The sequence below is a fragment of the Aricia agestis genome, chromosome 13 (genome assembly GCF_905147365.1).
Source record: "Aricia agestis chromosome 13, ilAriAges1.1, whole genome shotgun sequence".
NCBI lineage: Eukaryota > Metazoa > Arthropoda > Insecta > Lepidoptera > Lycaenidae > Aricia > Aricia agestis.
In genome coordinates, this window is record NC_056418.1 from 15,865,375 (window position 1) to 15,967,142 (window position 101,768).

Genomic DNA, 101,768 nt, shown 5'->3' on the forward strand with positions numbered 1-101,768 from the left:
TGAATCTGTATATTTTAATATTGAAGTTGCTCGCTATGTATTTCCAGTCGCTCACTTAGTAATACAGTCGCTCCGATAGAATTTTAATATCTGAAATAGATTAAGTAATCGCAATCCACATTTTGTAAGCTCGTTCTGGATTTTATTATAAATCAATATTAGTCGTTAGTTTAGTTTATTTTTCGCTTAGTCAAACTAATACCGCTCATGTTATTAAAACAGTATCATCAGTCGCAAAGTAATTTTTTATTCGCTCGTTTTATTATTTCCCGATATTTTATACCCAAAGTAACGTAGGAACAAACTAAACAGTCTGGAAGAGAGAAATTTTGGAAGATCCTCCCTTAAGGGTTGCTAGACATCACATGGGTAAGCTAATCAATCAACATTTTTTTCAAGAACCTAACTATTATAATATTATTATTTTCTTATTATAAGTATTAACAATTTAACACATAAGTAAATTATAATATTATACGTATTGATTAGTTATATTATATCATGTTCTATGTTATATGTATAATTAATTATAGTTCGTGATACACATAATATACTATGTAGCGTGACTGTACTAGTGTAATAGATAAGGTTAAATATACAAAAAGAATTTTATCAGCATCATAAAAACCGGTTCGATTTTATTAATGCAAAACTGATTCGTCCTTGAGGTAGTTTTAATCAATATTTATTTTGTACATATTTGATTATTATTTATTTAACTTCTGTGATCTGTCATTTGTTCTTTTTTAAATTCGTTTCTGGATTTTATATTTTCAATTATTTTGATTGTTATTTTAATGTTTATACTTATATGATGTTGTGTTATATATTTTTGAATTCATTAGAGAAATAAAATAATGCATTTCTCATATTGCAAAATACATAGTTTAATGACTACTTAAACTGTGTGACGAACTCAAATTCCTAAATACGTCAGAACCACAGAGTACTTTATTATATACTGGAATAGAGACCTCACTCTCTTTATTTTGTGGAAACCGCAATAAAGCGCCATCTGTAACTTTACAACGGCCTAGTACCGTCGTAAAGTTACAGATGGCGCTTTATTGCGGTACTATGGATTCTAGTATTACTATAGGTACCTAAATATTTATAGAATATTAGATGTACATTTAAAATTAGAATAAAACAACAGAATTTTATAAATTTTATTTATTACAAGAACATTATTTTATTTCAAAACATTTTAAAGGAACACAACACTTTTACAAAGTACAAAGAGTCCTATCTCAGTTCTTGCACAGGAGCAATCTCACAGCACTTACAATTTACAAACACACAAACCGGAGGAACGGAGGCTCTACTCGACGGACATAATATGCACAGAAACAAACAAATTTCTCCGTACTTCGTAAGCCGCAAAAAAAAGCGTAGACGCATATCTATGACACATAGCACCACACTCTTCTTCTTCTTTTTAATAATGGCTCCTTGGTGAGTTGCTAATATCAGAGTGAGTGGCAAAGACTCTGTGTTGAAGAAGGTCTAATGCTCAAACAAGTGTACGGTGTACTACTTTTATGAAATGAGTCTGTTGAGAGAACCTAAAACAACACAAACATTTAGGGTTAGTAACTACTAACTAATTACAATTTTATTTTATTAGTATCAATAAATGTACATAACACTTTAATAAATGACGTATTTACAAAACATAACACAGATTTAAAATTGATAGGACGGGGAATGGTTGCGGGGAGAAGATCATATGGGGAACAATGGTTATTAGGACAAGAGAAAAATATATGATCCAAGGTACCTTCGTCTAGCCCACACTCACAAAGGGAACTATCCCTTACCCTAATTTTTGCAAGAATGACAGGCGAGCAACAATGTCCGAGCCTAACTCGACAAATTGTAGAGCACACTGTTTTACATGCTTCTTTAGCACCACACTCGAAAGCAAAAAGTTTGATTGACTTTGACATCTTTGTTGGGATATTTTTTATCGATGTTACCAGAAGGAAAAATAATATTATAGCTGTTATGTTACAAAAATACAACACAGTACCTTTTATTGAAAATATTTTATTTTAAAATACTATTTTCATAAAAGATTCTCAAATTTTTTTTATTTACATATCGATGGCCCCAACGAATAAACGTGCAAGAGCTCTTACCCAAAAAAATTTTTTTTTGATTTTTCGTTTGCAAGGCCTATGTAAATTTTTTGGAATTTTTTTGACTTAAAAAACGATTTTATAGCAATGTAAACTTTTGTTGTACGGAAAAAATAATAACATATATCACATTAATAACAAAACATGCGCTTATTGCAGATTTTTTGTTTATTTGAGTTCCCCAGAATAAACGTTTTAAAACAATCTGGCGCACGTGTCTATCATTTTCTTTGGGTTATAACTCTTGCACGATTATTCGTGTCAAAATGCAAGCGACTTCTATGAGTAATGCCTCATTGCAGATGGCGAAACTTTGAATATAATAATCACAGCTATTCTATTACCTTTTACTAATTTCTCTTGTCTTTTCTGTTTTCTTTAAGGTTATTCGAAGAGCTATTGTAAAGTTTATCAGAAGAGCTGCTGGTGAGTTGCCGGTCTTTTTAAGAGGGAATACGCTCTCTGCTTGAAGGTTTGCAGGTCGTATAGGTCCGGAAATACTGCTGGTGACAGTGCATTCCAAATTTTACAGCGCGCGGCAGAAAGTTACGCGAAAAAACGTACGGTGGAAGACTGCCACTCATCAAAGTTACGAGGATGGTATATTTTTCACGTGGAACGATGGCGAAAAGTTGCAGGAGGTATGATTCCGAACAATTCCTCAGACATACAACCGATTGAGGATGCAGAGTGAAGCTATTTATATCTCGGCGTAATTCTAAGGGGTTCAGCCTATTTGAAACATTATTATTATTTTTATTTATATTTGATTATTATATTGAAAAACATTATGGCAGTCAACAATTCGAGTGGCCCTTCGTTGGATACGATCCAAAGGGATTAGTTGGTATTTTGGGGTCCCTGCCCAGAGATGAGAACAGTATTTCATATGAGGCCGAACTTGCATCTTGTAGAGTTGCAGGCATTGGTCCAGACTGAAACACTGTCTCGCCTGTTAAGAACACCAACTTTTTTTCGAGGCTAACTTGGCATCACCCTCTAGATGACATCGGAACTGGACTTCGCTCGATATGTTTACGCCAAGTATTTCAATGCTGGGAGGGGATTGTTAAAGAGGTGCCCTGAAAACGAGTATTGGTGACTTTTTAGTTGTGAACGGACAGAATTGGCGGGATTGAATTGGACTATGTGTCGTCTACCCCATTCAGAGACTTTTTCCTGTGAATTCTCTATTTAAGACACAAGTTCGTTTTGACTGTCAATGACATTTAACCGAGAAATGTGGAAGCCGGTAGATAGGGCATCACCTGTACTATCATCTGCATTACAATAAATGCTGTTGGTCTGTAGCATGTCATTCATCTGCCAAAAAACTTGTGACCTATTCGCACTTTTCGGGAAGCCCATATTATGATGGAAGCTTTGATAGTAGTGCTTTAAGCCAAACCCAATCAAAGGCCTTCGCAATATCCAAATTAACAGCCAATGCCTCTCCTCTCCACACAATCACCTGGGCCCAAGGATAAATTTAGTACGCCAAGAGATAACCAGCCAAGTGACCCTTTCGGAACCCGTACTGTTTGTCGCTTAGTAATGTCTGGCCGCTGAAGTATCGAAAGAGCTGATACTGGATTCCATTATCTTCGAGAAGATGGAGGTTTTAGCAATTAGTCTGCAGTTTGAAGGATTTGAGCGGTCACCTTTTTTGGGGATAGGGTAGGTACACTAAAGTTGTCATCTAAGAAGCCGGGACAATGCCAGAAGAGTAGGAGAACCGAAAACGACGCGTTAAGACCGGAGCCAACTCTAACGCACACTTTTTCAACACAATAGGAGGGATTCCGTCAGGCCCACTCGACTTTTGGATATCAAGGGCACGCAGGGCTATTCACTTTGAGCGCTGATGTAACCATAATATCTGACATGATGCCCCTGCATTGTGGTATGGTCAGCGGTTTTTATCCCAAGTTCATCAAGGGTCGAGTTTGACGCAAAAAGCTTACCCAGAAGATCGTCTTTGTATTTTGTGTCGTGGGCCAACGATCCATTTGCTACTTGTAGGGATGGTAGGATGGCTTTCAGAAATATCCTTTAATAGCTTAGGCCAGACCAGAATTCACGGATTCCCATAGGAAGACACTCGAGTCACCAATACTATTGACGTGCTGTTTCTTTGAGCGAGTGATCTCTCTATTTAAGTATCAATAGGCAAGGATGTACTCCATTTTATATGTATGTATCCACGCATAGGCGTGAGGGAGGTCAATATTTATCAACAACAACAATAGGTCAGCAATATCTTTTTACTGAACCGTCAACAAGAATATATTAGCTAACTAGACGTTTCACGCGGCCTCACCCGCATAAATGAGAAATTTTACGGCAACCGTACATTTTCTCGCAAAAAATAGCCTATGTTCCTTCACGTCATGGTCTACTCTACATCTGTGCCAAATAACTTAAAAAATCATCCAGTAGTTCGCGAGATAAGCGCCTTCAAATAATTTTCCCGGTTTTTTCCACATTTTCCTATGTCTATTTATTATGTAGTCAAAGTTATGTGGTTCCAAACGTTTTTTTGTCTTCCTGAAAAGTTGTCTTTTTTCGATTGCACGTTTATTCGTTGGGGCCATCGATATATATTTTAGTTACAAATAACTCATTAGTGACATCTAGTACAATTTATGATAAAATCTGATGCGAAAGCTTTACCAGCGCCATCGCCATTACAATTATTATCCTACCAAATTAAAAAGTAAGCATTTCATACAATAATTGGGTACTTGGCTGGCCTTCTTTATTTTGGAGGTTTAAAATTCTTATGTTACCGTGTCCATCATTCTAAGATTGTACAACCTGGTCAGAACATTCGACCAGTCATTAAGTGCAGACATATTATTAAAAATATATTTTTTTTTAACTATGCAAAAGAGAACGAACTAGTAATCGAAAATTGTAGTCGATGGTTTATTTACTTGGCATGTACTGTTATCTATATTTTCCTAGTTCTATTGTGATCGTGCAGGAACATGAAAGCGGCAATCGTTACTTTTTCAAAAGTTACTGCAAAAAAAAAAAACACTTGAGAGCTGGGGTCAAGGGACAGAACGGGATAGAACGAAGTTAATAAAAAACGACATGTATTGACGCCCAGGAAAACTAACAACGACACTTTTCTGGAATTGTAATAAAATTTATTTAAACGTTCGGTAGATGTCACTGTTTACTCTCAAAAACGCCATCTAGTTGACGCACAAGAATACTAAGTACCACTCAAAATACTTATCAACGCCATCTGCCCCTACTTTGCAGGTACCTACTAAAAAAAGTGTGGAGGTCAAATGTCGTTCCGTCTAGCCTCTTTTCGCAAGATAAGGAACTTCGTTCCAAAATGACCACTCCATGTATCTCCTGCTCCAAATCGTTTGATCCGCGGCCCACGGGTTATCGCGAATCTCGCGAACAGCAACAAACCCTCCTCCTCCCCCCTCACCGCAGCTCCGGTATCTCCGTCACAGCAGATATAGGCAAGGTCAGGTGCAGTGGAAAAACAGTAGATTTAACCCCCAGTGGATACTTATCTGGGACTTATCTTGTAAGATAGGAAAATGCGTTATCCTAAAGAGACAAGTCACTCGCATGTCGTTTGTATAAATGTTAGTTTGGAACTTGGTTGTGGTGGGTTTGCGGCAGTTTTTTAAGTGACAGCACTTTATCAATTCACTAGTGCTTATCTAACGCCAGAACACATAACAATCGATAGTGAAAACCACCTTGAAGAGATAAACTACAGTCCTAATCCTCAGTAACCGAGATTAAAACAGGCGCCTTAATTTTTTCATTTGCAATTATGACTCACTACAAACCTAGCGCGAACAATTATGTTACTCTTATGGTTTATGGTGGCAATTCTCATGGCTATTGGTATTGGCTACATTTGGCAAAATTAGGCAACAAGCAAATAAAGACAAACACGACCTTCCACACATGGACGTCAAATACCAAACTTTTACTTGATTTTGTTTACTTCCCTATTTGACTCTTTTGATGTGCGTCAAAAACCGACAAAGGTTACGTATATTTGGTATTGGTCATATTTGTCAAATAGGCAAATAAGGCTAATACTTTGTCAAACATACCATCTACACAATATTATGGTGATTGTTTGGCGAATACATCAAATACGCAAATACATATAGGGACCGTGCAGAGCGATGACACTGCCATTAGTGACGAGTAGCCGAAACTTTTACGAAAATTTTATTGACAAGCTCAAGTCAAGCTACGGAAAATTAAAGGATTTCATTAGAAATTTGAGTAATTTCAAGCATTGTTGTATTCCCGGATGTTCTAATCATAGACTTAATATATACTGTAAATAAAGGCAAATCGAACGATCTAAAATTTTACTATTTTCCTGCCAAAAGTATTCACATGCCATGGCTTATTGAAAACATTGAAAAATAAAAGCCGGTAAAACATACGTAAGTATTTATAAAGTTCCATGAATGTTATGTGTAGACTCGTAAAAACACTGAATTTTGTAGATTATAAACATAAATTCATTTTTGATGAACACAATATGAACTTAACCTATGACCGTTGCTTCTTTCAGTAAACATCCAAACTGGCTTCCATCTAAATTGATATACATACATAAGCACCGCTCATTTAATTGGCCAAGATTGGAAAATCCTGTACACCCGGCATATAATATACCTACCTACAATTTTTCCTGGAGAAGAAAATAAAAAAAACTTTTAAAAAAGAATTTCAAAGACATCAACTAGAATGCAACAAGTTGCATCAAAAGTAAGGATAATTTGGAGAAGTCCTGCCAGTAATTCAACACTGAGGCACAGAATATAATATAATAGTACTCCGTAATAGTGTTTATCTTGAACCATCTTGTCAAAGTGTTGGTTCTCAAAAGGATGATTCTTCAAGTGGGATAACTATTAATAGTGCAGTCTTAGTGTGTTATTTAAGAATACTTATATAGTGTTTGCACTGATGAGGTACACTAGTTAAAAATAGTGACAGACAAAAGTTGTAAAGATGGTATCGAGCGAATCGCAGAAGGTCGATGAAATAAAAGCATTTATTTTAGTGAACTTGTTTTATTTTATTAATCCACAAGCATTTTTAGTAATCATTATAAGTATTTTTGCATATTCATTATTTTATTGCAATATTTATCAAGTTTTTACTTTCTATGCTGATGGATGCTACTAATTACTTTTTCAGATATTTTCTTAGATAACTAGATAAGCTTTAAACATTTTTATTCACGCTTTCGTTCTTTGTTTACGGTTAGAAACTCATCCATACTCAATATTATAAATGCGAAAGTGTAGACGTCTGTTAGCACTTCACGCCCAAACCGCTGAACCAATTTTGCTGAGATTTGGTATGGATTTATTTTGAGCCCCGGGAAAGGACATAGGATACTTTTTATTCCGGGAAAATGTATGGTTCTCGCGTGATAAATGATTTTTGGCGCAACGGAGTTGCGGGCGTCATTTAGTCTTTTACTTTAATCCTTCGATCGCGGATTCTTGGAAATCTGTTGTTGTTCTCGCGGCCGCATGTGGCAACTTGGGAGTGTTAGTATTAAATCATTTTATAGTCTAAAACATATAAAAATCACTTATAAACTAGCCGGGGTCAAAGAGAATGCGAAGCCAAAGTCACTCACAAGTTACTTCTTTTACTCGCATCGTGTCGCTGCTGTCGAATTACGACGCCCTCTATAGTTTCTGCACGGTCCCTATAGCCGTTGGAAACCATTAGAAACTGCTTTCTTCTAATAACTATATAAGAAATGACATTAAGCCATTTAAAACAAAAAAAGTTATTTTTTGGAAAAAGGCAAAGACTTTTATTTAAACTGATGTAGACGGGCCATACGCACCAAATTGTCCGCCGTTCCAATAGAGCTAATTCACACCGTTGCAGTCAGTCTTCACTGGCGCGCTGTACGCGACGGTCGTATGCAAGTGTGTACGGTTAGCAAATATTTTTTTAAAACAAACTTAGTTTTATTTTTTTATGATGCTAATTAATGTAATCAAAGGGCAAAATGCTATCTTGTGTAAAAATAAAATGATTTTGTAAAAAATATATAAATAAATCTTCAGGGATTACCTTTCACAGGTAACTGTCATAGTTGTTCACAATAGATGAATAATCTTTACCTGGCTACAGCAAAGCAAAAAGTAAGAGTTATGTGTCTCACAGACTATGTATGTATGTATGTTTGTATATGTTACCGTTAATTTACGTAAGCCAGTTAGAGTGAAAATTCACGCGGTATTCTGCAGATTTTCTGGGTGAGTAAGTTAAAGTGCAAAAAATTGATCCTATTCTTACATTACAATCTGCAGAATATCTAGGTAATCGGCAGTCTACAGACCATGCATGTATGTTGCATAAAAGAGGTTCGTGTTTGAATAAATCATATTATTTAGTTGTAGGTGTAGGGATTATTGAATATAATTTTTAGGACATTAACAAAGGAATAAAATTTTAAAATTTAAGTAACTAAAATATTACTGCACTGATAAAATATAACAGATCAAATCAACTAGAAAAAAAACAATAATAAACAAATAAAAACAGTCTAATGTTAACCATACACGCAACGGTCTACCGCAGAGGTCTACCTGTGCAGGTATGCCTGCGCAAGTAAATCGGAATGTGTGTGGGAAATAAGAATAGGCCTGTGCAGTTGCTTGGACCTGCGCATTCGACCGGTGCAAAATCAAGAATCAATTCTTTCGAGTGACACCTGCGCAGGCATACCTGCAGGTGACCCCTCCGGTAGACCGTAGCGTGTGTGGTAGCCATAACCTTCGTCTAAAGGTTCGAGCGCTTGGAGTCCCGCCTCAAAGTGAATTTTAGCTCCTTTGTGGTGAGAGTTCCGACGCACCATCTACCGACCTTCGAGAAGGAGGAGTTCTGGTCGATTGGAGTCGTCTACAGGAGGTTCCGAGGACGACTTCTGAATACGTCGCGCTCCACGTCGCAGACAATACGTGTTTAGTGTTTTAGTGTTAGTATTAGTTTTTAGTATAATTGTATGTATGTTAGTCTATAAGGTATTTATATTATGGGCCAAGACGCCTGAGTTAAATAAATAAATAAAATAAGGTGCTAACATGCTTAAGCCAAATTTTTTAGGACATAAACGAAGGAAGAGTTTAGCCTAGAATGTGAAAGAGTGACGTTAATGTGTTTTTATTAGTTTCCTAAGATTGTTCTGGGTTTTTAATGTGTTTTATTGGTAGGATATTAACCATTGGATATTTATTGTCATGCACAAGTGTAGGCCAGTGATACAACTTCCAGAAACGTGCCTTTTGTGTTCCCTCCTAAACACCATCGAAAATTTTAGTAAAGCTTCTGCCATTTTACTGAATCGACCGACTTGAGTCCTTGACTGCATTGACTTTTACTTTGATTTTGACTAGACTTTGGACTTTACTAAATAGAAAATCGATGCTAAAAATTGTTACAAGAACATAGTTTTCCCGCTACTTATTTGACACTTGCCATGGTTATATAGCCGAAGCGCCATAATAAGAAAAAAATAAACAAAGGATAAAATATTCAATAATAACTTCAATGTTGTTGTTGTTAATGTTACTCCACTGATAAAATATAACAGACCAAATCGTCAAACATAGGAACAGAGGGATGCAGTCCCAGCGAAGGAGCGTAACAAAAGTGTTTAGTCTGTCTGTCTTCCGCAATTCAACGATGTACTATCATGCATTCAACCACCCTCCCGCTTCACACTGACCTCACCCGCGCACGCCTTTTGCAGGTATTATTAAATACCAGTTAATTGTAAGTTGTACCTTAAGTTTAATTAATATTATTATTAAAAACATTATATTTAATAATGATTTTTTTTTCTTAATTTGTAATAGACTTTTTTGCAGTCAGCACTTGCGGGCGTTTGTTTACGATCTTTCGGGGAGTTAGGGAGCATACCCATACTACGTGACCTACTTTTTAAGATTTTTTGACTCCCCCGCTCCCCCTGGTGACCACACGTAGTATATGCCAAGACCCCTTCAATTGTTCACGTGGTATTGACAAGAATCATTTTAATCATTTTGTAAGTAGAAAGAGTAATCTAGCAAATGAAAATAACTTGACTCATATTTGTGTTTATTAAGTTATTTATAACAAAAGACTCTTTGCATGTTAATAATAACTAGATATCGCCCAATGGTCGAAATTCGACCTTAGTTTCAACGACATTAGGACTACTACCTATATTTTGTAAAAAAAATATTGACTTTATCATTTTTTTTCAACTCTTGTCTCTGGGACTCAGCTGATCTCAGACTAGCCGGTAAGCATTGTCTAATAGTATCTAAGATTCAATAAAAAAAAAAACTATAATTTACATTTTCAATTTGTCACCTTGTTGTCAACAGACTTCAACCATAAATAAAAGAGTATAATTTGTATTTATAGGCTTGTCACTCAAAAATCTGTCATCTTTCCTAGTGTGTGTGTTGTAGTGTGTGTAATGTTTTATTTGTTAAAAAATGTATGATAAAAGCATAATTTTAAAACAATATTAGCTCGATGCACTCCTTCACTATATAAAAACTATAACTGTGCAAAATTTAATATACCTACGTTTTCCAATTTTTCGTCAAAAGGGATACAAAGTTTTTCGCTTGCGTATTAAATATTAATATATAGATAATTATTACTACTTACTTAATTAAATATGGGAATAAAAAACGATCACCAAACCATACTTTGATACCCAATAGTTTGCCAAAAAGAAAATATACTTGACACCAATATTTAAAATAATATTATATTTTATGCTATACAAGGTGTGATACTATGTGATACTTTAGGATGTGTACGTGTTCCTTATTGTGATTTTACTGTGAAAGTGCAGCGCTGAATGAGCAAAATTTTTTTTTACTTTTGTATGGGCATTGGGCAAGCGCCCCAGTGTAACAATTCTCTTAGATTAAAAAAAATATATATAATAATAGTCTAAAATTACAATAGAACAATCAAAGCAATTAATTTCTAGGCAGATGGCGGACCTAAGTTATTTGGTCGCGTTTAAAGTTAAACCCAACCGACAGATCACAATTAACATTAAATTGACATGATCCGACAACATGACGTTGTTCTGTCAACTACCTAGGATTTAGGATTCAATTTCCTCGATGGCACATACCTACTAGCTATTCTAGTCACGACTGTAGTTCAAATTGTAATCGAACACCAAATATATTAAATGATCACCAAGCTTTACAGCTTCACCAAACTTTAAAATGCCTGACAAGTGACAGAAGTGCCTGTTTTTTAGTGGCTGTTGGCTATAGCATATAAATAACCATAATAAATGCCAGTGTCAAGTATTAAATTGCGAGAAAAAAAAATCGTATGACGTTTCTCTCGTCGAAATTGACTACATGACAAAACTCTAGACCCACTCCCCCCTCTTGTTACCGAGCGTAGTATTTTGAAGACCCGTCCCTAAATGGGTCACGTAGTATGGGTATGTTCCCTTACGCTTGCGTTCGGTATTATAACCGAACACCATAGACCCCTCCTTGTCACTCTTGTTACAAAATAATATTGACATCTCGCCCTTGACTACGAAGATACATTTTTGTTTGTGTGTGTAATGTTTTGAGTGTATTGTTTTAAGATTGTTTTTCAAATGTCATTTCGTAGAGTATGGCATGTCTACCTCAGTTTAAATAGAAGTCTTTGGAAAAAGGATGTACACTTAAACTAGACCCTCCGCGCGGCTTCGCCCGCGTAAATTAGAAATTTAAAGAAAACCGTACATTTTCCCGCAAAAAATAAACTATGTTTCTTCACGTGGTCCTAATATAATAATTATGTGCCAAATAACATAAAAATTGCTCCAGTAGTTCGGGAGATAATATAAGCCCTTTCAAATAATTTTCCCCGTTTTTTTTCACATTTTCCTCTCTTTCTTCGCTCTTAGCGTGACAATATATAGCCTATAGCCTTCCTTGACAAATGATCTAACACTGAAAGAATTTTTCAAATCGGACCAGTAGTTCCTGAGATTAGCGCGTTCAAACAAACAGACAAACTCTTCCGCTTTATAATATTAGTACTTAAAGATTGTAATAATTATTATTTCTAAGAGCACTTGATTATACATGAGACTGATTGTTATTATTCATTCTTTATATTACAACTTTGTGTAACAACACTAGCTATTTGACCGAACTTTGCTCGGTATTCGATAAAACACGAATAAAATGACATTTTCTAAAAATGATTCCTAGCTAGATCAATTTATCGCCCCCGAAATCCCCTATATACTAAACGACCTTTTGCCCGCGGCTTCGCCCGCGTTAGGAAGTATTATATACAAACTTTAATCCCCTATTTTAACCCCTTGGGGGTAGAATTGATCAAAATCCTTTCTTAGCGGATGCCTACGTCATAATATCTACCTTCATGCCAAATTTCAGCCCGATCGGTCCAGTGGTTTGGGCTGTGCGTTGATAGATCACCATGTCAGTCAGTCAGTCAGTCTTTTTGTTTTTGTGGTTCCTTATACAAAGGGTAAAAACATGGTAAAAACGGACCATATTTAAGCAAACGTCAAACGCAAACGTCAATAAACTTTCATGTTTCTAACTCAAGAAATGATGGACTTTCATTGAAACTTTCTACCCACTTTCACCCCCTTGGGGGTAGAATTACCACAAACACTTAAATACGTATCCATTCATTTTTAATCAGTAGCACAAAAATAAAGTTCCATGCTTCTAACTCAAGAAATGACGGACTTTCATTCAAACTTTCAACTCCAATTTCACCCCCTTGGGGGTAGAATTTCTAAAAACGCTTAAATACCTATTCATTCATTTTTAATCAGCAGTCCAAAAATAAACTTTCATGTTTCTAACTTAAGAAATGACGGACTTTCATTTAAACTTTCAACCCCTATTTCACCCTCTTGGGAGTAGAATTTTCAGAAACGCTTAAATACGTATCCAATCATTTTTAATCAGTAACCCAAACATAAAATTTCATGTTTCTAACTCAAGAAATAACGGAGTTTCATTCAAACTTTCAACCCCAATTTCACCCCCTTGGGGGTAGAATTTCCAAAAACGCTTAAATACGTATCCATTCATTTTTAATCAGTAACCCAAAAATAAAGTTTCATATTTCTAACTCAAGAAATGACGGACTTTCATTAAAACTTTCAACCCTTATTTCACCCCCTTTGGGGTATAATTTTCAAAATTCCTTCCTTAGTGGGTGTCTACTTAATAAAACAACCCTACTCACCAAATTTCGTGGCTATAACTTTTACAGTTTTTGCTCAGCGATGATGAATCAGTCAGTCAGTCAGTCAGGAGATGTCATTTTATAAGTATAGATATGTGCTACAAATACCGCCAACAACCTGATATGATATGAAATTTGGGTGGTTTTAGAGAAAGGAAATAATTTTGTACAATAATTGAATAAGTAAGTAAATACTTGAAAAAAAAACATAACTTCCTTAAGCTAAGGCCGTCATCAGCAAAACTTCTTACTTTATTTAAGGATTTTCCAACTTTTTTAATCTACGGGAACTATGCTTAATAAGATTTTAAAATTGTATGAGTCGGATAAAAGGCGAGTCTTAAAATTCATCACATTTTTCTAAAAAATCCCTAAGAACTGAAATGAGAAGTCCGTAATGGAAAAGTTGGTAGCGACTTTTGCCTTTCTTCTATAATCTATTCCTCTAGAATTCCGCATTGCTTTTGTTTTCACATTCATGAAATACTAACGTACTTCAACATAAAATTTGAATATACCGTGTCCGGGGAAATATCAAGATTACCTTATGGGCTCAACTTTCTCTCATGGGTTTATATACTTTATGTGTCTAAACACAAAATTAGGTTAAAAAGATAATGTCAAAATATTCTAAATGTCAAAGTTATTTAATTAAGACTACGAATTGTCAATATAACCTTAAAACTAACCAACTAACAATCTATATATATAAAAATCAATTGCTGTTCGTTAGTCTCGCTAAAACTCGAGAACGGCTGAACGGATTTATCTTATCTTGGTCTTGAATTATTCGTGGAGGTCTAGGGAAGGTTTAAAAGGTGAGAAAAATTCGAATAATTGCCGGGAAAATCCTCAAAACAGCATTTTTCTATTTCCCATACAAACGTTTTCTAAATAAAATGGAGAGTCAATTTGTAATTTATTACCGCTGCATAAAGTTCAAATTCGCGTGCGCGTTGGAGGACCTAATATCGCGTTCTGAAACTCAACAAAAGTGAAAGTGAATCGCGAACGCGACAAAATTGCATAGTCTCAAAATACATAGTACATAAATAAACACAATTTTAGCTAACTTCAGTTGTTACTCTGTCCGATTATTTTTTTATTTTAGCTAACTTAAGTTGTTATTCTGTCCGATTATTTTTTTAATAAGACTATATAGAAATCGAAAGATAAATCAATAATAATAAAGACAAATTAAATTATAAATCTTAAGTTAAATTCTGAACGCAATCTCAATATGTATTTGACATTAGATTTGACAACCAACTGATATGTCATTCCATCCTGTCGCATTTCAGAGCACTGAAAAAATTATATTGTCGTTATATCTATCTTTGTGGCTACGTGCGCGAGAACTTTCTTTACTTTGGTGATCCTTTGTGATAGTGACATTCCAAGTAATGTGTACAGGTTAAAGTTATAGTTTTATGGTTATGGCTTATCTCTTAATCAGTAAATAAAGTTATGATTTTCTGAGGTTCTATATGATTAAACTTTGAGTTATAACTAGGTTTCTAACTATGACGACTACGTAGGTATACTACTGCACAGCTCAGTGAAAAATGTAGAGTTTTTGGCCTGCTTTAATCTACGTCCTGCGATTTGTATTTCTTGGTCTTTGGATTCGAAATTTTTCTAAGGAAGTAGATTTTGTTTGTTGATATGTTTGACATCGCGTCGTTTTGTGATTAAAACTCTACTTTTTATATGAATGTTTTTAGTGTAATCTCTAGCTTTTTAAAAACGGCTGAGGCGGTGGAATAATCTATACTAATATTATAATTCTGCAGTTTGTTTGTTTGTTTGAACGCGCTAATCTCAGGAACTACTGGTCCGATTTGAAAAATTCTTTTATTGTTGGATAGCCCATTGATTGAGGAAGGCTATAGGCTACATTTTATCACGCTAAGACTAATAGGAGCGAAAAAATAGAGGAAAATGTCGAAAAAACGGGGGAAATTGTATGAAAGGATTTATTTGAACGCGCTAATCTCAGAAACAACTGGCCCGATTTGAAAAATTATTTCAGTGTTAGATAGCCCATTGATTGAGAAAGGCTATAAGCTATATTTTATTACGCTAAGACTAATAGTAGCGAATAAATAGAGAGAAATGTGGAAAAAACGGGGGAAATCATATGAAAGGGCTTATTTGAACGCGCTAATCTCAGGAACTACTGGTCCGATTTGAAAAATTCTTTCAGTGTTAGATAGCCCATTTATCGAGAAAGGCTATAGGCTATATTTTATCTCGCTAAGACTAATAGGAGCTAAGAAATAGAGGACAAAGTGGAAAAAACGTGAGAAATTATATGAAAGGGTTTATTTGAACGCGCTAATCTCAGGAACTACTGTTGGATAGCCCATTGATTGAGGAAGGCTATAGGCTACATTTTATCATGCTAAGACTAATAGGAGCGAAGAAATAGAGGAAAATGTCGAATAAACGGGATAAATTATTTGAAATGGCTTATTTGAACGCGCTAATCTCAGGAACTACTGGTCGATTTGAAAAATTCTTTCAGTGTTAGATGGCCCATTGATTGAGGAAGGCTATGAGCTATATTTTGTTACACTAAGACTAATAGTAGCGAATAAATAGAGGGAAATGTGGAAAAAACGGGGGAAATTATATGAAAGGGCTTACGCTACGCTACGCTAAGACTAATAGTAGCGAAGAAATAGAGAAAAATGTGGAAAAAAACGGAGGAAAATTATTACTGGAGCAATTTTTATGCTATTTGGCAAACAAGAAGAATAGACCACGTTAAGGAACAAAGGCTATTTTTTGCGGAAAAATGTACGGTTGCGTGAAATTCCTAAATTACGCAAGTAAAGCCGCGCGAAAAATCTGTATATAATAAAATCGTAGGAAAGTCAATTCTGTATATTGAATATTTTTGTACAATAAATAATACTTGGGATGTGATCTACTATGCTAACGCGGACGAAGTCGCGGGCAACAGCTAGTTATTTATACAAAAAACATACTACTATACAATAATCTAGATAATTTTATATGTCAGTTTCATTAGTCATCACAAGGTAATTTTAATTCCAATGGTCAATTCAATATTATGTCAAAATACAATAAGCAAACTATAATGTCAAAGAAATTCAATTGAGTAAACATGGCTTTAAATGTCATAAAATAAAATTTTATTAGTCACAGTATACTTTATTATTTAATTATTATTAAGAAATTCTTTGATGTCATAATATGCTTTTTGTATTAGTATTTTTTTTAATTCCCTTATTGAACGAGTTGTTGTCATTGATTTTATATGTGCGGGAATCTTATTATAAATCTTTACACACATTGCATAAGCATTATTTAAGAAAATATTTGTCTTTGGTTTTTTATCTATAATTAACCTATTCGAGTTTCTAAAAAATTTTTTGGGTACTTGATCTATTAATTGTGTAAAGACATGTTTATTGTTACTTACAAATTTAAATATTTGTAATATATACATGCTCGGTAAGGTCAATATATTATATTTTTTGAACAAAGGCCTACACGATTCATATGGTGGAACATTACATGTTAATTGTAATGTCGGCTGGGTTTGACAATAATTGACGTAACGCGACCAAACTACGTAGGACCCCATTTGCCTAGGAATCAACATCTCTGATATTACATTCGTTAGCCCTGAGAATAGGTTTATATCTACTTTTTATATTGATACTAGAAATAATTTATATTAATATGGCAAAACAACGTTTGCCAGGTCAGCTACTATTAAGTATTCACCTATATCACTGCGAATACTCTCAAAAGATTCAATGTGTTGTAACGTACAGACTTGCGAGAAAAATTTCGCGCGGTTAATAAAAAAAAAGTGCGGACAGGCCCTAATTGCTTATTGAAGAAGGCCTACATTCTGCAGTGGCCGGCGATAGAATTACTGTAATTTAGGAAAGATAATAACGATGATGAGTCTTCTCATATTTTCATTGCTTTCTTACGACTTACGAGGGTAATAAAACAATCGTTATAATACATAATTATTTATTTTACACTTTACAAGGGTACTAAATAAATAATTGTCCTATCTATACAATATACATAATATTTACAATCAGGTACTTATAATAACTTGGCTAAGAATTCCTCTCATCACGCTTGCAGCTCGCGTTTTTTCTCTGCTATTTCTGAAATGTATACTCTGGCTACTAAAATTATATTCTCCAGCACAGTTTATTTGAATCTAAGTGTCTAAACACACTAGGCCGAAGTTACGCGGCGTAAATTCCGCATGATTACGTTCGCAATGTATTTTAAATTACCGATGACACACTATTCCGCCGCGTTCCGTCCGCGTACGTATATTGTATGAGTTTGACATTGCTGACGTAATCATGCGGAATTTCCGCCGCGTAACTTCGGCCTAGTGTGTTTAGACACTAAATGTAAACAAAAATTTAAATTCTATAAAATTAATGCGTGTAGGACGCAATATAGCAGCTTAAATACTGATCTTTGTTTACACTAAGATCAAAGTATATTTAAACGGAGCAAGCTATGAGCTAATGTTAGTTGGATTAGTAGGCCTACCACGAAACCGTTTTGAGACTCAAACAATCGGACGAGAATGCCGCGTCCTGCTCTAACAACGTCAATTCACGTTTGTTACAGTAGGACGCAACATTCTCGTCCGATTGTTTGAGTCTCAAAACAGGGCCCATACCACGAAACGGCTTTGAGACTCAAACAATCGTACGAGAATGCCGCGTCCTACTCTAACAACGTCAATTCACGTTTGTTACAGTAGGACGCAACATTCTCGTCCGATTGTTTGAGTCTCAAAACAGGGCCCACTACGAAACCGTTTTGAAACTGTTTCGTGGTAGGCCTACTGTTTCACGGTGCAAGCCCTGTATCTTAGATTGCAAGAAAAGAAACAGACTTTGTTAACAAGGAATAAGTACACAATTTTAGACAAACACATAATTTAGGAAACACGAAGTCTGGTCTATACTATAAAATATATATTTCCATACTAGCTGTCCCGGTGAACTTCGTGTCACTAAAACCTTCCCTGGACTTCTATGAATATTTTAAGACTAAAATTAGCCCAATCCGTTTAGCCGTTTTCCAGTTTTAGCGTTACTAACACAATTGAAAATCCATTTTTATATATATAGATTTCTATATTATCATAGTATAGAGTATATACCAAGTTCAGGATCACAAACTTGCTACATTTCTTTTTTAATTTTAGTTAACATTAAAAAGAATTATACCAAAACCAAAAATCTTTTATAAATTTTGAAAAAGTATTTTGTTAGAGATTCTTCGCGCCCAGAGGTGTCTTTGCCAGAAACCCTCATCTATGGACTGAAAACTTTTCGGTCAAAACTTCCATAAGACCGATGGGACCCTCCAGCTGTTCCTAGCCTATCCGAAGCGGCAGCTAGAAATTACAATTCCAAGATTTTCATCAATTCGACAGCATCCCATGCAAAATTCGCCATGAAAAATTGAATCGTTCCCTTGAAATTTGATGAAACATGCTCGTTGAAAATTAACACCCTTTTTCATCTGTTTGATGTATGCTACATTTTATTGCTCGAGATGAAAAAACTCGTGACATTATGGCACGGAAAATATAAATGTTACGAGCAGTGATAACTGATATAAATATTGTGGCGATATTGTGAGGGCGCTTTGATAAATCCTTCGCAAAGGTGGGAGAGTTTCATTATTAATTGTTAACAATAATGTAGGCTTAATATAACCGGTTTTTTGACAGGAATTAATCTATAAATGTTGTTGATTGAATAACTTTGATGTTAGCCAATCAAAGGCGCTAGAGTAGAGTACTTCGGGCACTAATAAATAACAATTTAAGGGGTAGGAATATGTTTCTGGAACCACAACGATGATTGCATTAACTATCCAGGCATAGTATGAAATGAAGAAAGAGAAAGAAGCAAGAAAAAGCAAACATATTATCTCTAAAGCCAAAACAAATCAAGAAGTGAGACATTAAGTTACAACAGACATGCAGTTAAGGTCAGTTCACATTGCAACGTTATCAGACCTAGCCACTAAAAACTGTACTTTCTTTACAACACAAGAAGATATGAATCGAAATTCCAAATTTCAATTATTCATTAAAATTTTAAATGCTACGCCTCATGAAAGTGCAACATGAATTGACTACCATCCTCTGAATTCTCCACGATTTCGGTATCTCGGACTACAGTCTTCCAGCCTTACCAGTTTCGTTAGTCTCGCCATCATCATTCCACTTCTGCCGCTCGCTCGTGCCAAAGATCAGGAAGAAGGTGTTGCTGGCGATGTAGACCGCCGACGACACGAAGAACACCTTGCGCCACTCGCTGGCATCAGTCTGAAATATTTTGATTACTTAAGACAAGCTGCGCAAGTCTAGGAACTAGATCTAAGTCAAAGTAAGTAGAAACCTAGTCTAAGATATTTTTTTTGGACTGAATATTAAGTAATTTCTCTCATTCATCACGCTGTTAGACTTGGCTACTGGCGTCAAACGTTTTAACTATAACTCAAATTGTTCAAAAGTTTTTGTCAAAAAAACAGTGATTCTAGTAATGAATAAAAGCCTTTCCCCTTTTTGAGACAAAAACATGGTAATCGTGTTTTTATTTTGCAGCTCAGATCTAGAATCTTTAAACGCACCTCATCATTGAGGATAGCGCCGGCCGCCAGCGGCGCGATGATGCTGATGATGTTGGCGAAGCAGTTGGTGATGCCCATCAGCGTGCCCGCGAAATTAGGCGACATGTCGATGTGGACCAGCTAGAATAACATAGAATGCTCCGAGTTAATGCTGGTGATAGTAGACCACCGTAAAGGAAGTTTACAGTTTTTTGCTCACAGTTAATGCTGATGATAGCAGATCACTGATGTAAAGGTAGTTTTCAGTTTTTTCGGAGTTTCGTCTCATGCACGTATGCAATTGGAGTTTTTAAGTTGCTCATGCATACTGGAGCTCAATTTTGGTACCTTAAATGTTGGTTCCATTTAAATTATATTGCTCTCATGGTAGCCGTAAAATTTTCCATAAAAACAAACAAGATAATACTAGTTCGGTTAAGAAGGGTTCTTATTGCAAGTGCTGTTGTGTTATCAAATCCTTACCAGGTATCCAGTGTAGTGTCCGGCGTTGAGCGCTACGACAACGGTGAGTAGCGTCACCGCCAACGTCACGTCGCCCGCCGGCGCGTACGACAGACCGATCAGTGCCAGCGCCGGACCGTAGTAACCTGGGGACGGACGAATTGCCACCATAACATCGTCGTCATCACTGTTGTGACTCAAGAATTGAATAATCAAAAGGTTAAAATGTAAAACCGAAAGTCATGCCTCTATAGACCGCAAAGCGATGCGTAGATGAATTTCTAAATTTGTATGGATTTGACAGATTCGCAAGACGTCTCGGCTCTCGCGCAATTGAAATCTGTCAATTCAGTACAGAAATGCATCTACGCGTGACGTTGTGGTCTGAATTAACCCAAACGCCTCTAGTACACCGACGCTGCGAACTGCGAAACAGCGGCGAACTGAACGCAAAACTGGAATAAAGCGAGATGCAATATAAGGTATTGTCCGGTGTGGCGGATGAGACGGTAAATTAGTTCGCCGCTGTTTCGCAGCGTCGGCGGACTAGAGACGTAAGAAGGACTTCTTAAAGATGTCAGTAACGGAATAATTATATTGAGCAATCAGAAGAGACAAGCAACATACCGAGAGAGTTGGCGACCTTCCTGCTGACGGTGACGCTGAGCCACTTCTTCTTGAGCACGTAGTCGGAGAGGAAGCTCAACGGGATGCTGAACACGTAGATAGACAGATACGGTAGCGCGGACATCGCACCGTTCTAAAATAATTTCAATGTGAAGATGAATTTAAACTTGATGTTACGTAAATGAAAAAATTGTCTAAGCTATGAACATAACTTTCATATTAATCTACCCCTCCATGCATCATACTATTTAGCAGGATTTGCAGGTAAAAAATTACTGGCTACCAAAAACTATTTATAGCATTTTCTGTAATAAGATGAGCATTAGATCATAACCACCTATCTAAAACTTTTAATTATGTATCAGTCTTCAAAGCATAATTGTAGACTCACCGCTTTAATATCCACTCCCAGCACCTTGCTCATGTAGGACGGCATCTCCGTCATGAGGGTCCAGAAGCCCCAGTTCTGTCCGCAGTGCGCCACGATCAGCGAGATGAATGGCAGGGACGTCCAGATCGACTTCCACGGGGTCTTCAATTTCTGAGGGAAATCGGGTCGAAATATTCAAATTTTCTGGAACTACACGAACTACACGTAGAACTAAGAATAAGAACTACTTATTCTTAAAGTGCCAACGATTTATTATAACACAATACTACTGCAACCAAGTAACAGGATGCGTAGTAGATTGAACTAGAAAGAAAGTATTTGCACACACTTTTTTAGACTAACATTGGCCTGTTAGGCTGTTACATATCCTAGCACGTTTCTGACATACGATGTCTACTTTGATGCGATCACTCACCTTATGTCCACCGACATGTCCCAACGAGGTCTGTATATACAGCCTCTCCTCTGCGCTGATCATCTTCGACGTCTGCGGGCTGGCGGCGCCGAGGTACACGTAGGCCACCGTCCATAGCACACCCAGAGTGCCGTTCACGTAGAAGATGGCCGGCCAGCCCCAGTAATCCGCTATGAAGCCTGACGACAACAGCTGGAAGGCTGTGCCTAGCTGACCACCTGGTAACGTCATTAAATCAATACTCCACATTTACTAATGACGACCTCTGTGGCTTAGTGGTGAGCGCGTTGGTAGCTCAAGCCGGGGGTCGCGGGTTCGAATCCCGCCGATGGAACAAAAAGTTTTTCAAAGTTCCTGGGTCATGGATGTGTATTAAATATGTGTATCATATAATAAAAAATCTTAAATATATGTATAGTATAAAAAGTATTAAATATATATCCGTTGTCTGGTACCTGTAACACAAGTCCTTCAGGTACTTACCACGGGGCCAGACTGACGTGGTGTGAAGCGTCGATAGATATTATATTATTATTACTAATATTATAATCCAGAAAAGGTGTCTGTCTATTTATTATGTCTTCATTAGAGACCACTGAACTTTTTTTAAAATTTAATAAGGATCAAAACTGAGTCCAATCAAGAAAATACTAGATGCCAACGGAGCACTCATTTCATATCTCTAGTATTTTTGTCAAGGAATAATATCCCACCAGCATAAATCAATGTCCCCAATCTGCTCTTCTCCTCCAGCGGGATCCACTTCCCCACCAGGTTATGCATGGAGGGGTACAGGAAGCCCTGCGAGAGACCCTGCACAACGCGGCACGCGCACAACAGCTTCCACCCACCCTGAAATTGGGAATGGAACAGTCGATTTTCGTAATAAGGTCTTAACCTAATTTGTGATTAATCCTGCTAAAGGATTATATCATCTAGACTTAAAGTGACCCTGATTAATTTAATGTTATCTTTCTATAAGTATGAAGAACTAGGCCCACTTATAAGAATCTGCATTAAAGATATCCTCGGGTTAAGTATCATGTTTTTATCATAAAATTATGAAATAGGCAACATGATTTTTACCCCGGGCTAATTTTAACCCTGATTCGTGCGTTTGAGTCTGAGGGAGAGAATCATTTTATATGTAAGCCAAGTCCCCGGATCAGCTCTAACCCAGACCAGAAAAACTATTGTATACACACTCACATAATAAGCAGCAACCGGTATAATCAGCGTCACCGCGGAATTGACCGCTATGGAGATGGTGATAAGTATCATGCCCCCGTATCGCGCCGCCAGCTCTCCTCCCGGGATCTGCAGTATCACGTAGCCCCAGAAGAACGAGGAGAGCACCACGCTCTGGGTTTGGATGGACCACTCGAATGACTGGAAGAAAGATAATCATTGCTATGTCATTGGATGTTACTAAGTAGGTACTCTGTATTAGCCGCCCGCTACGCCCGTCGTTCAGCAGCTATGTTGGGGTGACGGGCGGAGGATAAGATTCTTAGGACTCCAGCGCACTTAGGACAATCAGCTTAAAAATCCCTTTTTGGGTTTCAGTAGGTATTGTAAGCTGTTTCCTTTTTTGGGTCTTGTAAGTTTGGGTTTTTTGGGTCATAGGAAATGTAAGAGTCTAAATGTACGTACGCGCAAATTATGACGAGCCGCATTTGTCATATTTTGTATGACCATGATTACACGACGCGATGATTAAAACAGGACGCATGGTCATAGAATTTTGTGAAAACGTCTATTTAACCGATTCGTTGCCACCTTCATTTTCACGAATTATTACCACAGGTCAAGCAGTTTGTTCGATGACGCGCCATAAGCGTCATCGGCCCTGCTAAACGATTACGCCCCACGTGCAGCATTGGCCACTGGTTGTGTTTTATGCACATTTAGACTAAGGAATTGTAATTACAGTATAATAAATTAGTTTTAACGTGTCTTTTAACAATCCTTGTATGCCGCGCCTGGCGCGTCATCGGCCTCACTGAATCTTTTTAAATGACGCGCTGGGCGCGGCAGTGGCCACGAATCGGTTAAACGACAATCTCGTTTTTGCGTTGCATCCAAAACCAGAGAATCCGTCTTCACTTCGCAGCTTCGATATTAAAAATAGCGATGCTGCGATGAGGCAAACTGTATCCAGATACCTCAGACTCAGAGATACATTCAGAATGCAATGGAAATGTTCGTACACATATTTTCTACGCTGCATTTTTAAAGTTTAAACAATGGAAATACGAGATTGGATTCTATTAATCTACATTATATTTTTATTGACGTCTTAGCTGCATGATGACGCCCACAAGTCCGTTGCACCGAAATTCGTTTATCGCGCGAGAACCGTACATTTTTCCGGGATAAAAAGTATCCTTTGTCCTTACCCGGGACTCAAAGTAGCTTCATACTAAGTTTCAGCAAAACCGGTTCAGCGGGTTGTCGTGAAGAGGTTACAGACACACTTTCGCATTTATATTATTAGTAAGTACGCGCTACGATTTATACAGGTATTTTTTTAACGTTGTAAAAGGTTGTCGTTTATCAACCATTATAAAAAGTGGTTTAAAAGAAAACTCTTTGACCGACTTAAACCGCAAAAAGGACAAACTAATCCCCAAACCCATTAACTATGGGTTTTTCGACGCAATTACGTTCACCCGGTCAGAACTATCTGCCCTCAACCCGGAGACCGTAAAAACGAAAGTAAAATGGCATTTTACGAGTTTCATAAAACGGTTTTGTCATCGAACTAACCATCGCTTTTTATCGCCGGCCGAATTTACGGCATCCATCGATCAGTTGCGCCATCGTCATCAACATCATTGTTATCACCACTAAACACGTCGAGTCTAATTTAGGCTGCATGTGAATATTGGTGTAAAGACACGTTTTCTTTATCGTTTCATTATAGAATGGCCGATCAATATGTATGAATTGACATAACATGAATCAAATGTCGACTGAATTTTATCCACTTATGTCTTGCTTTGCTGGTCCGGTTTGTGAGTTCCCATGCGTATGCACATTGCACGAGTCAGTCAGATGGATCCTTTGATCCGTCTAAATCGTTTTACGGTAGTGTAAGCGTGACAGACATACATACTGACACTTTTTCGTTTAGACATCTGCAATATTGTTTTCATTGTTACTAATAACATTATTTCAACGATGTTTGTTGAGTTCTGTTTATCTTGTATGACCTCGTAGATATTATATTATTGATCCAATAATGTATCTATAACTTTCTAAATTAACAAACAGATTGTGTTTGTACTATGTAAATATTTTTATAAATAAAACTGATATTGATAGAAATGTATAAAGTATAACATTTTGCTTTCGACATTTTTAATTTAAAAAAGTTGTCTATAATATAACAAGTAATCATGGTTCCTAGTCAAATTGCCAAGATATAAGTGTAGATATTAGGTTTATCGAGCAAAAAGGCCAAAAAATAACGTTTGTTGTATAATTGGAGCCCCCCATAAATAAATACACAATCTGTGAAAATTTCAGAACTCTAGTTATAGCAGTTTAGCCTGCAGTACAGCCTGGGGACAGACCATAAAATAAATATACCTAGCAGAATAGAGAAACAAAGGCCTGAGCAAGAGAAATGCCACACTGCGTTGTAAAAAGAGACGTGTGATATATGTCAGCAGCACTCTTTTTTGACGTCCAGTCGGCACGTGCCGCACGTTGACAATTAAAATCTCATAGAAATCATGTTCAATCATGCTTGTGTAAGTGTATACGTACACATATTTTAACACACAGATGAAACCAATTTCGGTTTCGTTTGACAGCTCGAGATTGTTGCTCTATTCCGCTAGGTATATTAACTTTATGGGACAGACAGACAAACGGACAGACAACGACGTCTTAGTAATAGGGTGCTGTGTTTACTCTTTGGGTACGGAACGTTACAAAACAGAAGCAAAAGAAAATTTTATATTTGATACTGTAACCCTATCGATAATATTATAAGATATCGCCTCTCGAGTCTCGACACACTTCTAACTGTCACCAATATCCATGAGATATGTAAGATGGAGCACATAATATTATGTGGATATCTGCATTTGCACAATACAACGTGCCCACTGCAAGGCAAAAAGCCGCGTCATGCTACGGCCTTGAAACTTGAAAGTGCTACAGTAAAATAGTAATTAAAAAAAATATGCACCGTCAGAAAGGATTAACAAAATAGGAAATCCATTTTTGTTGTAGCGTCTAAACTAGCAGATCCAATCTAATAGACGGCTAATAATGCCGTCTATTAGATTGGATGGATAATTTTTCCTTCTTTGGGTTTTAAAATTTCTTATTTATATCAACTAGTAAAGTAGTGGGGCCCTTCATTTTAAGTTAGACAACCTTCATAAAAACCTTAAAGTATTCAGCCTTCTAAGCCACATAAAATCAACACGTGTCTTAACTGCTGCTTATCTTTAAGGATAATATTCGCTACTCTACAGTCTACAGCTGCAAGCTACCTACAATGTTTGAATCACACCTTTATCATTTTCCTAGACAGTTGGTCCATATCGTAAAATATTGCTATGTTCTCGAGGGGGCTCGGAAGTAAATTTTAAGGAGGTGACCAAAGCAAAATATATGATTTTATAATTCATTGTTATACTTGATAAATGCTTGATAATAAGCTACGAATTGGTTCATTTTTAGGGTTCCGTACCCAAAGGGTAAAAACGGGACCCTATTACTAAGACTTCGTTGTCTGTCCGTCTGTCTGTCTGTCTCCAGGCTGTAACTCAAGAACGGTAATAGCTAGATATTTGAAATTTTCACAGATTATGTATATTTTAATAACTATACTTGGCCCCATAGATAATACAATATTTATAGAGTCTGGGCCCATAATTTTATGACCAAATGGTGTAGATATATTTCTTGGTATGAATGAATGATTTATGTTTTTTGTAGATTGTGTGATAAATGTCCCGCAGACCGCTGCGCCTCCTCATTATGTACGCGTACCTTTACTTCTTATCACAAATGTACTATTTTCCGATGGGGAGCTCGGAGTAACCTTAAATTTTCAACATAAAGCTGGCCATGAATTATCAGGATCATGTAGGGAATAGGGGTGAATAGCGGTGAATAGGGATTTACTAAGATCGTATCTTTGAAATTGCATTTTGTAAATACGAAATTAAGCATTATTTCACGGTATATCACTCCCAGCCTACGAATAAGGTACCTAGGGCACTTAGACAAATTACATTCGCAAATTTCTTTTTTTTCCTGAAGGCAGGTCCTTGTAGTGTCGTAGCCGTCACTGTGACCCTTGAGGATATAATATTGTGACTCCTTCGCATAAGAATACCGTCACCAACCCAATGTTGCTCATAAATTGAACGATGTGGTAGGGGAGAGGAAATTCGTGGCACAAGCCACGAATTTCCTCTGTAGATAAGTATTCGCGACCAAGGTGCCTGGAGCAAACGAGCAAACGAGTCACCTGATGGAAAGCAACTACCGTCGCCCATGGACACTCGCAACATCAGCAGCAGCAGGTGCATTGCCGGCCTAAATATGCTTGAAGGTTTGCAGGTCGTTTTGGTATATTGTATCGTCTCTATCTAATTTCGCCGTCAAAACCATCGAATGCAAGTTGACTTAATACGCAGCTTTATGACTTTCAAACAAGGAACATGATACCCGTTATAAATTTTAAACGAAAAAAGTTAACGAAATCCACTAAATGTACTCAACATTTAGTCGATTTCGTTAACTTTTTGGGTATGCCCAATGAAACCAATAATAATTGAGTATTACATTTTCGTTATTTGCCTCCTTTTATTTTTCACGAAAAGCTTCACGAAAACCGATTATGCTACGGTACTTACGTTGTCACTGAATGTGTCCGTCATGGCGACGATGGCGAGGCTCATGTTGACGCGCATGGAGAAGGCCAGCACCAGCGCCAGAAACAGTAGGAACGTCTGCACGTGACGGACGCCCCATGATGAACCTGCACACAGATTGATGGTATGTGAGACAATGCCACTCTACATACAACATGCCTGCACACAGATTGATGGCATGTGAGACAATGCCACTCTACATACAACATACCTGCACACAGATTGATGGCATGTGAGACAATGCCACTCTACATACAACATGCCTGCACACAGATTGATGGCATGTGAGACAATGCCACTCTACATACAACATGCCTGCACACAGATTGATGGCATGTAAGACGATGCCACTCAACAATATACAACGTGCCTGCACACAGATTGATGGCATGTAAGATAATGCCACTCTACATACAATATGCCTGCACACAGATTGATGGCATGTAAGACAATGCCACTCTACATACAACACGCCTGCACACAGATTGATGGCATGAAAGACAATGCCACTCTACCATACTATTATCTATTCTGTGACTCTACATACAACATGCCTGCACACAGATTGATGGCATGAAAGACAATGCCACTCTACAGACAACATGCCTGCACACAGATTGATGGCATTTTTATTCGACTACAAATACTCGTAAATCTAGTTTCGGGGGTGAGGCCCCTGGTCTATCCCGGTGTACCAACTTAGATTGAGGATTAAAAACTAAGCTACTTAAGCCAAATAAAATACAGTGTCACAAATAAAGTGATAAATGATAATACTTTAGAGTTTAGGCTGTATATTATTGTAGTTCACAGTGAACGAGTCGAGTCACCTTTACTGTGAAAAAAAAGCGCAGAAAGAGTATATTTTATTATAAAACAAAGTCATAATATAAGTCATAGTATACGTGGGAGAGCCATGCTTCGGCACGAATGGGCCGACTCGACCGGATAAATACCACGTTCTCACAGAAAACCGGCGTGAAACAGCGCTTGCGCTGTGTTTCGCCGAGTGAGTGAGTTTACCGGAGGCCCAATCCCCTAACCCCTACCCTATTCCCTTCCCTATCCTCAACTATTCCCCTTCCCTTCCCTTCCCTACCCTCCCCTATTACCCTATTCCCTCTTAAAAGGCCGGCAACGCACTTGCAGCTCTTCTGATGCTGCGAGTGTCCATGGGCGACGGAAGTTGCTTTCAATCAGGTGACCCGTTTGCTCGTTTGCCCCCTTATTTCATGAAAAAAAAAAAAACTTTAGATTTTAGGTAATATTATGCCCGTATTATTTGTATCTAACTCGCTGTGAAAACTCAGCTCTTAAATAGTAACACATTGCATTTAAATGAATTAAGTGTAGTCTGAACTTTACTACAAAGTGTTTACAATTGTTGACCTTTTACAATAAATAAAATAAAACACAAACATTTTTATTAAACTAGAATGTGAGGACCGGTGTCCAGTACCTACAACAGAGGACATACAAATTCGTACATTGACCTTTCACTTTGATCTGCCTTTGGCTGTTCCGCTGATTCGAATTTGCTAAAATTTGGTATGGAGATACTTTGAGTTCCAGGAAAGGACGTAGGATTTTTTGATCTCGGAAAATTTTACATTTTCCGCGTGATAACCATTTTTTTGCAAAGGAGTTGCGGGCGTCAGTATACATTTTAAATTATAGTAAACATACCAATGAAGTAAATAAATTGCACGATCAATTTGGTAATGCGTTGATTAAAAAGCTGTCAACAACAGGACTCATCCATCACGATTATGCCCTTCGACCGGCCAGCCCTGGGCCAGCCCGACCGAGTTACTACTTACTACGTTCCAACACAATTCTAATATATGGAAGGAATTATAATGTATGGAGTAATGCAAGCGATTATAAAAGTAGGGGATTTCGTCTATGATAGACCATGACTATATTCATACGTGGGAGAGCCATGCTTCGGCACGAATGGGCCGGCTCGGCCGGAGAAATACCAGTTCTCACAGAAAACCGGCGTGGAACAGCGCTTGCGCTGTGTTTCGCCGAGTGAGTGAGTTTACCGGAGGCCCAATTCCCTTCCGTATCCTCCCCTATTCCCTTCCCTTCCCATCCCTACCCTCCCCTATTACCCTATTCCCTCTTAAAAGGCCGGCAACGCACCTGCAGCTCTTCTGATGCTGCGAATGTCCATGGGCGACGGAAGTTGCTTTCAGGTGACCCGTTTGCTCGTTTGCCCCCTTCTTTCATTAAAAAAAAAATGATCGACCAATCCATATAATATTATAAATGCGAGTGTGTCTGTCTGATACTTCTTCACGCCCAAACCGCTGCACCGATTTTGTTGAGGTATAGAGATACTTTGAGTCCCAGGAAAGGACATACGATACTTTTTATCCCGAAAAAAATTACGGTTCCTGCGAGATAAACTAATGTTGGTGCAATGGCGTCATCTAGTACTACCGTACTATAATATTATAATCCAGGCAGCCCACTTTGGTCAATAGAAGATGTTATGCACCTGCAGTAGAGGGGCACGTTCGTGTATGAGGTTAATTGCGCATGTAAGCTTCGCAATCTTAGTGCCAATCATAGCTACCCATCATGGCCCAATATAGAATTTGTTTCAATAATAATATATTTGTTTATAATATTAGTATGAATTTTATTATATTCTGCTACGTTGTTCACGTGGTATATTGCGGCGACCACAAAGATTCCTTTATATTATTAAATAATAATAATTATTAAGTGATCTACAAATAATGCGCGTAAAACTAGTTAATGAATTAATTGAAATCAAGTTTGTATTCTTTGATTTGTATTCCGCGATACAACTTACAAGATATTGTATACGCTAAGGTCGACAAAAGTAGATCCTTGTGAAGTATAAACACGGAACCATAATGTTATACAGTGTGTAACAAAAATAAGTGATAATACTTTAGGGCGTGTACTTGTTCCTTGCAGAGAGTGCACTGTGAAAGTAGCAGCGCTGGAAGACGAAAATTTTTTTTCACTTTTGTATGGGCAATGGCCTGAGCTTCACGAGTTTCCCCATACAAAAGTAAAAAATAATTTTGGTCTTTCAGCGCTGCTACTTTCACAGTTAACTTTCTGCAAGGAACACGTACACACCCTAAAGTATTTTCACTTATTTTTGATACACCCTGTATGTCATTGACTTTATCATTTTTGCAAAAATAATTATTGGCACTGAGTAGGTAGTAGGTACTTAGACAAAATATCGAATACAGGTTGTATTCGATATTTTGGAACTAAAAGAAATATAAAATTAGGGGCATTTCGGCATGTCAGATAGTTATCGACATGCCGAAACTATCGTGGCGCTTGTGATTTAAATATCGAAACTTATTTTGCTAATCCTGTAATAGAATAAGCGAATGAAGGTGTATATTATTATTTTTTCCATTATACTTTATTAGCTGTGCTCGCGACTCCGTCCGCATGTAGATTACTTCAGTTTACAGCACGCGGTGGTTCCCTTATAAGGGACACATACATAATATTATTACACACCCTAAAGTATTAACAATTATCACTAAGTTTTGTTACACCTTGTATAATGTTTTATTTTTTATATTATTATATTTATATATTTTTTGCCGGAATGTAATACAATAATATCTTTTATTAGCGTGGGGTTAGCGCACTGAAGCCTGAAAAATTGCGGTTGTAAAATTTTTATTGCACCTCTTAATTTAAAGTTTTTCCTAAATTCCCAAGTATTTCCAGTCAAAGAACATCAAATAAACTTGCCCGATTTCTTCGCAACCTCCATATTTATATTAATACTAAATATTCACTAAAGCGCCGTCCACACGAGCGTCACAGCCGGTCGCGTCGCGCGGACTGACAGATGTCGCGATTTTCGGCGCACGCGCATCGACAAATCATAATAGAGTAAGAGCCTGCGACGGCCAGACTTTCCTCATTTTAGTAAAGCTGAAAGTTTACCTGTTTGCGACCTTTACAGAGGTCATAACGACCGGCAACTGTGGAGTTTCGGTCGCGGTTGCTTTAGGACAGGGGTGGCCCCAACTTTATAGACCTCAAAATAGGGCTGCCATCATCCAAATTGCCTTCGCCGGTCAGGCACGGCAAAATTCCCGGACATTTGGCCGAAATGTGGTTATTTCCCCTGACACCTCTTTTAATCAGCATTTACGATAATGTCTTGCCAATTTTTGATTTTCCAACAAGAAATTGTAAAAATCTGACTAACTCAAGTCCGTGCAAGAAATCGTGTGTAGGGGACACTTATGCTTAGCGAGTTTTTATCTTTCGTTTATTTCTGCGTGGCTAAAAAGTTGGATTTCTCACAAAAAAGTGTCCGGATTTCACCCGGACACTTTTCAAAAACCCGGCTAGACGCACCCCAGACGCCCTTCAAACTAGGACAAATCCGAGGAAACCTGGACTCAATTACTGTTTACTAACGATCTACTAAGTTCATACTTCTCGAAATCTTAAATGAAACAGCATGGTTTAGCTTATTGGTCTGGTAGTCTGATTTAATTATTTATATTTTTCGCCTGGCCACGATCGACTGGACTAACAGTCTTGATCGACCGGTCGACCGTCGATTGCGATCGACCGGTCGGCTACCTCTGCTTTAGGAGGTATCCAGTTCTAAAGGACTACCTGACCTTCGAGAAAGAGTAAAGCTCAATTTTATAGCTTATATTCTTCGCGGTGTATGGAGGAATCTCGTCTTCCAGTGTCGGACATTTTTGACAGTTGCTTCCCACTGTCAGACACCGGTATTATCTTTCTAAAAGTATACTTTGGGGTGTTTAGCAGTGGGGAGGCAGAAGAAAGTCTGGCCGTCGTAGGCTCTTGGTCCATAATATTATGATCATTGAGATAAATCGATAGCAGAATTTATTTGTTCCAGATCGATGGCTTATCGCCAGGAAAAAGTTGTCACGGGTGGCTGTCAGATGCGATCAAGATAAAAGTCATACAGGGACATCCATAAACTACGTGAGTTGTTGTTTCCCATTGGAGTCACAGCCAAATCTCATCAAATGTCAATTGGATGTGGGGAGTGGGGATCTCAGAAAAACTCTAAAACAACAAAATCTAAATTAATTAAAAAATACTCATGTAATCTTTTCGAGTCAGTAATTATTAGGAAATGCAGTCAATGTTGTTGATTGTCGTTCTCGCGAGATCTCGGCATTTTTAGCGAGATCTAGATTGACGAGATTGTACTTGCGGCTTGAGCATAGAAAATAATCAAAGCGTGATTTCAATTTTCTCTAACAAATTTCGACATCTTGCGAGATTGATTTTCGTAAACTCACGAGATCTCGCTTGAGCCTAATCTTGCGAGGTTCACTCCCTAATAATTTAGATTGAGTTTTGTTATTCTTATGATATTATCAGTGATAACTGCTAATTAAGCGTAAACAGTGATAATGAACTGAATTTTTAGAGAACTATTTACTCAAATAGTTCTCTAAAAATTCAGTTCATTATCACTGTTTTTTACAACTACTCAGTTGTAATGTGTAAACCTCAGGATATCAAACCAATGAGGGGCAAAGTGAAAAAATCGTTAAAAGCCTCTTGCGCATTTTATGAACGTACCCTTATCTCATGGTGACGTGCTACTCACTTAGACTTAGGGCTTAGATTAGAAACTAGATTATTTACAAGGACAGCTGAAATCGTTAAATTTGGGTATCCATGTGTCCATGTGCAACAATTACCTACTCTTTTAAATATCAGTATCAGGCAAAAATACTTATGTACTTACTTGTGCTATTATCTATTCTGTGCTTATATCTTTCTATTAATTGGACATTAAAAAGTTGACAGTTAATTATTATAATTATTACTGTTTACAATACAATTGCTTAAGCCAGTTCCAAGTTGTCACTTTCCACTCACATTTTTGTATTTGGCAGCCCAAGGCTGCTGTATGATAAATATACCAATTATAATTATTATTAATTTGCTTATTATTGTTTTTAGGGTTCCGTACCCAAAGGGTAAAAACTAAACCCTATTACTAAGACTTTAATGTCCGTCCATTTGTCTGTCTGTCTATCTACAGGCTGTACCAAGTGCGAGTCGGACTCGCGCACGAAGGGTTCAGTACGCAATGTATTTTAAATTACCGATGACGCACTATTCCGTCGCATTCCGTCCGCGTACGTATATTGTATGAGTTTGACATTGCGGGCGTAATCATGCGGAATTTCCGCCGCGTAACTTCGGCCTAGTGTGTTTAGACACTAACTTAGGTACTGCGCAAACGGGGCACTGTGGACCATCGGCTGCCCGGACGAGCAGCCAATTTTTTTTTTATGAAATAAGGGGGCAAACGAGCAAACAGGTCACCTGATGGAAAGCAACTTCCGTCGCCCATGGACACTCGCAGCATCAGAAGAGCTGCAGGTGCGTTCCCGGCCTTTTAAGAGGGAATAGAGTAATAGGGGAAGGTAGGAAAGGGAAGGGAATAGGGGAGGGTAGGAAAGGGAATAGGGTAGGGGATTGGGCCTCCGGTAAACTCACTCCGGCCACCAACTGAGCCGTCATCATTGTTATGATGTAGCAACTACTACAGTTGCTACATCATAACAATGATGACGCGCTGATTCAGTGTTGCCCGTCCCGCTCACACATCGCGAGAAGAAGATCCAACAAGTGATCATCGCGCTATCTCATATTATGTGAATGTGTAAAATATGTGGTTATCTATTCGATATGTCCCCGCGCGCACTAACACCTTACTTGTATTATAAATACTGAAAAAAATTTGACCGAGCTTTGCTCGGTATTCGATAAAACACGAATATAATGACATTTTCTAAAAATGATTCCTAGCTAGATCGATTTATCACACCCGAAACCCCCTATACATATACTAAATTTCATGAAAATCGTTGGAGCGCATTCTGAGATTCCAATAATATATATATATATATATATATATATATATATATATATATATATATATATATATATATATATATATATATATATATATATATATATATATATATATATATATATATATATATATATATATATATATATATATATATTTTTCAGTATTTATAATACAAGTAAGGTGTTAGTGCACGCGGGGACATATCGAATAGATAACCACATATTTTACACATTCACATAATATGAGATAGCGCGATGATCACTTGTTGGATCTTCTTCTCGCGATGTGTGAGCGGGACGGGCAACACTGAATCAGCGCGTCTCTGTCTGTAGATGTAGTGCAGCAATAGGCTACACTACTATAAGCTATTAACCTACTGAAACATTTGATAAGGTGACTTTCCGATCTTTGCCAAAGCACACAAGCGACCACGACCGACAAAACTTCAAATAAAATGCAACATTAGGACTATGGCATGTCCAAAATGCCTATGCCTACCAAAAAACCTAGCCTTTATGGTCTATTTTCATTTTCTATTGGTCTATCGAACGATGCCGCCGCTGCATTGTAGTGACGAAGAGCAACATTAAGCCTATCTCATAAAGTCATTTTATATGAATTCTTATCAGTAACCAGTTTAGTTAATGAAGTATCTTGCTATCTCGGTCACTCCTCTTATCTATGCGAAGAAGGCATGATGTTTTGACAAACAGGAATTTTATCCAAGTTACATAAAGTTTGTTCAGAAACTTCCAGACTTAACTTATATAATAACTTAATTCTGCTAAAATACATAGTAATTTTGTGTCCAAACGACCATTGCTCTTAACTTTATTGTAAGGACTAAGAGACAATATTTTATAAAATTTTATACATGATTGTCAAATAACTGTACAAATAAAGTCGCTTATTTAGTAGTCTCAGTAAAGTATTTTGATTTAGAGTCTATTCTTAAGCTTAGATCTGGGTCAAAGTTAAAATCCATTAAATATCTTATTGTTATATTATAATTATTCGTATATTGTAACGAGAGAGATGACAATAATATGATTTTTAACCAAACATTAAACTGCGGAAAAGGACCGCTTACTCTTATTTTGTAAAAAAATATCCTTTATTTTCTTTTTAATTCGTGGATATTTAGGAAAGTATTTAAGACGTCATAGTGATACAATTTGAGACCCGGTTAAGGACCTAGAATAATTTTATCCCTGATGAGTATCCGGTTCCCACGCGATAAGCGAATTTCTGCACAACGGAATTGCAGGTATCAACTAATCTACCATATTTTACATTTTATACAGAGCGAGTTCACGATAGATTATATAGGTTGTAACAAAACATAGTGTTAATACTTTAGGGTGTATATGTGTCCCTTCTATAGAGTTCACTGCGAAAGTGGCAGCGCTGAAAGAGTGTTACACCTTGTAGAAAGTGTATGGAAAATGTGTCCAGCCCGCTACGCCATGTCATAATGTGCGCGTACCTTTAATAAGCGTAGCGCACCTCATAGCAAGTGCACTAGGTCGAGGTCAGACAGTAAGGTTCCTGACCAACTGACCATTGACTGGGCCATGGACATCCACTAGATATTGTTTATAATACTTTAGGGTTTATAATAAGATTCTATATTAAGGAACAAAATCTACAATATAAATAAAATACTAAAATTATTTAGAATTTAAACTATATACTAAAGATGTCACGAATATTCGGCAACTATTCGGTATTCGGCCTATTCGGCTTCTTTATTTTTTTTTTTTTTAATTTTTTTTTTATGAAATAAGGGGGCAAACGAGCAAACGGGTCACCTGATGGAAAGCAACTTCCATCGCCCATGGACACTCGCAGCATCAGAAGAGCTGCAAGTGCGTTGCCGACCTTTTAAGAGGGAATAGGGTAATAGGGGAGGGTAGGGAAGGGAAGGGAATAGTTGAGGGTAGGGAAGGGAATAGGGTAGGGGTTAGGGGATTAGGCCTCCGGTAAACTCACTCACTCGGCGAAACACAGTGCAAGCGCTGTTTCACGCCGGTTTTCTGTGAGAACGTGGTATTTATCCGGTCGAGCCGGCCCATTCGTGCCGAAGCATGGCAAAATTCGGTATTCAACCGAATAATACATAATTAGTACCGAATACCAAATCATGTAAAAAACACGTTATAATATGTACTCGTATTACTCAAAATTGTATTTATTTCCAAATTACAACACTTTAGTAATTAAAATGGATCAGTAGTGCTAGCACGGCGACTAGCGGAAATGCGAAAGTATGGACAAACTGTGGAAATAAACTTAAGGTGCCGTTCCGATCTTTTTTCGTTCCGAAAAATTCAATTAAAATGCCACTTTATGACACACTATAGTATATGCCATAATGTAGGATATTATTTGAATTTTTAGAACTATAGTCTGTCATAAAGTGGCTTTTTAATTGAATTATTCGGAACTAAAAAAGATCGGAACGGCACCTTAGGTTTATCTCCACAGTTTGTGACTATAGTCTGTCATAAAGTGGCATTTTAATTGAATTTTTGGAACGAAAAAAGATCGGAACGGCACCTTAGGTTTATTTCCACAGTTTGTCCATACTTTCGCATTTCCGCTGGTCGCCGTGCTAGCACTACAGTGGTAAGTTGTGATGGATAAAGACAAGCTTTTCTTTTTTTCGGTAGCAAACGATTACGCTTTTCATCGTAAATTAAATTTTACCAGCCTGGTAAAATAACCTCTCATTATACACGCTACTTCCAGGAGTTCCAGGAGATAAACTTTGGCAAATTTTAAAAGGTTTGGGTTAGGCCCTACGAATAATAAAAACTAAGGAAGAGTAACTCAGTCAAAAAACATGCTCCAAAATACTTGTCAAAAAAGTATACCTCAGTACACATTTCAATACATTTGCAATATTTAGGTGGCCTGGAGCGGTATAAAGGCTGACGTTACATGACAGTTCGAATGGACCCAAATTTAAAACGGTAATAGTATGGGAGTTATGTTTCCTTAGTTTTTATTATTCGTAGGTTAGGCCCTAACCCAAACCTACCCAAACCTTAGGGTATTGTTTTTCGTTTGCTAACCACCACTTGTAAGGATCGGCCTTCCGATCTATGCGAACTGTTTTCAAATAAAAATCCAATTCATTTGACACAAATGACTCGTTTGAAAATGCAACGAGGAAAACAGGTTGAGACTTGTCTTAATCCAGCTACCGCGCCCCCGAAAAGTAATGTATTTCGTGCCGAATATTCGGCGCTTCGTTAACCAGCGATGCCGAATATTCGGTACCTTTTCGGTATTCGGCCAATTCACTATTCGTGGCATCCCTACTATATACAGCGTTAGCCGTAAGGGTCAAATCAGACAGCAACGCGCGTCGATGCATTTCAAAATTCGTATGGAGTTGACAGATTTCAGCGTTATATTATCTTAGTATTAAATTACAAAATTTGTAAAATTCACACGAAACGTTACGCGACTCGATGATGCAAAGCAATACAAAATTATTAGCTTGATGTCGCGCGTCGTTGCACTTTCTGTCATTATTCATAGTCGCGTCGCTCCTCGTCTTATTTATATGTGACCTGACCTTTAGTATATTATGAACCGTATGTTCTGCAACGTGACGTAAACCTACAACAGTTTCCACTGTATTAGTTTTTATGGAGTCATTTTGTTATGGGTCACTAAGCTAACTGTTAGTGATTTGTTTACCTGCTGCGTGCTTCTAGTAACACACTGAAAAAGGGAAGTTCAAATTGAATTGCAATGTATTAAAAATTCTTTAAAAAAACCTTACAGTTTTACGTAGGTAGCACGTAACGAAAGTTATTATTTAGTAATATTATACCTATTGTGGTAGCACTTGATTGAATAGACAGGCAAAGAATGACTTTTACAATAAAGTTTCTTTCTCTTAGGTTTTCACTAGATAAGCCATCAACAAAATGAAAGTAATTATGAATTGACCAACAGTGAAGTCGACAAACTACAGATAAACGTATCTCAGAAACCTACTGCCATTACAAAATTGTTTTAAACTCCAACAAGACGTTTGTAATGTGTATCTTAGAGCAGACAATATTGTGTAATGTGTACAGAGTAATCCGATAGCATAATAAAGAAGGAGTCTAGCTAAAATAAGGGTGAGGGATAGCTCATTGTGTGAATGTGGCTTGGATGAAGGCTCTCCAGACCATATATTTTTTGCTTGCGAAAACAACCTTTCATTGTACGATTACCTTCCTCCTAATATTCCTCGTCCCACTAATCTTAAATCTATTTTATCGTTAGTATATTCTCCATTTATAGACATCTTATGCTCGTTCATTGCTCATAATCACATTAGGCTCTAGTTGTAATATGAATTCTCTTCCTTTTATATTTAATTTATGTAGATTGTATTTATGTTTATGTACTCTGTGTATCTTTAAAGGCTAAGAAACAATATTTTGCTGTACTTATTTGCTTGTTCTGGTTTTTTCTGTTTCATTATTTTACCTTGTATTTGCATGGTCGCATGAAGTCATCACCCGTGCCCGCTGCATGGCAATCAGTTTACGTTATAAGTTATAACTGTTCACATTTTTCGCCTCAACTCTGACACTGGCAACTCCTAAATGGGGAGGCTTACGCCAAAAGAAGAAGAAGAAGAATAAAGAAGGAGTAATGCCTGCCAATGCACCCTGTAATACAGTTAGATGATAATGTTTGAGAAACGGGATTTGGACGGAAATGACCAGACCAAAATTATGAGGTAAGTTTTCAATGCACGAAGCAACGTTTGTGGGCAACGGGGTATTGCACGTTATTTTGTGATAATGTTAGGATAGCTTTAAATATTTAAATAAACAGAACTAACCCACGTCCCACAATCCCTCTATTTAGTCCATCTTAATGATAGATGGAATATTATGTCTGCCTCTACCTGAAAATGTAGACACAGACATAATATAAAAGCCGCTCAAATTATTTTAACGGGTGTGCTGATATTTTGAGCTCCGGGTTAAAATGTAATAGAATTATCTCAGAAAAATGTACTGTTACCCTTAGGTTACCCTTAATTAATTAGGTTTAGCGGAACGTCAAAGGTATTTAAACGCTGTAAACTAGAAATAGCAATCCGCCAACCTCAAACTTTGCTACCAGATACATCCCGTGCTGTTGTAACATAAATAACAAGTATTCGACCGCATCGGGCGCCATTTTTCATGTTAATTTCACTGTGAAATAATAACACATGCACTGTTTATTTGAAAATGTGGCGAAGAAACGCGGTTTATGTGAAATAGTGGCACTGCAGCGGCCAGCGGCCTGCTGCGAATTGGATGTAGCGATGAAAAATTAGCGACGAAAGTTTAATCAAAATATAGAAGTTAGGTTGCAAATTAGCCACCAGTGAGATCGACTTACAGTAGAATCCAGTTAAAAAAAACGGTTTGCATACACAGAAGATAGTCAAAAACCTTTTTTTCCACATACATACTGAAAAAAATAAGTTTTCACTTTATAAAAGAACTAGATGACGCCCGCAACTCCGTTGCGTCAAAATTCGTTTATCGCGCGGGATCCGTACAATTTTCCGAGATAAAATGTATCCCAAATCCTTTTCCGAAACTGAAAATATCGCCATTTCAATTTCAGCAAAACCGGTTAAGCGGTTTGGGTGTAAAAGATAACAAACAAACGGACTCTCGCTTTTATAATAATATTTTTGACATGACCTTTATTACAGAAATAAGAACTATTTTAATATGTTCAACATATTTCTTTTAAACTTACTGACTTCTTCATAGCTCTCGCATAGGTCCACCAACAGCTGAAATACCTAACCTAGACCACAGTATAGCAATATGACATATCCCTACCTAGACTAACTGAGACGTAGCAAATTAATTTTTAATATTCTACAAATCGTTAATGGAATCAGGCGTTACTTTGCGGAAATCCATAGTTTAAATTTAGTTGTTATTTTTAGCAATATTCCGCGAAAACAACTTCCACCTTTAAGTAAATGAGTGAGTGTACGCATAGATTTTTTTTTTTTTTTATTCTACAAATCGATGAACCTTTAATAAAACCACGTATTTCTGTGAAAGTTGAACGCACTTCTTTATTGCAAACGTGACATGCATTGTACAGAGACCGGAAGTGTAACAAAAGACAAAAAAATACAGATTATACTAGTTTGCTTATTTGATGTTACCATAAACAATTTACATATTTTTAACAACCTTACTATAAATAACTAACTCAATTTCTTTGGCCCTAAGAAGCTTATGAATTGAATTTTATATTACGAATTTCTATGTCTTCAACAATCTCCGATGAAAGTTTTCAACCAGACAGGTCAGTTACTCTGAGATGATACCGTGAAAGTCTTAAATATTACCAATCCCTCTTGTAGTCCTCATGATGCTTTCGGCACGTACCACCGCTTCAGGAACTAGGCGAGTTCTGATACAGAGTGTAACAAAAGTAAGTTATAAAACTTTAGAATGTGTATGTGTTCCTTGTGGAGAGTTCACTGTAAAAGTAGCAGCGCTGAAAGAGCAAATTTTATTTGCAATTTGTATGGACGAACTCATGAGTCATGAACTCATGACGCTGCGGCTCTTGCTTATATAAATCACAAAAAAATTGCTCTTTCAGCGCTGCTACTTTCACGGCGACCTCTATACAAGGAACACATACACTCCCTAAAGTATTATCACTTATTTTTGTATAATGTATAGTATTATACAGGGTATACTCGCCCGAAGCTACCTTTTGTCACTCTACAATCAGGGATGGCGAAGCAATGCATGGCACGCGTGCTAGAAGTGGCACGCGACATAAAATAGCAAGGAACCTAATGGTACACCTAAATTTGGAAATTTTGGAAAAACCTCATATGAAATAATATATCGTGCCAATCGATAAGTAGTACTTACATCAAAATACAAATAGGAAACTCTTTGGTAAAATGTCGTAACTGACACGGTTTCGGAATAAAATATAAGAGTTAAGAAATGCTGCATAATTATTTTTTTTACTCTAATTTAAGTTAAGTACTAAGTTTGGATTTCTATGTTATTTGTAAAATTCCAATAAATAATATTCATTCTATCATTCACTCAGTCATTCATTAATTTCGTTTGTTACAATCCAACTCGGGTATCGAACTATTGACCTGAGTAGAGAGTTAAGCTTCTAATCTACTGGACCACGGAGGCGTCCTAGTAATCCTAGTATTACTGTGAAGCCTGTATAAGGCTGCGTTTCCACCAGAGATGTGTTGGGAGGAATGTGTTTTTGATCCAACAGCACCGCCGCGCTGAGCGATGTCACGGCAAGCTCATGTCAATTAAGTTATTCTATTGATTCTCAAAAACATATTCCTCGCAACACATCTCTGGTGGCAACGCAGCCTTACGATCTTCTTGAATTGAAATTTTGGTATCGCGGGTCCTCGGAAACAGGAGCATCGTTAGACAACTTTGTCTGGATTCCTGTACGGTCTGTTTTAAATCATAATATTACCTCTTACAGGACCTTTATTCCAAGAAATTTAGGGTCAATAATAAGGTGTTTGCTAAACCTTGTAGAGTCTTGCAGCTCTTTAGTTGTGGTCAATAAATTTTATGAGCTGTCTATGATAATCTCTACATATTCGTAGTCGCTTGTATAAAGCCAACGTATAGAGAGCCTATAACATCATAATATTTCAAATTTAATTCGAGCCAAAACTTTTCTAATTTGAAAATATTCAGTTGAATTTCAGAGGGTATTAAACAAAATCGTCGGGCCTGCGGTAAATTTATTTCAACAGCTTGCTAGGTTTCAGTACGATGTTAATTAGTAATTTGTGTATTAAATGTTAACATATTTAATGGAAATATTTCAAAATCATTTACAGTTACATTACAGAATACATATTAGTACAAGTTGCAGTTCAAAGTGAGCTACGAGTAACGACACGAGTGAGCCAAAATTTAATCTGTGCTCAGACGCCCAAGACTAATTTAATACTAATGCTTTCATTACACGTACCGAGTGGAGTGACGATTCCCTCGGCCGACCACATCCATAATAGACATGCCGAGTGCCTGGCCTCTCGGCAAGTTGTGCTCTACTCCGTGGGTGTAATCAGGTGTGGAGTTTTAAGCTAATCTATCCTGTATCTAGGTTAGAGTGTTGAGTTTGAGTTTTCATCACTTCTCACCATGAGCACGCTAACATGATGGTATCGAATTAATCACTAGGTGTGCTGTTTCCGTCTTATACAGATTATAGTCCTCATGACAAGCGACAAAAACTCGCACTCAGCTCTTCAAATCTTAGATATACTTAATCTTTGAGTTTAATATAATATATTAAACTCAAAGGTGACTGACATGGTGATCTATCAACGCACAGCCCAAACCACTGGACGGATCGGGCTGAAATTTGGCATGCAGGTAGATATTATGACGTAGACATCCGCTAAGAAAGGATTTTGATAAATTCTACCCCCAATAGGTTAAAATAAGGGATGAAAAATTGTATATAATAACACTGATTTACGCAAGTGAAGCCGCGGGCAGAAGCTAGTTAATACATTAGTATTAATTAGCTTCTGCCCGCGGCTCTAACAACGTCGTTTCACGTTTGTTAGAGCATGACGCGGCATTTGCGTTCGATTGTTTGAGTCTCAAAACGGTTTCGTGGTACTGCCCCTGGATTGAGACTTGAGAGATACAAAAAGATAAAATATATCATACGCCCTTCCGATGTAAGCGAGCCCCGCTCGGAACACAAACACGATCTATTGATCTTCAACTGTACAAACACTGTGGCAGCTTTACGAACAAATATTGTGGCTCGGTTTAAAGGAAATAAGGAATATAATAAGGTACAAAGTACAAGTTTTTATATGTAAAAGTTTATTGTAAACATGACCTACAAAAATATACAGAACTAGAAAAAAGTAATTGAAAAAACTAATTAAACGACTGCGTTTTTGTAGGTATATGTAATTAGGGTTCCGTAGTCTGTACCCAAAGGGCAAAAACGGGACCCTGTTACTGAGACTTCGATTTCTGTCAGTCCGTCTGTCTGTTCGTCAAATTATTCGAGCTACCAAGAGGTTTTGCGATAACTCTGTAATTATCTGTCTTTATAAGAGGTCAATTTTATTCTTAAATATTCTAAATACAGCGCGAGCATTTTTATTTAACGCATAGACTAAAAAGGTCAGTGACCGGTATTGCCTCGTTTCGCCGAGTACAGTATAATAGCATCTATGACTTAGGAACATTCAAAACCTTTCTCTAGATTCGAACCCGCGACCTCCGACGCCCCGCTAGCTGCGGTCACACCTTTTACTTCTTAATCATCTTCTGCTTCTCTTCTGGATCCTCAGCATCCTTATCTTCTACTTTATCTTCTATTTTGTCCCACTCTGCCCGTTCTGACGTCCCCAGCAGCACGTACACCGCGTTGGTCACAAAATATATCGCGGCCGATATGAAGAACACTCGTCTCCAGTGGTAAGCGGAGGTCTGAAAAAAACTATTGCTTTAAATAACACAAGGCTTTCTAACCGACTTCCAAAAAACGAAAGTTCCTAAATGTTAATGAGAAGTTTTTAGTCAAGATATCAGCTTATGAGCCCGAGTAAAAAAAACCTAATATAACAAACAAAAATGTTGAAAATCGGTTCACAAACGGCGGAGTAATCGTTGAACATACAAAAAAAAACCCACAGCCGAACATCCTCCTCTTTTTTGAAAGTTGGTTAATAAAATGGCTGCCATTTCGCAACCATGGTCTGTGAGACAGAGAAAAAATAAGAACAATTTTGTCGAAAAGAATGCCATATTTAATAATAATATTGCCATATAAAACGCCATATTTTGTCGCATTTTAAGGAACAGTTTACAGTGATGTCGGGACACATTGTACAATATTATTATGAGACCAAAAGGTTTCAATTCGTACAAAAAACAATAAATGCCGTGTCTTTATAGCATTTATAAGCTTAATAAGTCTTTATTATTTTTTTACATTTAAGGGAGTTTTATTGGTAATTTAATGAATAACCCATAGCGTAAATAATATCATACAAAATAAATAATTAATAATACGTAGAACATGACAATAGCTCTTTCCCTCTGCATATTATCATTGTTTAATTTTATATTGTCTTCTCAGTATTCCCTGCACATAATTAGTACCGTGCATTGATTCATTCATGAAATTCCCCAATGTGGTGGGAAACAATATTTGCCGATAGTACAATAAATATTGTATCAATACGTTATCAATATCACAATTCACAACATACAATAGATATTGCAAACAATAATTCTCATTAGAACTTAGTTCTATTCGTTTTGTTACATAATGATTACCTGTGAGTGCAGATGAGAATTATTACTTTAAAACTTAGGGCCCTTTCACATGCACACGGCCACGGCACGGTCGCCGTGACGTTTAAAGTAGAAATATATGTGGGAAATGGGGTGCAAGAAAAGATGTGATTTACTTAGATTTCACTTTTATTTTACTTCCTCAAAATAAACACGTCTTACTCGTCTTACATTACTCTTCGCCATCTTCCTAATTTATCTATCCTCTCTTTCACACACATACAACACACATGCTTACTTTCTCTTTCATGCTTTTCACACGTACAAGTATCATCACTATCACCATCCTACATTCGGCCATCCTACACTCATGACTGTCCCCAGTCATGCATCATTCACACCAATAACTACAGTACATCTTTTACATATTTAAATTTACAAAAGTATAATCTTACAAATCGTAATCTTAGTAATCTTACAAAGAGTAGTCTTAAGTAAACAAACAAATCTTACATAATCTTAACTTTGTATTCAACAAATACAAACAGCTTAATCAGCTTTTAAATAAAAAAAAAAAAACAAACATTCTTGAACAGTCTTAAATAGTAAGTCTTATTCTTAAATAACAAACTTTTTTTTACAAGCCTTCATAACATTATATAGTACATAACAAAAGTAAAAACTTACTTAAATGAATACAAAAAAAAACAGTAAGAACCTAATACTTTTAAAATTTACCTTTCATTCATCCTCATTTTCAAAATCATCATCATGAAAATCAGGCCAACTTTTCATTTGATCTGACGAACTAGATGTAACGATAGGACCCTCCTGATTTTTATAAATTTTCTCCACATCATAACGGTCATTCCTCTTAATTTTGATTATTTTATAAGGTCCAAGATATTTTGGTTTTAATTTCAGTCCAGATCCGTATTGGGTTCTCTTTATAGCAACTATATCCCCTAAAACATACCTTTTACTCGGTTTTCTATTTTTATTAAATGATTTTTTATTTTCCTCTTGAATCTTTAGGATTTGTTCTTTAGCATTTCGTCTTAGCTCTTCCCTACTTTCATTAAATTGTTCTATATTTTCCTCCTGTAAAAGTTCCAAAATATTCAAATCTTCTTTCAGCTTTAATTTTGTACCAATCAACAATTCACAGGGAGTAGTGTTTATACTTCGCTGGTAAGTACTATTCAATACTCTTTGCAGGCGACTTACATGCCTATACCACGAACTAGGTTCTTCTATACAAAGTTTTGTAAGAACTGAAATGATAGTACGGTGTACCCGCTCAACTTGTCCATTCCCTCTTGGTACTCCAGTGGTTATAGTAATATGCTGGATTTCCTCCTCCTCACAATAATCCTTAAAGTCTTTGCTCGTGAAAGCAGATCCTTTATCAGTAATTATACGGTTTGGGTTACCAAAACACTGTTGAAGTATTCTTAATTTATCTAATGTTTCTTTGCTTGTAGTACTCTTGGTAGGAAATATCCATGTAAATTTAGTAAAAGCATCAATTATTGTAAGTATGTAATTATAAAGTTTTTTAGTCTCGGTAAGTGGTCCAATGTGATCTACATGTAAAGTATGTAGTGGTATACTTTCTTTCTCTATAGGATTTAAATATCCTTCTTGTTTTCCTGACTTTCTAGTGGCTAGTAAACAAGGTATACAACTTAAAACAAATTCCTGTAATTTTTTATCCAAATTTGTTATAAAGTAATTTTTTCCAATCAACTCTTTCATTTTTTTAATAGAAAAATGACCCACACTATGTACTTGTTTTATAATTTCCTTTTCTAAATTCTTTGGTACTACTAACTGCTTTTGATCCCCTTTATATAATATCTCATTATCTAACCAATAATCAAGATACGAACCTTTTTGTAACAACTCTCGTATAGCTTGAATTCCATCATCCTTTACTTGAGCTCTTTTAATCTGTTCATGAAGACTGTTAATAGCCAACATTTGATAATTATCTCTGCTTAGCGCATCCACATGCCTCATTCTAGAACTGACACGATGCTCAACTTTAAAATCAAATTGATCTAAGAAAAGTACCCATCTAGCCACTTTGGCTGATAAATCCTTTTTCTTTAGGGTTTGTTCGAATGCTTGACAGTCTGTAACAATTTTGAAATGAACACCATGCAAATAATGCCTAAATTTTTTAACACTCTGTATAATTGCAAGGGCCTCTAGCTCATAACTAGAATATTTTTGCTCTGCTTCACTAGTTCTCTTACTCATGTAATAAACTGGATGCCACCCGTCTTTATGTAACTGCAGCAGCACGGCTGCATATGCTATACCAGAAGCATCTGTATGCACTTCTGTGGGTAAATTAGAATTAAAAATCTTTAGTACAGGCTTTGAAGACAATTTACATTTTAAAGTGTTGAATGCTACACGTTCATTAGCACCAAAGTTAAAAGAATGTTTTTTCTTTAATAAATCCGTTAAGGGCCTAGCTATTGAAGCATAATTATCAATGTATTTTCTAAAATAGGAGGTCAAACCCACAAACCTTTGTACTTGTTTAATATTTTTAGGTTCGGGATACCTACACACTGCCTCAGTTTTGTCTGGGCTTGGTTGCACCTCACCATTCTTAATTAAATGTCCCAAATATTCTATTTGATGCTGCATAAGTTTAGCCTTCTTCCAATTTATTTCTAGACCATAGTCTGAAGCTATATTAAGTACTAATTCTAAGCGGTAAGCCGCTTCTTCTTCGCTTTTGGCTGGAATCAGAATGTCATCGATGAAAATCAACACAATACCTTGACTTATAAGATCTCTGAAGATTACAGAAACAAATCTCATAAAGGTTTTTGGAGAAATGGACAATCCAAAGGGTGCCCTCAAAAATTCAAACTGCCCATGATGAGTGACAAACGATGTATAGGGTATAGACTCTTCACTAACTTTCAAATGAAAGAACCCATTTTTCAAATCCAGTACACTAAATATATTAGCGTCCTTAAGTTTATCTATAAGGTCTTCAATAATAGGTAGTGGAAACTCATCCTTTATAATTTTTTGGTTCAGTGCACGGTAATCAATACACACCCGTGTCGATCCATCTCGCTTCCCTACCAGCACTACAGGACTGCAATATTCAGAAAAACTTACCCGAATTATCTTCTTATCCAACCATTCCTTTATCTGTTCCTCCACAATTTCTTGCTCTTTGAGTGACAGCCTTCTAGGCCGCTGTGCCACAGGAATATCATCCTTAAGTACAATTTTTAATTGTATAGGAGCTTCCTTTCGCTGTTGCGGGTTATAGGTCTCAATCAGCTTACACATCTTTTGCCTAAGATGAGAGTTGGACATGAAACCTAAAACAGAATTAGTCATACACACATCATTAAGCATACACATCATCCATTCATCACACTGAGGGAAACATTTTACCACTCCCTTTTTCATTATCATAGTTACATTATTTAAAAATTCCTGGCCTATAATTGCATCGTATGGTAAACAATCTTTACTAACAACATAAAACAGTACACAGTCATAGCACTTGTCGTCCATAATTATATCTAAATAACATTTTCCCAGCGTCGTCACCACTAACGATTGTCCCAATCCAGTTAAATTCAAACTCTTTGGCGTCAAAGTCGGACTTCCGATAGCATTATACAATTCCGATGAAATTAAATTGACGTCGCTTCCAGAATCAATCAAAGCTTCTATACTTTTCCCACGGATTTGAATTGTTTTTAGAGATTTTCTTAAACTTCGGCCATTATTGTTTATGTTTTGTAGGAATTCTTCTTCTTTTTCGTACTTGACAGGAGTGAAGTTGCTTATGTGTTCAGTGCTGCCAACTTCTCCAATCATAATATTTTGCTTTTCGCCGCCATGTTGCTGGCTGTCAACTTGACTTTGACGAACTTCAGGATTGAATCGTGACGTCTGCCCGAAACGCTCCGATGTGTTCCGAACGTACCTTCGGCTTTGTCCATCCTTTTCTTCGTATAGTATCGGCCTCTTCGAATATGCGCTCGAGTTACATGATGCTCCAACATGGCCGAACTCGTTGCACTTAAAGCACTTTAAACCGCGATTTTTGTTTGGACAATTGTATGACGCGTGATTTAGTTCTCCGCAATTGTAGCATCGTATTGGCTTTTTCTTCTGTAACTGCTTAGGTGATTCGGAATAATTTCGTTGCGTGGCCATCTTGCTTTTGATAGTTTCGTATATTTTTATTTTTTCTTTTAGATCACTATACGACGTAACGCCATATAACATGCTTTTGTTTGATTCGATGTCTTGTATTCCTTCAATAATGTACTTTATAGCTACATAATCCGGCATTTTCCCTCTCTTGCCTAACTCCTTCATTACCAACATGTAATCTATGCAACTTTCGTTATCTTTTCTTTTTCTGCGACTCATTGTCTCGTGAATTGCCTTCACATCTACGCTGTCCGGAAATTCCTTACTTATAGCCGCTTTCAAATCGTCCCAAGATTTAAATGGCCGTTCTGCTCGCAACCACAGCAACGCAGTTCCCGCTAATGATCTTCTAGCTACCAATAATTGTTGTAGCGGCGACCACCCAAATATTTCTGCATTGTCTTCGAGCTCCTGAATCCATCGTGCAGCAGGATATGTTGGATCTGTGCCGGTAAAAGTAGGCATTAAATCCGAAGTCATTTGTAACAGGCCGCCATTATTCCCGCGATCCGTACGGGCGTCCTCAAAATCTTCCTGTCGGCTTTTCCGCCGTTCCGTCGCGTCTTTTGGCATTTTCTCGTCGTTCCTCGTCACGCCAGATAGTGAAAATTAGTAATTCTTCGTCGTTGTACGTCCACCTTTACACTCCACGCGAACACGATTTTCGCCACCACGTGCACGCCAATGTCCAATTTTCACTGTTTTCACCGTTTTCACTTGCACCTTTTATCCCGGACGAGCCCCCAAATTTTGTGGGAAATGGGGTGCAAGAAAAGATGTGATTTACTTAGATTTCACTTTTATTTTACTTCCTCAAAATAAACACGTCTTACTCGTCTTACATTACTCTTCGCCATCTTCCTAATTTATCTATCCTCTCTTTCACACACATACAACACACATGCTTACTTTCTCTTTCATGCTTTTCACACGTACAAGTATCATCACTATCACCATCCTACATATAATATGAGCAACAGTGCATATTTAATCATAATCAAGTTTACTAAGAAAAGTAGTATACAGCAAGTACACTCCGGCCAAACCTTAGTGGTTTAAAGTAGCCATGAAGAAGTATGTAATGTAAAAAACAATAAGAGCTTTCACATGTTCCATTCCATGATTCTATTCCAGAGCATTCCATGATGGATCCATCTATGCTTAATATTATAAATGCGAAAGTGTGTCTGTCTGTCTGTTACCTCTTCACGCCCAAACCGCTGAATCGATTTTGCTGAAATTTGGCATGGAGATACTTTGAGTCCCGGGAAAGGACATAGAATACTTTTTGTCCTGGAAACGTGTACGGTTCCCGCGCGATAAACAAGTTTTGGCGCAACGGAGTTGCGGGCGTCATCAGCTAGTTTAATAATAAACAACGACATTCAGTTCTCCAAATACCCCGATAACACTGCGAATTGCGACCGGCGCGTGGTCGCCGGCGATCGTGTTAAACCAACATGCGAAAATGCTAGCACGGTTACCCGGCACGGCGACCATGCCGTGGCCTTGTGCATGTGAAAAGGGCCTTAGTTGCTTGTTTAATTTAAACTTTACATCATTTGAATTTACTATAGCATAATATCTGAACTACTACAGAGTATTAGATATTGCCAGCCACTTTCCCAAGCATTGCTTCGATATTTTACCAGTGGAACGCTCTGACGCGACGCGCGGGAAATCATGCACGAGATTGACTTTCTACATACCCATTCTAAGAATGGACCATATTTCTTGTCAGTGTAACTAGCCTGCTAGTGTATAATTGACGGCATTCGACGGCAGCATTGTTAAAAAAAACAATGAAAAAAAAAATTGCGACTGCCGACGACGCATGCCGTTCGTCTGTAAGAAGCTTAATGCTGCGTTTCTATGCTTGCCAAGGCTTGACCAGCGTCTGCAAGCAGAAGTGTGTAGGTAAATAGAGTATCTGGCTTGGCTTGCGTGAGCTTGCGGACTCTTGTATACGATCCGGAGTAGTGTCGGTTTTTGGACACAGATCAAAAGGCATTTGCGACGCGTTCACACGTTGGCGCACGCTTAGTTAAACCAAACGTAATAACCGAAACAAGTTCGGTGTCCGCCATGCTTGGATGTACGTAAAGGCCCCAGTACACAATGGCCTGTGATGGGCCACACTTTGCAATGTACAACTGTAGGCCACGATCACTTGGTGTTCACACAATGGCGCATGGCTCATTGTTGCCTGGCAAACCACTTGCGATGGACGTAAGAGTAATTACGGCTGCGTTTTATTTATATACTTTTTACAAGAATTCTAGAAGTGTGTACCGCCACAAAGTTATAAAAAAAAATGCTCAAAAGGCGATGGTGGACGCTGACTAATTCATAGTTATGGCCCCAGTACACAGTAAAAAAGTGCACTATCACGGTCAGCGGTCGGTGACGAACTAAACAATGGCCGATTGTGTGAACACCACACCACGCTACGCCACGATTCCTTTGAAGTGGGCTTAAAAAACCGACAACTCCCCGATTGCGCGCCACGATTGACCACTTGCACTGTTCGCCATCATATACCATTACCCCATGTACACAATGGCGATGGCCTGTAGTGGGCCAGCATGGGCCATTGTGTACTGGGGCCTTTAAACACTGACGCATTCAGAAGCGTGTAAACGACTTCTAAATGGCAAGCGAGATTTGTGGACGTTTGTGCCTCGTGGATGCTTGCCAAGCCTTGGAAGCATAAGCTTACCACATCGGTGAGGACGAAGCCGGCCACGATGGGCGCGAGAGAGCCGACGGAGTTGGAGACGAAATTGCTGATGCTCATCATGGTGCCGGAGTAGTTGTTCGAGATGTCGATGTGGGATAACTGGAAATACGACAATACTCCTGAGTCTTGGTCAATACTAAATTTACTGATTATTATGGTCCACTTCTAGTCTCGGCGTAGTATCGTAGCGGCATTTATAATAATATAATTAATTCTAAAAAGAATACAAATTCTATAACTCTGTATAAATTCAATAGGCTACTTCATGTCCTGGAAATAATTCTACAGGCAGTATAATTATTCTTTCATAAAAATAAAATGTAGGGACTCGCCCTCAAACCGCTAGTGTGAAAGGCTTCAAATAGTCTTCTTTGTAAAGTGTTTTCAAACAACAAAATAACTCACATGGAATCCGACATGGCTGGCCACTTTAAACCCACAAACCACAACGAGTATGCTCTCCACTATGTAAATGTTTTTCGGGGCATAACCCAGCACCACTAACCCCACCGCGGCTGGAATGCAACCTGAAATAATTCATTATTATTGTTAAATCCTATAGATGCGCAAGTATGTCTGTTTGTTACCCCTACACGGTATGAAATATTTTAAAAGAATAAAATATAATAATATTTTCATCACAAAAATGTACCAATGAGTCTAATTTAAGAATTTCTGTGCTTGCAAGAAAATTTTAATTGGGCAAGAACTAATTTTTTAATATCATATTTGGCATTTTTATAGCTTACCTAAAGAGTTGGCAAGTTTCCGTGCGTTGGTAACACTGAGTGTTTTCTTCACGATGAGTCGATCGGTGAACCAGCTGAAGAAAAAATTCGTAAACCACATCACCATAAACGGCAGTGCCGTTAACAGACCATTCTGAAAACATAAAACGTCACTAACGCTCTATAATCTGTATTGAATTTATTGCGCTATTTGTGAATTCCATCAGAAACAGCCGATAAAATATAATATCACCAATAAACCCTTTCAAATGGGTTTCCGATAAATAAAGTGTCAACGATGTATAAATACCGCTTTTATGTCGACGCCCATCACTTTGTCCATGTACGCTGGCACCTCCGCGTACAGAGTCAGCTGGCCCCAGGTCTGGCCGATGTGAGCGATCATGATGGCGTACATACCCCTGCTTCGGAGGATCTTGCTCCATGGAACGGGTGGACGCTAAAAAACAAAACAAATAAAACTAAATTATTGCATAAATCTGTAATTTAAATAAATATAAAATAAAATTCAACCCATCAATCCCCAATTGAAAATATGTTGTGTCTGCGATACCCACGATGGAGGTGTTTAAAGGAAGTAACGTTATCGCAACTTTGGTATGATTTGATAAGAATGAGGTGATGTTTTATACAAATATTTTCAAGGACGAGGCTGTCATACCTTTCCACCGCCCGAGCCTGCGTTATTTTCTATATAGGCTTTTTCTTCGAGAGATATTTTTGTATGCTTAGCTGGAGTGTCCGCTCCGAAATACCACAAAATCCCAGCGACGATTCCAGATAGGATTCCATAAAATCTAAAAACTCCCGGCCATCCGAGGGATGAGGCAGCTAAGAACCCAGATATAGGTAGACCTAGTACTGTACCGAGAGCCTGGCCTAAAACCACAAAAACAAATGAGTATTACTTTAATGTATCACACGTTATAATGATTAATGATGGTCATTAAAAAAAATTATAATACTTTGAGACTTACCACAACATTTCATAAATATACATCACGAGACTCATCAAAGCACAACGTGTTGTTTGTTTCTCCGCATTTTATTCAAATTCCGCCCCTCCTGTTGCGCGAATCTCCGTGACCTTGAAAAAAACTTGTACAATACTGAAATACTTGTGGAAAATATTGTACCTCCATAAGCTAATCCCGCGAGTCTACTCCTTTCCTCCAGGTGCGTCCATTTTCCGAGCATCGTATGCATACCGGGAAGAATACACGCCTGGCTGAGCCCTTGCACGATTCGAAATATTATTGTTAAGATCCATCCACCCTGAAATTTCATGCAAATATTGGTAGTCACGAATATTTTAACCAAATAAATAAAACATTGCATAACTTATAACTTATAACAATTGGTCTTAAAAGTACTTGCATATTGTGCAGCCCAGGGCAAAGAGAATGACACCACTGCGTTTATAGCCAGCGCACCCGTCAGCATGTAGCGAGCACCGAAGAAATATGCAAGCTGGCCCGATGGTATTTGCAGGAGCATGTAGCCCCAGAAAAATGATGACAGTATCATATCTTGAGTCTTTTTACTCCATTGAAACTTAGGATACTGAAAAGTACAATATGTGCTATTATAATATTAGTCTTAGTAATTGCGAAATGACTAGGTTAAATAATTTTTTCAGGTTATGGTCATTAAACTTCGTTAGCGTTTATAATATTGTTCGATATTTACTAAAATCTTGATGGAAAACAAAAGGTAAATAAACTTACAGGAGGCGTTAATAAAAGCGAGTGCATAATTCCACCATCCAGGATTTGATTTGCTGGCATAGTATTATTTAATTCTATGCGAATGTTTGTCACGTTTTCTGTAAAGTTCGATGTTTTTAGAATTGGACCCCTGTCAGCCATAGCCACCAGAGACACGCCCATACAAGCCCTCATACTGTACGCTGTCGTCAAACAACAGAATAGTATAAAACATTGTTGATGTCTGTAGCCCCAACCTGAAAATTTATTGCTTACATAATCATTTATAGGAAAAAAAGACACGTAATTATTTTGTGCATTTTCCGATACGAAAAGCTTATTATATAACGGCGATAGTATTATTACAACATTAGTACTAATCCTACCTTTTAATTCTATCTTCTCTGATTTATCGAAATCATCTACGCCTTTGACTTTTTCATTGTTATCACCAATTATTGTAACATCTTTTGCGTTTTCATCATTTGCTTCAGTATTCTCATCGTCAGAGACTTTGTGATAAGAATTAGTGTCAGTAGCAGTTGCGTTCATTGTTGATTCATCACTCGTGGTTATTATGAATGTGAGATATTAGTATATTTAAATGTAATCGTTATCTTTAACTAAATATTTGTCTTTGGTTCTACGTTACCAGTTTCAATGAAGTGTCTCTTTATCATGTGAAATTTATTTTGGTCAATGACGATCTGCTATTCTCTTTTTGGCGCAATAATACAATAATAATACCCCCCACAACAGTTACGGTGACGGTGGCCGGTTTCATTGAAACCAGGCCAGGTACGCAGGAGCAATTTAATAGTGTCCAAGTATATGCGCAGTACACAAGAGCACTCTCTATTCCTTAACTCTCATAACCCAGTGGGACGGAAGACCGACACGACTGGAGAGAGATCAGGCGCAGGACCGACTTTTTGCATGCCCATCCGACGCATGGATCATTTTACTTGTCAGACAATCAGGTGATCAGCCTACATTGTCCTACCCAAACTTGGAAATAACATGTTTCCAACGCGGGAATCGAACCCACGACCTCCGAGTCGAGAGCCACGCTCTTAACCACTGGACCATGGAATAATAATAATTAATGTGAATCTAAAAATTGAAACGAAATTATGTATATATTATACGTGGGAGAGCCATGCTTCGGCACGAATGGGCCGGCTCGACCGGATAAATACCACGTTCTCACAGAAAACCGGTGTGAAACAGCGCTTGCGCTGTGTTTCGCCGAGTGAGTGAGTTTACCGGAGGCCCAATCCCCTAACCCCTACCCTATTCCCTTCCCTACCCTCAACTATTCCCTTCCCTTCCCTTTCCTACCCTCCCCTATTACACTATTTCGTCTTAAAAGGCCGGCAACGCACTTGCAGCTCTTCTGATGCTGCGAGTGTCCATGGGCGACGGAAGTTGCTTTCCATCAGGTGACCCGTTTGCTCGTTTGCCCCCTTATTTCATAAAAAAAAAAAATGTATTTGAATATATTATGCAAGTACATAATTTCGTTACTTAGCAAGTCAATTTAAATACCATAGTTTTTTATATTAATAATACCTATTTACTGTATAATATTATAATATCGTTGCGAATATAACCGACTTCGCACAAAGGTTTCACAACATGACATGTTGAAATGGACTCATAGTATATTGTTCTGAAAGTATGTAGTTACGGTTATGATAATATATGATAATATACTTAATTATATAATGTCAGATGTTATCTTGCTGACGCGTAAAACAATGCAGTAAAATATTCCTTTACTACCTTTTTGTATTTATTTAGCCCAAAATTTAAAACAACGGTCAGTTTAGGACAGGGGTTTTTAAACTTTCAGACTCTTTCTCCAGAAAATAATAAAATTGACTAAAATATTTGTAGTGTTACCTTTTACTTTTTAGTCAATTTTATTAATTTCTGGGTAAAGTGCCAAAAGTACTACACTTTGAGAAACCCTGGTTTAGAATGATCTAAGGAATAATAATTAGTAAGAAACTAGTAACAGAATAGTAATTAGTATCTCTAAGGGGTTTCTATAAGGTGGCTGAAATTCTAGTTTCAAAATTAATATTATACTTTATTTACGTGACTAGGTCAAACGTGTACATGAAATTGAGTTTAAGCTGTATAAGAACAATAACATTATACAACATAAACAGACGGGAGCTTTAACGAAACAACTCCGACGTTATTTTTATCAAAACGAAAACACAAACCATGTTTAGATTCAAATTCCTTTATTTAGCTTTGTCAGAGATAATACGATCAAACATTTTCATAACAAAACTTTTATAAACACCGTCTTACTTTTACTTTTATTTGTGATTCAACAGGTCGCCGGATAAATAGAACAAGTTTTTAGGGATTCATTGGTTTTTGTGGCAATAAAATATGTTTAGTAGAAATAAATATTTATTAATATTAATAAGTAATTCTATTCTATTATTTACAAGGTACTTATAAGCTACTGGACGACGAATCGCTCCATTTCTCGCATGTCCCCCTTCTTCGGCTCCTGCGGGTTGTCCCAGTCTTGTTTCTCTGATGTGCCCAGCATCACGTAACCGAGGTTCGAGAAGAACAGGAACGCTGCTGAGACGTAAAACACCGTGCACCACTGCTGCTCTGATGTCTGAAACATTCAGTTAAACGTTAGTTATCTCTTTTATTTTAAGTGGTAATTTTAAATTATTAGCTTTAATGAAATGGATATTTTTATCGGTAATCCTGTTTGGATCTTACAATATTATGAATTTCAGTATACTTTGATAAAAATCCTAAAGCGTCCGGTCATGTAGATACGAAACGAGAGAATACCATATTTTGTCTCTCATAGTCATTGTACCTGATATTCCTATAAATAGCTTCACGCGATCTCTTACTTGTAATTCCTCGATGTTCCATCCATACGTAATATTATTATAAATGCGAAAGTCTGTTTGTCTGTCCGTCTGTCTGTATGTCTGTCTGTTACTTTTTCACGTCAAAACCACTGAACCGATTTTGCTGAAATTTGGTATGGAGATACTTTGCATCCCGGAAAAGGACATAAGATACTTTTATCCCGGAGAAATAAACGGTTTCTGAGGTTTCTGCGCGATAAATGAATTTTGTCGCAGCAAAGTTGCGGGCGTCATCTAGTTATTAATATAATGTAAATGATAATTACCACGTCCTGAAGTATAAGTCCGGCAGTGATGGGTGCGAGGGAGGCGCACAGGTTGGAAATGAAGTTGGTGATGCTCATCAGCGTGCCGGAGTAGTTCGACGACATGTCGATGTGGTTCAACTGGAAATTGATTTAACAAGTGGTATGGAAGCCATTGATGATAAACTATAGCATACAGCTAAGAGTATGCCATAATAATATGATCGTCTCGACCGAATATAGATAAACTACATAGGGTCATCCATTTGAGATACTACAAATTATATAGAACAACGATACACTATATGCATGTCGCATGCACATACCATCAATATTATAAAAGTTTAAATTGAGCCGTGGTAACATTTAAAATAGCAACATTCTACATTCTAGTTAAATCGATGCGCAATCAAGAATTTGGTGAAAAAATCAAATATTACCTGAAATCCGAGATGGCTGGCTACCTTCAAGGAGCAGATCGCAATTAGCAAAGGTTCTACGATGTAGATGTCCTTTGGAGACAACGCTAGTGCCACCAGACCCAACGCCACCGGTACACTGCCTGAAACAATAATTACATAAGAGTGTAATATAAATTGAATAACCTAGTTAGTATATTTTACCCACGTAGACTTTAGACAAAAATCTATAAAAAATACAAAAAAAATTGTGGTCATAAATTAATTTACATATTTTTTAAAGTGACAGTCCTCCAAACTAGGCGCAGCCTGTGCTATGGCCTATGGGGGAATTCTTATCGAATTACAATAAAAAGAGTTTCTATGTTTATTATTCCATTTTGATTCTAAAATCTATTTCACAATGGCAGGCAGCTAATATCGCAAATCCAGCTTTAAAAGCATGAATTAATTGTGGGCCTCTATCCTGTCGTAATCTTGTTTTGCATTAAAATATTCTAGGCTCTATTTCTATTATGATAAACATATTTATTTATATTTATATTATAATACAAGCGGTCATATACCTATAGAATTAGCCAGCTTTCTTGTGTTGGTGACGCTCATTATTTTCTTGACGATCAATATGTCTGTCAGCCAACTGAAGAAGAAATTCGCGAAGAACATGCAGAGGAATGGTAAAGCGGTCAACAATCCATTCTGAAAAAAAAATAAACGATTTCTTACACAACAAATAGAGGAAAAAAATAAGAAATTTTAAATTATTAATATATTTTATAAATAACTTTTAGTAAACAATCTGGCGCAGTATGAGGAAGTCTATTTAAAAATTATGACCAATATTATACTCGTATATTATCAACCTTCTACATAATAAGTCAAGGATAAATAACCTTCGAAACGTAACAATATCAATAAACATGATCACAATTATACACACATAAGTCGCAGAACTCCCAAAGAATATTTTCCTTTCATGTCTAGACGAATAGTAATGAACCTTAAAATTTATTTGTCCGTCATCCATCAATAACTATACTCACAGCTTTTATATTGACATGCATGATTTTGTCCATAAACGATGGGATTTCGGAGTAAATGGTGACGTGGGAGAAGTTCTGGCCGATGTGAGCGATCATGATCGCGTAGAGACCTCGAGACCTCAGTATCCTGCACCATGGTACTGGGGGAACCTGGAATTTTTTTAGTATCACGTCATATTTATATCTCAACTGAAAATATCAGAAAACATTAATGTATTCTTCTTGCACATTTTTTATTTACTATGGATCTATAACAATTCCAAGTGTTTTAAAATATCCTAAAATTATTATGGAAATTAAACAAAAATCACCTTTTTGAACCTGGACTGCCCCAAATTCTTTTCGATGTACATTCGTTCCAACTCGGATATACTGGTATGCTTCGCGGGGCTGTCCGCGCAGATCCACCAAAGGATACCGGCTGCGACACAACAGAGGATGCCGTAGAACCTGAACACTCCTGGCCATCCGAGAGGGGAAGCCGCGATGTACCCGCTGATCGGCAGACCCACCACTAGCCCTAATGCTTGACCTGGACAAACATTATCATCAGATTAAGAATTAAGTATATTAAGGTGTCTTAATTTCTAAGTTATACTAACTTAGACTTCTTTATCACGTTATAGGGGTGATGGTTAATGGATATGTAATGTAATGACGTGATGGTTGGCAAAATTGCTATATCGGTGAAATGAAATTTAAAGATCGCACGCTGAATTAGTTAAATAAGATATTTGTGGAAAGGCTACTTAGTATACGTTATTTTGTTTGTTTAGGAATGAATACATACACTATTTTTCGTAACAGGTTATCAACATAGGTATACTTCTAGTGTTCTAGTTTTTATTAAGTATCATTTATATTTCCTGTATCCCCAATTACAAAAAGAAGCAATTTACCTCCATAAGCACATCCCGCTAGTCGCCCCCTCTCCTCCAGCGGTGTCCACTTGCCAAATAGACAGTGCATGCCCGGGAATATGCACGACTGACCGAGACCTTGGACGAAACGCATCAACGCCGCAGCGATCCATCCACCCTGGAAAATTACATATTTAATTATTATTGGCATACCTTATCATACTATCAAAGAATCTGATTTATGGACAGATGGCAGATCTCAGTAGTTTGGTCAGAATATGTCAAGCTTAGACAGATCACAAACATCAATGGCTTGAATTAATGCAACCAAATAACGCGGGTCCGCCATCTGCCTATGGATCCATTTCTTCGATGGTACATGAAACGACGAATTTGTTTCGCGAGTAGTCAAACGGTGTCGCTTAGTAAAGGTGTTGGTAGGCCCCCAGTTGTGACGTACCGCCTAAAGGTAAGCGGCCACTGGTCGGTATCATACGCAACGGACGTCTTGCATCAAACGGATAATTTTTGATGGACGAACGGATTATCGAATAGTAGTAAATGAATGCTCAAAGGGGGGGTGTGGATGGAATAGTCGAAAGCAGAAATTTTGACTTAGAAACTTTGTTTAGACTAATTTGAAGATAAACATACTGTCTAATCGGTAATCCGTACGCTGCCGATACAGTGGACGTACTGTAAAAAAATTATCCGTTTGATGCGAGACGTCCGTTGCATACGATACCGACCTGTGGACCTTTACGCGCTACGTCACAACTGCAAGCGTGATAAACTGTCGACAGCTGCCGTCGACTGCCGCCGACACGTGCCGCCGACTGCCGTCGACTGCCGCCGACGCGTGCCGCCGACACGTGCCGTTCGTCTGTAAGCGCTCTAACCGGTTTTTCTTTGTAGTGCCAATTTAAAAATCTGACCGCACTTCATATTCTCGGCTATGCCAGCTTCGGCATTTAAATTATTTCCACCGCAAGAAAAAAAAAATTGTTTTATTTCTGAATAAATTTGAATCAAATATTTTCAGAATGTTGAACTACATGTTGCCTACCACCGGTTCGGGAACTAACCCGGCGAGAAGAACCGGCGTAAGAAACTCGCACGGGGCCACTTTTTAGTAAAAAAGTGGAAAATTTGTCTTTTAAAAAAATAAAATTTACAATGTAAATAACTTAATCTATACAATATGAATACACAATTGTAAGTCACATATAATAAATGTAGAAGCAGCCTTGCAAGCAGCCATCCTACTCCCAAGATGTGCTATCGTTTAGGAAATCTTTGACCGTATAGTAGGCTTTGGCACACAAACGTTCTTTAATTACTTTTTTAAATTTATTAATTGATAGATTTTGAACGTTTTCCGGGATTTTATTGTAAAGGCGTATACATTGACCTTTAAAAGATTTACTTATTTTGCTAAGTCTGATCACTGGTATTTCCAGCTTGTGCCTATTTCTAGTGTTTCTACCGTGACTATCACTTTTAGTTTTAAATTTAGTTAAATTCTTTCTAACATACAATACATTATCCAAAATGTATTGAGAAGCAACAGTTAGAATACCAATTTCTTTAAACTTTTCTCTCAGAGATTTAAAAGCTGACATTTTATAAATTGAGCGTATAGCTCTCTTCTGCAGCACAAAAATTGTATTGATGTCGGCAGGGTTTCCCCATAAAAGGATACCATAAGACATTCTACTGTGAAAATAACTAAAATAAACTAGTCTTGCCGTGTCTTCATCAGAAATTTCCCTAATTTTTCTGACTGCATATGCTGCAGAACTGAGCTTACCTGCAAGATTAGCAATATGAGGACCCCACTGTAATTTACTATCTAATGTAATGCCTAAGAATACAGTGGAGTCCACCAAATTCATTTTCTCATCATTTAATAGTAAATTGGTTTGAACTTGCCTAACATTGGGCAAAGTAAATTTTAAACATTTGGTTTTCTTAGAGTTTAAAAGTAAGTTATTAACATTAAACCAATGTACTATTTTTGAGAGAGCACTATTTACCTCGTCGTAATTTGACTGCCGTCGCTTCACTTTAAAAATAAGTGAAGTGTCATCAGCAAAAAGTACTATCTCATTATCCTTAACTAGATAAGGTAAGTCATTAATGTAGATGAGAAAAAGAAATGGTCCTAAAATGGATCCCTGTGGTACACCTAATTCTATTTTGGTCCCATTGGATCTTTTACTATTAACTTCAACCCTTTGAGTCCTATTTTTGAGGTAAGAAGTCAAAAGGCTGAGTGCTGAGTCCCTTATGCCATAGTGGTGCAATTTTTTGACTAAAGTAGCATGCTCGACACAGTCAAATGCCTTAGAGAGGTCACAAAAAATACCTAAGGCATCCTGTGACTCCTCCCAAGCTTCAAATATGCTACAAAGAAGACCTATACCAGCATCCGTTGTGGAACGACCCTTAGTAAAACCGTATTGGTTATTGTGTAATAAATTATTTAAATTAAAATGTAACAGTAATTGCTGTAAAATTATTTTTTCAAATATTTTACTAAGAGTCGGTAAAATCGAAATAGGCCGGTAATTAGTCGGATCTGATTTAGTTCCCGCTTTAAATAAAGGTACGACCTTACTGTGCTTCATTAAGTCAGGAAAAACACCACTCTTAATGCAGTCATTGAAAATTATTGCCAGATGAGGAGCTATGATGTCAATTATCGATTTAATAATTTTTGTAGACATGCCCCAGAGATCAGTAGTATTTTTAATATTCAACAATTTAAAGGTATCAATAATATCTCTAGGGCTAATTTCCCTAAACTTGAAATTGACATCACATTCCTTTACATTGTCTCTGAGTAGCTTTTCAGCAGCTTCTGGTGAGGAATTTAGATTTTTTGTAGTTGAGACCGGAATGTCAGCAAAAAACTTTTCAAAAACCGTCGCAACTTCGAGATTATTTGTAATCTTTTTATTTTCAAAGTATAATTCAAAATCAGTGTTACGACAGGTGACTTTTCCAGTCTCACCAGATATAACCTTCCATGTAGTTTTGATTTTATTTTTAGAATTTTTAATTTTATTTTTGATATATAGAACCTTAGCAGCTTTACAAACTTTTCTGAAGGTTTTAGAATAATTTTTAACATATGCTTTAAATGATTCACTACTGTTGCTACACCTCTCATCATATAATTCATATAATCTTTGCCTACTTATTTTAATTCCTTTAGTTGCCCATTCAATAAATCTGGTTTTTTTATTATCGTTTCTAACTGTTTTAGAAGTAAATACTGTATTAAATTGTGTTCTTATTACCTTAAACAAATTATTAAAAGCTTCATCTGAGCTATTTGATCTACCCAATGACTGAATATTTGAATTTAATTTACTTCTAAATTGCTCAATACGTTTTGTAGTCACAGGAACAAACACAAGATTATCCTTTACGTTATTATCGCAACTGACATTAAATGATGCTAACTGTCCACAGTGATCAGAGCTTAACTTACTAATTATTTCTTTTTTATCGGGAATGAGATTTGTAAATATGTTATCAATACAAGTAGCTGTGGTCTCACAGACTCTTGTAGGTTCATGAAACAAATTGCAAAGGTTATATGATTTAAATAAAGATGTGAATCTAACAGTTGTGGAATTTAAATCCAATAAATTAATATTAAAGTCTCCACATATAATAACCCTTTTGTTAGATGCACATATTTTTGACAGTATTTGTTCCATAGTTTGTTCAAAGGTATCAAATAACCCTGAAGGAGGCCTGTATACACCCACAATAATAAGATGACTTAGCTCTATGCAAGCTACTTCAATTGTTCGTTCAATAGAGAGACTCACAATATCTTTACGTTCCTTAAATTTTAAATTATTTCTAATTAATATTAAAGAGCCGCCTCTAATGGCATTTTCTCTACTGAACGAACTAGCTATCTGGTGGTTATTGAAATTAAAATTGAGTTCATATTGTCTGAACCAGTGTTCAGATATACAAATAATATCAATGTTAAATTCCTTTAAAAATAACTCAATTTCAAGTTCTTTACCTACCATACCTTGTAAATTTTGATGCACCAGATTAGTGCAAGGATAACTTAATTCACAGTATTATTCACTCACAGGGCCGAATTTATATTTTTTATGACTGTAGGCCACGTTAACTTTGCCGCCCCTATAAACGAACTCTGCCGCAATCCTAGGACGCTGCTGCCCATAGGCTATGGCCTATACTGCCTATACATAAATCCAGAGCTGTTCACTCACATAATAAGCTGCCCAGGGTAGCAGCAATGCTGTTATTCCATTGAGCATCAATGCCATGGTTAACATGAATCGCGGGCCAAACATGTGGTTCAGCTGACCAGCCGGTATCTGCAGCAGCATGTAGCCCCAGAAGAATGATGACAGGATTATGTCCTGCGTCTTCTTGTCCCATTGGAATTGTGGGTACTGCGAAATGAATAATATGTTATTGATTGTATTTGAAGTCCTTTGTTAAAATTCGAGTTTAATACTAATGTATCTTCTGCTACTATTTCCACAATATTTACTAATTTGATAATTTAAAAAAGCTTGGATCTGATTTCCGTAAGTGAGGATCAATTCAGACCGCAACGCGACGAGGCGAGGCGAGGCGCGGCGAGGCGCGGCGAGCATAAAGTATGGATTAGACAGATTTCAAATGCGTGAGACGTCTTGCGAATCCGTCAAATCCATATAAATTTAGAAATGCATCTACGCGTCGCGTTGCGGTTTTAATCAACCCGTAGTGGATATCAGGAGAAACTAATGGTAGTCAATAATTAAGACTCAAAAGTTCTATACAAGACAACTGTCAGCGTGGCGACCAATAATATGCTATTGCATAGGTTTTACCGCAGGACTTGAGCGCGGCGACCGAATTGAGAAATTCCGTGACGAAAATAAACCCCCCACTCCGACCAGTACAGTGATAGTGATGCAGCATTACCATGCATCGTCTTGAGTCGTTTCAGTTCCGCAGACTTCGGCACGGTGTTTGTGTGCGTGCGACTAGACATATGCATATGTTGATAAAAAATGCTATGTAATAGGCTCTGTACTGTAGCAGTCCCCGAATGTCACACGTATTTTATATATCCTCATCAAGCCACAACTTACCGGTGGCACCAAGAGCAGCGCTGCCGCGGTGCCGTTCCCCATCTCCTCAGGCGCCTCCCTGGTTACGATGTTGGACTCCACCAGCGTCACGTTGGTGGTGTGGTCCACCATCGCCACCAGCGACACCCCCATGCAGGACCGCATGCTGTACGCCACCATCACCGCGAAGAACAACACCAAACACTGCTGATGACGGTAGCCCCATCCTGGAACCAGAATTATAAATAAAAAATAAAAAAACTAAAAAAAAAACTTTTATTTAAACGCTCTACTCTACAACGAAGAAAATATTATATATTTTTTTTTATTTTAGCTTTAAACTTATAACGTCATTATAAACAATTTATTATATAAGCTTGTCAACATAACAGCAGGCTGGTGCCCGGCCTCACCTGGACTTGGATGTTTGGGAGAAATGGGAGAATGCGCTATCTATTTCAGCTTGGAGTTTACTTTTGCCATGTCCATATTGTCGCCATAATATTGGATTTAGAATGATGTCACACACTATAATATATCATGTATTGTCATTCAAACTAAACGTGTATGCTTTAAGCTAAATCGGTAAAAGATATCTACTTCAAAATTGAGTTCAAAGATTCCACCCAAACAAACATAGTTACGTACATACAGAGGAAGTTTAACCTATCAATCCCCAAGCGGTAGCCGGCTGCCACATAACAATTGAAAATCTATTGTGTCTGTGATGCCCAAGATGGAGGTGCTGCATAAAAGCTTACAAAAAGTCCCTGCTTTGTAAATTTTTCTGTCGGCGGAATACTTTGTTTTGTTTCTTCGTTTATTCTGCCGTAGTCGAGATGATAATCATATTCTCCAAAAAATATCTGTTTTCTCTTTAGTGCCCTATTTTGCTGCTTTTACTTCATAAGAAGAATTTCACAAGACGTTCATGTTGCATCCATCCTATATTTACTAATAATACATCCTATTTACTAATTACATACTAATATTATAAATGTAAAAGTGTGTCTGTCCGACTGTCTGTCTGTTACCTCTTCACGCTCAAACCGCTGAACCGATTTTGATGAAATTTGGTATGCAGACACTTTGAGTTCCGGGAAAGGACATAGGATACTTTTATCCCGGGAAAATGTACGGTTCCAGTGCGATAAACAAAATTTGGCGCAACGGATTGGGTGTCATCTAGTCTAAAATATTTTATTCACTTTCAATAACCACACACAGTATCTGTTTTCACAGCTTGCTGTCATCATTGGACAAACAACTACGCATCTAATAACTTTAAATTATAACACGTATAACTGTATTATTCCACCTCAAGCTCATTAAATTCCAGTCAGCTTGTATCTAACCTTTTAATCCGTTCGCTTCAGGCATATCCAGGTTACTGCTTAGCGTCGTGGATGTCATTTTATCACCTCATTAATATTACCGATATACACTTCACATCATTATCGTTAAATATTCACTCACTAATTTTTAAATACATCAGTCATTTAATTTCATTTTGTTTGACTAAAACACTGAATTCTGAAATTACTAAACGATTGTCATGAAATTTTATAAAAAAATTAATCGGTGCAGTTGAAATAGTACTGAAGATGGATATTGTTATAATATCAATAGTTTTTGTAATGTAAGTATGTATTCTGTACTATATAAACAGCACCTATACACCTAAATATATAAATTATATCAATACTAGCTGTCCCGGCAAATGTTGTTTTACCATATAAAGTATTTTGCCCATATTATTTTATTGAAGTGACTAAATAAGTAAATTATACTTAATAGTACTTTCATAAAATATGATACTAAAAATAAAATAAATATTTAATATGATAAAATGGGAGCCCATACAGAAATTAATTTTTTTGGCCAATTTTTACATATTAAATCACAGGCCAACAGACTGATCACGTGAAGTTAAGCGAGGGACGCAACACCAAAAGAGTTACACGTGTTGTTTTTATATTGTGAAGCCGTGCTATTTATCTTTTTAAACCGTTTTGTGCCAAATAATCGCTCTCCTATATGAAAAATTCGCTTAGGGCAAATCTTAACATGGTCAAGACTCAAGAATACGTCTTATAATAGCTAAAAGCCGAGCTTTGTGAGGGCCCGCGTCATTGCACCTTGACTGACTGATGATGACACATAGTATATTATTATTCCTATCGAAAATACCGTTGTAACATTTTTTTGATCCATTAGCGCCCTCTACTTTTTGTATTTTAAGTCGGATGACGTCACTCCAATGACAAAAAATGTAGTTTGTAATGCCCTCTATATTTTTTATTTAGAAAACTTTTTCATAAAACCAATTGTTTCCGAGAAAAAAGCATTTCAAAATTTTTTAATTAATTTTTGGATTTCTCAAAAACAGCAATTAGCGCGACCTTTTTATTTTTTCCGTGACCTCTTGACATGCCCCCCTAACGATTTATCACGTCAAATAACGGTAAACTACCAGTTCCCGAAAGATAAAGTTTCTTTATTAGTTTTCTTTACTTTCATCAAAACCAGTTCAGCGTCAAGAGGTGACAAACAAATTCTCGCTGTTATAGAACGCGTGTGGAATTAATTATTTCTCAAACCTATGAATAGTCGGAGTACCGAAGTGGCAGTAAAATTATTTAATAACTTGCAGGTCGATAAATTAACACCAGGTTTACGGCTGCCTCACGAACGAGCATAAAATTAGCTTTACTTTACTGCGTACAGTAACATAGAGCCTCTCCAACTTCGTGGGGCTTGTTTTATGAAGTCATTTGTTATGATTTACAGACGGAGGGGTAAGTTTTGATATTATGTTTTTTATAAAATTAGGGGGCAAACAAGCAAACGAGTCGCCTGATGACAACTCCACGGACCCTCGCAATATCAGAAGAATTGCAGGTGCGGAATGTCATTGCATTCCGAATTTCAGTGACCGTTTAAATTATCCCAATAACTATCTAACACTGGATTCAGGATTGGCTGATGGATCACTGGATTGAAATGATACGGCCATGAATTACTGCCAAAAAACCTTACGTTGTTGACCAAATGGCGCAGTTCGCAAGTATTCTGCGGGTAACAAATAGTTGGCTAAATGTGACTTGTGACTTGCGACCGCAACAGATGCTGACAGTTTTCAACTGGAAAAAATATTTTTTAACTAACACAAAATTACTATGGTCGAGTTTTAAATATGAGGATTTTAAAAAACTTCGACATTTAAATCTCGAATTGTTTTAAAAAAGGAATTAATGCCATAGTCTAAAATTTCGCAGCTAAAATGGTACCCGCTTCAACACTTTACAAAGTTCCTCTTTTACGATACTAGCGCTGAGGTCCCAAAAGTGAATACCCGTAAGCATTATGTAGTTACTATTTTAGTAATCTGTGCTGTAAGTGACTTTTCTTGTTTTTCACCCAGAATCCTAGCAAAAACTTCCTTAACGTGATGAAAATCATCAACGAAAAAAGTTGTTTATTAAAAAAAATTAAACCGACTTCCAAATTGTACATAAAACTCCCTTTCTCAAAAACTACTGAACCGATTTTGATGAAACTTGCAATATTCCCTAAGTTGAACAATACAGCAAAAAAAGAATCACTTAAATCGGACATGTAGTTACGGTACACACATACATTACAGAGTATACATACATACACTTTTGAAATTTGGCGCATTTGTTCAAAGCTAACATAGTCTAACATACAAAACAAATAATTATACTTGGCTGAAAAATATTATCAAAGCTATGACAACGATTGAAAACGGCGAGTTCGGGCACATAATATATAACAATAGTAATTAGTATGGTTCTGGCGAAATACTAGATGTTAGTGTAAACACCGTTAACCTTGAAACCATCAAATAAGCCCGTCAAAGTGAACAAATTTTTCTATGAGAACAATGCTGGGAACTCAAAAAAATCCGTCTTCATACCCATTGCCGATCCGGGCATCCGTATGAGTATGAAGACAGCATTTTTTTGAGTTCCCAGCATTGTTCTCGTAGAAAAAGTTGTTCATTTTGACGGGCTCATTTGATGGTTTCAAGGATAACGGTGTTTACACTAACATCTTGTATAATATTATGCGCAAGGAAGTATCAAATTATAATATTACTATGCACAAGAATGATGTGTGATTACGCGTCAAATGTCCATTTTTTGGCCGGCTTACAATATACTAATCCAGTGATCCAATCCAGCGCTGGATTGCTACTTCAATAATGTAAACGGGCACTGGAATGCTTTGCGTGAAATAATACGTAAACCCGCTATAAGACGAATTCTTCTAGTGGCAATTTTCATCATTGCTGTTTGAATATGTGTGCAGTGTGACGGCAGGTGTAACAAATCCACATAAAAAAATATACAGAATTAATACTCCAAAAATAACATACTTAGGTAGTGTTTTTTCTGTGTTTTCATAGCAACTAGTTACTGCTAGAAGCGAATCTAAGTAGATAATATTTCCGGGATAAAAAGTCTATGTCCTTTCCCGGGACTCTACATTCTACATAATCATATTTCATCAAAATCGGCTCAACGGTTTGGGCGTGAGAGGTAACAGACTGAGAGACATACAGACAGCCAGACACACTTTCGCACTTATAATATTAGTATAGATATATGTTAATTATTACTGAATTAATAATATCTAATATTTAATATTATTTATTACGTACAAACGGCAAAAAAACCGCGCGTACTTTTTGAATGCAAGGTTGGGGACGACAGATCTCGATGCGGGGTCATTACTTCACTAAATATTATGCACTTCTCGAATGGGTCTCAATATCATTATAAAATATTTTATTTTATTTTTACCTTTATGTTTGAAGTCACAATCTATTTCGCACGTCGTCATATCACTACACTTAGCTCACTTTGACACACACAAACAGAAAAACCGACATTTCGAATTCATTAACATTCTCAAAACGTGTTTAGCGATACATAAAATTAAATGAATCGAATAATAAACCGAAATAATCAGCTGAATATTTTATACGTATTAATATTTATAATAATATTCTAGTTTTATTTACAACTACTATTGTGAATTATAATTTTAAATGTAGTCTAGATAATGAACAATATTTGGCAGGTTTTTCCAAAATCTAATAAATGTGTATTGTGTTGAAACATAAATCCGTTACACATAATTTTGATGAAAAATATGTACTTAATTTAAGTGATGGACTTGTAATACTTAGCTATACTTTAGGATGTTTATGGGTCCTCTATACAGTTTGTAACAAAAAATAAGTGATGTGAAAGTAGCAGCGCTAAAAGACCAATTTTTTTTTCACTTTTGTATGGGCAAGAGCCCCAGCGCCACGCGAGTTTCCCCATACAAAAGTGAAAAAAAATTTGGTCTTTCAGCGCTGCTACTTTCACAGCGAACTCTCTACAAGGAAAACCGTACACGCCCTAAAGTATTATCACTTATTTTTCTTACATCCTGTATAGAGTTCGCGATAAAAGAAGCAGCACTGAAAGAGTAACTTTTTTTAATCATGGCGCGGGGGCGTTTACCCATAGAAATCACAAAAAAATTGCTCGTTCAGGGCTGCTACTTTCACAGTGAATTCTTTAGATACTTAAGTATTTACTAAGTTTTGTTACACCTTGTTTACCTTTTGGTATGAAAGCCTCAGGCCGGAGTCAATACTAAATTGAGTATCTTAAACAAGTTCGCATTTAGCGGTACAATTAACATGCATACGCATATCTGGGTTATTGCTAAACATTTGTCTAAATCAGTGGTTCTTAACCTTTTATTTACCAAATATTTGTCTAGCCGGGGACCACCCGGTTGGTTTACCTAAACTAACGGTTTTTTGATAAAGAAAACAAGGACAACTTTATAATTATTAGCACTCATTATTTTATTTGGCATAAATCTAGAAGTTACAGATTTTAACTGAATGTGATTTTTATGACTTTTTTTCCGTAGAGTTTGGCCTTAAAATTTCCATGACCGGTCAGGAATTGAGAAACGCAATGATCAATATCCATCCAATGATTGGATAGTCGTTCACTAATATTAGGGAAAAATTATAAACATGTCGCCCTTTGGTGGAACAGTCCCAACGCGTCTGCCATTCGAAGATTAGGCTTTGCAAAGAGTTTTCTAAAGGTTCAAACAATCTTGCTATTTTATTTCTATCGCGAGCGCTTAAAAAGATCGGGTTGTCAATGATTTTTATGACTGGATAGTCCATACTCTTTACTAACTTCTGAATTCTCACAATATATTATGTGGATGGCTACGCGGACCACTTGGAATCCAGGGGCCACCAGTGGTCCGCGGACCACCGGTTAAGTACCACTGGTCTAAATATTCATAAGAAAATGTTGAAGTAGGAGAGAACATAATATTTGAAGACATTAGTTGATGAAGTGGGTAACTATATACGTGGGAGAGCCATGCTTCGGCACGAATGGGCCGGCTCGACCGGAGAAATACCACGTTCTCACAGAAAACCGGCGTGAAACAGCGCTAGCGCTATGTTTCGCCGAGTGAGTGAGTTTACCGGAGGTCCAATCCCCTACCCTATTTCCTTCCCTACCCTCCCCTATTCCCTTCCCAACCCTATTCTCCCCTATTACCCTATTCCCTCTTAAAAGGCCGGCAACGCACCTGCAGCTCTTCTGATGCTGCGAGTGTCCATGGGCGACGGAAGTTGCTTTCCATCAGGTGACCCGTTTGCTCATTTGCCCCCTTATTTCATAATATAAAAAAAACTAACATTTTACAACATAAGAGCAATAACTCATTTTTTAGGGTTTCGTACCCTGACGGCGTGGGGATCAGACTGACATCAGTCCATCAGACTGAAGTCAGACTTCGCCGGAAAGTACTATCAGAGAAGTTGATTCCTGGGCAAATGGGGGATCTACGTAGTTTGGTCGCGTTACGTCAAACCCAGCCGTGAATTGACATGATCCGACCAAATGACGTTGGTCTGTCAACTGCCTAGAAAACAATTTCCTCGATGGTACATTTAAAAAAAATAACAGTCCGTCAATCATAAGGTTACACGATCATCCTTTCGTCAGCCTGGATCAGACTGATGGACTGATGGCCAGACTGACCGTGTAACCCTCATCCTAGTCTAAGAGCCAGTCCACACGGCGCGTTGCGTCAGCGTTGCGTCGACGCAGAGCTGCCGTTGCGTTGTTTAACATACAAATAACCGAGGTGTTCGAGGCTCCGACGTCGTAACGCACACAATAAGGGTTGATTCAGATCGCAATGCGACGCGTAGATTCATTTCTAAATTAGTGTGGATTTGACAGATTTCAATTGCGTCAGACGTCTTGCGAATCTGTTAAATCCATACTAATTTAAAAATGCATCTACGCGTCAAGTTGCGGTCTGAATCAACCCTGATATGACGGACAGCAGCCCCCGAGACGAAGCGGGAGGGGGTGTTCACGTTAAGACTGCGTCGTAACAACGCTGCGTGGCGCAGCGCTTGTGTGGCCGGCAAGGCGTCAAAATATTTGCGTTGCGACGACGCAACTCAGGTAGATACTTTCTTGCTATATCGTGACAATATATGGAAACAAACTTTGGTGGAAACTACGTCGTGATATAATATTATGACACATGTTTAACACGACAACTGACACGATAGACTCATTGGTCAGCCGTTTGAGTGTGAAAGGGTAAGAAAACTTTAAATTTTCTAAATAATTTATTTCTTGTCCAGCATCGCTACCGCTTCCTTGTCATCATCATCATCATCGATCTTGTCCCACTCCGCCCTCTCTGAAGTCCCGAGTAACACGAACACCGCGTTGGTGAACAAGTATATACTCGCCGTCAGATAGAACAAGTACCGCCACAGGTATTCCGAGGTCTGGAAATAAAAAAAAAAACTTTCAAAATTGGTCCATGTCAACAGGTATTCTTTGAATTTTACAGCCGAATTATAAAGGCGAGCGAAGCGAGCCCTATGTACATCCCACAACCTGTACATTTTGTGGTACTTACACTTTACGGAAAAACTATCACGCCTTTTAAGTTGTGCTTTGACATTGTATTTTTTATTTAAATTTAGATGTGTCATCATCAGTCAGTCTAGGTGTGTCGACGCGAGCCCTCACAAAGCTCGGCTTTTAGCTAGTGTACGGTCTTATCCTCTTCGGAAGTCTGTTGAAAAAGACCGGCCGGGCTATCACGTACCTATCTCGCGAAAGCAAAACGATAGCAAAGATTGTGCAAAAATTGCGCAAAAATCGCAATTTCGTATTATGTATCAGCAAAAACAATACGATAGCAATCGAGCGACAGTACTCCCTCTGCCGAACAATCAAGGAACTATAATTGCATTACAATCGCTAAATCTCCATACTTTTGCAATTTATTTCGTATCACGTAAGGCTTTTGACAGCAATGCGATCGCGATCGGCGAGCAATTTGAACTGTCAAATAGCGATCACAACAAAGGTGATTCTTTACCGATTGCTTGTTTATCGCTGAGAGGTTAGTGGTGTTTTGCGTCAATGTTTAAACTGTAAAACGTATTTTTATAACATTGGCGCATACAGTGTTCATATTAAAAGCCATTTTTGAAGGAGAAACAAGAGATGTAGCCAGAAATACAGCTAAATAAGACCTCGCAATCTCGACCGAGCCCAGGCACTGGAACTGTCTGACTTGTAAATATTAACATGTGTATATTGAAATAAAAATACAACAACTATTATTTTTATTACAAATTTATTTAATACTTACAAAGTAAAGTTTTTATCAATTAAGTTACTTATATAAATTTATCAATATCACTCAATTCCTTCAGTATAGTCTATAACTCTATACTTATAGTCTTTAAAGTTGTTACTTTGCATTTGTTAATAATTAACAATTATAGTAATTTTATTAATAGCTGTATTCTGTTTAGTATTCCTAATAATAAATTACATATTTAATACTAATGTGGGTTTCTGAACCAAAAACAAAATTACATTCAAATTATTAAAGGGTTTTTATTGTATTCTCACTAAAATATGTTTTGTTAACAGTTAATAATTATTATCAGTACATATCAGTTATATAATGTTATAAAATGTCAATTTAAAAAATAAAGAAATAAAGTACACACAAAGTGAGTTTTTTTATTTAATATAAACCCCAAACTATAGGTAACACTGTATATGACAACTTTTATTATAATTTTAATATGACAAAGTATAATATGTAGTTTCACACAGTCGTCTATTTTAACACTAAGTTATTCATTTTAAAATGATTTTAACAATAATAAATATTTGTTATAACTAATAAGACAAGTCAAATATTGTTGATTCAGCAGGTATGGTACTTTGAATCAGACAGCCCAGCTTCCATGAAATCCATATCTGCAAAATAAAGTTAATTCAATAAAAAATATTTATTTCTTTGTATGTGTTTAAAACTTATTTAAAATTTACTGTAAGGAACAACTACTTCCACAGAAATCATCCGATAATATTGTATTGGATGGTTTGGCTTTTCAGCCTCACTGTATAAACTCACTTAAGTTTATGTTATTAAAAAGTTAGATAGAAATTGTATACTTACAGAGTATAATAAAAGCAATATTATCCAAATTACTCGTAGTTGAAGCAGACGGCCCAGTTTCAATGAAATCCATTTTTTTTTATGAAATAAGGGGGCAAACGAGCAAACGGGTCACCTGATGGAAAGCAACTTCCGTCGCCCATGGACACTCGCAGCATCAGAAGGCGCTGCAGGTGCGTTGCCGGCCTTTTAATAGGGAATAGGGTAATAGGGGATGGTAGGGATGGAAAGTAAATGGAATAAGCGAGGGTAGGGAAAGGAATAGGGTAGGGGATTGGGCCTCCGGTAAACTCACTCACTCGGTGAAACACAGCGCAAGCGCTGTTTCACGCCGGTTTTCTGTGAGGACGTGGTATTTCTCCGGTCAAGCCGGCCCATTCGTGCCGAAGCATGGCTCTCCCACGTCAAAATAAAGTTATTTTAAGAAAAAATATTTACTTCTTCCTATAATTCAACACTAATGTAAAATTTACTGTAAGGAACAACTAGTTTCACAGAAATCATCCAATAATATTGTATTGGATGGTTTTTTCATTTCAGCCTCACTGTATAAACTCACTTATCTAATAAAAATATAGGTAAGTAAGTAATTATTAAGATTATGTTTTTAATAGGTTAGTTAGAAATTGTAGAACTTACCTACTTAGTACTTACAGAGTATAATAAAATTGTATGTTCACCATCACCAAATACTAGTGCTCTGCGATGAAAGCCAAGACTTCATTGTCGACTTTGTTTATTGGTAAGCCATATCATATTTGATTACCAGCAGCATCAGCAGGCCCCAAAGTACCACCTCTGTTAGCCATAGCTTCATCTTGCTTTTAACTTTTAAGGTCAGCCCAGTACTACAAAAATAGAAAAGTGTGATGAAAAGGCAAAAAAGGGAGAAGTAACATCAGGAAAGTACAAATCAAGGATGCTTACCTTTTTCTATTGTTCTCAAGATTTTGTTGATCTAGATTCTAGAGCTTTAGGCTTATGGGCAAGATTATTCTACGGTTTTCAACATTTTCTTTCCAGATTGACCCAAGATCCACTCCTTTGGCTATTTCACAAGGAAATCCAGCTTATTACAGTATTGTACTTGTATAATCTCGCTCACTTGTTATTTTGTTCACGAAACAATCACAACTAAAGCGAACGCACTACGCAGAGTACTTTTGTATACAATATACATTAGAAACGTGAACACTTGTTAACATTGTCGAAGTTTGTTTGATTTGATATTCCAATAATAGTTCCTTTGATTGCTATTAAATTGTTTTTTTCGCTAGTGTACTTTTTACGTGATAGCCCTGCGGAAATTGTCTATCGCGATTCGCGACACGTGCAGAATATTTTTACTGAATATTTTTTTTACTATCTTGAACGACTACTTTCTAGTAATTTTTGTCTGAAATTGTTTTCTTGAAATTTTGAGCTCGGAGTTCAGAAGAAAAAAAATCTAGCTAGGTCTCATTCACGAATTTTTGAGTTACTGCGCTTTCTAATCACTAAAACTACGAGATAGCTCTGTCTCTCCCTCTTTGACAAAATAATATATTACCTCTAAATATAAATTATAATTACTTTCTATAAAAGTAGCTCCAGATATAATATTTAATAATTATAATACTGGCTAATCCGATTTCCCGAAAAGAAGTCCCTGGTAATTTCTACTACGGCTAATAACGTCAGTGGGGATTAAATAATGGATGTTCTGGGAATCTTTAATTTATTAACAAAACAAGGATCTTTGGATTAAATTCAATTGCTATTTATTTACGCAATTCGTGCGCATTATGATAATATTATTGCTACTTACCTCTGTGATAATTAGAATTTATTTTTATTTCGTGACCCACTTGACTTAAAACAAATTAGTGTCAACGACGTTAAGAAATGAATACACTCGTTTTGCAGTAGGACAATCTTACTTAAAATATATGCAGGCGAACATAGAACCTTTCTCCTTTTTGGAAGTCAGTTAAAAAGTGGTGTTTTCTGCATAACGGTCGCGGAAAATGGAGTTATAGAGTCTGCCCATATTGTCCGTGGGTGGTGATACTTTCAAACCATCACACGGTCTACTCTTTTAAGTGTCTGAACACACTAGGCCGAAGTTACGCGGCGGAAATTCCGCATGATTACGCCCGCAATGTCAGACGCATACAATATACGGCCGGAACGCGACGGAATAGCGTGTCATCGGTAATTTAATAAAATATATTGCGGGCGTAATCATGCCGAATTTACGCCGCGTAACTTCGGCCTAGTGTGTTTAGACACTAAGATACGCGCACATTGTGACGAAGCCGAAGTGTTCCAATTCGTCATAGCTTATTAAAATGTATGGAATTTATTATTTTACTAATTATGTATGAATTACTCCCGACTAATTAACTATGAATTACTTCCGAAGGAATCAGAATCGAATCGAGAATCGAATCAGCTCGATCTCAACAGCTTTTGCTATTTCCGACAAATTATACACTAGTGCGAAACCGTGCTGCGGCTCAATTTGAAACTAATTTGATCTCATCGGCTTTTCCCACTCCTGACAGCTATACTAGCGCACGATCTTGCTGCGGCCCAATTTGGAACTAATCGGACTCTTAAATCAAAATCCTATCAGTTTCGGGGGTAAGGCTGCTGGCCCACCCTTATCACAATGTGCACATAATTAAGTGCACTAAAGGAGTAAGCACACTGAGACGGGCCGTGCCGGGGCTCAGCGTGCCGGGGCTCATCGCAAAAATCCGTGCGATACGTGCACCCGCTGAGCCACGGCACGGCCCGTCTCAGTGTGCTCACTCCTTAAAATGACTTACAACATCAGTGAGTATAAACCCGGCGACAAGAGGCGCCTGCGAGCCCACCAGGCTGGCGACGAAGTTGCTGATGCTCATCATGATGCCGGAGTAGTTGGACGAGATGTCGATGTGGTTCACCTGCAACAGGACGGTCCTTAGGTAGGACTTACTGACTGCGCAGCGACCCAAATTGAGTGTTGGCCACACAAAAGCACATGCCATTTCTTCCGATAGGTAGAGGTCCTACCATCTTAAGTACCCTGTAAACGATCAAATTGTTTGTCAAACTTTAGGTGTTTGTCAAACAATTTGATAGTGTACAGCTTTGTTTGAAGCGTTTGTCAAACAATCTACGTGTTTGAGCTGTTTGAAGAAAATTTGTATTGGCGTAGCATTTGACAAACGTGTTTGAACGTGTTCCGCTGTATTTGCCAAACAAGATGTCATGATCTCAAACCGATTCTAGCTAATTGTTTGACAAACTTGTATGATACACGTTTGTTCGTCTGCGCTGCTATTTGATGAAAAAGTAAATTTCATCAAACAAGTTGTTGTCGTTTACAGGGTACTTTAGGATGCGTATTTTCTTAGGACGCTTGAAGATTTGGAATCTTTGGTCCTTATATTAAATTGATTTTGTATTCAATAAGTCTAATCATAAAATGTCAAACATTATCTAGAAGGGACCTATCAGAAAGAGCGGTCACGCGGACAAAAGTTCAAGCGGTCAGTTCTACGTTCTTTATGTTGTCACATAGGAGGCATTCTGACGTGGTCAGAACGCTTCTTGTGTGAGTATATCTATGTAACGTAATATAACACAAACAACGCAAAACTGACCGTTTCAAAGCTTGACCGCGTGAACGCTCTCTGTCTGATTTAATATTGGATTGCAGCATTAAAGGGCTTAGACCAATTACCAAATATGTATTGCAGACTATAAACCTAGCAGCCTATCTCAAATTTTATGTATGCATAACTAATATGATATTTTTAGGGTTTCGTACCCAAAGGGTAAAAACGGGACCCTATTACTGAGACTTCGATGTCTGTCCGTCTATCTTTCCGTCTGGCTGTCTGTCTCCAGGCTGTAACTCAAGAACGGTAATAGCTAGAGAGTTGAAAACAAAATAAAATTAATATTTAACGGGGGCTCCCATACAACAAACGTGATTTTTTTTTGGCTTTCTTGCTCTATATCAATAATAGCAACAGGTAGGTACTTGAATTTTTCTCAAAGTCCTTAGTTAAATATGTACTTTAATATTTAATAATAATATTAAAATAAAATTTAAAATTATGGGCTCCCATACAAAAAACACAATTTTTGGCCTAATTTTGTTCTATAATGGTACGCGAGTACTTCGTGCGCGAGTCCGACTCGCACTTGCTTAAAGACTATCGAACATTTCAAGGAAGATGTTCGAAAGTCTACATATAAGACTATCGAACATTTCAAGGAAGATGTTTGAAAGTCTACATATAAGACTATCGAACATTTCAAGGAAGATGTTCGAAAGTCTACATATAAGACTATCGAACATTTCAAGGAAGATGTTTGAAAGTCTACATATAAGACTATCGAACATTTCAAGGAAGATGTTCGAAAGTCTACATATAAGACTATCGAACATTTCAAGGAAGATGTTCGAAAGTCTACATATAAGACTATCGAACATTTCAAGGAAGATGTTCGAAAGTCTACATATAAGACTATCGAACATTTCAAGGAAGATGTTCGAAAGTCTACATATAAGACTATCGAACATTTCAAGGAAGATGTTCGAAAGTCTACATATAAGACTATCGAACATTTCAAGGAAGATGTTCGAAAGTCTACATATAAGACTATCGAACATTTCAAGGAAGATGTTCGAAAGTCTACATATAAGACTATCGAACATTTCAAGGAAGATGTTCGAAAGTCTACATATAAGACTATCGAACATCTTCCTTGAAAAAGTTAATGCGTTTTTTTATAAAATCAAAGTATTACCTGGAATCCAACATTGCACGCAATTTTAAAGGCACCAACTACGACGAGAATGGTTTCTACGACAAAAATATCCTTTGGCACCAACGCTAGTACTATAAAACCTACCGCCGCCACGGTACTTCCTGCAACAATTTTTTTTAATGAAATAAGGGAGTAAACGATCAAACGGGTCACCTGATGGAAAACAATTTCCGTCGCCCATGGACACTCGCAGGATCAGAAGAGCTGCAGGTGGGTTGCCGGCCTTTTAAGAGGGAATAGGGTAATAGGGGAGGGTAGGGATGGAAGGGGAAGGGAATAGGGGAGGGTAGGAAAGGGAATAGGGTAAGGGATATACTAGGGGGAACACAGCGCAAGCGCTGTTTCACGCCGGTATTCTGTGAGAACGTGGTATTTCTTCGGTCGAGCCGGCCCACTCGTGCCAAAGCATGGCTCTCCCACGAAATAATTATTATGTCTGAATACGAGTACAAAATATAATTTGACTAGATGCTGGCCACTCCGTGGTGCCAAAATTCGTTTATCGCGCGGGAACCGTACATTTTTCCGGGATGAAAAGTATCCTATGTCCTTTCCCGGGACTCAAAGTATCTCCATGCCAAATTTCAGCAAAATCGGTTATGTGGCTTAAGCGTGAAAAGGTAACAGACAGACAGACACACTTTTACATCCATACTAATAATATAAATGCGAAAGTGTGTCTGTCTGTCTGTTACCTCTTCACGCCCCAACCGCTGAACCGATTCTGCTGAAATTTGGTATGGAGATACTTTGTGTCCCGGGAAAGGACATAGAATACTTTTTATCACGCAAAAATGTACGGTTCCCGGGCGATAAATGATTTTTGGCGCCACGGAGTTGTGGGCGTCATCTAGTTTATTATAATTATAAGTTAAGTCCCTCCTGCTAAGACTCAGGAGGCTCACAATGCAATAGAAACTATGGTTTCCTCGCGGAAGTATTAATCAATGAGGGGTTGGTAAGGAAGCCTTTGTCCTTACAATCAGCTGGCATTCCTAAGGCCCAGTTGCGCGACTACGACTTAAAGTCAACTTGATGTTAAAATATGCCTTGTCTTGTACGATTTACGAGAGCAATCAATACTATACCAATAAATCCAATCCAAGATTTCAATCCTTTGTTTACTTTATTCTAGAGTGGAAAAAGGGGGCCTGAAGTTGGCCTTAGGCTTAGACTCTAAGGCCTAAGCCATGATACGTAAGTGGTCACTTGCGGTCATGATTTAATCAAGCAGCTTGTCTATCTTCACCATGCTAGCCATTGGTTAATTTGTTTTTACTATAAATGATTAATATTATCAATTAAATTTATTGCCAGAATGTAGTATCACTTTACCTAGAGTGTTACACAGTTTCCTGGTGTGTGTGACGCTCAGGATGTTCTTGACGATCAGCATGTCAGAGAACCACGTGAAGAAGAAGTTCGTAATCCACATCACCATGAACGGCAGGGCTGTGAGTACACCGTTCTGGAATAGACAAAATGTAATGATAGTATATAGCTTCGAAAAATGTTAGCTATGAACTGGCCGCTACAGGATTTTCTCTGGTAACATATTGATTTGACTCAGATTCGGAAACTTTACGTGCGATCATTTTTCAGGAAAGGGCTTATCGTTACAACTTTTTAACTTTCATTACCTTCACTTGGTATGTTTAATGTTTATATCTCGACACCAACAATTTATACTACGCTAACTCTTTTTTGGGAAATCCGTTTTTTACACCAATTGCCTTAAAGTGTGGTGTTCTACATATAATAAAAAAATCGTGAAGAAATATATAAAAATAACAAAGTTACGAATGTTAAAAAACGCTAAGTATAGGTACTTTTTGTAATCACTCGATCTAAGCTGCGCTAACTAATATTGGCGGCGTGTAAGCGGGGAGAGAAAGCACCGCCTTGTTTATTTACATTAGCCTAACTCACACTTGTCGCTCTGTAAGATGTAATTTTTTTTAAAAACCTTTAGTGTAGGGCAAAGTGTATAAATATGTTTTATAGCAATAATCTACATTTTTCTTTTTTATTTTGACCATTTTTCTCGAATTCCGTGCAACACTACGCTAACACATAGTTAGCGTAGTATGTGCTTATGTTAGCGATATTTAGGATGTGAAATAATTATATAAATACGTATATTAATGCTACCTTTTTCTCTGATATATAGGTAATATTATGTTTTTATTTTATAATAAAAATACTTTAATAATCACATACATTACTTCAACATAAATTGGAAACGTCACCGTTACCTGCCGAAATTGATACTCGTAATCCTAAATTCGTGCCTCTGTATAATTACGTCATGTTTGATTAACCTTTTTCAAGCCGAGATACAGGCAAAGACAGGAAGATAGTGAAGTATTACAATACATAAATCGACTGCTCCTAGGCAGACTATCGTAACATCAAAAAGACAACTTTACAGGAGGAGCGTTTGAAGTTGCAAATTTGAATCACGATTTCATTTTTCAACCAATTGTTATGAAATTTGGCATGAGCAACAACAATAGTGTTAGGTATAAACTTATGCAATAAAATACTATATTATATGTTTGGTTTAGCTAAAATTGTTGTTGCGATATTATTCTTTGGAAAATTTACAACAAAAATTATTGCAACTAACACTAACCACAGTTTACGTTGAAATTTTTCCTTGGATAAGTATAGTAACGTTTACTTACCATACTATACAGCGGACTTCTTTAACGTTTTTGTACGGTATGTAAGACATATCTTCATTTACAGCGGAATAACCAAATTCAAATTTACAGTATATTTGAGAAAATAAATTATTATAAATAATCGTTTCAAAAAAATATATGTTTACCTTTAAAAGTGTGTTTTAAATTTTAGAAGTAGGTCGTTGACACGATTTATACTAATAATGTGCAAAAAAAGTGCTAAAATATAGTATATAATCAGCTAAGTTGGCTTGCAAAGCATCAATAATAAAAAAGGTCTGCTCTATGAAATAATGGAATTTTCTAACTTTCTTAAAAATCTATATGATATGCTGTATTATTTAAAGTATGAGATAAGTATTCATCACAATCCATACTTCAATACTAATATAATAAATGCAAAAAAGTGTCTCTGTCGTTGCCTCTTCAGACCCAAACAAGGAAAATCGTTTGATTTTCCTAAAATTTCATATGAAGATACTTGGGAGTCCTGGAAAATATATACCGGTAAAATATACGGTATTCGCGAAACAAACGAATTTTTGGCGTTAGGAGTTGTGGGCATCATCTAGAAAACCATAAACCATTGCTAGGTAATAGGTATATTACTTGTTGCGGATTGTTCTGAAGGCCTGTTGAGTCCACTATTACGAAAAATCGCTCCTATGAACAAGATATCCGTAGAAGAATTGGGATAGCTAAGAGTGCTAAATCTCAAATGCGTAAAACCTAGCGTGACAAAAAGATTTCTTAAAAAATAAAACGAAACTTGTTCATATTTTAGTATTTTTCATATTCTTTTACGGATACATGACATGGACTCTGAATTCTATAAACCGCAGACACAACATAGGAAGCCTTCCATAAGGAAAATGCGCCAAATTTCATGGACTTCTTTCAGAACTAACGCGTCCATCCTGGCTAAGCTAAACATAAAAACAAGGCTCTCTACCACCTGCCTCAATATATCTTACAATACTATGGACACATAGCCAGAAAGAAAGGAGATAATATTTAAAATAGTCACTGGCGAGACTGAGGGAGAAAGACCTCGGGCCGCAGTTTCAATCATTAGGACTAACGATTGGGACTGCTCCTATTAAATCCACATCACAATAAATGAGTCCAATGTCTACGAGGCTCTTCGAGTGGCCAAAAATAGGAAAGAAAAGCTGGCGTGACATCATTAGGAGGAAGGTCATAGAGAGGATAAGTCACGACCCTCTGACATGAGGAATATGACTATAGGAAGAGGATCATTTGGGATACTATACCTACTAGTCTTGAAAGTTTCCTGGCTGCCTAGCATACGCCAACGAGATATCTCACTCTCGAGATAATTAAAAACTACTCGTCTCATAATGTCAAAATCTTGACATTATCTCGACAAAACTCTATAAAATGTGTTATTTCGATGATAGATCTACGCGAGAAATAATGTTTATCATGCTAGGGTCAATAGAGATGAAGATACAAACCATTAAACATCGAGAAAACATGTAGAGTGAGATATCTCGTTGGCGTATGCTAGGCAGGCTGACCAACAAAAAAAATAATGAAACAAACTAAATACAAATACATGTATACTTTTACAATACATGAATGTAAAAGTATGTTTGTCTATCTGTCTATGCGTATGTTACCACCTCACGCCCAAACCGCTAAACCAATTTTTCTGATTTTTGGTATGGAGATACCTTGAATCCCGGGAAAGATCATGAGATACTTATCATCCCGAAAAAATGATCCGTTTTCGGGCGATAAATGACTAAGGCCAAGTAAGCCTTAAATAAGTTAAGTATTCATAACAGAGCGAGATAGTTTACAAGGCGAATTATTTAAACTTAGAGTCAGAAAATATTATTTCATTACTTTTTAAAGTTTTTTGGCAGGGTTTTTTTTAAATTTCTTAATTTAATTTTATTTCATGCTTTTTAAACTTTTGTTGTTTTTAGTGCAGAATAATATTATTATGCAAAGAATACCGTCTATAAATGTCCTTTTGGATGAGCCCGTCAATATGAGCCCAAACATGAAACCTCCACTTTGGGTTAATACGGAGCTCGGCTCCTATAGAAAGAATCCAGGTGATGCTGTAGCAGCAGCATGCAAATATGTACTGTTTATCTACGTCTTACTGATTGTTGCAATTATAATGAGCCCAAACACGAAACCTCTGCTCTAAGTTGGTGAGGAGTTAGGTATCCTATTGATTACCAGATGCAGTGTTGCAGCACCAAGTCAATTTTCCATTAATGTGTATTCTATTCATAAATATCACGAACCAGAATGCAAAATAATTATAAAACTCATCAAACGACTTCAAGTTGCTAACGGCCTTTAACGAACCAGATAAACCGCTATTTTCCAGCACTGAGCAGGCTGATGATGATGAACCATAGCTAAGAACACTCTCGATCAAGTCAGCTTTCAAACAAAAAAAACTAGATCAAAATCGGTTCACCCGTTTGGATGCTACGATGCCACGGACAGATACACACACGGACAAACAGACAAACAGACAGACAGACAGACAGACACGTCAAACTTATAACACCCCTCTTTTTTGTCGGGGGTTAAAAAAACGTTTTAGCTGTGAAATAACCGCACGCTTCTTAAACCAAAGCTAGTCGCCCGTATGCGCCGAACCTAAGCAGACCCTTCCAAATTGCGTGATAAGCCAAAATCCATAAACGAAACAGAATGAATGGACGCCATTAAATCCGAGGGCGCTATCTCACGCCGACCATTACATAAACTACTTGATAATATTGTTGTGTGTAGCAGCTGCACGCTTAGCTGGCCACCGTGCAAATAGTATACACTATACAATTTCCTATTTTGTCCATTTTTAACCCCCGACAAAAAAGAGGGGTGTTATAATTTTGACGTGTCTGTCTGTCTGTCTGTCTGTTTGTCTGTTTGTCTGTGTGTGTATCTGCCCGTGGCATCGTAGCGTCCAAACGGGTGGACCGATTTTGATCTAGTTTTTTTTGTTTGAAAGCTGACATGATTGAGAGTATTCTTAGCTATAATTCATCATCATCAGCCTGCTCAGTGCTGGACAATCAGGATTTATCTGGTTCATGAAAAGCCGTTAGCAACTTGTAGTCGTTTCATTCTAATTCTGAATATACAATATACGGATACACATAACAATGGAAAGTTGACCTGGTGTTGCAGCATCATCTGGTAATCAATAGGATATCCAACTCCTCGCCAACTTAGAGCAGAGGTTTCGTGTTTGGGCTCATTTTGATTGCGACAACCAGTAAGAAGTAGATAAACACTAAATATTTACATGCTGCTACTGCAGCATCACCTGGATTCTATAGGAACCGAGCTTCGTATGAACCCAAAGTGGAGGTTTCATGTTTGGGCTCATATTAACGGCCTCATCGAAAAATACATTGATAAATGGTAATCATGAGAATATGATTCTGTTGATAGGGATTAATATTCTGCACTATAACCAACACAAGTTTAAAAAGTATGAAATAAAATTAAATTAAGAAATTAAAAAAAACCCCCGCCAAACAACTTAAAAAAGTAATGAAATAATATTTACTGCCTTTAAGTTCAAATAATTCCTAACTTGTGAAAAGTAATATTTTAGTCCATAATTGTTGTCAAGGTGTGTCGGGGGACCGCTAATGTAGATGTTTGATTTCACATAACAAGTTTAAGGATCAATTCACAGCGAACTGAATCGAGATAATCAGCGACTTGGCGGTTGTAGGTTGTAGTTTACTTAGCGGTCCCCGACACACCGTGACAATGATGGACTAAAATATTACTTTACACAAGTTAGGAATTATTTGAACTTGAAGGCAGTAAATATTATTTCATTACTTTTTAAAGTTGTTTGGCGGGGGTTTTTTAAATTTCTTAATTTAATTTTGTTATTACATCGACTTTAGTCCTATACGAGAGTATCCACATTTTCAAACAAACCGTTATCTGCTTAAGCTACCACCCGAACTGAGCTAAACTGCGATGCGAAATAATGTGGTATTTCTCCAATTATAAGATCATTGCATTGATCGAGGTGATTAATGAAAGGTGATTATTTTGGTTTCAAAAATACGTGTGGCACTCGGTGACTGCCGCGGTAAAGCTATTGCATACCATTTTTAATCAACTTAAGCAATTATAATTCGCATTTTTTTATGTAACAAGCCAACGAGCAAACGGATCACCTGATGGAAAGCAACTTCCGTCGCCCATGGACACTCGCAGCATCAGAAGAGCTGCCTGTGCGTTGCCGGCCTTTTAAAAGGGGATTAGGGTAATAGGGATGGGAAGGGAAGGGAATAGGGGAGGATAGGAAAGGGAATGGGGTAGGGGATTGGGCCTCCGGTAAACTCACTCACTCAGCGAAACACAGCGCAAGCGCTGTTTCACGCCGGTTTTTTGTGAGAACGTGGTATTTCTCCGGTCGAGTCGGCCCATTCGTGCCGAAGCATGGCTCTCCCGAGTATAAACTCATCGCACGCATACAAACACCGTTCCGAAGTCTGCCGAACTGAAGCGACTTTAGCCGATGCACGGCAACGCCGCACCGCTGTGCCGGTCGGAGTGGGACGTGTTAGGTTTATTTTCGTTACGGAATGTCTTAATTCGGTCGCCGCGCCCAAAGCTTGCGCTGCGGTAAAAGCTAAAACACATTTCTTGCAACGCAGCTCCGAAACGCAGCCTTTACCCGAATCCGATGCAATTTGGTATGTTCAATGTTCATTGTTCAATGTCGATACTTTGAACCTAAGAACTACGATTTCTGTCCGATGAGCGTATTGCTATAAAAGTTGGAGAGATGACAGGCACTCAGACCGACTGACTACCGACTATACCATACCGCTTTAATATTGACCCCCATCACTTTGTCCATGAAGGCGGGCACCTCCGTGAACAGGACGAGCGAGCACCACGTGTGGCCCACGTGCGCCATCATCGTCGCCTGCAGGCCAGGGTGCGCCAGGATCTTGCGCCAGGGCACTGGTGGGGTTTTCTAGAAGAAATTTGGGCAAAATTCAAATAATTGAGGTAACAGACCTTGTGGAGAAGAGATTATATTTTAGTTCCTTTTTTTATGAAATAAGGGGGCAAACGAGCAAACGGGTCACCTGATGGAAAGCAACTACCGTTGCCCATGGACACTTGCAACATCAGAACAGCAGCAGGTGCGTTGCCGGCCTTTTAAGAGGGAATAGGGATGGTAGGGATGGGAAGGGAAGGGAATAGGGGAGGGTAGGGAAGGGAATACGTTAGTGGATTGGGCCTCCGGTAAACTCACTTACAAGGCGAAATACGCCGGTTTTCTGTGAGAACGTGGTATTTCTCCGGTCGAGCCAGCCCATTCGTGCCGAAGCATGGCTCTCCCACGTCTATGTTACAAATGCAAGAGTATGTACTATCAGAGAAGTTGATTCCTAGGCCGATGGGGGACCTACGTAGTTCGCGTTACGTCAAAGCCAGACCGATCATCATAGCTAAACATTGAATTGACATAAGCCGACCAAACGACGTAGGTCTGCCAACCGTCTAGGAAACAATTTCCTCCAGTATACATTCGAATATGGTTTTTACTTTTTATCTACTTTTTACCGGCCGTTCCCAATATTTGATCTATTTCTGGTTTTGCCCTACTAGAGATAGGAATAGCTCACATTAGACATATTTTATGTCAATTGTGAGCTATTCCTATCTCTAGTAGGGCAAAACCAGAGATAGATCAAATATTGGGAACGGCCGTTAATTGACATGATCCGACCAAATGACGTTGGCCTGTCAACTGATTAGGAATCAATTTCCTCGATGGAACTTCTGATATAATCTACTCTGTTAATAAATATTGCGTGGAGAAGAAACTGACCTCAAACAACTGATTTGTTAGTGGGACTGGGATTCATATTCTGAAAAAGACTCTTCAAAGTTTTCATAGAAATGAAATCATAATAATTATAACTCCCTTTTTATTTATATAATATTTCCCTTTATTTTCTTTTAAATATTTAGCAATAACCACGACATGTTATTAATTTTTAATATTATCTTATTGTTATCTTATCTATCAATATAAAATCAGCACGCACATTACGGCTTCTGCTATGAATGGGTTCATAATAGCTTTAATGGGAATCATAATAATTTGTATTTGGGTGGTTTCTCAGTTTTTTTAGGCTAAGCGAAGGGACAGATCATCTCGAATTTTATTCCAAAGAGTTTTCAGCCAAAAATATTTTACAGAAAATAAATTATAAACAGCGTGACGATAATGGGTTTTTTCTCGTCAGTGCCTTTTGGAACATTAATCGTGATTTGTAGTAGCTTCGCTGCCTTCTGCTTCACGGCTCAGTGCCTCTCTATACAAATACCATTATGAAAGATACACATTTTGAACCAAAATTAAAATCATTTAGCATCTTTTGAGCTAGTTAAAATTTATATTTCTAAGAGATGAACTGATTGACTGACATGGAAAAATGTCCGGTTACCATAAGATTATTTAAGAGATTTATACGTGGGAAGGACATGCTTCGGCACGAATGGGCCGGCTCGACCGGAGAAAACCGGCGTGAAACAGTGCTTGCGCTGTGTTTCGCCGAGTGAGTGAGTTTACCGGAGGCCCAATCCCCTACCCTTTTCCCTTCTCTACCCTCCCCTATTCCCTCTTAATAGGCCGGCAACGCACCTGCAGCTTTTCTGATGCTGCGAGTGTCTATGGGCGACAGAAGTTGCTTTCCATCAGGTGACCCGTTTGCTCGTTTGCCCCTTATTTCATTAAAAAAAAAGATTGAGTAACGAAATTCGGAAGAAGGTTATGACTCATGTGACATGTCACAAGTTGGTAACAAGTTGCCGTTGCGTCGTTGCTTATCGCCAAAACAACAATTCGGTTGGACGCCGTAACGTAGTGACTAGTGTTGCGAAAAGTGAATGAGTAATGTTTGTCTCAGTTTAGAGGACTTTAGAAAACTGCGGAAAATTATGATAAAGAAAAATGTTAACACAAAATAATAGATATTACCTTTCCTTGTCGTCCTAAGTTGCTCTCAATGTAAAGTCGTTCTTCATACGATATGCTCCTGTGTTTGGCGGGGCTGTCGGCTCCCAGCCACCAGAATATCCCCCCGACCAGCCCTGACAGCAGCCCGTAGAAGCGGAATATCCCCGGCCAGCCGAGCGGGGAAGCAGCCAAGAACCCCGTTATTGGCAGCCCTAATACTGTGCCGAGGGCTTGACCTGGGAGACCAAAAACAATAGTAGCATATACTTGACATCTAAATGCGGCACCGATGGATGTTGTCATGATGCCATAGTTATCACTTTAAAAAATAGTTGTCATCGTGCCATAAAGTTTGTTATCACTTTAAAAAATATTCTTACAAGTAAAGCACTACACAGTACACACGCAATGGAATTATTATAACAACACAAGGAAAGGATTAAAACGAGGGATTTTAAGGCTGCGTTTCCGCCAGAGATGTGTTGCGAGGAATGTGTTTTTCAGAACCCATAGAATCGCTTCATTGACATGACCTTGCCATGACATCGTTTAGCGCGGCGATGCTATTGGATCTTAAAAACACATTCCTTGCAACACATCTCTGGTGGAAACGCAGCCTTAGGCTCAATTTACACCAGAATGGCAGAGGCCACCGCCGCCGCCGCCGCGCGCCGGCTGCCGCAAGAGGCCACGAGCGGCCACGAGCGGCCGTAGATATCTCAAACGATACTATGTATTACAAATTACAATAATGAAGAGAAAGTTTAAAATCATATGACACTGAAACTGCGCGCCTCGCCTCTGCCATTCCGGTGTGAATTGAGCCTTATGCTCCTTGTTGCATCACGGCAGACCATGGTTGCCACTTCATTTATGAAGCTGTCTTTAGACAATTGACGTGAAACATGGGCGATTAGAAACTAACTTGCCGTACATGAACGTAATCACTTGCATCGGTCTACGATGGGCCAAAGTGGCCAGCATTGCATACAGTTTTGTTTTAACAAATGCGTTCGAAGTAAAAGATGAATCTGGTCATCGTGCAACAAGTTGTGGCCCTAGCAGGACCAGTTGCCAGATGTCTAGGAGCAAACACCGAATAATAGCAAATTTATGAATAACTAAAACATGCCGACTTTGAATCTCTCTTGATATACCGGTTATGAATGTGTAGAAGCCAGGAAAAAAGTTAAAAACTACAAAAAAAATTACAACTGACTCGTCAGCTTTGATTGTAAATAAATACCGCATGATACCTATATAATTTATTATGTCGCTTTTACGCCTCCGTGGTCTAGTGGTATAGAGCGCGGCTCTTGACTCGGAGGTCGTGGGTTCGATTCCCGCGTTGGAAACATGTTATTTCCAAGTTTGGTTAGGACAATGCAGGCTGATCACCTGATTGTCTGACAAGTAAGATGCTCCATGCGTCGGATGGGCATGTAAAAAGTCGGTCCTGCGCCTGATCTCTCGCCAGTCGTGTCGGTCGTCCGTCCCACTGGGTTATGAGAGTAAAGGAATAGAGAGTGCTCTTGTGTACTGCGCACACACTAGGGCACTATAAAATTACTCCTGCGTAGCTGGCCTGGTTTCAATGAAACCGGCCACCGTCACCGAAACCGGTGTTGGGAGCTATTATTATCATGTCGCAGTCTTCTGGTTTCATCTGCTATTTGATTGAATAACTAGCGAATACATCGACATTGAATGAAATCATTTTATAGCCAACGACTTGACGAGTTCGCCTTTAGTCATTGTATTCAATAGTTTCATTTACTGAATTAGCTACTTTTTTAATCAAATAGCACATCCAACCAGATGACTGAGGCTTCAGTCTCGAAATTAGCGAGCAGCGGGGCGGGGGCGGTGGCGGCGCGAGAGCGGCGCATTATAGTAAGCTGCGCGCCGCTGTTTTCAAAAACCATACATTGGAACTTGCCGCTCCCGCGCCGTCACCGCTCTCGCCCCGCTACCCGCTGCTTACGAGACTAAAGCCTGACATATTAATATATTATATAACAGCTACGCTAGCCTTGATACTATTTTTAATATAGAAATTCTTAGTGTTCATACATAATTAATTGCGAGCAGACTCCATGGTCAGCAAAACATCCATACTAATATGATTGATGCGAAAGTGTGTCTGTCCGTCTGTCTGTCTCTTCACGCCCAAACCGCTGATCCAATTTTGCTGAAATTTGGTATGCAGAGGTCGTCTATTGTGGCTATAATTGAATGTGATTTTATTGTAGAAATCAGATAGAGTATCAAGTGGGTTTTTAGGTTAGCACTCCTGGTGTAATTAAATGTGCTCAAACACGCACGCCATGCCTGTCTGAGCATTCCTTGATTGAATAAAATTAACTATCTCCTTTTGGGTTTTAGCACGTATAATGTATATACTATATACTATTCAAGTATACAAACAAAATGGTAATTAGTTTTAGAAGTCTCGTATTTTTTAAGGTTCCGTAGCCAAATAGAAAAAATGGAACCCTTATAGATTCGTCATGTCTGTCTGTCTGTCTGTCCGTCCGTATGTCACAGCCACTTTTCTCCGAAATTGTAAAAGCTACACTATTGAAACTTGGTAAGTAGATGTAGTCTGAAAACGGCTTTCTAATATCATTTTTTCTAACCTGAATACTTTGCGAAAGAGACTCCCGAGACAGAGAAAGAGAGTAAAATGTGTGTTCTCCCCCCCTCTAACATCTAAAGTAGGGGCATGATAATTCTAAAAAAAATATATGACATACATTACTATAAAAACTACCAACGACAATTGGTTTGAACGAGATCTAGCAAGTAGTTTTTTTATACGTCATAAGTAGTAAAGCTTAATTTAACTTTCATTAAATCAACTGAAATATAAAAATAAATCGAAAACCTTTTAATTTCATAGAAATAATCCTTATTGCTGCTGCGGAACCCTGCATGGGCGAGACCAACTCGCTCTTGGTCGGTTTGTTTCATTAACAGTTGTGGTATTTTGACAAACTCGGATATTCTTGATTTTATGTATGTGTAAAAATATGCTTTTAAATTGCGCAATTAAAAATGTTAAATTAAGCAGTATTTGTATGAGACAGGAAATCCGTAGATGAAATTAAACTACTGTTGTAAAATTTATGCAAAACTGCAATATCAAAGATACTAATAATAATGTCCTTGAGATAAAACTGGAAGCATAAACTTGAATTAAATATTCAATTCAATTCAAATTTATGCTTCCGTTTAATAGTTTTAAAAAAATTAAAATACGTGTGGTAGTCGGGGACTGCCGCGGTAAAGCTGTTGCATAACACCTAGTCTACACGAATACGTCTAGTCGCACGCACACAAACACCGTGCCGAAGTCTGCCTAACGGAAACGACGTTAGAGAATGCAGTGCAACGCCGCACCACTGAGCTGGTTGGACTGGGGATGTTAGGTGATTTTCGTTACGGAATTTCTTGATTCGGAGCCCGAGACAAAAGCTATGCATAAATACCTGACTCCGTTTTATAATACCGAGTGCCACTCTCAGGACTAAGCATAAAGTTAATATACCTAGCGGAATAGAGCAACAATCTCGAGCTGTCAAACGAAACCAAAATTGGTTTTCATCTGTGTGAAAAATATGTGTACGTATTCACTTACACAAGCATGATTGAACATGAATTCTATGAGATTAAATTGTCAAAGTGCGGCACGTGCCGACTGGACGTCAAAAAAAGAGTGCTGCTGTCATGTATCACACGTCTCTTTTTACAACGCAGTGTTACTGATAGTGACATCTCCCTTAATCAGGCTTTATGGGACTAAGACGCAACTAACGATACCACTCCAGCTCAAATCCGACAAGCCGCTTAACCTTTACAGTCTAAAATCAGAGAAATATGCTTACATACAAGACTACACAGGCTTGAAAATTGGCTGCCTCCTAAGCGGAGTCACTGAAATATTATATTATTATAAATTTTCAGTTACTTATTTTTATTAGGTGACTTCAGAAAAAATAATTAACTGACTTCAGAAAAAAGAATTGGTTATCATTATCAATTCGACTCGTATGTAATACTTCGTGAACTGCCAGTTTTCGTTTATCGCTGCCTGGTGCTTAAATGGCTAACCGACCATTGGGTCTTTGGTCGGTTGGGCATTTAAAGCACTATACGTTTTGTTATTATTTAAATGTCACAGTGTATGCAGTACCGCGTATTTACAAGAATGCCATTACACAATTGGTATTCACATGAGATTTAAATTACATTTTTAAATTATGTTAAATACGCTCCGATTAACGTCAAACAAAAGCTGAATATCGTTAATGATATTGTCAAGCTTCCAAATGAAAGCCGAAATCCAATCAAACATTGAAATATAAGTTAACAAGTATCGGTTACGTTTGTTCATAAATTAATCAACTTATTCAAAACGTTAATATTATTTTGTTTACCAGAAACTACAAATTTAAATACTTCCCGGAATTCGTATTAATTATTATCGGTAATATTATACAATTGCTCTTAAAAGTGTTCTATAACTGGGTATTTTGATCATTTCTCAAAGTTTGGCGATGGCGATGAAAACACATGACAGACTTAAACACAAAAAAATATGTTTTAAATATAAATCATAGTTACTTACTCAAAGCCAAACTCCACGTTGTTTTACAATAGAAAACCATGAATTCCACCACGAATGCGAAGCTGATTGGAAATAGATAACAGAACACCAATTTGGTACAACCAGTGTCGATCACAGGTAATTTAAATACACAGTTATATAAACGAGCAAACGGATCACCTGATAGAAAGCAACTACGGTCGCCCATGGACAACACAACGTTTTTGAACACAACATTATATAGCTTGTCAAAAAAGAGATGACGCTGTACATAATTTGGAAATCACATAAAATATATAAAAACCTTATTAAATCGAGATAAAAATGTGCAGGTGATAAAGTGTATTTAAAGCGTTCTCTGTGGAAGTATAAACAGAAAAAAACACATTTTGAGCGTGAAATTACGTTTAGAAAATGTTGTATTGCCTCAACTTTTTCTGTTACCTCCATAGGCGAATCCCGCTAATCTCCCGCGCTCGCCAAGCGGTGCCCAGCGGCCAAAGAGCGTGTGCATGCACGGCACGATGCACGCCTGCGTCAGACCCTGGCTGATGCGGAACACCAGCGTCAGCGCCCACCCGCCCTGAAACAGACGCACGCCATCTTACTAGTTATTACGTAAACGTAAAACAGCGGCACAGAGAGGACGATCCCACCTCGGAGGCGACGCTATGCGAACCTCCTAAGTCTCGTCATACGGGGCTCCGGGAGAGGATGGGGAGGTTCCCCGGCTTAGCCAGTCCCGGCACCGAGGGGAACGCTTCTGTTTGCCGAAACGTTCCCTAACTTTGGTGAAAATCCGGTCCCTTCTGAGGTAGACCGGCCGGTCGTGAAGGGAGTCCTGTGTTTGTTAGACCCCGGACATCCCTCCTTTATACGGCTGAAGGCGAACCACCCGTGGTTTTAGTGAGTAAGAGTCTCACATACCCCCGGGGTGCTTCAGTTAACTGAGGCACATCCCCTACCCGGGGTCCCATTATGGGTTTCCCCTGCGCATCAAAAAAAAAAGCATTCAATGCTGCCTGGAGTAAGAGAGCTCAAAATCGGTGGTACATTTACGTTTGGCCTTAAATATTTACTCGTGAAAATTACTTTTCGTAAAGTAATGAATGTAAAAGGTAAAGCTTATTAACAGATTGATAGACTTGACTCAGCTTATGACCTCGGACGAGGCAACCAGTAAGAAAATTTTCAATGTCACTTCTCAGAGATCAAATAAGGAATCAAAACGGAGGGAACGAGCTGGTTGGTGATCATAATCAGAATTATCCTTATGATAGCCAGGTACATCAACAGCTTAGTCCCCATTTCGGAAATTATTAGGAATCTTAAGCACTTATAAGGGCGAACGAAGCGAGCCCTAGTATATCCCACAACCTGTACATTTTGTGGTACACTTTACGGAAAAACTATCACGCCTATTGATTTGTGCTTTAACATAGTCATTTTTTATATTATGTAGATGTGTTATCATCAGTCAGTCAAGGTGTGACGAGTGACGACGCGAGCCCTCACAAAGCTCGGCTTTTATCTAGTTCTATTCCAATCATATTATATGCCCAAGAACCAAATACTTACATAATACGAAGCCCACGGCAAACAAAAGGACAGCACGCAGTTACAGAACAGTGCGCATGACAGCATGCAGTGAGCTCCGAAGTGGTGCGCCAGCTGGCCCGAAGGTATCTGCAGGCACATGTAGCCCCAGAAGAATGATGAGAGGATTATGTCTTGAGTCTTCTTGTTCCATTGGAAACGTGGGTACTGGAAAAAAGATTTTTTGTGATAGAAGTAGAGGTTTGAAATTTGAAAACATTAAACACCCAACAATAAAATGATACCGTACTGAAAAATGTTGCTTTTGATAGAATGAACTAGTCGTAGAAGTTGGTTACAGTGATGAACTGTAGCAGATGGAAATAGATTTTTTCTGTGAACATAATGGTCGATTACTTCAGTTACATATTAAAGCATCGAATTTTGATATTGCACATTTGGTGAAATAAGGCTCAGGGACGTGACATATTGTATCCATATGTATGGCACACTAAACACGCCAAGTTATGCATTGTTTTACAAGTTCGCCATAATTCAATACTTCCAATGTCGCTAGAATTTGATATAATTAACGTGCTTTGATAATAAACGTGCTAACACGGTATGTAGTATGGTAGTCCCAACCGATTAGCAATTGAATGGCCAGCCAAATTCCGTTCTCGACTCAACACCTCGCCAGTCGCCGGGCGTAGGTCAATTACAATCTCGCTCAATTAGAACCCACCTGCCACCTGGACACGGAGCATTTGACCACTCGGTTGCCTTTGATTTGGTAGCAACAGTGTAATTATACACAGTAGACATGTCCAATGTCCATATTAGGGTGAAATCGGACGCATACATTGGCGTAATTTCGGCTAACTTGAAATATCACATTGATTATTGCGCTCAAAACTCCCCCCTAATTTTGACACTGCGGTGATACTTTCATGGGTCAGGTTGTTATGTAACATATGTTTCATAAGTCTTATTGTACGTATTGATTATTAAAATGCGGTTCTATTTATAGTAATTTTGTTGTCAGTCACTTGTTGTTGTTTCCAGCTTTTTTGAGTTTAAGGTACAAGCATAAATCGACTTATTGAATTGTTAAATTAAAAACTCATTTTCCAACAAAAGTTGCACAACTTTAGTTACTTTTCCTTACTTATACTTTATTCAACTTTTTAACTACTTGAGCAATAAAGAAATAAACGAATGAAGCACGAACCGGTGGTACCAACAACATCGCGTGGAGGATCCCGCCATCAGTTGCATTTGTGACCTTGACAGAGTCTGTAGAGTTCTGGACCAACGATGCCACAGGGTATGCGGAGTCCACCATCCCCACCAGGGCGACCCCCATGCAGGCTCGCATGGAGAAGGCGGTGGTGAAGCAGCAGAACAGAAGCAGACATTGCTGGTGACGGTAGCCCCATGCTGAAATAGTTTATAGTCCGTTTAAAGTTATTTTACCTTGAATGTTTCGATAGTGCTATACAGCAGTGATCCTATTTAAAACAGAATTAGGTTTGAGTGCTGTAGTTTAGTTAGTAACTTTTGGCCATTGCAAGTTTCTGGATTATTTCCCAATGAACTGAATTTTGGAAAAATCAAAGCTTAGAACGTAGGGTCAATTCAGACCACAACGCGACGCGTAGATGCATTTCTAAATTTGTACAATTGTAGATTTGTGACAGATTTCAATTGCGTGAGAGTCTTGAAAATCTGTCAAATCCATACAAATTTAGAAATGCATTTACGCATCGTGTTACGGTCTGAATTGACCCTTAGGAGGAAGCCATTACGCTTATTTGTTTTAGAGATTTTACTTTAGCTATGTACGGTGTACTTAATGTACAGCTTTTATAATTATTATATTAAAACAGTATCTAGTATCAATATTATTATTATACTTAATTCGAATTTTAGATTTGATCATTTTGTTTTCCATTGCTTCGATAATTTAACTATTAACTAAATCCGTGATAACATAATATTTGAAAAACCTTCCCAATATTTTGCGTATGCTTGTATTTTATATCAAACACATTTATTTGAAAGCTTAACTAATACTAATTATAAGTTTTACCTGTTACGTCATATTTGGATGTGTTCTGGTCACATTGGAGTTTTTCTTCATTACCCCCCATTTTCTCCGCTTGAACTAATTAAGTAGTTTACATTGGACCAAATGCCAAGAGCGATTTTCCCGCAGTGAACGTTTCTCTTATCAATGATAAAGATTATTTGACTATATATTTATCTCCGCTACTGCATAGTAACTGCGCTATTTATTTTTCTAGCTCGCTGCCATGCAAACTTTTTCACTAGCCAATAGCCATCGCATTTACAGTTATTTGGTATTTAAAATAATAATAATAAATAAATTAAGAAATACATATATATAGTAATATATATAGTAATATATATATATATATATATATATATATATATATATATATATATATATATATATATATATATATATATATATATATATATATATATATATATGTTTGTACAGGTAAATCTCTGAATCCGCTGGACCGATTTCAATGAAATTTGGCATGATCCAATCCAACATCTTAGATACTTTTTTTAACCGACTTTAAAAAAAGGAGGAGTTAATGTTTACTTTGCTATTTGTGGTCAGACTTTCCAAATTATTTTTTTACACATATAATTAAGGATTCTGTGAAAATTTCAACTGCCTGCCTGTTGTCATTATTGATATCGAGCAAAAAAGGCCAAAAAAAACATATTTGTTGTATGGGAGCCATCCTTTAATATTGATTTAATTTTATTTTCAGTATTTTTTGTTATAGCGCCAACATATATACATAATCTGTACAAAATTCAGAACTCTACCTAAAAAGGTTCTTGAGATACAGCCTGGAGAAGACAGACGGACAGACAACGAAGTCTTAGTAATAGCACAGAGTACTATAATACTGGCGTGTAATAGGGTCCCGTTTTTACCCTTTTGGTAAGGAACCCTAAAAACGGTGACTTGAAAAGGAACTCCTCGAAATTTTTAACGAAAACCAAAGTGATTACCAATTCTAGCAAAGGTCGATCTTTGCTAGGATTGGTAATCACTTTGGTTGTCTTTTCCTAATATTCGTAAACTTATACAAACCCTGGATGGATGACCACTGCGTATCTCAATTCGTTACCGGCCATGGAAATTTTAAAGTCAAACTTTACGGATCTAAGTTACTAGCATCGGTCGAGCACATAGATAGAAATGGTAGAATATGTACGACCAAAGGCAGTATGTTTGAATAAACCTCTCATCATGTTCTCTGGGAGACGAAATAACTACAATGCTAGACAACCTACAGTGTAAATCTGATGTCGCACTACGGTGATATCGTGGACAGCGCTATAGGAACTTAATCCGTGCTTCAAGCGTTTTTGTCACAATTATTATTTATTGGCAACAGTCTAACACAACAAATTCCAATTTGTTTCCCTTCGAATAAAGGATTTTTCTAAACGATAAGTATCTGAGGTTGAAGTTTCTTGGATCTTTGATGTTTAAATTAAAAATTTCGTGTGTAATATAGATCCAAATAAAATAGTCGTAGATGGGTGTTCAATTTTCTAAATCTCGATTTTAATAACATACATTCACGCGGACGAAGTTGCGGGCAACAGCTAGTAATGTATAAAGTATTGTACACTATGACAAGGTCGACAGAAAAGTTCGCGATGGCATATGACATAATATGTCTATCTCTTATGGATAATTTTATGGGTCGATCCACAACGCATGCTTCTTCTTCGTCTTCTGTATAGTATATTTGAAGCATGGGAGGAATCGCAGCATGGCCTAGAGGTATTTTACGATCCTCCAAGGCTTTTGACTGTGTCAAGCATGTCGAGCACATTATTGATCAGCCTGCCTAGCATACGCCAACGAGATATCTCACTCTACGTGTTTTCTCGATGTTTGATGGTTTGTCTCCTCATCTCTATTGACCCTAGCATGACAAACATTTTTTCTCATGATCTCAGATCTATCATCGAAATAACACATTTTTATAGAGTTTTGTCGAGATAATGTCGAGATTTTGACATTATGAGACGAGTAGTTTTTAATTATCTCGAGAGTGAGATATCTCGTTGGCGTATGCTAGACATACCATCCTCATCACCTTGATGAGTGGCAGTCTTCCACAGTGCGTTTTTTGCGTAACTTTCTGCCGCGCACTGTAAAACTCTGGAACGAACTGTCACCAACAGTATTTCCGGACCTATACGACCTGCAAACCTTCAAGAAAAGAGCGTATTCCCTCTTAAAAGGCCGGCAACGCACCTGCAGCTCTTCTGATGTTGCGAGTGTCCATGGGCGACGGCAGTTGCTTACCATCAGGTGACCCGTTATCTCGTTTGCCCCCTTATTTAATAAAAAAAAGGCAGGATATTGCACCACTATGGCATTAAGGGCTCAGATATATAATTCAAAGTATTGACATTAATAGTAAAAGGTTCAATGAAACCAAGATAGAATCAGGCGTCTCATAAGGATCCATCTCATGTCCATTTCTTTTTCTCATATACATAAACGACTTATCTTATTTCGTTAAGGAAAATGATAATGAGATAGGAAGTACTTTTTGCTGATGAGTGATGACACTTCACTTTTTTAAAGTGAAGTGACTTATTTAAATTACGACGATGTAAACGGTGCTCTCTCTAAAATAGTACATTAGCTTAAAACTCTTTTAATTCTAGGAAAATTAAATGTTGAATATTTACATTCCCCAACGTTAGGCAAGTTCAAACCAAAAATATACTATTATATAATAATATAATAAATGATGAGGAGATGGGTTTGATTATTAGGATTTACAGTAGATAGTAAACAGTGGGGTCATCACATTGGTAATTTTGCTGATAGGCGTAGTTCTGCAGCATAATAGTATGCAGTCAGAAAAATTTTCGCTGACAAAGATACGGAGAGGATTAGTTTATTTCAGTTATTTTCACAGTAGAATGTCGTACGGTATTCTTTTATTGGGAAACACTGACGACATTAACACCATTATTGTGTCGCAGAAGCGAGCAAAATTTTCAATATTTTATAGAATGTCTGCTTTCGAATCTCCGAGAGTAAAGTTTAAAGAAATTGGTTTTGTAACTGTTGCTTCTCAATACATTTTGGATAATGTATTGTATGGTAGAAAGAATCTTAGTACTTAAATTTAAAACGTAAAGTGACATTCACGGTAAAAACACTAGAAATACCGGTGATCAGACTTAGTATAGTAAGTAAATCTTTTGAAGGCCATTTTGTTCATTCAAACGCCTTTACAATAAAATCCCAGAAAACGACAATTAATAAATTAAAAAAAGGTGTAAGGGCCAACCTACACGTACCACAACCACACCACGTCGCAACGACAAAATGCCGTCATGCAGTGGTTACGTGTGAATGGTGTCCAAAATGTCCAAATAACTATATATAATAATATATAGGGTGTGTATGTGTTCCTTATAGAGAGTTCACTGTGAAAGTAGCAGCGCTGAAAGACCAAACATTTTTACACTTTTGTATGGGCAAGCACCCGAACGTCACGAGTTTCCCCATACAAAAGTGAAAAAAAAATTGGTCTTTCAGCGCTGCTACTTTCACAGTGAACTCTCTATAAGGAACACATACACAACCTATATATTATATAATATAGAGACCCATACATACCCTGAAGTGTTATCACTTAGTTTTGTTACATACTGCATATTGACAGACCGATGACACTCATTTAATAATATAAATAAATAAAATAAATAAAATATCTTTTTATTCAAAATGGGTATCATGATACACTTTTTGAAAGTCGAACGAAGAAACTACGTTGCCTACCACCGGTTCGGGAACTACCCCGCCGAGAAGAACCGGTTATATGATTATATAATTATGATGTAAACTAATTCAAAGGTTGTTCTAAAGCAGCAATACTTAACCTACGGCCCACGGGCCGCATACGGCCCGCCTCGCCGCGCCGCCCCGCGCCCGCGCCGGAACTTTATCAATGGCCCGCGTGAAGTTACAACATTTTGAAATTCACGCCCACCGCAGAATAGTGCAAACTGCAAAGTCGTCGTGGAAATCGTGAAAGTTTTTCCACTTTTAAATCGCTGAAGAATGTTATTTTTTAACCCAAAAAAATGTTGGTTGCGGCCCGGGACACCAAGACCAAAATATCTTTGTTTCTCGTGTAAAAAAGATTTTGTAGCTCTAAAGACTTACTCCAAACTTAATAAAATTAATTCTAAAAAATAAATAAGTAAAATAAATAATATTATAATTATGTATTCTCGTTTAAGAGGATACACCAGGGGCGAGAGAAATTGAAAATAGGTATTTGAAAATGTATATTCGAGCTATAAACGAATCA

At 37.5% G+C, this 101,768-nt stretch overlaps 3 protein-coding genes and 2 long non-coding RNA genes across 6 annotated transcripts; 1 reads left to right on the plus strand and 4 right to left on the minus strand.

The window, feature by feature from the left end:
• Positions 1–6,055: 6,055 nt before the first annotated feature.
• On the minus strand, positions 6,056–16,580 carry LOC121733194. Its single transcript, XR_006036523.1, has 3 exons — positions 16,570–16,580; positions 12,461–12,463; positions 6,056–6,133 (listed from the first exon to the last, which is right to left on the minus strand). It is a non-coding gene; the product is annotated as an uncharacterized LOC121733194 (long non-coding RNA).
• Positions 16,581–17,556: 976 nt separating this feature from the next.
• On the minus strand, positions 17,557–31,728 carry LOC121733186 (putative inorganic phosphate cotransporter). Of its 2 annotated transcripts, none has more exons than XM_042123359.1 (11): positions 31,648–31,728; positions 27,865–27,989; positions 23,189–23,368; positions 22,693–22,831; positions 21,980–22,197; positions 21,565–21,714; positions 21,174–21,306; positions 20,568–20,692; positions 20,106–20,225; positions 19,668–19,800; positions 17,557–17,596 (listed from the first exon to the last, which is right to left on the minus strand). In XM_042123359.1, the coding sequence occupies exons 1-11, from the start codon at positions 31,667–31,669 to the stop codon at positions 17,562–17,564; spliced, it is 1,380 nt and encodes a 459-aa protein (XP_041979293.1). In that variant the 5' UTR covers positions 31,670–31,728; the 3' UTR covers positions 17,557–17,561. The 2 variants fall into 2 exon arrangements, with proteins under 2 accessions (XP_041979293.1, XP_041979292.1); XM_042123358.1 differs by lacking the exon at positions 17,557–17,596 and adding an exon at positions 18,562–18,858.
• On the plus strand, positions 25,041–39,129 carry LOC121733193. Its single transcript, XR_006036522.1, has 3 exons — positions 25,041–25,052; positions 37,847–37,852; positions 38,919–39,129. It is a non-coding gene; the product is annotated as an uncharacterized LOC121733193 (long non-coding RNA).
• A 4,698-nt stretch (positions 39,130–43,827) lies between these two features.
• Positions 43,828–97,577, minus strand: LOC121733191. Its single transcript, XM_042123364.1, has 19 exons — positions 97,454–97,577; positions 96,593–96,801; positions 64,281–64,466; positions 60,052–60,190; positions 59,464–59,684; positions 59,153–59,302; positions 58,676–58,808; positions 58,131–58,252; positions 57,712–57,831; positions 57,038–57,174; positions 54,546–54,795; positions 54,196–54,381; positions 53,955–54,093; positions 53,480–53,697; positions 53,108–53,257; positions 52,819–52,951; positions 52,475–52,596; positions 52,049–52,168; positions 43,828–44,310 (listed from the first exon to the last, which is right to left on the minus strand). Exons 1-19 carry the CDS (start codon positions 97,512–97,514, stop codon positions 44,131–44,133), a joined length of 2,976 nt encoding a protein of 991 aa, XP_041979298.1. The 5' UTR covers positions 97,515–97,577; the 3' UTR covers positions 43,828–44,130.
• On the minus strand, positions 45,292–47,127 carry LOC121733189 (uncharacterized protein K02A2.6-like). Its single transcript, XM_042123362.1, has 2 exons — positions 47,013–47,127; positions 45,292–46,821 (listed from the first exon to the last, which is right to left on the minus strand). The coding sequence occupies exons 1-2, from the start codon at positions 47,049–47,051 to the stop codon at positions 45,862–45,864; spliced, it is 999 nt and encodes a 332-aa protein (XP_041979296.1). The 5' UTR covers positions 47,052–47,127; the 3' UTR covers positions 45,292–45,861.
• Positions 97,578–101,768: the final 4,191 nt, after the last annotated feature.

Excerpts from the sequence above, each read along its gene's own strand:
- LOC121733186 (XM_042123358.1), bottom strand. The coding sequence starts at position 31,669 with ATGGAGGTTGCGAAGAAATCGG. Across the intron at positions 22,832-23,188 it reads TACCGGTTGCTGCTTATTAT|GGTGGGTGGAAGCTGTTGTG; the intron begins GTGAGTGTGTAT and ends TCCCAATTTCAG. Across the intron at positions 22,198-22,692 it reads GGGGACATTGATTTATGCTG|GTGGTCAGCTAGGCACAGCC; the intron begins GTGGGATATTAT and ends TGACGTTACCAG.
- LOC121733189 (XM_042123362.1), bottom strand. The coding sequence starts at position 47,051 with ATGATGGAATTCAAGCTATACGAGAGTTGTTACAAAAAG. Across the intron at positions 46,822-47,012 it reads ACGAGAGTTGTTACAAAAAG|GAATTTGTTTTAAGTTGTAT; the intron begins GTTCGTATCTTG and ends AAAAAATTACAG.
- LOC121733191 (XM_042123364.1), bottom strand. The coding sequence starts at position 97,514 with ATGGGGGGTAATGAAGAAAAACTCCAATGTGACCAGAACACATCCAAA. Across the intron at positions 58,253-58,675 it reads AAAGCTGGCTAATTCTATAG|GCAGTGTACCGGTGGCGTTG; the intron begins GTATATGACCGC and ends TTATTGTTTCAG. Across the intron at positions 52,169-52,474 it reads CCAGCCATGTCGGATTCCAT|TTATCCCACATCGACATCTC; the intron begins GTGAGTTATTTT and ends TCGTATTTCCAG.